The sequence below is a fragment of the Euleptes europaea genome, chromosome 15 (genome assembly GCF_029931775.1).
Source record: "Euleptes europaea isolate rEulEur1 chromosome 15, rEulEur1.hap1, whole genome shotgun sequence".
NCBI lineage: Eukaryota > Metazoa > Chordata > Lepidosauria > Squamata > Sphaerodactylidae > Euleptes > Euleptes europaea.
In genome coordinates, this window is record NC_079326.1 from 18,949,701 (window position 1) to 19,071,596 (window position 121,896).

Below are 121,896 nucleotides of genomic sequence, written 5' to 3' on the forward strand. Positions count from 1 at the left end.
CACTCAAGATTTTTAAAAGCATCAACAATGTATAGTTTTAAAAAAGCAGATTACACAAGAGCATTTTGGATAAGAAAATGAGGGAGGATATAACCAACCAACCCTAATTAGACAGTCCTTATTATCTCAGCAGGTTCTAGAACAAAGCCATTTTCTTCAGCTCAGCCCTGTTCCTATCAGGTGAGCTCACTGTCCTCCTTGCAGCTGTCAATTTCTCAAACTAAACTTTTTCTTTAGCTCTTTTCTTCAGTGTTCTGGCTTCTTATTGCAGTTCTTTTGCCTCGCCATTTGGTCTCTGGTTCCTCTTGTTCATATAACTTAGATCTGGTACCCCTTCTGATAGTGACCAGTCAGCAAGGGCATCACTAAGCTTTAGTTCTAACAAACTGCAGTTTGATAAGCATGAGGGCCTACACCATAAAGGGCTTTAAAGGTAATAAGCGACACTTTGAGTTGGATCTGATAACAAATAAGTCGCCTGTGCAGTTCATGCAGCAGCAGAGTTAAGGGTTTTGAGCTGCTGACTCCAGACAGAAGCCTTACTGCTACATTCTGTAAAAACTAGAGCTTTGGGGATGCCTTCAAAGGTAGCCTCATAAGGAACGCATTACAGTAGTCCAGTCTGAAGGATACAATAGTGTGGATCAGTGTACCTAGGTCAGCAGAGTCTAAATAAAGGGGCCAGCTTACAAGCTAGATGTAATTGAAAGAAAATATTCTAGCAGCAATTCCAGCCTGTGTTTATCCATTAATAAGGCTGGGTCCAGGAGCATCCCAAGCTTTTAACCCCTTCAAAATCTATTCTGTTCTCCCAGCCAGCACTATCATGCACAGATTAAGCTTCAGTTCATTTACCCTCAGCCACCTGACCACAGCCTCAAAACACTGGCCTTCATGGCTGCCTCCAGAGATTTGGATAATGAGATCTAAAGCTGGGTGTGTGACAGATGGTTTCAAGTTCCATCCTCCAGGAGCCTTAGCCAATCACTTTCAAACAGTGGATTGGAATATTGGAAAGAAAAAAGGAAGATTGGTTCTTGTAGGTTATCCGGGCTGTGTGACCGTGGTCTTGGTATTTTCTTTCCTGACGTTTAGCCAGCAGCTGTGGCAGGCATCTTCAAAGGTAATGTGCTAATCATTGTCCTGTAAGTATCAAGATATTGTCCTGTAAGTATCAAGATAATGTGCTAATGAGGGTGTGGTATGTTAATATGGAACCATTGTATCCTGAAGTGATCTGTTAATGTGTGAATCCAAAGCTAATCTGCATGACTGTACAATACAGTCAACAATAGCCATGCAGATAAGCTTTGGATTCACACATTAACAGATCACTTCAGGATACAATGGTTCCATATTAACATACCACACCCTCATTAGCACATTATCTTGATACTTACAGGACAATATCTTGATATCTTGATACTTACAGGACAATGATTAGCACATTACCTTTGATACTTTTTGCAGGACAATGATTCAGCTCAAACCCTACCCCGTTCTGACTATATATTACTCTTCCTACACACTTGACACTGAGAGACACTGTCCTTCAGTGTTACTCCTCTGAAGATGCCTGCCACAGCTGCTGGCGAAACGTCAGAAAAGAAAATACCAAGACCACGGTCACACAGCCCGGATAACCTACAAGAACCAATGAACTCTGACCGTGAAAGCCTTCGACAAAAAAGGAAGAGTTTGGCAGTTTAACTGCTGGCCAACTGACAAGAGTTGAGGTTTGTTGAATTTTGGTGGGAGAAGGGTTAGGAGGTCTACTAGTTAGTCAGGGAATCCATTAGAGTCAAGGTATTTTGAAGATAGGAAGGGTTTGGGTAGGGTAAAGTGTAGACTGGGGAAGGCAATAGCAAACCACCCTGTAAACATAGTCTGCCTAGTAAACATCATGATGTGAAGTCACCTCATGGGTCAGTAATGATCTGGTGCTTGCACAGGGGCACTACCTTTACATTTAGGGTTTGGGTGCTGTTATTGTCAAAAACAGTTACACATTAAAAGCCTTTCTGTTCCATGGTGTAAATATGGTCAAACAACAAGCTTGTTTTTTAACTGTTATACTTTCTTAGGTCCCAGTCCTCCAGTAACTTTGTTATTGTAATATGGAGAGGGCTGGTGAATAGGAAAACAAAGGAACAACCGAAAAGTCATGCATACTACTGAAATAAACCTGTTTCTTAGTTGTTTTCCTCAAGCCTACTTTGTGGTTCCTTCAAGCCTATAATCCCCTCATAACAGACAAAGTGAATACCATGACACCCTGAATCCAGGTGTCACCCTCATTGAGGACCAGAAGACTAAACAGTCCCACAAGCCTCAATTATTTTTAAAAAAAGTTAAGTAGGGTGTGAAATTTAAGTCCCTAGTGTCTAGGTTTGGAGACAGGGTGGCATCACAGGGTGTCATTAGAATATTGATGACAACACACTCAAAATCTCCTGATGATCTTGGCTAACGGTCTTACACAGATATTAACACTGGGGATAAAATGGACTCTCAGGGTACTCCACAGATTACGACCCAACTAGCTGAATCTTCTCCTATGGGAACTCTAATTCTTGCAAACAAGAAAAGAACAAAATCAATTGAGGGCTGTCCCTTTTATACCAAACACTGATCACAGTTGACCCAGCAAACTATCATAGTTGACTGTCTCAAATGCTGCTGAAAGAAGCAATGTCTGCAGTGATGGATTGCCCTATCCAACTGTAAGTAGAGATCAACCAGGACCACTGGTGCTATTTTCTCCCTGAAACTTGTCCTAAAGCCAGATCCAGACTGGTCAAAGGTAGATGTTTCATCCAGAAATGCCTGCAGTTGCTCTGCCACAACCCACTCAACCACCTTGCCCAGAAAGGGGAGATTAAACACAGGTCAATAATTGTCCATATCCCTCTTATCCAAAGATCACTTCTTAAGGAGTCTAATCGCAGCTTCTTTTAGCTGCAAAGGAAACACCCATTAGAAAAGGATACTTCCCTTCAAAAGGTTTTGCAGCATCTCCCAACAAGTTTTTCATAGCTAGGAAGGACACAGATCCAGTTTACAAGAAGGGGCTTTCACAACTACTGAGAACTTTGTCGACATCAGTCAGGGGGACCAATTTGAAGCTATCCACAAAACTTGGATAAAAGGTCACTACAAATACAATGTAGTGGAAACTATTCAAGTCCTTTACAAAAAAACAAACTGGAGTCACAGAAGACAGACCTCCTAACTACTGCAGATTTGAACACAATATGCAGATGACACTCAGTTCTAGCTCATGCTTCTGGTTAACCTCAGGGAGGCTGTAGAAACCCTGAACTGGTTCCTGGAAACAGTTCCAGAGTGGATATGGGCTAATAAACTGAAGTTTAATCCTGACAAGACATAAGTGCTACTCATGAGCAGAAGGTCTGACCCCAGGATTTAAGGTGTTGCCTATTCTATATGGGGTTGCACGCCCCTTGAGGGAAGAGGTTCGCAATTTGGGGGTGGTCTTCGATCCAAGCCTACTGCTGGAATAAGCAGGTGGCAGCTGTGGTCAGGGGTGTCTTTTGCCACCTTTGATTGGCTAGCCAACTGCAGCCTCTCTTGGGCAGAAAAGGTCTGGCTACACTAGATTACTGCAAAGCACTCTGGCTGTGTGGGGCCGTCCTTGAAAAGCGTTAAGAAACTTCAGCCAGGATACTTACCACAGTATGTTCTAAGGATCACATTGCTCCAGTCTTGGCCTATGTATACTGGCTTCCAATCTTTTTCTGGGCACAACTAAAGGTTGTGACAACATGGACATTAAAACCCTATATGGCTTGGAACCAATGTACCTCTAGGTCTGCCTACTCCCTTATGAACCTACCCAATCTCTATGGTCATCTTCCTAGGCCTTGCTGCGGGTGCCCCAGTCTTCTAAGATTAGGCAGGTGGCAAGTCGGAAGAGATCCTTCACAGTTGTGGCACCAAAACTTTCCTCAGGGAGACTCATCTGTCCCTTTCTGTTGCTATCCATCACCAGTGGATGAAGACTTTTTTGTTTCCCTCAGTGATTCCTCCTTTCTGACCTATGTTTTATGTGTTGTTTTAATGCCTTGTATGTGTATTTTAGCTTTGGTTTTGTTTTAATAAGGTGTTTTTTCCAGTTTTAATAGTTTAATAGTTATTTTATTTATGTATGCTTTTAATCTGTTCGCCAATTTGATGGCTCTAATGAGGGCAGAAAGGTGGGATATAAATTATGTATCAATAGCAACAAATAAGATATGCTATTCTACATCATCCAACCTTTATTTCCTAAGGAAATGCTATACTTCTCCAGGCCAGGCTGCTCATCCTCCCACTGCAATATTATAGCTTGTAACTAACAAATCTGACCTGGATGGCCCAGGCTAGCCTGATCTCATCAGATCTCAGAAGCTAAGCAGGGTCAGCCCTGGTTAGTATTTGGATGGGAGACCACCAAGTAATACCAGGGTTGCTGTGCAGAGGAAGGCACTGGCAAACCACCTGTTAGTCTCTTGCCATGAAAACCCCAAAAGGGGTCGCCATAAGTCGGCTGCAACTTGCTTCACACACACACAACTAACAAACAGATGTGTCTTTTTGTCACTCATTCTTAACACTTTAAACCACCTCTTTATTCTAGGTTAATAAATCGAGACCTTAAAATAGATTATTTTTCCATTGTGCAAGATTGTGCTAAAGCAGCAATGTGATTTTCTTACGTGAAAAGAAGTCAAAGGAGGAGAGCTCAAAATATCAGTGACACTTTATCACCTTCAAACACTGCAGAAGCCAATTCTTTTTATAGAATAATCAGATTTGTTTTGCTAACTGCTATTAAATTGTCATATGAATTAGTTTAAATAATCAAAGCATAAAAGCTTGCTGTAACAATAGCAACCCAACTTCTTTCAGCTCCCAAAACTGTCTTAAATGTTAGCCAAGAAAATCTATACATTTATGCAGTGTGCTGTTACACTAAAGTCACCCGTGTGTTTCAACAGGTATAAAATTATCTCAAGAGTGAGAGATGAGTAAATTGTTTGTCTACAAGCACATCTATTTGAGTATGTTAAACTTTAAAATTCATACCAGTCACTTCAGAACTCCAAATTTAAAGGCAAAAGTTAAGGAGTTAAATTAATGAATGGCTCATACAAAAGTAAATTTGTACTGAAATGATTGTCCCTCTAGCCCTTCTGTCTGCATCAAATTAAAATAAGTTATCACTTGTTCTTATGGATCCACACAGGGAATGTCAGAAAGCATGCGCTCACTGTATACAAGCCACTTCTCCCTACTCAGGTAAACAGCTTTTACCCAATGTATGCAGTCCCTATACTTCTAAAACCAAGAATGATATAAAACAGAAGATAACTATATATTCTCAGTATTAATGGTTCTCGCCGTCAAAGAGCATATGAAGGAAAGACTAAATTAAACCCAGACTTAATTCAGTATTTATATCAACAGCTAAATCCATCTCCTTACTGTATGTAGCCATTTTGGGAACATTAGTTTGCTTTACCATGTTTCTATTTGTCTTCCATGAATGTTAACCAGGTGTCGCCATGGCACAGGACCTAACAACTTGGTACATAATCTAGGGTCATGGCTGGGATGCCATGAACACTTCCAATGAGGTTCAAGTTGAAAGTCCCCACTATGAACTCAATTCCTATGTATGTGAGAATGTGATTTGGGTCAGGACCATGGCACACAGGGAGAGGTGCTTATGCCTCCCCCTGGAGTTGCCAACTCTGGGTTGGGAAATTCCTGGAGAATCTGGGGCAGAGCCTGGGAAAGGTGGAGTTTAGGGAGAGAGGGGAGCTTTGTGTGGATAAGATGCTACAGCAGCCTCCAGGGGAACTGATCTTTGTAGTCTGGAGATCAATTGTAATTCCAGGAGAACTCACCACCTGGAGGTTGGCAACCCAGCTCCTCCCATAACATTTTCTATATGAAACAACCCCAGTAACATGATATTTGTCCTGTTAGGGGCTCCATACATACTGATGAGATATAGGGTTCTCCAATGGGGCAGATAGACCCTCCCAAGGTCTTTGCAGATTGGGGAAATAGAGCAGAGGGGAAACATACTTTACTTCTCACTACATGCTATAGTCTGCCTCCAAATCATCCCCTCCCTCCACTTACTGTTACCCCACAAAGAACCCAGGGCTGTGAGACAGGTCTTTTCAGGTCTCAAAATGTCTGAGCTGCAGGAAAGATTCCATACTTGATGCTGACCAGGCTATGTACCATCCAGATGCCGGCAGTCAAGAAGCAGCCAGGTTCCCGTGGAGCTTGGCTAGCCCTAGACAATGGCTCTATTTTTTGGCTTACTGAGGACTCATCAAAATTCAGACTCTGAGGTTTTCAGGCCAATAACCACCTAGAACCATCCCAGAATTCACTTTACAATACAGACTTCTCTGAAAGTCTGATGAAGAATATGGACCAAACCACCAATCCATTCTCTTTGACTACAGTAATTCATCAAACCTGTCACTCAAATAATTCAATCATCCCACCCAGATCCATCTCACTTTCTCCTTACCTCATCTGGTACCTTCTTTTTACTTGCCTCTAGCACAAAGAAAGGCTCAAATATGCCAATAATATCCATGATTCTGACCCCCCCCCCGGCTGCCAATAAAACCAAGGATTCTAAGATCATAGCACAACACAAATCCCCCCCCCCCGTTACAGACAGAACTCTGAATGCAAAGGTGTAGCCAACAGGATTTGGCCCTGACAGTAAATGACCAGGAAAAGTAGTTTAAAGGTGGCATCCTGGCATGGAGCAAACTGGGTTCTGCTCCATCCCAGACTGTTCCTCTACCACTACAGGAAAAGGCTTAGTAGAACAAGATTGAGTCTACTCCCCAGGATTGCTCTTCCACTGCTGAAATCACTGGACAGAAACTGTTTCTGCTTGGACTACACACACACATACCCTTGTTACTTCAGCACTTCTCTAACTGCACTGAGACTGCCACATCAGTCAATATATGAAAATGTCTGTGTTGCTTCTCTATCACCTCTCTCCTTCTCTCTCTCTCCTCCAGATTTCTCTTCCTTCTGGCTCCCCAATTCTATCCTTTCCCTTCTTCTGCTCCAACAGTTGCACAGAGTATTGACCCTTGTCCACTTACCTGCTCCCCCCCCTTCTTCTCTGGGTATACTATACACTCATACCAGCACTGTGGGTGGGTTCCATTAACAGTCTAGCCAAAACTATCTAGCGAAACTATCTAGCTAGGACAGCTTCCATCAGGGATCATCTGATTTACTTAGTTTTGCTTATTCCACAAATGCTTGCGTGAGTCTATAGGCCATCTGGGTATTCGTAGCTGAGTAATTTCCTAGAATTAGTGTTTTACACTGCTCTTTCAATCTACCTCTTCTTGCCTTGCTTTTTCTTCTGTTATCTTTATATGTTTTGAAGAAGAACCTACAGTTTTAGAAAGTGAAGTGAAAGCTGCACTGAGAGCAATTGGGAAAAACAAATGACCAGGAGCAGATGGGATATCAATAGAGCTATTTCAAGCCACAGAAATGGAGTCCATCAAAATCTTGACAAGAATATGCCAACAGATATGGAAAACAAAACAATGGCTGACACACTGGAAACGATCCATTTACATTCCAATTCCCAAGAAAGGAGACGTCAAAGATTGTAGCAACTATCGGACCATTGCATTAATTTCTCATGCAAGTAAAGTGATGCTCAAAATCTTACAGCAAAGGCTGTTACCATATATGGAACAAAAAATGCCTGATGTTCAAGCTGGATTCAGAAAAGGAAGAGGCACTAGAGATCATATTGCAAATATATGTTAAATACTGGAGCATACGAGAGAATTTCAGAAGAAAATCAGCTTGTGTTTCATAGATTACAGCAAAGCTTTTGACTGTGTAGATCACGAAAAGCTATGGCTGGTTTTAAAGGATATGGGTGTGCCACCAAGATTAAGTTAATTCATGCCATGAAAAGTTGAGGGCCGCAGGAAAACAGGAAGACCCAACAAGAGATGGATTGACTATAAAGGAAGCCACAGCCCTCAATTTGCAAGATCCTGAGCAAGGCTGTCAAAGATAGGACATTTTGGAGGATGTAGATTCATAGGGTCGCCATGAGTCGGAAGTGACTTGACGGCACTTAACACACACACAAAGATTAAAAGCCAAGTCCTGTCTCCATCACTGTCTGCTACTCCAGATCTCTTCCCAAGGTATTGCCCAAGCTTGCAACCATCAAGCAAAGATTAAATGTCCCTTTGCTCTGGGAAACTGGAAGTACATTAGTGAAGGAATGTTCATGCATACCTCAGGCTTCCAGGTAACGTAATTAGGAACTGAGTTCCATTAGGAAACTTGCAACATACTTCTGACTGTAAATCCTTGTGGCAGACTTAGTCATTACCCAAAAGCTTCATAATGTGCCATTATGCCCAGAACACATTTTCAGTACAGAGCTCAGTCTTGGAATGTTTTCTTATAATATTTATACTGTGCCTTTCCCCAAATAGGCTGAAAGTAGATTCCAATAAGAAATGGCAACCAAATGGCAACCATAAAACATTACCTTCAGTAATAAGATCCAAACAATGTTATACACAGGGAAAAATACCAGACAGACTCAAACCTGACAATAAAAGCCAACATTGAAAAACTATGGATAATGTATTTGTACCTCCTGAGGAAAACCACCAATTAAGAAGTCTTCCTTACCAACCTCCAGCAACCCATTCCATAAAGCTGATGCCAGAGCTGAAAAGTAATGGGCTCTGGAAGAAGATCAAACAACTCAAGGTGAAGGGATTGAAAGAAGTAACTTATTTAAAGGATACAACTGACATGAGCCATCTTAAACAACTGAGCTGGATGGGATTCTGCTGATGCAATCATGGTGAAGAAGAAAGCTTTCTTAGCCACCATCACATCAGCCTGCAAAGTGGTTCTATGATATGCTCTGATTAGACTCAAGATTTCTGCTACTGCTGATGTCATCGAGCTTTCCAGTGATCCAATGAGCTGGAAGCTCTTCTAGAGGAAGAGAGAGGAGAGCCAGGAGCAACTGTCTACCACTCCCAATAAGCCTTCATTCCAGATGTTTACTAGGACTTCAGCAAAGTCATCATTAAGGCTCTTAAAATACCCAGAGCATTCTGGAAACCATTAAAAAAATCCATCAAAAGCATTGGAAATTTTGAGACTGTATGGAAAGGAAGGACAGAATTACAACCCACAAGAAATATACATTAAAAAAATTTAAAAAACATTTTTTGCAAAAAAAAAAAAAAGTCTAACCAAACATTTGGCTTAAAAGAAAGGATAATCCTTTTCAAAGCAACAGTAAATATTTGAAAAAATAGGGAAATGATACGGGAAAATAACATGTAACAGAAACAGTAGAAAAGTCAAATGTAGAAGACAGACAATAAATGGAAGCTTTTCAGAAAGCAGTCCTAAAACCATAATGGCACAACCTGCTTTTCTATAACCATATGTGGGAACATCCACAATGCAACCTGTGACTGTTTTTAAAATATGCATATCTGAAATTTAATTCCCAAATATGGACCTGAATGTCTACTGAAGGAAGGCATACATTCAAATATCTGTGTTCCAGTATTCCATAAAGCATGCTAAATTCTTTCTAGAGCCAGCTGTGCTGACTTTGCTGTGGAAAAAGAAGCTTTTGGCACCATAACATAAAGCTGCAGTGTGATTGGGACAACCTGCATCTAAAGCACAAGAGGCACTATAGCTTCCTAAATTACAATTTGCTGTGAAATGGTGCATTAGTTACAAGAAAAGATTAGCTACAAGCAAAGGTCAAGTCTTTATGCACCATGATGAATCACTTATTTATACTTTCAAAAGAAATTAGACAAGGACAATAGGTCAGGATGATACAGCTATGTAGATACAGAGTTGTCCAAGTCAGAAAATTGTGTAAGCAAGATTATGTCATGAAGTTTTCACATCCTCCAAACCTGTACATTGTACCAAGGTACTTCTGTTACTGTGTATAACTAAAACGAGGTGCTCTGGAAGTCTTTTAATGGTTTGCTCCAATAATTAAAAAATATGTAACTCTTTCCTTAACAATCCAGCAAACTTCACTTTCGCTGTATCAGCAATCCTAACAGCCCTTTACAGTAGGCAGGTATTATTACCTATATTTAAGCTAAGGCTACCCAGTAAATTCACAGCTGAGGCTTATTCTCTTAACCCTTATGGTTCACTAGATTCTTGGAAGTTCACAGGTTCCTCCTGTTTCCTGCAGGAACATCCTTCATTAGCCAGATGTCCCACAAAGCAATATTATTAGCAAGCATTTAGGCCATTTATGTATCTTACTTGGGGGGGGAGGGGAAAGAGACCCAGAACAACTTAAATCAAACTAAGTCTTAGATAACTCTAAGGTAATAGGAAAAAAAATCCAAAGTGGCAAAAGAAACTTTTGAGGCGTCACTTTACTGCGTGATGTAAATGACCCTGATAACTTGGAAATGATATACTGCTTTTGATTTATGCAGCACCACTACACAAGTATATATACTACACCTGAGAAGCATTTCTATGAAGGCAAAAAGCAAAGCATAAGATATTTGAGCAACCATCATATATTACAATACCTATGCCATACTTGGTCAAATAGACTTTTAAGTGCGTCTTCTTCACTGCAATAAAGTTAAAATGCCAACAATAAATTATTAACATTAATAAAGCTGAGGAATAGAATCACAGCATGAGGCAGTATTAAAATAGCAAAACACCAATTTAAAAAATCCTGAATAGGCAAACATCTGCCGAAAAAGCCTTAAGAGCAGTATAAAATGGTAATGAACTATAAAGCTATAGTTCAAAAAAACTTAATAAAACAGCAGCAGAATGATCTTAAAATCATACCGTTGTTATCATAGATAAGTCTAAAGAATAACAAGATACTCAAAGCAGCATTAAAACATAACATCAGCCAAATAAGAGGATTCATTAATATAGTGTGAAAGCTGGACATTGAAGAAAGCTGATAGGAAGAAGATAGATTCCTTTGAAATGTGGTGTTGGAGGAGAGTGTTATGGATACAGTGGACAGCCAAAAAAACAAATCAGTGGGTTTTAGATGAAATCAAGCCTGAACTGACCCTAGGAGCTAAAATGACTAAACTGAGGCTATCGTATTTTGGCCACATCATGAGATGGCAAGAGTCACTGGAAAAGACAGTCATGCTAGGAAAAGTTGAGGGCAGCAGGAAAAGAGGAAGACCCAACAAGAGATGGATGGACTCAATAAAGGAAGCCACAGCCCTCAATTTGCAAGATCTGAGCAAGGCTGTCAAAGATAGGACATTTTGGAGGACTTTCACTCACAGGGTTGCCATGAGTTGGAGGTGACTTGACGGCACTTAACACACACACATTAATATAGCATAGATTTAAGAAAAGACTTTGGTGTCAAAAACCTTAACAAAGATTGTGCCATTCAAATGACTGGGAGTACAGAGTTCCAGATCAGGCACCTTAATAGAGAAAACCATCAGGAGCCCCTAACCTCCAAGGTCGCCAACTCAGTGAGAACATGATGCCATGGAGTTCACACTCTGAAGCTGCCATTTCCTCCAGGAGAACTGATCTCTGTATTCTGGAGATTAGTTATAATACCATGAGAATTCCAGAGCCCTACCATCAATGTTTGTCACCCTTCTTCCCTTACCTCAGAATGCCTCTAATGATAATCTTAATGGGAGGGGCAGGATTATACAGCAGCTACTTTGGTCCTACTTTGGTTAGATAAATACTAACAGATAGTAGCCTAAGTACTGTGAGGGAAGGGGCCGTGGCTCAGTGGTAGAGCATCTGCTTGGCATGCAGAAGGTCCCAGGTTCAATCCTGGCATCTCCAGTTAAAGGGACTAGGCAAGTAGGTGATGTGAAGGACCTCTGCCTGAGTCCCTGGAGAGCTGCTGCCGGTCTGAGTAGACAATACTGACTTTGATGGACCAAGGGTCTGATTCAGTATAAAGCAACTTCATGTGATCATGTGTACTGATGTGAGTATATATGTGCATGAATCTGTCAGCCAGTAGTAAGCTGCTGGTTATACATCATAGAAGCACACAAAGCTACAGCATCAGCATAAAAATTACACGGGTACAGAATACCATACACAGAAAAAGCATAAGAAGAAGAATCCTGATTTCCACCACATACCTTAAGAGCAGTGTGGGCCCTTGAGTTCCCCCAGAATTACAACTGATCTCCAGACTACAGAGATCAGCTCACCTGGAGGAAGTAAAGTCTGCCTTCTAAAGCTGATATGTCATCACATACCCACTGATCTCTCTCCCTCCTCAAATTCCTCCGTCCTCAAGTTCCACCCTCCCCAGGCACCACCCCAAATCTCCAGGAACTTCCTAAGCCAGAGTTGGCAACCATACCTAAGAGCCACAGATGCAAGCATATGCCCATGGACACACAGGAAAACAAGTCACAGAATGTGAACCAGACCGGTATTAAGTGCAAAGCCAGCTATCAATCATAAATCCACACAGGCACCCTATGAAGTTGACCAGACCTAGACCATTTATTCACCACGAGCATTTGGTACGAATTGCCACCTCTTACCAGCTGAGGTCAGATGTCATACTAAACCATAGTTAAAGAAGATTTACTAGGCTTGGTATGATATCTAAATTGACAAGCCACAGCTTGTGACTGGCCAGAAAATCAGAAGAAGAAATCATGGTTCTGCATAATGTAGAAACCACAACTACATTCCTTGCTCATGAAGCTGCCATATCACAGAAACAGAAGTGGGCTTATGAAGCTGAGAAATTAAAAGCAAGAAGAGATAAGCAAGTTCTAAAGTATGAATATTTGGAAGTTCAAGCCACAGTTTTGGGTCTAAACTATGGTTAATGGAAACTACTGTTTGGCATAATTTGTGAAGTTAGCAGGTGCCAGTGGGATACCTCTGTATGATTCTGAGGAGGGGAAAAAATGAACATATTAAGGGAGACAGATGAAAAAAGTGGTAAGGGTTGGGAACAAATGGTAAATAGGAGAACCATGTAAGTCCCTCTAGAATGCTTGGAGGAAGGGCTGCATAAAAAGAATCAAAACATAGACAATAAAAACAGCCAGGCATCAGTGACCCATATTTCACATTAAAGGCCACATGCAAATAACAGGGTAACATAATATGAACACACTCCCAGGAAACAAAGAAATTGAGACTTTATCACTTAAGACCTGCTTGCCAGTAGGGTACCAAAAAGTTGAGAAAAATTGGAGAGATTTTGATTCTTCCCTTTATTTTTAAGAACAGCGTCTACAGAATGATCTAACCAACTGTCATCTTTAGTCAATCTGCATTTGACACACCACTAGATAAGAGATTGAGTATATTTCAGGGGGGAAATGCAAGAATTAACATCTCAAATTTTTTAAAGAAAAAAATATTTCATCCTTGTTCTTGCAAGCTAGGTTTCTTTTTAATGTTTTGATAAAGCCTTGTTAATTAAAGAGAAAAGTTTGTCTTGCGTAGCTAATACCCCACATGTCTAATCCAAAGAACAGCATTCTTTTCCTTTGGGTATTATTAGTTCCACACGTCTGGAAATGATAGTCTGATAAATGTTCGCTGCCATAGCAAATCAGAGAACTGTGGGGTCTATCACGTTAGGATGTATGAATGAATAAGGAGCGCTTTAAATAAAGGGATTAGTGTCTGGATAAAACAGGCACATGACCTGAAACACAATAGACTTTTAAAAACTTTCAGATCAGCATCTGTTCTACATAGTAGGTGGAGTTCCCACCAAATTAAATATCTTGCTACACCTCTACTACACCTCTGCCATCAACGCCTTTGCCAATAGTTTCAATGAACCTAGACCAGTGGTGGTGAACCTATGGCACACCTCTCTCGCCCCAGCACAGAGTTCGCCTGAGTTCGTTCCCCCAGCTGAGGAGGCTGGGGACCAGCAGTGCCTTCCAGGCTCCTCCGGGAAGCACCGGGCTCCTTCCCAGCGCCTTCTTCGCAGTCGCCGTCTGCGTCCTCCGGAAGTGAAGACAACGACGAGCCTTCTGCTGAGGACTGGAAGAGGCGGAGCCGGGACTAGGCTGGACCGGGAATGGGACACCTGGGCAGCCGTCTGCGGCGGTCTGGTTGGTGACTGCAGCGCAGGGGATTGGCGGGGAGGGCTGAACAGGGGTCCGCCTGGCGTTTGTGCTGGAGCCGAGCCCTTCGCTTAGCTCGGGTTTCCACTCTGCTCATTCATGCAACCGAAGGTGCCTCTGAGCACGTGCAGAGGGCTGTCCCCACCATCAGCCCCCCCCCCCCGCATAACAGTCTCTTTTAATTTGTATGAAGATAAACAGTTGGAAAAAGAACCAAACTGAAGGGGTGGGGGCTATGCACCAGCTGCTTTCCTTCCCCCGCTCGGCCGCCCATGCAGAGTTGCCCATCTCCAGGTAGTAGCAGGAGATCTGCTCTTTCAGTTCACCTGGAGAAAATGGCTGCTTTGGCAATTGGACTCTATGGCACTGAAGTCCCTCCCCAAACCCCACCCCAAAAACCTCCCGCAGGTGGCAAAGAGGGACCTGGAAACCCCTAGCTCCATGTGGACTTCTAGCTGTGTTGGCACTTTGCTATAAATAAGTGGGTTTTGGGTTGAAGTTTGGGCACTCGGTCTCTAAAAGGTTTGCCATCACTGACCTAGACTGAGAAACCAATTCAAAGTAGGTCTACTCAGAATACTATTCAGGTCTATTCAATGGGGTTTGCTCCCAGGCAAGTGTTCTTATAATTGCTCTGCATGCCTTCAATGCCGATTAAAACAAAACTGCCTCTCAAATCATTTTATGTGCAACTCTGATGAATTCTTAAGACTGGCTTTCCATGATTATCATTGCATTTTGCTATAATTCAAATAGTACAATTTACAAATTTAATACTATTCTAGTCCACATGCTTTGCTAGGAAGACATTAACTCGTAGGATCGCCATCGGAAGCAACTTTATGGCACTTAACACACACACACACACCTACATTATTCTCTTCGGTTCAGTAAGTTCTTCACTATTCCTCACACGCAGAGGATGCCATTTAGAAAGAAAGCTTATATTTCAAAACTATAGTTTTTATGAAGCCACAAGGGTACTAAAGGTTTTGGAATCTAACAATGTAGCATGATCTTATTGTAAACTAAGGTAACTAATCAAATAATTCTAAATAAATAATTTTAAGAGGGTGCTGCAATTTCTCAAGATACAAATGTCTTAAGCAGTATCAATGGATATATAGACATATACAAGTGGGGACCCACAAGAAACTTGGTCCCCCTCTTCCCAATCCTTAACATTTTCCTCCCAGCATCTGTTTAGCAGTTTATAAAAGACTATAAAAAGGATAGCATATTTCACAACAACTTTAGAAAAAGAAAAGATCTACGGATTATAATTTGCAAATATAGTATTAAAACTTCTCTGGGCTTTCAGTATATGTCAAGACAAGTGACTAGTTTGCCTCTCTTTTTGAAAAATAAGATTTCCTATGGCAAAGTCATTATTTAGGTGGAACTGTCAGATAGGGCTTGCAAACAAGAGGCAAACAACCATAAAAGACTGGGTGTAAAGGTCCAATTACATATGACATCTACACTTAAGTTCCCAAACAAAGCAAAAAGCAGCTCTCTAGGCCCATTTCAGTTAGCAGCATGTGCTGCAGTCACAATTGAAATATGGCCCCTGCACACCTGGTAGTGTCATACTCCTGGCACACATGTGGTATGAAATCCTCATGGCCACCTTGAGCACTTTGTATCTTGAGAATTGGCCCTAATTCATCAAACATCAGTAGTGATTATTTGCAATGGGCTTTACTGAAGAGGGGCTGTGGCTCAGTTGTAGAGCATATACTTTGTATGCAGAAGGTCAGAGGTTCAGTCTCAGCATCTCCAGTTAATAGATCTTGGGTAGCAAGGCCTTCAAGAATCCCATCCAAACCATAGTAGACTGTATTGAGCTAGATGGACCAAAATACATTTTTTCTGGCTGAGACTTTGGAAAGCTACTGTCAACCTTAGCAAACACTACTGAGCGAGTCACACCAGTGGTCCTTTTCTGAATACATAGGTTTCATGTGTTCATTTAGCTGCATCTTTTCTGGGGAAGTATTACAGGTTGGGGTGGCAGGAGCACATAATTTTGGTAAGGAAATATCCACTCAGCCCAATGCCACTGTTCTCACAATGGCAGTGTTTTGATTCTGGGAATAACCAGGGACTACTTCCCACACCACACATCCCTGTCAGAGCACCAACCTCCCGTGTGAAGGAGACCCAAAGAAATGTTTACTGGTCTCCCAGTACTGGACACTATTTACCACTAGCCACCCCTGAGATAAACTTTGATGGTGTTCCTCAGGTAACCTCTCCCCTGTCTTGGTAAAACCCAGTTGTATCCTTTCTGCCTTTAATACCAAGGTAGGAGAGAACAGATCGAACACAATGGCAGAAAGGTTTATTTCACAATGGGGGGAAAGTAAACTGGGGATGTTTAGGAACAACAATACAAGTGTAACTGATTGAGGAACAACTATATATACAGTTTCTAAACAGTATATGGAGGGAGGGAGGGAGAGAGAGAGCATGCCAGTAACCGCTGGATTACTTTGAACTTTAAAACTAGTTACTTTAAAAGCGGACGCAGAACAGGATCCATAACTTGCCTAAGGAAACTCTAAACCCTAGCTGGTTCAACCATCCATTAAACAGCTCTTTTCTCCCTCTGCTCCTCCCCAATCCTTCTCCCTCCAAAGGATCTGAGGGCTCTGATTGGCCATTGCTGGCTTTCTCTCCATACCAACTGGGTACAAATGAGATTGGCAGATATGAAAAAGAGGTGGACTTGGCTCTGTCTGCCACAGAAAGTTGTATAATTGATCAGCAATCAAGAAAATGTAAAGCATCATTTGCATATGCTCATGAGGCTGCATTGGACTGATCCAAGAGAGATATAGGCTGTTACCGCACTAGGTATTCCCAGCGATGTATTAAGAGAAAATGTTGTAAAAAAATCGCTTCAAAAGGGTTTTTGGATACCATGGCTTATAAATGGTTGGAAAACGTGTTCACCGCTAAAGGGGCGAAACGAAGTGCGAACAGTATTTTTTGTAACGTTTTCAAACTCTTAATACATCGCTGGGAATACAAGTGCGGTAACCCCCATAAATATTAGAATAAGGATATAGATGACAAGTTCATGACAATGCCTTCTTTTCTATTTATTTAATACATTTGTACTCTGCTTGTATCCCCAATGGGGACCCAGATTGGTTTACATCATTCTCCTCTCCTCCATTTTATCCTCATAACAACCCTGTGAGGTAGGTTAGGCTGAGAGTGTGTGACTGGCCCAAGGTCACCTAGAAAGCTTCCATGGCACGAGTGGGGATTCGAACCCATGTCTCCCAGTTACTAGTCCAACACAACCACTACACCATTCTATGAGAACACTATGAGAATATATGGAAACTGTTCCAGCGTGTAGTAAATTGTGGGAGTGGCAGTATTTCACTGCTTCTTCCCAGTTCTTGGATTACTTCCTGTAATTGTTTAAATCTGAAGATGCCAAGCCTTGGCAGAGTTTGGTTAAAATCTAACAAAGTCAATTTACACATTTATATTAAATGTATAATTAACGGCGGAAAGTCTAAAAAGTAGTCATGATTTTAATGCCCATCTTTTTACCAGTATGCTTGGAAAGTGGTTATATTAAATGGTACCTTTAACGTCCTACGTAGCTAGTTTATTAGGCTAGTGCATTGCTTTGCCATAAATGCAAAATGTTAATTAATTTTATTTAATCTACAAACCCAGCCCATTCAGGCTTTCATGACAACAATCTCAGTTCATCTCATTTTGCCTGATGCAGCTTTTGTTTAAAAAGTGTGGGGGGAGTCAAGTTCTTGCTGCATTTTGTACAATTTAGCAAGTCTTACATTTCAACAAATTTTCTTTACACTTTGCAAAAATATGGTGCAATTTTTTCACCATGTGTATGCATGCTTCTATGAGAAACATATAAAGATTATATATAGTATATACAGTACATGAAGACAAACAGAACTTAGAGGCTCCTTATCAATAAGGAGATTTGTCATACAGAAATTATGTTTGTTGTAAAGCAAAAAAGCAACCATATTTTGATGTGCTTGAGCATTTCTTGATGTTGGTCTGCTTCTATTTTGTGGAGATGCTTTGCATGTATTTCTTCATTGTGTACTGCCTGATCAGAATTATTTTATTGATGGCTGTTATTCGGTTATGTTTTGTTATGGCCAAAACAAATAAACGGAATCTCCCTAGTTCAATAACAGAGATGTGAAATGCAAATTTGTGATACTTCTACTTATTCTGATTCATATATCCAGCTGCCCACACTGATCCTCTGCCAAGACTGAATTCCACCATTCCGTTCCATGGTGATACTAAACTAATTAAGTATTGGAACTATTCATGCCACACATGGTGCTCGACACTTTGCCCTGATCTTACCAGACACTGGCATTTTCTTCTATTAAGCAGTTCAAAGTCCATTTCATGGCTTTCTTTTATATATTCTGGCATGTACAATAACGCATAGAATCTACACTTCCTATAAATATCTTTTAAGGTTTTGCAATTTATGTTCTGTAAGTGTCATAACAGTCCTTGGAGTTTAGTTCTGGGACATCACAGACATTTTTATGAGACTGCAATCCTATCACATGTGGTCTTTTAATTAAACACCTGGAGCTGCATGATGCAGTAAAAGGGAGCTTGCAAACAGATAGATTGATATGGAAGAGTTTGTAAATTGCAATGTTGTCCATTTTATCTGAACTTCCTTAATTACAGTTGCTAATAAAAATATCACACACACGCTTTTTAAAAGTAACTTATGCTATGATGCACCTGTTTAATATATTAAACCAAAATAAGAGGAATTAAAAACGGTTCTTATCTCATTCAAAAAAATTAACAGAAGATTTATCTCCACCAATAGTAATTGTAATTTTATGAATTGCAGATCACGTTATCTGGTTCATAAGGGACCTTAAAGGACCATAACGAGTATGAGTTTTGAAACACTTGGTGAGCATTAGAATCTGACCTCATTTATTGCGGAAACATAATGTTCTGTCATACTAGTAAATCTAATCAGGAAGAGTTAAAAAACACTGAATCATAAGACTACATCCAACGATTAAAGAGCAGTAGAAAGAACTCCCCCTCCCAATTTAAAGGAACTTCTGTAACTGAGACAGAATGTTTTCCAGTGAAGGAATTAACGAGACAGAATGCTTTCCAGTGAAGGAGTTCATGTAGCTTAACAACGTATGAACAGTCTTGGTTAGGGTTGTGCATATCGATAAAATAAACCTGAAATTAGCCATTTTGGTAAATGTCAGGTTTACTGAATGCAAAAAACCTTGGGATAAAGCCAAAGCCGAATAGGCAATTCCCAAAAAAGCTGATTAGATATTGCTCAGAGGCACGGCTTTGTGCTTTCTCCCCTTTTTCTTCCTTTTTTTCGACTGGTTTTGTTAGGGCCCCATTTTTGGCTCACCCAGTCCGGAGAACGTTAGTTTCCATCAGCTACTCATGGCCCTTTTGAAGAAGACTCCTCACCCATGTGGATGAGCAATCTCCTTAACATGAGCTGCCTTGGTCATGACTTCGGCTTGCTCCGATATCGATTCCCCGCATTGTGACCATCTCTTGGAATCTGATTTTTCATGACCACAATAAAGGACTGCTCACAGGATGTCATTTGCCACCAAAATAAATGTTTTATTTTGGACATCATGCAAAGCGACCCAGAAATGAAGACAGAATCCAGACTTTGAGGTGCCAGCCTCGAATTGCCTCTTTCCACCAGTCCTTCACAACGCTGAATTTTTGAACCTGATCGACAGCTCGGCTCGCAAATGCCTGGGGGATGGGGGTGACCCCTTTGCAGGCCCATAAAATTGGACCCCCTGTCCCAAAGTTCACCAAACCTTCGTGACTGCCAAAGGAGAGTCCCTTGCAGCCATGCTGCAAATTTGGAGACTCTACCTCCAAAAACGCCTCCTCCAGGAGCTTAAAAAAAATCCCTATTGACTATAATGGGCCTGAATTTTTTGGTAAACCCAAAAATAAGCTGAATACCCATATTTACCGGTATGGGTATTCGGTTTATTTTGGGTTTATGAAAAAAAATTGGGCAAAAAAACCCCAGACCCGAAATTTACCAAAAAGGTTTTTGCACAACCTTAGTCTTGGTGGCTTGGACCACGAGTCCATCATTATCTGTCTAGACAGATACCTCTCACAAGTAAAACAGAATAAAAACACAGAGCTACAGCATGAAAGGTTTAAACCACGGCACAAAAACAAATGAGGGCATAAACACAACGTTCAGCAGCCTAAAATGACAGACATAAAAGGGTCTTCAGGCTTTAAGCAGACCATGAAAACAGATAAAAAAGAGGAAACCACTCAGTCAAAAGCTGGGCAAAAAAAAAGACAGCAAGGTAGATGCCAGATAAATCTCAAGAGAGAGAACATTCCAGAAATGAAGCACCACCACTGAAAAAGCCCAGTTTCTTATTGACAACCACCTCACCTCTGAAGTTGAGGGCACTGACAACAGATCTTGAGAATAGATCTATGTTACAAATATTTATACCATCATCACCGGTAGTTCCTCAGTTTGAACTTGAGATGAGAATGACAAAGAGCCATCTCTGGCTAAACTTGGTCTGCAGAGGCCATTAAATGAGTTATAACAAAACTAACCATTCCGTGCCACCTTCCCCCTTAAATACAACCAGGAAGAAGCGGTAGGTTCTGTAGGCCTACAACAAAAGTGTTCACTTTTGGTACCTCGCTGCAAGTATCTTCATGTGTCATATATATGGTTGTAATAAAGTACAATAATAATTAGAAACAGACACAGACACCCCATTCATACACGCCACAGACATTCTGGAGTCCCGTGTGCAAATGTGATTTCCTTATACAATGTAGCAGTCAGTCAATCTTTATTACAGCCCACGGGTCATTCAGAAGCAGAGTAAAACATAAATAAAAACACTAATATAGAATAATTATCTACATAAAATCTCTGTATACATTACTTATCCTAATACATCTAAAAGGTTCAAGGTTACAATCTGAGTAAATTATGCACTTGATGTTAACTCATTGCAGAACGCAGAACCTTTGCCATAGATACCGTAGTTCATAAATACTACATTGTAGCAGAGGAAGACCCATCAGGGATCAATATTCTTCCCTTTTCACAGTCTGTAATAGGGAAAGCCCAGCTTGAGCTTCCTCGGCTATCTTGCTAGATTTGCCTGCCTTTGCCTGCTTCAAAAGCAACTGATGATTTTTTTGTTCTAAAACAGGCACTTAAGGACCAGTTCTGGCAACTGAGAATAGCTTTGCCATCCTGTCAAACAATAAATTGTCTGAAATTGGTGCTTTTCATTTGCACTGAATCTGCATTACTACTACACCACACAGCATCAATCCACTGATGCAGCTGAATAAGAAAATACTCTTAACAAGCTGAAACAAAAATTTGCATCTTTCTATACCCTCCACAGCCCCAGTCATGTTCTATTATCCTTGGTATGTCCAGAATGCCTGGTGTATTCATCTTGAGTTTTGTGTTTTTTTTTGGCAGACCTAAGAAAATATTTCTATTTGGTTTCAAAAGGAAGACTGTGAAATGCCTCCAAGTGCAATGCATCCAAAATTAGCAAGCAAAACTCAAAGAGGCAAAAATTTAAGCCACAGGAGGGGAAGGGAAATGTAAACACTGATCTTTTGACATCCTTATTTATATTGCTGCAAATTTCATGTACCTGTCTGCTGTAAAAGTGTAGCTAAACAACCAGTCTAGGAACAGACAGACCAGTCTAGGAACAGAAACAGAAAACTATATCATGAAAATACTAATGAATCAGAGAATATGAAAACAAATTCTGTGTAAGGAGAGCCTAAATTTATATGCGAAAAGAATAAAAATCAAAGCAAAAATAGAAAGCAGCCTACTCAGTCTGACAGCTGCCATGTGTGTGATAGTAAGTCTATACTATCTGGGGAGGAGATGGAAATCACAGAACATCAGGACTTCACTGCTAACACTTTGCCACTCTGAACAAGCAATTAGAATGGGAAGAAGCAAGGGAACAGGGTGCCATAAATAGCAGGTGTTAGCAAATGGTTCTCACAGACAGTCCAGCTATCCCGAATTTGACAAGCAAAAGCCAATCATATCAAACAGGAAGCAATCATCAAGCTGTCCGACAAGCTTCCCAACCTGAAAGATTGGCTAAACATGGAAACAGCTGGCAAATGAAAGACAATGAAAAAGATGGGGATAGACATGGCATTATCCGGTCAGGGACTATTTAGTAATATGGTTAGTCAGAAATAACCCCTCAAATAATTAGAGTTATACATGAAATTAAGTTACTCCAGAATCACCTAACTTGTTATATTATACCAAACAAACTGATCAAGTACCACGTACATACCATATGATTACTGTATATGCATTATTTACTATGAAGATATGTACTGCATTTGATTTTAACACTCTATTAACAGTGTAGGGTACTTTAGTGATTAAGGTATTAAAGAAATTTTGCCGTAAATGAATTAAAGCTCCTTAGGAAAAATATCCATACATTGGGGGGGGGTGTCTATCAAATTGAAACCTAAGTAAATTTGTATGATCTGAAACGAACAGCTCATTCCTGAGCCTTTCAGTGGGCAGGGACGGAATAGCCAAGGCACTACTGTGACGCCTCCAAAGTGTTTCCCCGGCCTCAGAAAGGCTTTTTAAATTTTAAAAGTAAAGAATGGGGCATTTTTCCCCATTGAGAACAGCGAGGCTGTGCCAGGAAAAACCTGGCACAACAACGCTGTTACTGGAGGGGGCGTTCCTGGCCTGAAAGGGGTCAGGAAGCTGCCTACTGGCAGCTCCCCCCAGAAACGCCCCCCAGGACGATGGTGTAGGGACTTGCACCAGCAGGATGCCGAGCCGGGATCCCAGGGCCATGCTGTTGCGCCAGCAGAGGGAGGCCAGTGTGAGCGCCCCAACACCAGCATCTGTGCCACTCAGTGGTGCAAACGGCCTGGGCGCTGGTACAAGCGGCTAGATGCCGGCACGGCAACTTGCACACCTCCTGAGCTCTTTTGGCCCCAGAGCTCAGGAATGGGCTGTAAATCCTGCTCACTATATGGTTCAGGAGAGATTTACAACTTCCATAGGGAGCTTCCTGCCACAAAGTTAGATTCCTTATTCCTGTCCTCTCTGGAGAACATTTGTCTGGGTTTAACAGAGGCAGGTGGCCAGCTTTCTAGGCCTTGGACACCATTTCAGAGAATAGATTTAACTTCTAGAATTCTGTACCCATGCAAGTATGTGGCTTCTCGCTTCAACTATTCTGGAACAAGTGATGTTTTGAAACCACTGCATTCAAAATAATGCATCCAGCCCAGTTTATTCAGAAATGAGTGGCAAGAATTTAAACAGAGAATACTTGTAAAGCTGTGCACAGAATCACGTCTTAAGCAGCGTAACTTATCAACAGACTATAATATTGCTACGGTAGCTGTAATTCGCTAACTTAAGGAATGAGATGGTCAGTTTTCTTAGAAAAATACTTCTCCAGATGGTGTCATTGTTTCCAAACTCAGGGTGGGGGGGAATCCTCTGTCTACTCAAATATGATTTTTAGTAATCAGAGCCCATTTGATAGCTATACACTGACTGTTACCGTTCTGATTTAAGGTGCAAATTAGGCAGATGAAACACATAACATACTTAGTTCTTATAACAGAGAAAATTCTGCTTTCACACTTTATTTTCTTATTTCTTTTTACAATCAATACAGAGAGTGTGTGTGTGTTTTCCATACAAATCACTTCTTCAAGTAATATATGCTAAGTTTTGCAGAGCCATTTGGCCAGATTCTAATAACCCCTCTTGGGAGCTGACACCAACTTTCAGCAGTAGCCCATCGCTGCAGATTAGCACAAGAACATATGCTGCAGCGGCATCCAGTTTTCCTCTGACACAACAAGAGATTACATTTTGAGTACCTCACAAGTCCTGTGCCTCTCAGAATCAGAGTTCTTCCTTATAACGAACAATAGATATTCTGGGATAACCAACCACATAAAGCCAATTAAAGAGTCCATTAAAAAAAACCCTGCAAAATCCTGCATTTCACATCACAAGCATTCTCTCTGGTTCCTCTACAGAGTTAAATAAAGAACACTGTGCATTATTCATGGGTTAGCAACCTGCTAGCAAACGTGTAACATTTTAATAATGTGCTGAGCTGGTGTCTTTACATAAAACAAGTAACCTTTAAAAAATGGGACTTCGTTTCTAACATGGCAACTTGAAAAGAATATTACAAAATTTATTTAAGCAGCCAGAATTATAAGGCTTATCCAACTAGGCATCATTTAATCTACCTCAAGAAAGAAAGAATCTTGCCAGAGTGGCAAGAGATTTCGTTTCAAATATTAGGTTGAAAATTAGCCCTAATAAATATTACATTTTTACATTATTTTTTTTTGTCTGCACTAAGTATTACAAATAAGACATCCCAAGACGATATAACCTCGTCACATTTCGTTACTTCAGTTAAATGGCAATCTATTATTTAATATTCAGAAAAATGAACATGTGCACCAAGACTAGCAGAGAAATCTGTTTCGTCATCTGACCTTCAACAATTAAGCCTCCTTGGGGAGAAAAAAATAAATAGACGTTTTACTAATTTATATAAGCCCTAGGGAAATATATGAGATATTCTATATGTATATCATTTTAGCTGTAACATAGCTATGTAAAAACAGATCAGCAACATAGGCGGTTGTTGTTGTTTCCACACATTCAGGTATACATGGCAAAAGGCGGACACATTTGAAACAGATCCAATACTCACTGAATGCTGCAACTGCCAGGGCTAGTGTGACAATAATGGAGGCCCACGAAACCCACAACGCCTTCTTTCTGTAGCTCTGAGCTTCATGAGGTTTTAACTTGGTACTGCTTTCTAGCAAACCTGATCAACAAAGAATGGAAGGAAAAGATGTGAAAACTGTTTTATACCTTCTAACAAGCCACAGCAGGGTCCTTTCAGAACCAAAAGAAGCATCTTCCCCCCCTTCACCATGTATGTTCACCATATTGTTCACCTGAAAAGGTAATAAACGAACAAAGCTCATTCATGAGCTTGAGAGAACAGAACGTGGTTATGCCCTGTGTTTTGCAATTCACAAGGAGGTACTAGCTGCTCTTCCTAGAGAGCATGACGATAACAAAGGCACTACACATATACATTTCATAACACCTTTGCAGTTATATTTTTACATTTGCGCTTCAGCTCCTAATAAAGTCTCAGACTTCCTAGCAAAAGCTTGTTACAAACCAAATGCAGAACCCTAATATTACCTTGTTTATAGGTCAAAGTGTATCATAGCTATAACACCACCATGTATATTTTAGGGACCTGTCTAGCAGAAATGGGAAAGGGAGGTCACAATGGGATCCATTGTTCTACATCTGTCTCCCCGAGATTCTTTTGTTGCTTCAGTTCTAAGAGCCGCAGTATGACAGCAAAATCTAGCCAAGATCAAGAAACAGGCTCCCCTCTCTACCTTTTTTAATTTGTGGACACTATTCAAATTCATGCTGACTACATTTTTCTAACTGCCGGTAACTGCAGAGACACATATACGTAGACTAACATCAGCCCAAGAATTTAACTAGACAACGCCCCATTGAATAAGTAAGTCCAATTCTGAAGGTCTAGTTTAAGCATTTGTGTCCAAATAGAAAAATTCAGATATTGGTGATTCAAACAGATAAAAGGAAATATACTTCTGAGACAACTGTTGGTTGATGCTAAAATATTTTTTAAAAGAACCTCTCTCTTAAATTAAAAGCTACGTATTATAATTTACATTTTAAAACGTATCAGGTTCTCACCTTTTACCACACTATTTGTTTCTTACAGTCTAAAATGATTCACTGTTTTTAATTAAAACTGACCCTAAAATGCATTGCCTTATATGTATGGGAAGTCCTTGGAGATTTCATGCAAATACGGACAAATATCTTTATTCATTCATCTACTACGTTGATTTATCATCTATATTCATTCATCTACTGAATACATAAAATGAAAATAATTTCAGGTGCAACATCAGCCCTTTATAACTAATATTGTATAGATAGCTCTTTTTCGTAGCCATGTTACTAGATTGATTTATAGCAGGTACAGAAATAATCTTTTTTGACTAGAGATAAAGCCTACAAAAGACATGCTCAGATTTGTGGGGAAGATTATTCTATTTTAATGCTATCGATCTAAATGCTGTTACAACAGGTAATATTAACACTGATAATGATGTGATGAAATTGAATTTTTTGTTTTCTGACTTCAAAAAAGCCATAATTTTAATTGACGTGGAGACACCTCCCAGCTGATGCAAGCACTGATAAAGTTTAAATTAGGCACATTTTCTATTTCATAATTTAAAAAAAAAACTGTTTTATTGAGCATACATTTTCTGAATTCTAACAAAATGAAGACCCCCCCATGTTATTTAAAATCAATTTAACAAAGCCCTGTACTATAGACAAAACTTCTAAGATGACTAAAACAAAAAATCTTCATAACTTTATGATCCATTTAACAGCACCTGAACAGTTCATAAAGTATAAAGCAAAAACAAATAATAAAACCAATACTAAACTTTTCTTGGATACTATAATAACCAAAGCCACTGGTTTCAGCAATTAATGGAAAGCAAGTGATGGGGTTGTTTGGCCCATCTTTTTATTACCCACTTTACTGGGGCTATCTTCCTTTTCAGTATCATCCTGCACCTCTTATAAAAATAACAACCACATATTCCTTGCCATATTACACATAAGGGATGCATTTAGTGGGCAACCATCCCACCTAAATGGAGTTTTTTTTTAAATTCCAGACTCAGAATTCTTGAATTTGGACCTCAGTCAAATCTGCAGATCTTTCCCACTTACATCCAGAATATGTAAGTAGTTGCAAGATGCCTTTAGCGTCACGCTTAAAGAAGCTGCTCCTAGTAAAGAGAGACACAAACTGTACCATTATTTCCAAATTGTAGCCAGGGTACCTTCTAGTAAAATCAGCATCCCTTTTTACAACTGGAAAACAGAAATGGAGCTGTGTGAAACAGCTACGAAGAGAGAACAAGGAGGTGGTTGGAAAGATTGGGGGGGGGCTATCTTTGGATGTGGAGAAAAGTAGAATGAAGTGGATTTTTAATATGTACTCCCTGAGAGACACTGAATAAAATGGAGAAAGCTAGTGAATAGGCACGTGCAGGGGCAGGTGCCCTTATAGAGAGACAATGGACTGAATGTCACTTCCCTCTAAGAAGGGGTGGGGAGTGGGTAAACAATGTCCTTTCTTGGCAATGAATGGGGCAAGCCTGTCCGCATTTTCGTGAATGCTGTTTAAATTGGGTTTTGAATAGGGGTGGCAGGACATTCAGAAAAGGGTGGGTTGTTTGTTTTTGAAGGCAATTGCTTTCCTGGTGGGTGGGTGTGTTTAATTCAGCTATATACATATAGGGATTTTTTTAAAAAAAAGGGATTAAAAAAAAATCAAGAGCGACTATAAGGATAGCAGAGGAAGGGAAGAATGTGTTGGGGTGGCGGGGACAAGACAATAGATGATTGACAGAAGAGATGGGGAAAGGGGCAGCTAGGAGTAGTGGGAAGGCTTGCGGGGGGGGGGGGAGAGACAGCAGAAGGTTGAGGGCCAGCATGAATGAAGCAAGCGAGGAGATGGATCAGCAAGGCGGCCTGACCGGTGATGAGAGCATTCAGTCAAGGATGCTGCAGGACTGAAAGGGCACATAGAAAGCAATGTGGGAAAGATGAGTGGCCACTGAGGTGACCAGGAGGGAAAGAAGTGGGGTGGGGGCAAGACCCTGGTTAGCTGTAAAGTGCGACAGTGAGGAAGGCTGGGGGGGGGGGTAGAGTGGGGGGGAACAGATGGGGGGTGTGGCTGGCAGGAAGCCTTCTCAAGCAGTGGCGGCCTGGGTCTAAAAATATTGGTTGCCAGGAGACAAAGGGGGCCCCACCCACAACTATAAGGCTACCATTTAATTTTTATAACAAATGAATAAAATTTTCAAAAAAATACATTAGTGGAAAAAAGGTGCAATTAAAAATTTATTAGTTGCATACAGTAGTAGCATTGGAACTTTTATTATATTTTCAAGCTACTAAAAGGTCATTCACATTTTTAAACTATTGTCTAATGTCTGCCACCAGGGTTGCCAGGTCCCTCTTTGCCACCAGTGGGAGGTTTTTGGGGCAGAGCCTGAGGAGGGCGGGGTTTGGGGAGGGACATCACCACCATAGAGTCCAATTGCCAAGCAGCCCTTTTCTCCAGGCGAACCGATCTCCACCGGCCAGAGATCAGTTGTACTAGCAGGAGATCTCCAGCTAGTCCCTGGAGGTTGGCAACCCCATCCGCCACTGCTCTCAAGTGCGCCAGAAGGGGCTTGGCTGCCCCACTGAGGGACAGCTAGGGTTTGCCAGGTCCCTGCTTGCCCCCAGCGGAAGGTTTTGGGGGCGGAGCCTGAGGAGGGCAGGGTTTGGGGAGGGGCTTCAGTGCCATAGAGTCCAATGGCCAAGACGGTCATTTTCTCCAGGGGAACTGATCTCTATAGGCCGGAGAGCCGTTGTAATAGCGGGAGATCTCCAGCTGGTCCCTGAAGGTTGGCAACCCTAATGGTCAGGGAGGGCAGGCCCGCATCTACCGGCTCTATCCTAGGGTTGCCAACCTCCAGGTACTAGTAGAAAAGGGCAAGAGTCCAGTAGCACCTTAAAGACTAACAAAAATATTTTCTGGGAAGCTCATACCCTGCCAGAAAATATTGTTGTGAGTCTTGAAGGTGCTACTGGCCTCTTGCCCTTTTCTACTAAAAATATTCTTGTTAGTCTTGAAGGTGCTACCGGACTCTTGCCCTTTTCTACTATTGCAGACAGACTAACAAGGCGACCCATTGGGAATTATACTAATGCTTGTCTGAATTCACTCTCCTCTACTTAAAACAGATGGATTCACATTCTAGCTGTATCTGAAGAAGTGAGCTGTGGCTCCCGAAAGCTCATACCCTGCCAGAAAATATTCTTGTGAGTCTTTCAGGTGCTACTGGCCTCTTGCCCTTTTCTACTAAAAATATTCTTGTGAGTCTTTCAGGTGCTACCGGCCTCTGGCCCTTTTCCACTACTGCAGACAGCCTAACCCGGCGACCCACCCTGAATTATCTGCAGGTACTAGCTCAGGGTTGCCAGCTGGGAAATACCTGGAGACGTTTGGGGCTGCCAGGTCGCTCTGCGCACTTGGCAAGGAGGTTTGGGGGGGGGCGGAGCCCGAGGAGGGCGGGGCTTGGGGAGGGGAGGGACACCAGCGCCGTAGAGTCCAATGGCCAAGGCGGCCGTTCCCTCCAGGGGAACGGACCCCTCTCGGCTGGAGAGCCGTCGCCCCCGCGGGAGACCCTCCCGCTGGCCCCTGGAGGCCGGCCACCCTGGGCGCAGCGGGTCCCCCGAGAGCGCGGCCCCCAGAGGGAGCCGGGGCGCGTGTCCGGCCGGGGGGTGGGGTGGGGTGGGGAGAGAAGGGTCCCTGCTCCCCCGAGGGGGGGGGCGGCGCGGGGCTCACCTCGGTCCTCCAGCTCCTCGCTGAACTGCGCGCTCTCCCCGAGGTGCAGCGGGGGCTCCCCGGGCTGGACGACGGTGGGCTCCGGGGCGGCGGCCAGGTCATCCCCCGCGGCGGCGGCCAGGTCATCCCCCGCGGCGGCGGCCAGGTCATCCTCCATGGTGGCGCAAGGGGAAAGGCGAGCCCTGCGTCCCCCTGCCCGCCTCCCTCCCTCGCCGGCGCCTCTCAGCCGCGCCTCCGCTGCAGGTGGGACCCACCGCGCGCTCTCTCGCTCGCTCCTCCCACCGCGCGCCCGCCCCCTCCCCAGCCTCGCAGGGGCCGGCCGGCCGGCCCGGGGTTCGAGTCCTGCCCCCTCCGGCTCGGGACGGACCCCGGCTCGCAGCTGCGGGAGAACCGGTCGGCGCGGTGGCGCGTCCCGGGCGAGTGGCGGCAGGCTTGGGAAGGGTTCGAGGCGCCCTCCCTGCGCGGCGGGGGCGCTGCGGCTGGACAGGTGTAGGTGTGCTCGGGGCTGGGGCCGGAGACGCCCCCTCCCCGAGGGCTTCGGTGGCGGGCGCGGGGAAAGGACCGCGTGGGGAAAGGGGTCTTTGGGCGAACACGCGCGGTCGCTTCACTCTCCTTTGATCCCTGCCATTTATTCGTGGAAGGTTTTGCCTTGGATTTGTCACTCTCTAGATGCCCATTTTCCCCATCTGTGTTCTCAAAACTCTGCAGGGCGGCTTATTGTTCCAGCCAGGCTCGAACGCGCATTAGGCGAAACGCACGGGCTCGATCCTGGCTGAATCCTGGCTGAAAGGAGGATAAAGCGGCCGGGCGCTTTCGCCCTTTGGGGCCATTTATGCAGGGTCAATTTTGAAGCTCGCTCCAAGCTCTTTTTTTAAATGCGACCTTTAAAATGACTGTTTGCGTGGCGATTAGCGGCGCGTTCCCGGCGCAATTGCCCCGCATTTTTTTTTATTTTGCACGCTGAACCGTTATTCCGGAATTAACTGCGAAGCCGGCGCAGACTTGCTTCCCATTACCTTTCCTTTTTATCCTTTTGTCCCTTAGAAGCTCCTTGATCCATTGATCTTGAGCAGCATATATCTAGTGTTGGAGGAATATAAGGACTGAAACAAATCTTGCTACTGACAATGTAGCCTTGGGGTCCCTATCGCTTAGTAAAAAAGGCATTAATGTCAGTCACGGAGGACCTTCGCATTACCAAGGAGCCCATTTAGCCTGACCTTTGGTGTTTGCCGGGAAGAATCCCCCTCAAGGAACAATGCAAAACAACAGAGGCGCATTAGCTATGCGTATGCTAATGGCTATGCAAACAGGAGCCCTGACCTGGATGGCCCAGGCTAGCCTGATCTCATCAGATCTCAGAAGCTAAGCAGGGTCAGCCCTGGTTAGTATTTGGGTGGGAGACCACCAAGGAAGACCAGGGTTGCTGTGCAGAGGAAGGCACTGGCAAACCACCTCTGTTCATCTCTTGCCATGAAAACCCCAAAAGGGGTCGCCATAGGTTGGCTGCGACTTGAAGGCACTTTACACACACTCATGCAAACAGGAACAAAGGAGCAGGCGGGTGTGGGGAGTGGAACTTTTGTCTTAGGACCGTGAAAAGGCATTTTTAAAGTCGCTTTTTAAAAACGAGCTTTGAGCAAGCATCAAAATTGACGGTGCAAAAATGGCTTATTCACGGTCCCGATGCAAAAAGAGAAATTACACACACTCACCTGCTCCTTGTTAGCTTAGCCATTAGCAATGGCTGTTTGCATAGCTAACATGCAGCTGTGATTTTGCATTGTTTCTTGAGGGGATTCTTCACCTGTGCCGGCTTCGCAGTCGGCAGTTCAGCCTGGAACGCTCTGCTAATTACCAAGCATAAATGGCCATGGGTATCATAAAGAGAGAACATATCTGGGCATGTGCAGGTTGCAGTTGTACTTGCTGCTGCAAACTTAGGCTGTTCTCTGGCAGTCTAAATGGGAGGGAGGGTTGCCAATCTCTGGGTGGGGCCTGGAGATTTTCCCTGGAATGATAATTGCTCTCCCAGCTATAGAGCTCAGTTCCCCTGAAGGAAATGGTTGCTTTAGAAGATGGACTGTAGGGCATTGTATTATGCTGATGTGTCTCCCTGGCCTCTACTCTCAAATAACCAGGAATTTCCCAACCTGGAGTTGGCCACCCTAGTAAGAAGGCAAATCTTTGAGACCAGTGATCCCCATCCTCTTGCATTTATTATTGCTAGTAGTCCTTAGTAATCCTGATATCTACCAGGAGTCTGCAGTATTTTTCATTTTCCATGCCAGGCATAGTTGAGATTATCAATCCATAAACGTGCATGAAATTGGGCTGTAGAAGAATTTGTAGAGGCGGTAGAGCTATGCAGAGTTTCACCGTGTAAAAGAAGGGATCATAGCAGCAGGCGGTGTGCATTGGGTCAAGCTATTTACATTGCGGTCTATGTGACTGTTTACAGATGGGAAATGCATGAGCAGTAAAAACATAAGAAAAGCCCTGCTGGATCAGACCAAGGCCCCTCAAGTCCAGCAGTCTGTTCACACAGGGGCCAACCAGGTGCCTCTAGGAAGCCCCCAAACAAGACGACTGCAGCAGCCCCATCCTGCCTGTGTTCCACAGCACCTACTATATTAGGCATGCTCCTCTGATCCTGGAGAGAACAGTTATGCATCATGACTAGTATCCATTCCAACTAATAGCTATGAATACCCCTTTCCTCCATGAACATGTCCACTCCCCTCTTAAAGCCTTCCAAGTGGGCAGCCATCACCACATTTAGGGGCAGGGAGTTCCACAATTTAACTACGTGTTCCACAATTAAAACTGAACTATAGTACACTATAAACGTTCTGGTATACCAACCACATGATTGTAATCTATGTGTGTGCAACACTATTACATGTTCAAAAGAAACGGTGTAGGTTAAGTGCACAGATGGGGCGGGGCCAATCTTCCTCCCACTTTTGATCTGCAGTTGTCTCTGAATGTCCACAAACATTCTACTTGCAGAGAGAAATCGTTAGCCATGGGATGTTCACAACCCCACAGAATATACTTGAGTAGATCTTCTTAGGATTGCTCTCTAAGTAACTTAGGTGAGGATCAATCTTCCCAGCTGAACTGTGGGGGAAGGAAGGGGGACCGAAAAGCTCAGGGGGAAGTGATCCCAGTACCAAGGAAGCTACAAGGGATTGAGAATCCTGAAGCTAAAAGGCCACTAAAAATCACCATAAGCCCCAAACAAACACTCCCTCTGCTCCCACACAAGTCTGAAGAACATTTAAAGAAATACCAAATTAGAAGGAAAGGAAGAGAAAACATATGCAAACCAGAAAAAAAGTGAAACAAATCTCTCTAAATTTAGCAGTGTTTACTTCATTATTCCCTGGAAGCATAGCAAACCCCAAAAAACTCACTGATGCTTTCAGGATAAATACTCTCAAGGACTCTAGGAGGTTCTGCCACTTTAACCCTTTTCTTAACTGGAAAGCATAGCAAGAGCTGCAGAAGAGCACTTGCTGTGATTTCAAGCCAAGCAAAGGGTTAAACTGATCAGTTATGGATTACTAGGGAGGCTTGCCCAAAGCCCTGTGGTTTGAGCTATTGGCCAAAACCAACAAGCATTGTGACTGCTGTTACCTTGCTGTCTTCCCAAGAACAAATTGAGGCAGATAAACTGCCAGAGCAACTCAACCCTTGGAAATTTTTGTATGCCTAGTCTTTGCCTGTTCATGGCACTTAGAAGAAAGGATTGGAGTAGACCGGGGTGGGGAACCTTTTTTCCACCAAGGGCCATTTGGATATGTATAACATCATTCGTGGGCCATACAAAATGATCAACTTAAAAACTAGCCGACCAAGCCCCAAGCAGGCAGCTGCCCCAGATGACCCCCCCAGTGTGGGCAAGTAGGCAGGCATCCAACTAGTGGTGCACTCGCCCACCTGGTGGCGCAGGATGGTCTGTTGCACCAGCCAGGCGTAGCTGTCCAGCCACAAGCCAGAGTTGCTCCTGTTCTGCATGGTCAGGGACGGATCCGGCTCCTGCTACCTCCGCCTGTAGGGATGAAATGAGGACACACTGGCTAAGAACCCCCCCCCCCACATTCTGGCCCTGCCCCCTTTAACCCCTCCATGGTCACCACTTCCACTCCCAGCCCTCTTGTAATACAGAGGGAATGCATTTCTCCAAGGCCCAGGTGGGAAAGGGTTATTACAGTTTCTTGGGCAGTCCTAGCAGCTCCATAGCTTCTCTTCTGCAAGGGGAAAAAAAGGTTCCTTTTCTTGGCAATTGCAGAGCAGAAGGAGGCCTACCAGGTACGCCTGTTCTTACTACTAGTTCTTAACAGCCTGGCCTGATGTTTGTACAGACGTATGTACCACTGTAGTCTAAAGGGACTAATGTCAAGAAAGGGTATGCAAGAGTTGCATAGGAAGGGAAATTTCCCAAAGGGAAAGCGATGTCTGGTGAAATTCTCCTTTTTCTGCAGCTCACAAAGGGAAAGGCACCCTTGTCTGGGACTGTGGCAATATTGCCCAGGATGGAGCCATGGAGAGGAGGTTGGGTTTTACAGATGAAACAGCCAAGTATTCCACAGGGGGATAATGCAAACTAATGGCTGCATTGCACCAAGAAAAATATAAAAGATTTGCATAGTATCATGAATAAGGGCACCTGTTCCTGGCTTTTTTCACCTTTTCCCTTTTATTTGAAGAAGTAAGTGATGGCTTGGTCTGTAGCAGCTGCTGAGGAAAGTGGGCAAGGCAAAGAATGCCTTTGAACTTGCCTGTAGTTCAATTTTAAATAGCTTACAGATGAACTGAGGTAGCAGTCTTAGGCCATTTCTATAGTTTTAAAGGCTAGCAGGATTTCCCGAAGGTTAACTATCTCAACATCGATATACACTGCAACGGCTGTAGCAGTAATTCCTAGAATGCTGATAGAATGATACTCTGTATGAGACCTGGGGTTGCCAGCTCTGGGTTGGGAAATACCTGGAGATTTTGGGGGGTGGGCCCTGAGGAGGGCGGGATTTGGGGACTTCAATGCCATAGAATCCAATTGCCAAAGCAGCCATTTTCTCCAGGGGAACTGATACCAGTTGTAATAGCAAGAGATCTCCAGCCACCACCTGGAGTTTGGCAACCCTAGTGAGACGGAATATGTAACTTAGTTCTTCACAAACCATTTCCATACTCTACTAGTTGAGCAGTGAAAGTAGGACATCTTCATTGCCCTTGAACCCAAGAAGGTACACACAACGCATGACTTGGGTTTAACAAGGCCACAACTTTACTGATAGAGCTGTAGCATAGTTCAAACAAACCTCTGATGTAGTTAACCATTGTGGGGGACAGAGGCTAGCAGCCACCTCCTTTAGGCTGTCAGAACCAATCCTGATAAATTTGTTAGAATGCAGCTGCCTGACCGATGGGACCCAAAAGCCAGTGTTCCACATTGTAGTTCCCATTCACTATGCCCAGTGAAAGGTAGGTCTGGCAAATAGGGTTGCCAACCTCCAGGCACTAGCTGGAGATCTCCTGCTATTACAACTGATCTCCAGCCAATAGAGATCAGTTCGCCTGGAGAAAATGGCTGCTTTGGCAGTTGGACTCTATGGCATTGAAGCCCCTCCCCAAACCCAGCCCTCCCCAGACTCCGCCCCAAAAATCTCCTGCCGGTGGCAAAGAGGGACCTGGCAACCCTATTGGTGAGGCACCTCCCAGCCAGCGGCCACATTCATTGCACCTGTATTCCCCAGGGATGTAGGACAGTCCATCCCATGAGAAATTGAACTTCGAAAGATCCTGGGCCATGACTGGAAATCTGAAGAATGTCATCTTGAGCCACTCACATTAACAACACTTTAAAAAGGCATCCCCAAAATGTAAAAATAGGGACACTGGTTTATCAAGGACAAGAACCAGAAAATACAGACAATTCTTTGTCAATAGGGAGAGTAGGAGGATATTTATTTCCTGATCCTACTACTTGTTATCTAAGTGATGTGCCAATATTTTGATTGTTACAGGCAAGCAAGAAGCTTAAAGAAACAGAAAGCTTAGCGTTTGAGCAATTTCTTTGTTGGAGTCAATCACTGCAAATCGATCTCACTAATTTGACTTATGTTGAGATACACCAACTAAAGATCAGTGATATTTCTTGCTATGATGATTGTTAGCAATTATTAGCGGCAGGTTTAAAAATAAACGAATTCAAATCCATGTTGTTCTCCTGACAGAATCAGGATGTATGCTTTAGCGAAGGTCAGTAATTTTCATTAAGGGCCAAAATTCACTGATGCTTTTATAGTAGCCATTTGGGACTTCTATCCAGTAAGACCTAAATAGAACAATAGCTTGATCCTGGGTACTAATCCTTGAGATATATTCAGTTTAGCTTTCAAATATAAATTTATTAAATAGGGAAGTAGAATTAGAAAAACATTGAGGTTCAGCTGATCATTTTAAATTCCTATAAAAATGTTTCTTTGATTTAAAGAGAAAGGATTTAACCAGTACAATGCTATATATTCCTTGTGACTGAATATAATTGTAAGGGTTTAGGGATTGTTTTCTTTATCGAATGTCTGTGTTGCAATGTTTTCAGTGCAGTCTTTAGCAGAATGACATTCTTCTTAGTTCATTTATGTCAGTGTATTTAGAACAGTTTAGCTCCATTTAGGGTTGCACTTTTTGTTTCAAAAGGAAAAGGAATAAATTAAACCGAAAAGAAAAATGTTCCTCTGAGGCCTCCTGAGCTAGTAATATTTTTTCAATGGCTACCTTCCTAGGAATTTAAAATCTGTGATATTTCAAATGAAGAAAATATTGTACCATATTATTTAAAGTGTCCCTAACCTTACTTATCCTGCGATATTTCTCTTTTTTAGGCATACTTATGCTGTACCCAAACAGCTTCTCACATAGCGAATTAGCATTTTATATCTAATTTTAAATCTAGACCTCAGTGTGTGGATGAAAATATCTGCACAATGGGGCTAAATACAAGATTGGGGACATTTTTCTACAAACTCAAGGGGAACCGTCACGTTTGTAGAAAAATCCAAATAGTAAAGAGAGGCAGCGGAGTTAAAATCTCCAAAATTGAAATAAAACCCAGCTAGTGGTGTCTTGGAGAAGAAACTGCATCCAGCATACATTCCAGCATGCAAGTCCCAAACCTGCTATCAGCCAGCTAGTGGCAGCGGAGGTTGGAGCTGAAACTGTGTCTTCTCCAAGTCTCCACTGCTACTATCAGCCAAGTGATGGGGAGGGGCTGGTCTGGGCTTTGAATGGAAAGTGTGTCAGACACACTTCCCCCCTTCAATCAACAGTCCGACAGCGAAGAGTGGAAGGTCTGGACCAAAATGTGTGCTAGGTGTACTTTCTGCTTCAAGTCTCCATTTTCCCACCACCACTGACTGGGGGAGCTTAGGGCAGAAAGCACATCCAGCTTTCCTGAGTGCTGGGGAGTGAAGCTTGAAACAGAAAGCATGACGCACATGATTTACAATCTCAGCTGCCTCATATCACAGGTGGGCCACACAGACTAGGAGCACACGGGACAATGGGATTTCCCCTTACCAATGAGTCCTTGCAGATCTCCCACTGATTTCACATATTTCTTGCATCACTCTTCTTGTAGTGACATTTTTCTTCTCGTGAACTTCCTATTTTACTTTAATGTCTTTCTTTCTCATTTTTCTTACTAAAAATTTGATTAACATACATAAATCACTCTTTATTAAAAACAGTCATAGACCAGCACAATTCTTCACAATTTTCCACCAGAAACCCTTAGTCTTACACTCTAACCACAGGTTTACACAAATTATAAATTTGCACAGTTACAGTAAACTAGTTATACTACACATTAAAATAGTTGGCATACCGATGTTCTCAGCAGCATCTGATTAACATATATGTTATATTTATTGAAACATTCTCATGCTCAAACCATGATGGTGACATTTGTCCTGCTGCTCTTTCCTTTGGATCAATTCCTTCTTCTCATTCAATTCATCTTTTTTAAAAAGTGGCAGCACCTTTTTCTCTCATTTCTTCATCCTGCTTTTTCTTCCTTTAAATATGACAGTTATCTCCCTTTCTACTTGATGTTGTGTTGCTGCTTAGTTCTTCCTAGATCTCCATCTGCCTTCTGTACTGAAATAAAGTTCTTTCTATCTATCTTTGTATCTTCTTTTTATCTTTGTTTCTCTTTTCAGGTGACCATAATCATATTTCCTTTTCAGGTGACCATAATCATATTTTCTTTATCTGATCACAATATTCAAAACATTTTGACTTATCTTGACTCATTTAACTTGTTTCTTTTTCCCTTATTTACCTACCCACTTAGCTGGACTGGTTCTTGATCTTGTTTATAATTATCTTTCAGATTCTGCTTGTTTTACTGTGGCCTTTTATGCACGGGTTGTTCCTGTCATAGTCACACACACACCCAATTACTTCAGGGCTTCATTTTAATTGTGCATGTATTTTCTGACCTTCAGAAGTTGCCTTGCTCTCCCCTCACATTTTCCCCACGTTTTCAGGATGCTATTTTACCCCAAGTTTAAAGTCTGCCTCAAACCCAAATCAAAAGTCGGTCCTGTGCATACTTGTCATTTCGGGTTTTTCTGCCCAAGCTCATCCTTGGTTGTCCTCTCCCTCCCACATGTCTGTCCCCCTTATCCAGCCCCTCCCCTCAAAGACATTTGCCAATGCACAAGCAAGAGAATAATGCTGGAATACCTTGAGGCTCCTTATTTAGTCAGTTTCACAGCAAGTTTGGGTCAGTTTCAGTTCTTGGCAAGAAGGAACAGAGCTGGCTGATTTGCCACCCTCCCCTTATATGCTTCCTCTTATAGGCATGAAAGCCCTTTTTTGTTTGCGAGTGCAAGTCTACCAATGGAACAATAAATGTCACAAATGACTGTGCAAGTGGATCAAATCAAATCAAATTTATTAATACGGTCCACTGACGAATCACATGCCAACACATCAAAAATTCCAGACTCTATAGTTTTGCACCGCATAATCACAGACTGCCCGTACAAATAAAGGTGTAAGATCAATAAAAACAACCCCTGATTAAAATTACCACCTTAAAATTGATAAAATTGTAAAATATTCTAATGATCATTCTCTAATAAAGTTCTCTGTGTTTTAATAGCAACGGTGCAGAACTTGGCAGTTTGGAGCGTAAGCTGAGGGTCTTCTCCTAATAGGAGTTTCTTTGCCAAAAGCTCAACTGACTCTTCAGGGAATTTACCAAGTAGGGGGGAAATAAGCTTTGATCTAACTTTGTGGTAGCATGGGCAACGTATCAGGGCATGTTCGATGGTTTCAATGTCCCCTGTCCCACATGGACAAAACCTCTCTGATCTAGGAATCTTCTTATATTTCCCTTCTAAAACAGCCAATGGTGGGGCCTGGCATCTGGCAAGGATAAAGGCCTTCCTATAATTAATAGGCTCAAGATGATAAAAATAAGCCTCAGGTGAGCAGCATTTTCAGGAGGGATTCACGCATGGTTCAGAAGCCCCACATTTTCACTGGGGTTGCATAATTGATCACAAGGTACTCCTAAAATTTCTTCGGGGCAAAAACTCCCTGAGTTTAATTTAAGTTTTTATGCCATTAAAGGGATTGGGATTGGGAAAAGTCCCTGTGCATAGTGTTTTGAGAATTTGACTGCAAATACTGATGTTAGAGAGCCGCAGATCCAGCTGAAACAGACCACACATGAAAGGCCTATGACACATTCATCCTTTCTTTTTTTCTTGATCCAGTCTGTCCTGTGCCTCTTCTCCTTTATCATAATGTCCAGTTTCTTATTGCCCAATGGTTTTCTCTTGTGTCCCTCCTTTTCTTTCTTTTTTCTACACAATTGGTGGACTCAGCAGTTTTTTTCTCTTTTACTAGTTCTTGCCTCTAGCCTCTACTTTAGGTTATCTTGTTCTTTCCTTTTTCCTCTCTGTCCTTCTTCATTCTTTTTCTTCTTTACCTCCAATCCTTCACCCTTGCCACTAATCAGCTGTGTTTCAAAAATTAATACTCTTCTGATCTTTGACACTTTGGGCTTATGTTTATTTATTTATTATTGCTCTTGCTTTGTCTGCCACTGATCATTCTTATATTTTGTCCCTTTTTCATCTAATTCTTGCCAGAGCCATAGGAAACATATATATATATATATATATATATATATATATATATATATATATATATATATATATATATATATATATATATATATATATATATATTCCCCCCTGGAGAAGGTATTTCAGAAAAAAAGAGGACAAATAGAGGAGACAGCAAAGTATTCTATAGTCTGTAGTGCTAAAATCAAAAGCTGCTACTGGAAGCAGCAGCAATCAAAGCAGGGATCACTAAAGTTCCCTGATGCTTTTAACCCTCCCTGATTAATCAGTTATGCTTATCCATTGCATAACTAAAATGTATTTTAATCAGAATTTTCTTGTGCAACAGGATTCTGAAAATATTACTGTAAAAATTCTGTGTATGTTTATTGCTTCAAGCTATATGGTAATTCCCCCCAATGGTTCCCTAAGTTACTTAGTAAAGGAAAATTAACGTCTTTAAAATAATTATCACATGTATTGAAATACTACCATATTTTTAGTGGGTTAATTAATCAGTTAAAAACAAGAAAAGCAATGAGGTAAAACATCTTAATTAATTGACCATCATAGCAATGTTTTCAGTTATAGGTTGGTATTCTTCCAAATTTGTATTTGAAGTATTTTTTCCATGCGGCAAACATCTATCGCTTTTTGCCTTACCATCCCGAGCAACGTTTCAGCGGCGCAATCGATTCTTGTGGGGTGCACGCCACAGCTCTCAGCTGCCAGTGCTGTAGCAACCAAAGAGCAAGACAAGGGCCTGCACAGTTTCTGGCTGCTCTTATTAAGTAGGTTATTTAAGTGGTCCTCAGTCGTACAGTGCGGGTGATTAGCAGAGACTTGCAGAGACTTTTAACAGGTTATATAGATACAGATGATAATAAACAAATTATGTGCTGTCATATGTTTGGCAGGCGCATTTCCTATTACAGTACAACAAACACTGAAAGCCTTTGTTTCAGGAAGTGGCTTCATCCGTTTTAATTACAGAACACAGAAACATATCTTCTAGGGAAATTGTTTCAATATATACAATGTTTTGTAAATGCTGTCACGACCATCTTCCCTGCAGTGAGTATTTTGAAGAAGTGCTTCAGATACTTTCCCTTTTATTTGGTAACAGTTTTAAACAAAATGGGAATATTCGGTGTGGTCTGAGGTATGCTTCAGGTTTTTCTTTCAGCAATTCTTATATAGGTCAGTATTACAATACAGAGAAACTGAACGTTGCATCAGTTCTGGTTGAAGTGTATTTGCCTTTCCATGTTATCCTGTTCTCTGAGAACACACCACTCTAGTGTGTTTGGGTACTGAGTGGTTCAGCAAGTTTGTTGCTACCCAATTACAATATTTTTCAGAAGGCAGAGTTTTGCACTCTCTTCTTTTTTTCCAAGGCCAGCAGAACTCTTGCTTTCCCACATAACAGGCAAGGGTGGACAAAATGGCAACATGAGAGTGAGAAGCTATAGCTGCTTGCGTCATCTTTTGCTGCTGCAGAGCTATTAAAGAAGAAATGTGGTCTCTGAGTTGTGACTTCGCCTCAGGCCAACTGGGAAGTGAAGAACCACACATACACTGCAACTTAATTTATCTTAATCGCCACTAGCAAATTCGTGTGGATAAACATGTGTGTAAAGTGCCGTCAAGTTGCAGCCGACTTATGGCGACCCCTTTTGGGGGCTTTCATGGCAAGAGACTAACACAGGTGGTTTGCCAGTGCCTTCCTCTGCACGGCAACCCTGGACTTCCTTGGTGGTCTCCCATCCAAATACTAACCAGGGCTGACCCTGCTTAGCTTCTGAGATCTGACGAGATCAGGCTAGCCTGGGCCATCCAGGTCAGGGCATAAAACATAGGTTCTGTTTATTTATTTATTTATTTTATTCCACTTTTACCCTGCCCTCCCCAGCCCAAAGGCCAGGCTAAGGGCGGCTCACAAATACAGAACAATAAAATCAATAAAAACCCTTTAAATATTATTTAAATACATTTAAAATAGCCCAAATCATTCAGTAAATAGTCTCCATTGATGGCGCTAAAATCACATAATAATGGCTCAACAATAAAGGCTCAACCGCAGGATGGGGGAAAAGACTAGGGAGGCCAGTATTTATAGGGAGAACCATTGCTTGCCTCAACCATAAGTCCAGCAGAATAGCTCCATCTTACAGGCCCTGTGGAGGTCCCGCAGGGCCCTGATCTCAGTCGGGAGACTATTCCAACAGGCAGGGGCCAGGGCAGAGAAAGCCCTGGCCCTGGTTGAGGCCAGCCAGACATTCCTTGGGCCGTGGACCACCAGCAAGTTGTTATTCTGTGATCGTACGTTTCTCTGTTGGAATCCAACCGGATCCATGAGTCTCTGCGGCCGAGCACAAATCCGCTCGCCGCCCAAACAGGAGGAAAGATTGAAGTCAATCCAGGCCTTCAGGACTAGGTGGTCTGACCATGGAACTTCCTCTTTTGGCATCAGACCCACACCGACCCCAGACCCAAAGATCAAATCCAGCGTGTGTCCTGCTTGGTGTGTGGGCCCCGAAACAAACTGGGAGAGCCCCAGTGCCTCCCATGGATGACACCAGGATGTAGGGCCTGCGATGAAGGAGTGGGCATCAGCATGGACATTAACGTCACCCAAGACTATTAGCTTGGGAAACTCCAAGGCCCAGCCTGCCACAGCCTCTGACAAACCCGGCAGGGTATCTACCGGTGCATTAGGTGGCCAGTACACTAAGTAGATAGCCAAGCTCTCCTTGGCTTCCCACACAAGGCCCACACATTCAATGCCGGGAATCTTCAGGTTGGATAGGGCCCTAAAGGAGAAAGCCTCCTGGAAGTACAATGCCACTCCCCCACCCCACCCCCCCGACCCACTGTCCACGACTTCTGAAGGACCGAGAAACCTGGGGGAGCCAGTTCTCTTTTAAGGCGACTGTCTCGCCCTCCTGCTCCCAGGTCTCAGTCACGCAAGCCAGGTCCACACCCTGCGCAACAAAATAATCCCACAGGGTGGTGGTCTTATTGCTAATGGAGCTGGCATTACACCACAGCAGTGTCGGAGATGGGTCATTCTTAACCCTCCAACCATCATTCCTCAGGATGGGATGCAGATTGGAAGGAGTCCGAGCATATTCGTATCTCTGGCTCCTTCCTTTGCACCATCTGCTCCCACCGCCATACCTCCTGCATCCCCGATAACTGGGATGCCCAGCCTCACCCTGGCCTCCCCAGCCACCCCACCCTGCTGCATCACAGCTCAAAGCTCGTCTCTGCAGCACACTATAAAACAACCAAACAGCAATAGCCATATAATAATTACAATTCCCCTGCCCCAATCAACCCACGAATACACACCTAAAGGTATTGGAGAACGAAATCCTATAGACATAGCCTATCTAAAAATATGTGTTATAAACTTGGGGGACTAAGTCCCTGGGCCCTGATGGTGGAGCAGGTTTTATTTGGAGTGCAGGAAGTTAAACAACCGCAAATCTTAATTACTCCAGTGGAGGCTAACCTTAGAGCCACAATATCACTTAATGTTATTTCTTCTCTGATCCCTTGGGCCCTTTCACATAGATAACGGGCCCAAGAGCCACTAAGAACTACTGTCCGTAATAAGCCGATCTTCCGAACGTCTTTCCATACTGTCCACTGTAGCAGCTGCAAGGCGAATAAGATGAAAATGCTCCGGGAACAACCTTATCGCTCTTGGAAGCCTTTGAAAATCGAAGGACCCTGAAGGCAATCGCGGGTTTTCGGAAGCTCCCGAAAGTCACTGTAGGCAGTCCGAGGATTCCCGAGGGAGCCTGAAGCCCTCCGAAGTTAATCAAATCGGCTCCAGCAACCTCCCGAGATCCCCAGCTGCAAACGATGTACCAGCAACAGCAACTTCGACTGCAATAAACTCCTTTGCCAAACAAGCAGCCCGACACCCAGGAGACGCCGAGCTCAAGCACTCCCCAGCAATCCAGAGAAGGTGTAAATAAAGCACTTCGTTTGTGGTGTAAGGAATAAAATTAATATCATATTGGCATATTAAGTCAATATCTGGGATGGCAAACTGAAACTGAAAAGGTCTGACATAACTGGAGATAACAGGTCTCAGCAAAACTGATCTTAAAAACTCTAAAAATTTGTTGCAGAATCACAACTCTTTTTTTTGTTTAGATAAAACTTTTTAATTAACGCTGTGTCAAAGCACATCTTTGAGCTGTGTTGGCAGCTGTTGCCAAAGCAACAGTTTAAAAAAAAAATCTGCACAGCAAATCTCCAGTAGCCAATCAGAAGCCTTGCTGGGCAATGAACCCCCTTGCTCCCCCCCACTTTCTAAAAACACTTGACGGGCACCAGAAAAGGTGTGAGTGAGCACCGAGTTGGAGACCCACCGAGCTAGAATTATTTCACTACTTTGAAATCTCTAGGAGATAATATCTGCATTTTATATATATTGTGGTTCCTGTAGCAATCAGGGACAATACAGGAAGCAAAATGTGCAGCATTCTGATTCATGTCTGAAGTCTAGCTGCTACTTAGCAATATATTCACTGTCACTTTTACATTGTTTGACCTGGCAATTTCCCCCATAACTTCTGCTTTTTAATGGTGCATCACATCACAACCTAATGAGAACTTGTACAGAGAACTGGGATACCTGCTGCTTATGTCATTTGTCCTTACAGATATGGCTTCCTAACACTCCTTGTTACTTTAGAGCAGGAGTGGGGGCCGTTTAAGGCCCGCAGAGTCATTTGGTCTGGCCTTTCGTGGGTCCTGGCAGATCTCTAGCTCAGAAGGATCTGAGACTGGCAATCCGTCCCCTCCCACAGACAGGAATAGTCTCTGTTCAAGGCGGATGTGAGTTTGTTTTGCTGAGAAAATGAACCTTTTTCCCCCTTGCAGAAGAGTCATTAGCTATGGAGCTGCTAGGACCGCCCAAGAAACTGTGTTAACCCTTTCCCACCCGGGCCGTGGAGAAACGCATTCCCTCTGTAGTACAAGAGGGCTGGGGGCGGAAGTGGCGACAATGGAGGGGTTAAAGGGGGCAGGGCCAGAATGTGCGGGGCTGGTGGTTCTTAGCCCATGTGTCCTCATTTCATCCCTGCAGGCAGAGGTAGCAGGAGCCGGCTGTAGAATCTGGCCCCGACCATGAGGAGCAGGAGCAACTCCGGCGTGCGGCTGGACAGCTACACCTGGCTGGTGCAACAGACCATCCTGTGCCACTGGGTGGGTGAGTGCGCCACCGGTTGGATACCTGCCTGCTTGCCTGCACCGGGGGGGGGGTCATCTGGGGCAGCTGCCTGCTTGGGACTTGGTCAGCTGATTTTTAAGTTCATAATTTTGTATGGCCCACGAGTGATGTTATAAATATCCAAATGGCCCTTGGAGGAAAAAAGGTTCCCCATCCCTGTTTTAGAGTCTTCATGTGACGCTTTGTAAAGGTGTTTGTTCTTTTCTTTCTCCCTCTTGGCGATGCACTTGTAAAACTCTTAATAACAGCAGAGGTGCTGCAGACACTGACAGTGTGACTTGTGCAAGTGGCACTCACCCACTAATTTGCAATGGATTCGCTAGCACTTAATTTTCATCTAATTAAATGTGAAAGCATCATGTGGTATGTACCTGTGAGAACTTTTTAAAAAGAGAAATCTAAACAAGCTGGCATAACATGATGTCCCAAGATATATGGGCAGAGCTAAAATCAGGATTTAGAAAATGGTGATGGTATCGTATTTTGGTCACATTATGAGAAGACAAGAGTCACTGGAGAAGACAATCCTGATAGGAAAAGTTGAGGGCAGCAGGAAAAGAGGAAGACCCAACAGGAGATGGATGGACTCAATAAAGGAAGCCACAGCCCTCAATTTGCAAGATCTGAGCAAGGCTGTCAAAGAGAGGACATTTTGGAGGACTTTGATTCATAGGGTCGCCATGAGTTGGAAGCAACTTGATGGCACTTAAGACACGCACACACAGAATAAATAGAAGTTTTTCGTATGAACCAAGTGGCACTGCCTTGATATCTATTGGAGCAGCATAGTTGTAATAAATCCACACATTCTCTGGAATATCTACAGCAGGGGTCACCTGTTATGGTGCCATTCAACACCTTTCATGGTACCCCTTCCCACCAAGGGTCTTCAGAGAGTGGGCAGGGCCAGGTGGGGCTTTTGCCCTGCAGGGCTTCTAAACTGGCCATTGGAGATCCGAGTGGCTGTGCAGATTCTTAAAAACATTATTTCGGCAGTAGGGTTGCTGGTTCCCTCCTGTGAGGGACCTTTGGGATTCTGACACAGGATGGTGGGTGCAGCTACAAAATGTTTGCTGCAGGAGGCAGAGGCAATCACAAATCATATCAGGGAATGACGTTAGGCATAAATCTGGTAACTCCTTACCCTTTGGGCAGAGCCAGTGTGGTGTAGTGGTTAAGAACGGTGGTTTGGAGAGGTGGCATCTGATCTGGAGAACAGGGTTTGATTCCCCACTCCACATAAGCAGCCGAGGCTAATCTGGGGAACTGGATTGGTTCCCCCACTCCTCCACATGAAGCCAGCTGGGTGACCTTGGGCAAGTCACTCTCTCTCAGCCTCACCCACCTCACAGGGTGTCTGTTGTGGGGAGAGAAAGGGAAGGTGATTGTAAGCCAGTTTGAGTCTCCCTTAAGTGGCAGAGAAAGTCGGCATATAAAAACCAACTCTTCTTCTTCTTGACAAGATGCATTTTAAAATGAAAATGATCTTTTCTTGCATGTGTGCAGCTTACCTTCAGTCATGCAGTGAAGATCCTTGTACTGTGGTGGCAGAGGCGGATCTACTGTGAAACTAAAGAAGCTTAAGCTTCAGGGCCCCAAATCCTGGAGGGGCCCCCTGAAGCAATTTTTTTAAAAATGAGTGAATTTCTCAACAAAATTGATCGAATTTTTTAGTGATAGAATCATAAACCAATGGATTGAAGTTCTTATTATTGACTTTAGAATATGCTGTAATACCCACTTCATATGGCCTCAAAATCTCCCTGTAATTGGTAAAATTTCAAAATTTTCTCGGGGGCTTGCAGCGCTTGAACTAGGGTTGCCAGGTGCCTGCGGGTGGCGGGCAAACCCCCAGTAATGTGCCCCTCTGCCCGTCGACCAGCTGAGGGCTGGCGGGCAAACGTGCATGCGCATGCCGATGCAGCAGCCTTAGACCACTCAAACTCTTAGTTTAGACCACTCAAACTCTTAGTTTAGACTAAGAGGGTCAAACTAAGGGTCAAACTAAGAGTTTGAGTGGTCTAAGGCTCCTTGCAAGGTGACACTGGAAGTGCTGCGTCGATGCACGCACACGCGCACACACACACACACAATCAACACAGAAACCTCCCGCCAAAGGTGAGTGTGGACCTGGCAACCCTAGCTTGAGCCCCCAGCTGTATGGGCTCACTGAGCTCGCCAGAATCTATTCATAGCCTTCATTGGGGCAGCTGGATCCTCAAATCCTTCGTTGGTGCTCAGCTTCTTAGTTCTATAGCTCAGCCCTTAGGCTGAAGCCAACAGGAACCATAAAAAGACATCTGAATTCTCAATTCAGGCTGCACTCGTCTCGCTTGTGCGTTTTTTAACACCAAAAAGCAGATTTTCACCTCTTTATCCTAACAAGCCCCCCTCTGATGACCTTCTACCTCCCTACCATTATTTATTTATTAGTTAAATTTATAACCAGCCCTCATTCCCGGTCAAAGCCGGGCTCAGGGTGGGTGTCATGTTCCTAGGCCTCAAGCGTGGCCTACAGGCCCTAGGGAGTCCTATATTAAAGCAGTTACTAGGCCTACATCTCCCACCCCCAGCCTCTGGGCCTTGTGATTGGTGGAAGAGGATTTGGAGGGAAGGCTAGGGCCAATCGGGGGTAAGGGGGTGGTGCCTGGGGAGAAGGAATAAAAGGCCTTGCCTGAAAAGGCTTCACTCCTAGGGAGCAGGCTGAGGAGAGGCTGCTGAGGATGGAGGGTTGCCTCATCCAGGAAGGGGTGAGTTTGCCTGAGGCCCAGTGCCAGGAGACGGCTAGGGATGGTAAAGATAGGCGCATTAGGGTTTTTATTTGTTTGTCTGCTTTTACTGGTTTTGTCATCCTATTGTGGCTTGAGTTATCATTGTTATTAGACCTCTTTAATAAACTGTTTTGTTACTGGGTCCTCACGCCTCATTGGGTCACCTAGAAAGTATACCCTGTTGGGAGAAGCAGCAGCCAGGGGCAGGGAGGGTGCTCTAGGCCCTCCAGAGTTAGGCCCACACCAGAGTGGTGGCAGCTACTGAAGATCCCCATTCCTCCCCCTTACCTGTTAGCAGGTAACAACAATAATAATAAAACAATAAATATCTAAAATTCTAAGTAATCTAAAATCTAAGTAATCAATAAAATTCATAAAACCATTCAGTACAATTAATACAGTTAACAAGATGGTACTCATATAATTGCAGGGCCGTTGGAGGCCCGGCCTAGCAGCCCAGTCCTCATATCAGAAGCCCCAAGGGGGAGGAAAGGGGAGGGAGGCCAGCAACGATGACCTCCTGTGGTTGCCCTCCATTGTAGGCCTTGTGGAATAGTTCTGTTTTCCAGGTCCTGCGGAACTTCTGAAGGTCCCGCAGCCCCAGCCCTTGTTGAGCACCACCGCACACTTTTAAGCCCTTTGGACCTTGTTGAATGTTGCCCTATTGTTGCTAGTTGCGAAGGGGCCCCCATAACAGTTCAAGCTTCAGGGCCCCAAAAATGTAGGTCCGCCACTGCCCATGGGCCAGGAATGACCCGGTGCTTGCACAGGGGACCTTTACCTTTATATGTGTGTTCACCTTCTCCAGAACATCATAAAGAGGTTTTTGTCTTAGTCTCATATTTCTCTTCCCTTCTGTCTTATTGCATATATCCTGCATTAATGTGAACTTGACTCATGCCTTAACCTGTGACTAGTATATATGATGTCACATCTGCCATTGGGTTACTGTGTTACTGTGCTTATAGCATTCTAGATCGAAGAAGGATCAAATTTTCTTATGAGTCTTGCCACTAGATGGCATTATCCATTAGCTACAAAAATTGAGTACTTTTGCCCTGCAGACTACACATTAATAAAGAATGACAAGTTCTATGCCAATAAAGGTTATATGTATGAATGACAAGTTTCCCATGTTTCATTCTTGGAGAAAGTATAGGTAAAATGCTGAGCTGGAAAATGTCACAAGGCTCCTGAGTTCAAGGTTTCTTACTGAAGATCTGAGAAACTAGCTAGAGAATTCACATACATGCACTACCAGTATTGTGATCATAGTTTCTGTGTGTGGGTCTGTATTGAAATAACTAAGAAACCCCTGAGAAACGAAGAAATATCATTCTGATATTTATCTGGATTAACTTTTCCTATTGATCTAATCACCGGAGAAAATATAAAACTCAAGGACAGTAAGCAATGAGTTGTAAAATTATGATTTGTTTTAAAAAATAATTAAAATAGGTTTTTGGTCTGCTATATTTTAAATGGGCCCTGACCTGGGTGGCCCAGGCTAGCCTGATCTTGTCAGATCTCAGAAGCTAAGCAGTGTCGGCCCTGGTTAGTATTTGGATGGGAGACCACCAAGGAAGTCCAGGGTTGCTGTGCAGAGGAAGGCACTGGCAAACCACCTCTGTTCGTCTCTTGCCATGAAAACCCCAAAAGGGGTCGCCATAAGTCGGCTGCGACTTCACGGCACTTTACACACATACATATTTTAAATGAAGGGAGACTAATTGTCAAAATTAATTATTCCATGTCAGAAAGTTGTATATTTGATTATTTATTATTTTTGTCTATTTTTTCTTAGGTGTGGAAGCATCAGGTTTAGCACTGCTGACAAGAAGTCTAATGTTTGGCATGGTAGGTGGAGATGTTCAGCTTTGCACCAGGAATCTTGGTTTCCAACACGTCAGATGTGGGGCTGATTGCAGACTTGTCATTAGTCCCACGAGGCACTCACTATAAAAACTTAGAGATTGGTGGTTGTGGGGTCAGATACATGCATAGGGTTACTAGCTTCCAGGTGGTACCTAGAGATCTCTTGGAATTACAAATGATCTCCAGACAACAGTTCCTCTGGAGAAAGTGGTTGATTTGGAAAGAATACTCTATGATGTTCTACCCTCTTGATGTCCCTCATCTCCCCCAAACCCTGCCCTCCCCTGCCAACATCCTCAAAATCTTCAGGAATTTCCCAAGCCTGGGCTGGCAAGCCTATACGTGAAGGCTCCTGTACCTTTAAGAGCCATAGTGAAGAAGAATTTTTGCAGATGCAGCTTGTATTTGTGAAGATGCTGTAAGGATGAGAAAAATCTTCTGCGTGCTCATTAGAGGTATGGGAATAGCTCCTCTGTTGCAACTTGTAATTGTAGCAATGGGAGAATGCTGCTTGTGCTGTAGCATCAATGCTTGCTCTTACACATTCACGTCTCAGTGCTAGTTCAAGGGTCTGGTCTGTCTGTGGGATTGTGTAACAACTCAAAATATTATAAATGATTGGTAGGAAAGAAGCCCCGTTCCACCGAAATCAGCAGCTGTTTCATTAATTCCCTGGTTAAGTGACAAATAAGTGCTGAGGATCCTTACTGGTGCCATTGATTTAGCAATGCCAATTTCATAAACAAATCAATAATCTCTCATCTGGAACTATTGTCAGTCAATCATACTTTTTTCACAGGGCACTAAGCTAAATGTGATTATTCTTTGCTCTAAATTGTCCTCAGGTGGCTGGAAGCATGGTCACAGAGAAGCTGCCTTCCTTAGCCTCAGGCTCGGCTGCCTGCTGGTAGAGTAATATCTTGTTCTTTGGCTGATTCTGCTTAGCAACAGCATTTACATAGCCTCTTCTTCATCAATAGATCCTTCTGTGTCTCTCTTAATAGCTTTCTGTATCTCAGTGAAAAGCTTAAGCTAATTATTGCAGAATTTCTAGTAGATTTCCTGCTTTTATCACTCTTTACTGTTCTTGAAGCCAAATAAAAGCTTGAAATCGGCAACATTGTATTTTTGTTAGGTTTTTTTTTTTTTTTTTTGTAAAAGCTTACAGCCTGATGAAGAGTTCTGGATACCCCAAAAGCTTGCATACTATTTTGAAAAACAAAAAACGGAGTCTTGTGGCACCTTAAAGGCTAACGAAATGTTATTCCAGCATAAGCATTCATGAAGCTTACTTTTTCAAATACAGTGAGTGGATCCTTCCTGTGATGTCATTTTATATACGATATATGAATCAAGGTGCAAAGAAATGCAGAAAGTACGTGGTAAAGTGTAATTATGGAAATTTCACATCTAATCAAGGAGCCCCATGGCACAGAGTGGTAAGCTGCAGTACTGCAGTCCAAGCTCTGCTAACGACCTGAGTTCAATCCCGACGGAAGTTGGTTTCAGGTAGCCGGCTCAAGGTTGACCCAGCGTTCCATCCTTCTGAGGTCGGTGAAATGAGTACTTAGCTTGCTGGGGGTAAAGGGAAGATGACTGGGGAAGGCACTAGCAAACCTCCCCGTAATCAAAGTCTGCCTAGTAAACGTTGGGATGTGACGTCACCCCATGGGTCAGGAATGACCCGGTGCTTGCACAGGGGACCTTTACCTTTACACATCTAATCAAGAAAAATAAACACTGGCTTAGCACAGTGAGTGAACAGGTCTAGTCTGTGAAAGTTTATGCTAGAATAAAATTGTTCTCTTCACAAGGCTTTCTTTTTGCTGCAACAGGCTAGCTCATCTATCCCTCTGAGACTATTTTGTGATATTGTGGTTAGTTCTAATAACATGTATTATATGGCTATTATTTTGAGATTTTCACTAGATAAACAAACATTTGAGCATTTATGAGTGCTCAAGGCCCATCAGGGGAATCTGATTAATGGACATTAGTATTTCGTTGTCATGACTGGCCACAAGCTTGTTAAACTAAATAAGATATTTAAATAAGCAATTTCAAATTTCTGGCCATCAGAACTTCCAAGCTAAAGTGTGGATAACTACTAAAAAGTTTATTATTCCACTGTAAATCTAAAATTAGTATGGCTTTTGGAAAGATATTTTGGAAATTGTGCTGTCACTGACAGTAGAAGAAATTTAGTATCACAACCAAACATTGAGATAAATGTCATGCTGTGTATGAACAATATTCAGTAGTCCTAGACACCTTATTTAGGGATTAATTCATAGTGTATGCTGCCTGATAGGGTTAATTGACAACAGTGCTGCATGAGAATATATTTTCAGTAACACTTGCCATGTGTAAAAAGGTAAAGGTCCCCTGTGCAAGCACCAGGTCATTCCTGACCCATGGGGTGACATCACATCCCGACGTTTTCTAGGCAGACTTTGTTTACGGGGTGGTTTGCCAGTGCCTTCTCCAGTCATTTTCCCTTTACCCCCAGCAAGCTGGGTACTCATTTTACCAACCTCAGAAGGGTGGAAGGCTGAGTCAACCTTTGAGCCGGCTACCTGAAACCAACTTCCGTTGGGATCGAACACAGGTTGTGAGCAGAGCTTGGACTGCAGTACTGCAGCTTACCACTCTGCGCCACGGGGCTCTTTGCCATGTGTACACAGGTGTTACTAAACCTAGCAGTCAATTATATTAAAATCTCTTTGCTGATTGCTCATGTATGAGGAGTAGAATAGATAGAAATGCTTCATGTATGAGGAGTAGAATGGATAGAAATGCTTCATTAGATTTTGAGAAATTAAACCAAAGTAAGGCGATGTTTTTAATCATACTGTTGACAAATTATCACATACTTACAAAGGAAACCTAACAGATAAACTTTCAGAGTAAAGCCTCTCAGTAAAATTATACTTCTGTTGTGATGCTCAACAGCTTTTTATGAGGACTATAGATTATAAACTATTCAGCTTAACATAAGACAACACCTTGGAAATGCTGGCTTTCTGATTTACTACTATACATAAGCATCCTGATAGGACAGTGGGAGGACTTGAACAGCAACTTAAGTTAATGGAAAACTTAGCTACCACTCCAAGGACAGTCAGTACACAGGCACAATTCAAGTTCAAAGAAGTTTTTATGGAAACTAAACTTCGGGTAGACCCACAGAGATGAAAATTGATATTCATAGTCACATTCTGCCCAAGGAATGGCCTGATCTAAAACAGGTAACAAGAACATTGGCTGAGGTGCAAAGGCACTATAATTTCTGATTTCTATACGTGTTTTCCACAGAGCTTTATCTCAGATAGTTATAGGTTTTGAAAATGCCCTTCTGGGTTGAATTTTTCCTCCAAATAATGAACTCCAAATGAAAGAATGCTCTCCATTTCAGAATGGCTCTGATATCTTAACATTATTTGACTGCTAAAAGGAATTTTGAATAATTTCATTTGAAATTAGTTTTTAAAATGTATTCTGTTAAACAAAGGTGTTCTGCTAGTTGATTTAGTGGAACCAGATTTCTTGGGTTTTGTAGTTCAAACTTACAGTTAGTAAAAACAAATACCAGGTTTTCAGTTGCATGATTGCTACTGGGAAAACTGACTGGACTGGATGGTGGGGGTTCCAAAAATCTTTTTGCTATTTGCACCTTTGAAAGTTGTTATTCACTGCTCACTTGACATGAATTAGGACACTGTATTAGTCTCCCTCTGTATCAATAAGTCAATGAACAAATTCAGTTATTGCTTTAATTCTCTTTAGAACCAGCTTACTTTTCTGAATTACGTTCAGAGAAACACATTAACATTGGATAAATAAATGTTCAGGATTTGTGAGTGCCCTTTGTACTAGGTTACGTTAATGGAAGCAACCTGGGATGTACTCATATAATGGCCTTTTACGTAATTGAGGATCTACTATATTTTCATCATTTGCATCTTTAAACAATACAGTAATGGACATTTGAAAGAACAAACTGTTTTTTGTTTTTGCTTTGAGGTAACTGATTGTGTAAATCAAGTCCCATAGGGAAATTCTAAACCACCTGTTAACTATATGTTAGTGATAAAGCCTGAAATAAAAAAAAATGTTTTTTTGGCTTGCTGTATGTATATACTTTAACATACAAACTGTCACACAAATACAAACTGTGCAAGCCTCACTCACTTCAAAGAAATGTATCCATGAATACTTACCCATCCTTCAAACTTGTATTGGTTCATTCAATAATTCTGGCCTTGAACTGGTTAGAGATAGCTGTGATGTACAGTGCAGAGCTACACCCTTCTGCGATTATTAGTTCAATGGACTTAGAAGGCTGTAACTCTGTTTAGGATTGCAATGTAAATCACACTTTGTCACAAGCGAACTTAAGTTAGACGTGATTAGCTTTTTTCACTGGTTTCAATTGTCTTGTGTGTGTGTTAAGTGCCGTCAAGTCGCTTCCGACTCAATGTCCTCCAAAATGTCCTATCTTTGACAGCCTTGCTCAGATCTTGCAAATTGAGGGCTGTGGCTTCCTTTATTGAGTCAATCCATCTCTTGTTGGCTATTCCTCTTTTCCTGCTGCCCTCAACTTTTCCTAGCATGACTGTCTTTTCTAGTGACTCTTGTCTTCTCATAATGTGACCAAAATATGACAGCCTCAGTTTAGTCATTTTAGCTTCTAGGGTCAGTGCAGGCTTGATTTGATCTATAACCCACTGATTTGTTTTTTTGGCAGTCCACGGTATTCGTAACTCTCTCCTCCAATACCACATTCCAAAGGAATCTACTTTCTTCCTATCAATTGTCTTAGCCATGATTTGATCAGGGCTTTTTAGCTGATCAGTTTGATTCAGTGTAAAAACATTTATATATGATCACTACAGGCACATTTTTGAGATACGGAATTAAGCGTGAAATCACATACATGAGTTAATTGAAGCTCCACATTCACTGAGTTGTTTTCAAATGCCCTGTGTCTGAGCAGAAGGTACTTCCACTTGCACAATGGGCAGTCCACAGTTTCCATAGAAACTGCCCAGAGCCATTCCTGAGAGTCTACCTGTTCCTCAAAAGCCGCTTTCGTGTGGGAAAAGCAGGAAGGAGACCTAGAAAGATCACTTTCATAAACTGAGCAGAGCTTGAGTTCCCACTTTTACTGAAAAGGAAATATGGTCTTCAATATTTTCTTTTCTATCATCTGTTCTAGTAACACAATAACAGGGCAGTCCCTATTAAAAAAACTGGACACAAATCTGGCATTAAAAACTGCAATATTCAGAAGCCAGTGGGGGCACATTTTAATTTTCCAGGACGTATTGTTGATGACTTGAAGGTGGTTGTTCTCTTAAAAAAGAACATCAGAGGGAGTGCTGAATTAGAACTCATCAGTAGATTTAATACTATTTCCTCGCCCCTTTAATAAGGATTTGAGTTTCCTCAGTCACTATGGGTGTTAATAGCTCAGCTTGAGCCACTCTTTATAAATGTTAATTAGTTGTATTTATGATGCCTTTGCATTGTACCTTCCTTGATTAGATCTGATTTTATGCTTATCCTACTCTTCCCCTCTATGGTTGGGAGTGGTGCTCACCCACTCTGAATGGATTTAATTATCATTGACTGGTATAGTGTTTTTCTCCTTGTAACATCTCTGCACTCCCACCTTTCTCCTGCGGTTGTGCATTCCATGCATCTGATGATGTGAACACGAAATTTGCGTTGGAATAAATGTTGCTAGTCTACAGTGCAACAGGACTCCTGCTTAATTGTACACTAGTATCGGAATACCCTAAAAATAAATAATTGGCTCCTTAACACACAGCCCTATCGCCCCTCCTTAAAGCTGGACTATCAGCCAATATAGGGAGCCCCGTGGCGCAGAGTGGTAAGCTGCAGTACTGCAGTCCAAGCTCTGCTCACGACCTGAGTTCGATCCCAACGGAAGTTGGTTTCAGGTAGCCGGCTCAAGGTTGACTCAGCCTTCCATCCTTCTGAGGTCGGTAAAATGAGTACCCAGCTTGCTGGGGGTATAGGGAAGATGACTGGGGAAGGCACTGGAAAACCACCCCACAAACAAAGTCTGCCTAGTAAACGTCGGGATATGATGTCACCCCATGGGTCAGGAATGACCTGGTGCTTGCACAGGGGACCTTTACCTTTTATACCAGCCAATATACTGGTCTGGATTGTCCTGTGAGGGAGGAAAGAAGATGTTATTGGGATATATGTCAATTACATTTGCAAGCCAAAGAGGGAAACATGAACATGTCCCTCCACTGAAGTCAGTGGCCTAGTAAATGAGACACATGGCAATTGCGAAGTTCTGAAATTACAACTGTTGTTTTGATTGTATTTGTGCTGACCTTGGAAGAAAAAGGACTGGATAATTTGAAACGCTGGGATAATTTTGGCCCCTTCTACCTGTGAGTCCTGGATCAATGCCCCCATGACCCCCCCCCCGGCAAATTATTATTTTGCTAATGCCTGGGATGGGGAAAAGAAAACTGAGGGAACATCTGAAGTATATTTGATGACTCATATGCAAGGGTTGGCAATGCAGCAAATGCACTGAGATGCTGTATTTATCAAATGATTTACTACAGAAGAAATTCTACAGAAACTGAAACTACTCCAGATCTATTCTGGAGTGCAGTGCTAATACATCTTTTGGAACAGTCTCATGGATGATAATTCCAGCACAGACAGTTTAAGGATGATGATTAGCACTTCCGGCTTTCTCTGAGAAAAAAGTTACACTGATTGTTGTTCATTGCCATAGATTGAATCATTGACATGAATACAATTTTTTTTAATTGCTCATCATAGGGTAACAATGAAGCCAGACTATTTTGAATATGCCAAAAGACCACGGATTAAAAAATAGGTTCGTCAAATTGCATGGCTATCTAAATTTATGTATGATCTAGAACTAATCATTTTTACTGGGTGCCATTAAGGCTGCTAGTTCAGGAATCCCCCCATCTTTATCTACTGGAAGTCCATCCCAGAATCTGGGACATCCTTACATTGCTGATTAAGGGGAAATAGTTCAAGCTGACCTTGCAACAACATCATCATCAGAATTTAGCATCATACCATCTCCTTCTCTGTCCCATAGCTGCCTGCACCATTATAAATGTTTACACTGTGCCATGGGTAGAACTTTGGGTCTCTGCATGTCCTTGAATAATACTGCCCCACATCTGAGGACCCCCAAAGAGTTTTGTGCCCCTATTATGAGGGGGAAAGTCCTGGTGCATCATGAGCTCTTACATGCCAGTTAAATTATTCTGTGGGGATCAGGGTGTCACATTTTGAGCTCTTTTAAAAAAAACTGTGTTCAAAAAGGCTCTCTGTATCACGGCTGAAGTGTCTTCAATCAATTGCATCAAAATCATGTTTGAACCAGATGTGTGACTAAGTATTTATTAAATAAATATTTTGTTAGCAAGGATGTGCAAGATTATTTTTCAACTGGTACAGATCAATATCAATACATCACTGCTGACAAATTTACTCTTCCAGGGAAAATCCAGTTGACGTCAACAGAAAGCCAACATTACATAGGAAAGGCAGGATTGATGCATGTTATATCTGCTGATATGTTAAAAATGCCTCTTTATAAACTAATTTCATTGTAAAAAATACCTTTTCTGAGCAATCATAATGCAATATTTCAACCCAAGAATATAAGAAATAATAGGGAACTAGCCTTATCCTTTCAGTGATTTTCTCTCTGTTGAAAAAGTTTTAAATCTCTGTGGGAGAATTAATGGACATTTCACTTGTGTGTTTGAAAGCTGGCTCTATTCTTTAAATATTAATAGAAGACGGTGACCTTCAGCCCTGCTGCTGAATCATAGAGGCTGAAAGACCGAATCGATATATTCTCTGCACTAATGATTAACTAATTATAGCTCAGCACAACTTAACCGTTTTTGTATTTTAAAGCTAATCTTTAATTCTGTTTGTTTTTGTTTGTTTCTGCGTAATTGCAAGTCACTTCTAACAGGAGCCTTAACAAGCCATGGGAAGTAGACCTTTCTTTAGCTATATTAACCACACATACACACAAAATTACAGCCCGGGCCCATTCTACTTCCTTTGAGGCAGATGTGATATAGTCCCCCAACAGCTGTTACAGACTGCTGGATCCAAACAACTGGACAGCTGTGCACCTGGGCCAAACGGGACAGTGTCATCTCCCTATTTTTAAATACAGAACAAATCATAGAGGTAAAGGAGCTAGAACACGGGTGCATGGAAGAAGCATGCAGAAACCCACTGGTCCAACAACACCTCCCAGCAGTTTCTCTCCCCAGGATCTGCTACAAGTAGGATGCTCAGCTATCTGAAAAATGGTGTTGGGGAGAAGAGCTATAGGTCATGGGGGGTGTCTGTACACTTCATTTTTGTGCCACTTGTTCTTGTCAAATTGGACTCCAGCACACCTTGGGACAGTGCCCTGTTTAAGCATGTCATACTTTAAGTAAGGGAACTGCCCTTTGGTTCAGTTCCTAACTGGTACAATGCGCTGCACCAAGATTAAAAGCTATGGGTCTATTCTGCAGGTCTTCGTAAGGGGCAAAAAACAAGGTGGGTGGCAGTTCTGTCCCCTCCCTGCTTTATTCTACCATTAAGGGGTTCCCTTCTGTGGTAAAGCAACAGAAGCACCCTCTTCGAGGGCCAACCCTGGAGAAAGGCATTGTGACCCCATGTTACTGCTGCTGTTGGTACTGTTGGATTTGTGCATGCATGGTATAATTTGGTTGTTATTTTTATTGTTGTGGTCTGATGGAAACTGCCACAAGCTTGAGAGAACTAAAATGTTTGTTTTAACAAAGTAGCATGCAAAAAAGAACTTGAAGGTAGTCCTGTTGGATCTTGTTTAACAGAACTGTCATTAGACTAACACTATTTCTAACAGTAGCTGGTCAGGGGTTCACAAGCAGAGCGTGACATCAGTACTCTCCCCCTCCCAATGTTGGGAGACTTGAGTCCGGTCCTATATAGACAACAATCTATATAGTATACACACTACTGGATATGATAACCATCTTCAAGTACTTGAAGAGCTGTCATATAAAGGATGGTGCCGAGTTGTTTTCTGTTGCCCCTGAAGGTCAGACCAGAACCAACAGGTTGAAATTAAATCAAAAGAGTTTCCATCTAGACATTAGGAAGAATTTTCTAACAGAGTGGTTCCTCGGTGGAACAAGCTTCCTCAGGAAGTGGTAAGTGCTCCTTCCCTGGAGGTTTTTAAGCAGAGGCTAGATGGCCATCTGTCAGCAATGCTGATTCTATGACCTTAGGCAGTTTGTGAGAGGGAGGACATCTTGGCCATCTTCTGAGCATGAGGTAGGGGTTTCTGGGTGTGTGGGGGGGAGGTAGTTGTAGAATCCCTGCATTGTGCAGGGGGTTAGACTAGATGACCCTGGTGGTTCCTTCCAACTCTATGATTCTATGATTCTACTGCAGAGATTCAGGCTCAGGACATTTTACACAAGTATGTTGAGTACATATCACGTCAACTACATGTTAACTAAGTGTGGAATTGTTCTGGGCAACAGTCATCATGTCTGAAAATAATCAGGCCTTTCCTTAACAGATTCCAGAAAATTAGCCTTATGGCTTTATGGCCGTAATCTGTCAAACAAATGTTGCAGGCAATGTCCTTAATTCTTATTTTCAAGGCTATTTAACCCCTCTGCGCCTCTTTTCATAGAGATATGGCTATGAAGGATGGATCCAACTAGAGCAACATTGTGAGGTAAGCTGTCTGATTATTTGGTTTCCTGACCTATATGATTGATTATAATTATTTGGTTATCATGTACTACAGCCAATGGAGAGTGTGGAAGTAATTTTTGCTGCCTTAATCTCTCCATAGTGATTCCTCTAAGCCTCTACAAAAAGCCACTCCCGATGCTGGAGGACCCTCTAGAATAATGTGACATGTGGCATGGGTGAGGTACACCCAATAGGGGCAATCCATAGAAATCACACCCCTCCCTTCTGTGAGCTTTCCCATTCATGGTAGGGTAGGACTCAATGCCTGTAAAAGTATACCTGAATTATTTCTCTTGCTAAAATAAATGCTACCATTATACTTTACTATTTATAGTCTGAAGAAATTAGTTTTTTAATCCATGGGATAGATCCAATTTCAAAATTTATCTTACATATGTTCCAGCAAGTTGAATGCTGCGCCTCTTGTAACAAAAGTGTGTATATTCAACAAAAGTGTGTATATTCAACTTGCCAAATAAAAAATTGCAAAACTAATCTAGAGATTGTGGTATGTTGGTCTGTAGATGATGTCATGGGTGCTAGACATTTGATAACTCGCAAACTGAACCACACTGACATTCTGCAGAATTTTTTTTCCAGAGATCATCCAAACACCAGAAAATATAGCGGTTTTGACTCCCACATTCTCTGAGAGAGCTCTCAAGCCTCCCGGAGGTGTGGATGTTGTCCCGTCGGCAAGAGCTAGAGCGTCACTAAAACTTGATGGTTTGTTGAAACTTTGTTTTATTTTTATCATAATGGGAAAATTTTAAACTGACTAAAGTTGGCGGACATACAAAGAAAACAGAACTAGGCCCTGCCACCTCATGCAAAAGACAAATATTAAGGATACAATTTTTGATTTTGTTAAAGATTGGATTTTAAAGCATCACTCCTCTTGTAACATTAAAAGCTCTGGGAACCCTTTTTAGAAAGAAATATGGATGGGCTTGATAAAATACAGGAAATGCTAACAAAACAACAGGATGTGTTAAGTAAGCAACAAGAAAATTTTTGGTTATTATTGATCTAATCCTTTTATTTTAATGATAATTTCTGAAAATAACTTTTCCATTATGATTTTAAGTTAAGAAACAATATGTAACTGTTATATCTATTATAGTGGTAGAAAACAGAATTGAAACTACAGTTTGGAACATTTTGGTAGGATTAGAATTTTAAATACAAAAGATTGTATAAATTAATAGTAGGATGGAGGAAGATGAAGGGGAAGTCTTTTTTTATATTTTAATTAATGATGAAAGAGCTTTTCAACAATATTGTTAAAAATTTATATACTACTTATTCATAAAATGTATATGTTGTTAAAAAGTATTCCCTTGCAGTACAATATTTGAAAAATTAAAAAAATATTTAAAAAAACCCCATCAGAAAATATAAATGCGTTTGAAGACTGTGAATGTGCTTTCAGACCAGTTCTAGCACTCTTCCTCCTCCTCTTTTAATTCTATGGAAGTCACAACAGATGTGATTGTGAGGTCTGGAACTTGTTCGTCTTTCTGGGCATGGCAGCACTCTCCCCATGCATCATACCAATGAGTCGTTGCTTTGCAGAACATGTACTGGAGGTTCTACTTCTGGACCACAGTCTATTAGTTGCCCATCCCTGGCCTTTAGTAAAACAGCTGTGCTCTCAAACAAACCCAACTAGCTGGTTCCTGTTTCCCAATAGTAAGCAATTACTAATAGCACATTCTACAGCTTTTAAGAAGCAGCCTGCAGAGAGGGCATAATGATTAAATAACTTGCACAGGGAGAAAAAGCACACAGCTTATGGCTGTAACATTAATTAGCAAGGGACTAATTAACTAAATAACCCATAGAGAGAATACAGCATACAGAACAGAATACTATTGGTTCATTTTTTTCAATTTCCTTCATAACTTAGTGCCTCTCAGGCAGAATCACTGTAAAAAGGAAAAAATAGCAGAAATACAATATTGCATAGTCTGAAAACCCTCTGTGAAATTTCCTGATGTGACATTTGTCCTCTAGGTTTTTGTTTGAATTGCTTCCCACTGGTCTCCATAACAACCACCACCTGAAGCTCATTTATGATAGCTTTAAACAGCAACTTTTAACAAGCTCAAGAACCACGTCAAAACTTGCTATCATCTTGGTAGACTCATTCATTTTATAATATAACCTAAACGCTGACCTAGATTTGCACTTGTCTGGAAATATGAAAGAAAAAGACAGAAAAATTTTACAAAATCTAAAGAGCAACAATGGGGAAAAAGTCAAAGGCAGCAAAAATACATTTAATTCCCACCATTTATATCAAGAAAGGTGAGAATAGATCGATAATTTCAATAAAAACATGTATCTGAGGTATGTACAGTACAGAGTATGTACAGGATCCGTTTGTTACAAGGCTATTTTAATTTCATCATTACTGTACATCTTTTATGAAACTTTTTAAGGGCATACTGTTACCAATTGAGCTATTGTTAGATAAGAACAATATGAAGAAAATAATAGTTTGGTTCTTAAGGAGCCCCGTGGCGCAGAGTGTTAAGCTGCAGTACTGCAGTCAAAAGCTCTGCTCACGACCTGAGTTCGATCCCGACGGAAGTCGGTTTCAGGTAGCCGGCTCAAGGTTGACTCAGCCTTCCATCCTTCCGAGGTCGGTCAAATGAGTACCCAGCTTGCTGGGGGTAAAGGGAAGATGACTGGGGAAGGCAACGGCAAACCACCCCACAAACAAAGTCTGCCTAGAAAACGTCGGGATGTGACGTCTCCCCATGGGTCAGGAATGACCCGGTGCTTGCACAGGGGACCTTTACCTTTTTCTTATGAATAAGGGTGTGCAAAAAATGGTGGTGTTTTGATTCAGGTATATTGTACATGAAAAATATTGGTATTTCCAATATTCCTGAATTCCAGTACTGATATGGTATTCTGATTTGGGGTTGGGGGTGGATTCTGAATTTTTCAGGTCCATTTTACCCTATAGGGAAACTTTCTAGGTGGCTAAGGGGTTGTTTTTAAAGATACAGCCACCAGAATTGCTGGTGTCTGTCCTTTAAAAATAACCCCCAAATTTCAAATAGATTAAACCAAGGCATCCAGTTCTATGGGCCCCTGAACAGAGTGTCCCTGGCCATTCTCCAAAGGGGAAAAAACTCAAAAATGCTTCCAGGCAGAAGTCTTGCCTGCAAACAGCAATCACTGGCCAAATGTCTCCCATAGAAGAACCAACACCACAACCCCAACAGAACCATTGCTGAACCAATAACTGTAGTAGAACCACAAGCCAGGGTGCCAAGCCAAAAGAACCAAAATCAAACCAGAGAATCTCTGCAGTGGAAACTCATGTGGGGGGAGCACTTTTGCAAGCCCAACAGAACCAAAGGCAATGTGCAGAAGCCCAGCAGAACCTAATGCCACTGTGGTAGTGCAAGCTCAACAACAGTAATGTCAAGCCAGAGAATCTCTACAGTGGAAACTCCAGATGGAGGGCACTTTTGCAAGCCCATCAGAACCAAAGGCAATGTGCAGAAGCCCAGCAGAACCTAATGCCACTGTGGTAGTGCAAGCTCAATAGGATCAAAAGTCAAACCAGAGGATCTCTACAGTGGATAGGTAATATCAAACTGGAGACTCACAGCAGAACAAATCTAAGGGAGGGGGAACACAAAGCAACTCTAGCAAAGAAAAAAAAACTCTTGAAACTGACAAACATACTTGAAATGGACAGAAGCAGCCTAGCAAGCCAGTAGAAACCCCAGGAGACACTAAAACAAAGAAAAGCAGGAAAAGGGAAGAAAACAGTCCTAGGAGCCTGCAGGCTCCTGATCTTCCCAGTTAATCCCAAATATTTCCGGGATTCTTAGGGACCTTTTTTGTTGTTATCCTGAAAAACTCCCACATACATTTGGGTATTTTGGGGGTATATTTTGATGGGCACGCTTACATTTCTTAAATCTTATACAAAGCCGAATTGCAATTTTAGATGGAGATTTGGACAGGTTCAACCCCATACTGTAGGCATGTTTTCTCATCCTAGATACTCGGAGCTACCTGTTAGTGCCTCTTGTTCCCCATAATCAGGAGTGGCGTCAGCTACCAATGCCTGTGTCTTCTGGTGAGACCCACTGCCACTGACCCCACTTGCTCACTTCCCCTGCTGCTCATCTGTTTGTTCTGAGCCCTCCCACCACCCACGTGCCCAGCTTCACGAATGCACGCATTGCCCAGCACACTCAGGGAAGGTTGGGTGAGCACTGAGAGGACTGGGAAATGAGAAAGGGAGTGGGGGAAGGATGTCAGGCTAGGCAATGGGGGAGGAGAATGCAGGCAGGTGGGCAGAGAGATATGAGTGGGAGGACACAGTGGCAAACAGAGGAGTGGAGCCCCCCTCCACTGCCACTCTGTGCAGGGCCCTCAGAAACCTAGAACTGGCCCTGCCCATAATGACAGCGTTACGCCATTCCAGCTGAGCGGTGCCATCTCTCTTTTTTGTTCAATATGACCCAAAAATATATTATTAATGGTGAAACAGTGTGATAGCTTTTTATACCACTGTAGCCACCCTGGAAACCTAGCAAGGAAAGGATCTCTGGGCTATTTTTCTAGAGATTTCAGGTAGTTACATTAGTCCAAAGAAACATCCCCAAGGAGTAACATCACTGTATTCAGAACAGGATGCAGGCATGAAGTCTTAAGATCATGGCTGAAATATTTTATCTCCTCCCTAGCAGTGTCTCACATGATAATTGCTTTTATTGACCCTATCAAGAGCAGTTAGTTTTTCCAGAGACAATAAATTCCACTCCACGTGTAGTGCAGATGGCAGAAATATCCAAATTAAAATTCACTCCATATTTTCTTCTAGAATTGGTGCGTGAGAAACAACATAAACAACCAGCTGTAATACAGACCACTGTTTGTTATACAGTTAATTAATATAGCCCCAAGAAGGAAGGAGTCTTATTCACTTTATGAAGAGCTTGATGCTGCATCCATGGCTTGATATGCAAATCTAATTTTATCTGCATCTGTGTGTCTGGCAATTATTACTGCAGAGCCCTTGAGAATCAGCTCCAAATTAACTTCAAATACAGTTCCAACAAATAAGTTCTGGGTTTACAAATATGTTCTGCTCATGCATTTTTTGCACTCGTACCGATGATGACAATATGAATTTGAATTTTCAGCTTTGACAATGAATTAAAGACTATCAGCCAGTCCAGCTGATATAAGCCGTTCGCTTGAGTTCTGCCCTGGCCTTGGCACAGTCTGCTGGTCATTAATGCAGATGGAGTGGGGGAGCTGCTGTTCGTTAATTAGGACATTGCTCATCGGAGATTCCCACAGCGTGGCCCTTTAGGCATTAGAGGGGCGATTATTTATCTTGCTGCAGTCTGCATTCATTTGGGAGGCATTAAGAAGATACCTTGGAGAAGTTATGCTCTTTCTAGCACTGATTTCAGTATTTAACATAAGAAAGTGCATATCTGACTCCATATTAACATCTGCTAGGGAAAGACTGCTTTGTTTACCCAAATATTCTCATCGGTAATAACAAAACAAATCTGCAACTTCTATTTTTACGTAACAAGAGGTTTGATCCTGCCAGGCCTTTCTTCCCAAACAATGTGTTGCCTGTTATGTAATAGTCAACAGTGGGCTGCTATCCAGTATTCAAACTCTGTAGTAGCATAGGGTTAAATTCTGCCACTTTGGAAAATCAGTTCTTGAAAGGTATTTGCCCGAGGAATTTGGATGGTGCCATTGTAATTACAGCCTGTGTTATTTGGAGCCGTTTTCTGGAATTGTGACGCCGCTGCCAAGTCATTCTGGCAGGCTGTCAAAGCAAAGTCATAGCTAGGAATGGGAGGGGAGATGGAGGCTTTCAAATATTTATCAGTTTTGAATAATTTATGAGGTTAATAACATATTCAGGGTTAAAGATGGCCTTGGTATGATATTTATTCTGAATTTCTAAGTAACCTCAAGAACTGCAACATAAAGGCATGAAGGTACGAAACAGCTGGAAACCTAAAAACACTTTCCTGGGAATAAGCTCCATTAAATAAAATTTACTTCTGAGCAGACCTGCTTATGATTACTCCTAAGAGCATCAGTCTAACACCTTATTTTGATGCAGAAAGACGTGCCACTTAAGGACCTTTTGTAGCAAGTAACTGATTTCTTTCTAAGAAATATTCAAGTCCAGGTTTGCCTGGAAGCCACTCTATCCAACTTCTAAACTATGGTGCTTAAGACCAGATGTGTGAAAGACCAGGAATTAAATCAAAGGAGAAGAAATGCTTTACACTCAAGTTCAAATATGCATTCTCTTTATTATTTCATATATTCCATGATGCAACAACAACAAAAAAGCATTATTGCTGAATCCTAGATAGCACTAGCTTGGATAAATCCTGTCTTTGGAAGTGTCAGACCTCAGCACCTTGTCGCCTTTCTTGCATAGGGAACTTCACTCCAGACGTAGTCACGAGTTTAAAGTTTTATTAAGAAAGCCAGCGAGTTCAGCAAGTCATAGAAACCTAAGGCTAGAATACAGACATGGGGAAATACTGGTACATTTATAGGGTACATACAATGGGGTTGATTATGTTCAGGGTACAATACAAAAGGACGAGGAGCGGCAGAGTTGTCTTGATAGTTCAGATACAAGGAGACAATACGGAAGTAAACTACTTAAGAAAACGCATACAAGAATATAACGCGTGTAATAGCTAGACTATCTCCAGGGCTCCTAGGCATTGTTCTGCGGGACCTGGTATCATACTAGCAATTACTCGGGTGGGTCTCCATTGTGGTGCAGATGCCAGGGGGGGTGAAGGGCAGAGGCAGAAAGCCTTAGCTGACAGGAAGGCATCTCTATTCAGGAAACCCATTTTTAATACCAGGACTCAAAACACAACACATGAAATTGAATATGAATGAACTGCTCCATCTTCCACTCTTGACTGGTAGTTCCAGTCCGGGTCTTTCTGCATTATGACAGTAACATGAGAACTGCCCAGTCATAGGGAAGAGGTATCCTCGCAAACTGGGAATGAGCTACTGCATGGAATCCTATAAACCCAGGGCTTTGGATGTTGCTGAATAAAGGAGTTGTAGTGCAGAAATTTTTACTCCACAAAGGTAACATCAAAAAACTGCTTAGATACTATCAATAAATAATAGTGATATTATGAAAATATTCCTTAGGGTAAACATGCAAAATTTATATTAAGTACTCTTTAAATTTTACAGGGAGAGGCTAAAATGATGAAGGATGGAAAAGTTTTCAGAGTTATTCAAGAAAACTGCTGGGATCCTGAGGTTCGGATTAAACAGATGAACAAATCAGGTACCGCTCACAAGATGTCACAAGCCTCTTATTTATTTATGGTAGAAGAAGCCAGGGTACATAAAATTAAACTATCACATCAAAATCCCCAGCTGTCTGGTGCTAGGTCAGCCCGACTTTGCTCAGGGGGTCTAGTTGTAGACTTTGGGGGTACTGTGACCAGACCGGGGGGTGGGGGGGGGAGAGGAAAGGGCTCTTTTTTATAATTGTGTAGATGGGACAGTTTCAGCAGGGGGCAAGGAAAGCTACGTTTTGCAAAGTTCTTGCTTCTGCACGGGTTTGAAAGGCACAAGAGATTTGTCCTTACTGTAGTTTCTCTCTCATATTTTACAACACCGCAACTCAGCCACAATGTAAAGGAGCAAGTGACTAGGTTCCAAACCACACCTTGCTGCTCTTGTAACACTGTTGAGCTTCACTGCCTCCGTCACCACTTTCACATGCTGCTTTAACAGTAAAGTGCCTACAACACAGTATTGTTTTATTATATAAAAAGAATTTACTGGCATGCAACAATGCTCAACAGTTTTATTGGAGCATTAATAGAGCTGGGAACAGGCTTTCTTTGGCATGTTACAAATGTGGGGTTTTTAGTTTTTAAAAGCTGGTTTGGAATGAGAATAGCTGCAGCAATTTTGCACCCAAACACTAAGTAAAGAAACTCTCCAATGGGTTTGCAGTCTTGTTCAGAATGTATGCTGCTGAAACAATGGAAGGTTTGTTTCTTTAAGAGCAATTCAGAGGTGGCAGATTATTGCATAAGAGTTATTCATTAATCTGCTTTCTAAAGGAAATAAGGTTCAAAGTCATCCCTTGAGTATAAGAGATACTGGACTGGATCCTATAATCCATCAGCACAAGGTGCTGCCAGGCACTGATCTTTGCAGCTTTCCCCTCTGCCCCCCTCCCCAGCAGCCATTTCCAACCATAGGAAAGTGGGACTTGCATGGAGTAATAGCCATGTGGGTAAAAAATACTATTGTTAGGAGAGCAGTAAGCCACTGTTCCCCCTCCCCACCACAACCTCCCAACATGCATGGCTATTACTCCACACGAGTCCCATGGCTCCAGAAGTAAACTTTCCCAGGGCTGGAAATGGCTGTTGGAGGGAGACGAAAGCTGGGAGGATCAGTGATCCATGCATGGTTCTCAAAAGGTCCTTGCACGGGATCCAACCCATAGTTTTCGAACTGATTACTCTCCCCCACACACACACATCTTAGCCGAGCTGTCCTGGAAACTTTCCCATTATCTGTTATACAGCCATTCTAGAACAAGTGGTTTGTGAATTCTATTAATTACTGAATTTTAAAATACATTATTAATTGAATGGTGTGATCTCAAGAGTGAGGTAGTCATTCTGCGGGGGGGAATGCATAGCAGCGTTGGATCGTTTGTGACAATCCAGTGGCACAAACGGGCCATCTTGCACATCTAACTGCCCTTTCAGAATGGCCTAACCCAATGTATGGGATCATCCCAATGTCATTCTCATCTTCTTGATCAATTGTACTTGTTCTGCTCCATAGGAGTCACTGCCCAGGTTCTGTCTACTGTTCCTGTCATGTTTAGCTATTGGGTAAGTCTATGAAAACAATCGTTGCAATATGTATTGCAAAACTCAAACAGCAGCAAACTCCTCATGGGAGGCAGGAGCCCTTCTGATTAATCAGTTACCTGGGATGAAAATCAGGTCAATCGAAATCTGCATGCTAGAATATTGCTCTTAAAGAGTAAAATGTAGTGCTTTTCTCAGATGATAACTGATCTTAGCTATAATTTTTAAAGAGTGTTCTGCTCCTTATGCTTGTTTAATTGTTTGAAATCATACAAAGATCATATTTACTAAAGACTGGCAATAATCTACATGAGGCTTCTAACAGTATAATCCTAAAGAGAGTTCCCCTATCTAAGCCCATTGACTTCAATGGATTAGAAGGATGTAACTTTGCTTAGGACTGCACAGTGAAAGACTAGATTTTGCTCTTTTCAGATTTCTGTTCATCTGTGTGGCTTCTATGCAGGCACACATTGGGGACTGCGCAGGCCAGCCACGGATAAGATTTGTCAGCTTCTAGTTAAATTGAAAGTGAGAGTGCTCCCCTCCCCTCGGGGCATGCAACCTTCCCGCCCAAATGGTCACATGACCCAAGGGGAGGGGGCACTCTCCCCTCCAGTTCTCTTTCTGCCGCCACAGAGAAAGAACGTGTTAGCTTCTGCTCCAACAATGGAATCCAAAAAGGCTCCTCTTTTCAAGAAGTGTCGTACTTGTGGTACGAAAATGACAAAGACAGACACTCACCAAGATTGTCTTCTTTGTTTGGGAGAAGGCCATATCTCCTCTACTTGTAAGAGTTGCGCCAAACGGGGCCCTCGACAAAAAATCCTCATTGAACTGTGGGAGGGACTTCCAAGCGAGACAAGCCTTCCAAGGCACCAGCCTCGCAAGTTATTCGACCGGCGAAGTTTATCGCCTCAGGGTCACAAGATAGCCGCGGCTGCGGCTCTCTTGGCGCCCGTCTCATTCGAGGTCATGTCGACGCCGATCGCCTTCGCGTTCCTCAAGATTGCCTTGACGCCAATCGCCCTCGGGATCCCCTCGGCGCCGATCTCAACCCAAGTCCCCTCATCCCTTGGCGTCTCTTGCCTCTGATGTCGCTGGGCAGCAGCCAATAACTATCAAGGACTCGCCGCCTCGTTCCCTGGCTTCCCCCTCGGTTCCAAACCCGAGCAGGGCCCAGGAGGAGAAGGACCTCTTCAATCAGCACCTCCTTCATCTTTACAAGGACGTGTCTTTGGCAATGGATAAATCCTCACCGCATCTCGATATCAAGACCGGATACACTTCGGCTGTTACAGTGGCCCAAGATGGCGCTGATATTCTGCAACCTCCTGCAGAGACCCGCCAAGGCTCCCGGCATACTTCGGCCACCAAGAGCCCTGCAGTATCGAAACAGGATTCATCTCATCACCTCGACCCCGACCAAGAATCTCGACGCCGATCTCGAAGTCCTGCATCCTCCCGTTCCCGTCAGCACCGATCCGCTTCTCGAGGCCGATCTGTCTGTCGGAGTCGATCCACATCCCCACGTCGGTCCGCCCGTCGGAGTCGATCGCCATCCCGTCGTCCGTCTGTCCATCGAGGTCGCTCTTATCGCTCCCGAAGTCCAGTCACCCATCAGCACCAACACTCCTCTCTGAGCCGATCCTCCTCTCAACGCCATTCATATTCTCAACGTCGAGCCACTTCACCTCGGCACCAATACTCTCGGAGCCGACACTCGATTACCCCTTCCATATATTCGGAGTCGTTGGCAGGCCATTGTCGCAGCCGTCGGACCCATACTCGCTCATTGTCAAGGGGCTCTTGTCGACGCCGGCACGACCATTGGGACACCCGTTCACCGTCTCACTGTCGGGATCGTCATTCGTCCAGCTACGACTCTCCACGCCATCCATCTCGCCATCCTGAACACACCCATCGTCTCGACACTCCTCGGGAGCAAGAGCGCCCAAGGCAAGAGTCACACTGCGAAGTCTCTCCGTCCAGATCTCCTTCTATGTCGAGAGACTTTGCTCACTCGGAGTCTAATGCGGCCATGTCCCCAGACTCGGATGAAGAATCCCGCACATCATTGCCCTCACCTGAGGACACTGTCGGGGACCCTAAACCAATTTCTCCTAAGGGGGACATCCATATGTACGCAGAGCAACTTATCCGCATGGCAAAAGCCCTCAATATTGATTTCAGACCTGATGATTCAGGTCCCATTGATCCGATTATGGATATTCTTCATTGCCCCGATGCCGGTAGCCCTTCCTATGATAAAGAGCATCCTACAGGTGGCTCACACTAATTGGGTTAAATCTGCCTCAGTCCCCTCCTCCTCCAAAAGAGTAGAGAATCTCTACAAAATTCACAGAGAAGGTGGAGAGTTCCTGTATCAACACCCCCGCCCAACTCTGTAGTTGTTGAGGCGTTACCTGGTAAATACAGATCTGGGGCACATTTTTCCCCCCAGGATAGGGATGGATGAAAGCTTGATGCCCTTGCCAGGAAGGTCTACACCTCTAGCGCAGTAGGCCTGCATATATCCAATTTTTTTGTCCGTTATGGCCAGGTATCAATATTCCCTGTGGGATCGTATCTCCCCACAAATCTCGGTCCTACCAGATGACCAACGCCCTTCGGCTAAGGCCATACAAAGTGAGGGAATGTCTCTAGCGAGACAACAACTCACGGCGGCACGCCACATGGCGGATTCTTCCAGTAAGGCTACTGCCTCCGCCGTAGTCATTAGAAGGCATGCATGGCTTCGACAGTCCGCCCTAGGTCACGGATTGAGGATTTGCCCTTCGAGGGTACCTCACTGTTTAGAGACCAAACTGACGCCTTCCTCGACTGTCTTAAGAAAAATAAGGCAAATGCGAAATCCCTGGGTATTACACCTCATGTACCCGTCTTTAAGCACCGGTACTTTGGCCGACAGACCACTCAGGCTTCCCACCCCTGTAGATTCCAGGGTGCTTTTCACCAACAAACACAATTCCGTTCTTCCTTCCCTCATGTCCAGCAGGAGAGGAAATTCCAGAATAGGCCTGGGGCCCGTAAAGGTCCCAGAATGTCTCCTGGCCACCCCAATAAGCCTAAGCAGGCATGACTAGAGGTTTCTGATTGTTTCTCAGACCGTTAGTCTGCATTTTATCACGCTTGGTTTGCAATCACAGATGATGTTTGGGTTTTGAATATAATAAATGTTGGATATTTCATAGAGTTTGACACATTACCTCCATATCGAGCCCCGATCCGCTCTACCTCACCTGCCCCGACTTACTCATACAGGCGATACATAACCTCCTCTCCAAAGGGGCTATTTCAGAGGGTCCCCCTAATAGACACGCGACTGTTACTCCCACTTCTTTCTTGTCGACAAAAGGGGGGGAAACGTCCTATACTGGATCTCCGGGAGCTCAATGAATTTGGTAAAACCAGAAAATTTCGTATGCTTTCACTTCCGGAAGTACTTCCCCTCTTAGATAAGCATACGTGGTTTGTGGTGTTGGATCTCCGTGATGCTTACTTTCACATTGTAATCCACACAGAATGTCGACAGTATTTACAGTTCGAATGCAATGGAAAATGTTATCAATATGATATTTTGCCCTTCGGGTTATCTACGGCCCCTAGGACTTTCACCAAATGCTTATCCGTTGTAGTGGCACACCTTGCATTGAAGGGATGTGTCATTTTTCCCTACCTCGATGATTGGCTTTGCCGCAGGGCTAGAGCTTACAGGTAGTGGGCACCTCTCGACAAGGACTGATCACACAAGTGGATCTAATCCTTTTGGTCCTTGCTAATTTGGGTCTCATAGTTAATTTCTCCAAATCCCGACTTGTCCCTGCACAAGTTCAGGATTTCATTGGAGCACGTTTAGATGCCAAGCAAGCTCAAGCATTCCTCCCGACTCAAAGAGCCCGTGTCATTCAGGCAGTGGTATCCCGGTTCATTAGGAACAGGTTTTAGATGGCCCACAGGATACAAAAGCTGTTGGGCCTCATGGCCTCCACCACGGCTGTGGTGGAGTTTGCACGTCTACTCATGCGCCCCCTTCAAAACTGGTTTCTCCGGGCGTTTAAACTCAACGTCAACCCACAGTACAAACGTTTATCTATTCCCAGCTACGTCATCGCTTCTCTTAAATGGTGGTCACTTGACATTAACATCCTTTCAGGTGTCCCATTCCACCGCCCTTCCCCTCAGATACACCTTTTCACTGATGCTTTCCTCACAGGCTGGGGGGCTCACTGTCATGACCTTCGAGCACAGGGCACATGGTCTGTTCTAGAGTCCAAATTACACATAAACCTCCTTGAGCTTTGTGATATCAGGCTTGCTCTGTCTTCATTTGCAGGACCCCTGGAAGGACATCACATTCAGATTGCTACAGACAGTTCCACCGCCCAGTACTACCTCAACAAGCAGGGCGGCACAGGGTCCGTTTTGCTCTGCAAGGAGACCAGCGACATTTGGGAATGGGCCATAGCACATCATGTTACTCTCATAGCAATCCACATCGCCGGCACTAACAACACGCTCGCAGACACTCTGAGTCGTCACCCAAACCAAGCTCATGAACTCACACTAGACACCCAATGCCTTCATCAACTATTCAGACTGTGGGGCAATCCTCAGGTAGACCTATTTGCCACACATCTCAATTCAGTGTGTCCACTGTTCTACTCAAGGGCGGGGCGAGCCCAGGCTCATTAGGAGATGCCTTTCAAACAGTCTGGAACGGGGCCCTGTTCTACCTATTCCCGCCATTTCCTTTACTTGACAAGGTACTGGCCAAACTGAGCCATGACAAGACCGATGCCATTATTCACTCCCTTTTGGCCCAGGAGGTCGTGGTTTGCAATACTCATGTCTCTGGCACGCGGGGAATACATCCTCCTTCCCAAGAACCCCTCCCACTCTCCTCCCGACCTCCAACTCGTGGCTTGGAGGATACGGCCCTAGGACAGTGGTCTGATAGAGTGGCCAAGGTCCTGTTACACTCTCTCAAATCTTCAACTCGTCAGTCTTATGACGCTAAGTGGAAGCGTTTTTCCAACTGGACAACAATTAAAGCCCTTTCCCCAGTTAAGTGCCCGTTGTCTTCTGTTTTTGATTATTTGCTTTCCCTCAAAGATGTTGGACTATCTAACTCTTCCATTAAAGTTCATTTAGCCACAATTTCGGCATTTCACTTGGACATTGACTCATTTTCATTTTTTTCTCATCCGTTGTCAAAGAAATTCCTAAAAGGTCTCACTAACCTTTATCCCCTTGTGGCCTCTCCCATTCCCCAATGGAGTCTCTCCTTACTGCTATCCCAGCTCATGAGACCTCCCTTTGAACCCTTGGCCATCTATGAGCTCTTCTTACTTTCGTTTAAAGCAGCCTTCCTGGTCGCCATCACATTGGCTAGGAGAGTTAGCGACCTATCAGCGCTTTCCCACTCCCCACCGTTCACTAAGTTTCATTTGGACAGAGTGGTGTTAAAACCTAAGCTTTCTTTTTTACCCAAGGTTGTCTCTTCCTTTCACCTTTCCCAGGACATAGTCCTCCCAGTTTTTTTCCCCAACCCGTCCTCTAATGCCGATAAGGCATTACACTCCCTGGACGTTCGAAGAGCACTCCTTTTTTACATAAAGAGAACACTGAGTTTCCGGAAGGACGATAACCTCTTTGTATGTTTCAGTGGCCACCGTAAGGGGCGTCGGGCCTCCCCACAGACCCTCTCTAGGTGGATCACGTCAACTATCAAGTTAGCCTACGACCTTGCCCATCAAGAGTGTCCATCCATGATTAAGGCACATTCGACCAGAGCGTATGCGGCATCCGTCGCATTTTCTTCCAGAGTAGATCTTCGGGACATCTGTAGAGCTGCCACTTGGTCCACGCCCTCCACGTTCATGAAGCATTACGCCATAGACATGGACTCCGCCAGAGAGGCAGCAGTGGGACGTGCCGTATTGCAATCGCTATTTCGGTGAATGTCCTACACCCACCATCCTGGTAAGCGAGCTCGCTATTCTCCCAATGTGGGACTGCATAGAAGCCACGTAGATGAAAAACAGAGTTTTACTTACCTGTAACTGTTGTTCATCTGGTGGTCTTCTATGCAGGCACACATTCCTCCCTCCTTCCCCGCTGTGGGACCTTCTCCTTCACGGGAGTGGTTCCGTGGCGGCAGGTTGGAGAACTGGAGGGGAAAGTGCCCCCTCCCCTTGGGTCATGTGACCATTTGGGCAGGAAGGTTGCATGCCCCAAGGGGAGGGGGAGCACTCTCTTTTTTAGATTTTGCTAGAAGCTGACAAATCTTATCCGTGGCTGGCCTGCGCCTGCGCAGTCCCCAATGTGTGCCTACATAGAAGACCACCAGATGAACAACAGTTACAGGTAAGTGAAACTGTTTTTCTTCCTTCTTTGTCCTAACACTTCATGTTGCTCATGAGATCTTTTGCATTCTGATTCACTTCAACAATCCCTGTGGGGAAAAAGACAATGGGTTCGGATTCAAAGTATGTGCAAGTCCAAGCATAAGAATTTAGCTGTGTGTGAGGCCACTGAACTAGTATGCAGAGGCACATGGTAGCTACCAATGCACAACAGCATGACATTGTAAGACAAAAATCTATCAAGGTTGTTTGCATTAGGAAAAAATGTCTTATTGGGAACAACAGGAGGCTAGAGAACCAGCGTGGTATAGTGGTTAAGAGCAGCGGACTCTAATCTGGAGAACCAGGTTTGATTTCCCACCCCTCCACATGAAGCCAGCTGGGTGACCTTGGGCTTGTCGCAGTTCTCTCAGAACTCTCTCAGCCCCACCTATCTCACAACGTGTCTGTTGTGAGGAGAGGAAGGAATTGTGATTGTAAGCTGCTTTGAGACTCCTTAAGGAAGAAAATAGTGGGGTATAAAAAGCAACTCTTCTATCAAAAATGGAAAAAATATTTCTGGCTCCCAAGCAAATCTGTAAGAAAATAAAATCCTGTTATAAAATAATTGTTCAAATGAAATGCATTCATACACTTTTCTAGGTGCCATTTATTCTGATTAAAGTGTGTGAGGATCCTGCTCAAATAATCTGTAATATAGTAAACATTTTGATGAAACAAATCCACATAAGACATTTGTAACAACAGTGTTTCCATAGCAATTTTCAATTTGATTCTGGGGAACAGCCATGAAATATGAGAAAATGGTCAGATACAAACCCCAGGGTACTAAACTCGATAGCTATGGGTAAATCAGTCAAGTTCTAAGATGGATAAATATAACCCACTGTTTGAAATTTTTGAGCTTCCAGGAATGCTGTCTTATTTTTAACTGTTTTGGTGCTTCCAGTAATAATGACTTCTATTGTTAGGACATTCTGCACAGTGATCCAGCATATAAATGGTTTCCCTTGAGATGAACTTTTATCAAAACTAAAAGGTCAACATTGTTATTAACTGTTAAGATGCCACCCTATGCCTGCTTGAGTACATGAATGAATGTGATCGTGCACATGTAAACAGAGAACCACAACCTAAGATTAAAAATCTCTCTGCTAGACAAATAGGCTTTGCTAAACTGTCATGATAATTAAGACAAAGGTGAACGTTTTTGAAAGTACAACATTTTGGTAAATATGCAATGTTTTGAAGTAGCAGGAGGACAAGGAAAGCCTTATAATTTATGAGTAGCCCATAAATCTAGACACTCTATATTACTCCTTAATAGGTGGAGTATTTCACATTTCATTCTGAAATTAACATTACCTTAGGAGAAAACCTATAATTCTAGGTTCACTTACTCAGGCGATTACTCCTGAGTATATATGCATGGGACTGGTCTGCACAACTCCGTACTATAGGAGGCTGTAGCAGTGCAATCCTGTTGATTTAGAAGGATGTAACTCTGTGGCGCAGAGTGGTAAGCTGCAGTACTGCAGTCCAAGCTCTGCCCACCTGAGTTCGATCCCAACGGAAGTCGGTTTCAGGTAGCCGGGTCAAGGTTGACTCAGCCTTCCATCCTTCCGAGGTCGGTCAAAGGAGGAACCAGCTTGCTGGGGGTAAAGGGAAGATGACTGGGGAAAGCACTGGCAAACCACCCTGTAAACAAAGTCTGCCTAGTAAACGTCAGGATGTGACATCACCCCATGGGTCAGGAATGACCTGGTGCTTGAACAGGGGACCTTTACCTTTTTACCTAACTCTGTTTAGGACTGCACTGAAAGTCATGTATCCAACAGTTACCTTTCAATCATTGCACTGCATTAGTTCTGCTGTCTTCTGAGAAGCCATCAGTCATTGAGAGAAGGGAATAAGTGCCGTGCATTCATAATTTTATGGGCTTTTCATATTTCAGGAGCTCCATCAATAAGTAGAAAACATTAATTTGGATAAAACAGCTATACCTTCTGTGAAGTCAAACATTTATTTTTGAACAAATCTCAGTCAGCCTCGACCCTGGCAAGTATTTGGATGGGAGACCTCCAAGGAATACTAGGGATGTGATATGGAGACAGGCAATGGCAAACCACCTCCCAATGTCTCTTGCCTTGAAAACCCTATGGGGTCACCATAAGTCAGTTGTGACTTGACGGCAAAACACACACACAAGACTGTGTAAGACTTCCAAGTGGCAGGATTTCAGAGGGTCTGGGTTTTTCTCTTAAGAACATGCTGTTTTGTCTTGGCTACAAGGCCATTTTGTTGCTTACTTAATGAGAGTGACAATGCCCATCTTCTCTACAGACATTTTTTTCCTGAGCCTCTTTCCATCTGAAGCCTATTTATACAAGAGAGTTCCTGAACCCATAATGCAAGAAAGAGTTGGGAAGAAGAGCTAATTTGCATCAGCAGGCAGAGAGGAGAGCCAGATATCATGACACTGTCGCCTTTGTGATGCATTGGGGGCGGGGGAATGAAGGCCATATAAGTAGGGTTGCCTACCTCCAGGTGGTGGCTGGAGATCTCTTGCTATTACAACTGATCTCCAGCTGATGAGAGATTAGTTCACCTGGAGAAAATGGCTGCTCTGGCAATTGGACTCTATGGCATGAAGTCCCTCCCCTCCCCAAACCCTGCCATTTTCAGGCTCTGCCCCCAAAATGTCCAGATATTTCCCAACCTGGAGCTGGCAACCCTACATATAAGGGACATCATGTGCCCTGCCCCTTCTCTATTTGACCACCAAGAAGGAAAACACCCCCTCTCCCTCCCTATATTTCAGAGTGGGCGCTAGTAGGAAGTGGCCTAGTAGGAAGTGGCACACCTCCCTTAAGCATAGGGTTGCCAGGTCCCTCTTCTCAACAGGCTGGAGATTTTGGGGGTGGAGCCTGAAGAGGGTGGGGTTTGGGGAGGGGAGGGACTTCAATGCCGTAGAGTTCAATTGCCAAAGCAGCCATTTTTCCCCAGGTGATCTGATCTCTATTGGCTGGAGATCAGTTGAATTAGCACATCTCCTACTACTACCTGGCAGTTGGAAACCCTACTTAAGCATCATGAAGGCTTGGCAAGGAGGAGCCTGTGCCATACATGTGTGACAGCTCAAGGCTTGGAGCCAAGGTGGTCTCACCTGTAAATTCAGGGATGTGCAAACAAGGAGGCCTGACTCTTCTGCATCCCACCAATGTCCTGTATTGCATCTAGGTTTGGAATGGGGTTTTGGCCTGCGGGCACCGCAGATCCCCGTTGATCAGTGTAAACAAAAGAAATAAAGTTGGCCCTTTTTATTACCCAACAGAAGGTGTCAGCTCTCCTTGTTCTGGGTCTGCAAGCAAACTACCTTTGTGCTTCCTTCCAGCTTAAGAACCACACTTTAATGTATTCTTCTAATAATTCTTACAGGCCAAGCCACAAGATACCCTAGATCTCTGCCAATTATTAAATGACGACTTGGCTGCCACCATAAAGAAGTACCCAAAGAGGTTTGTTGGCCTTGGTACACTCCCCATGCAAGCTCCAGACCTGGCTGTGAAAGAAATGCATCGCTGTGTGAAGGAGCTTGGATTTCCTGGTGTGCAGATAGGATCCCATGTCAACAACTGGGACTTGAATGTCCCAGAACTCTTTCCAGTCTATGCTGTAAGTAGGTATTCAGTCATTTTAAGAAGGTGCATCGGAGGATGTAGTACTCCATGGTGATAGCAGAGTTATAGACCACAGATGTTGTCAAAGTGATGAAAGACTCATCTTTTACTGAGAAAAATGAAGAACATAGAATTGGGATCTTAAATGGAGGTGGAAATCGTCTCAATTACATTGAGCCCAAACAGCATGGGACCTTAAGGATTACATCTAGCACTCTTAATTAAGCCTAGAAGACAACAAGACTCAGTACCAGTGCTGGTGAACTGAAATATATTTTCCTGATGCCCCATTTCCATCAGGATGCTAGCAATGGCAGTTTTCAACAAATCTTTTTAGCATTGTCCGTGACATCCCTGAGCATTATTATTGTTATTTATCTGCTTAGTCTTTAAGATAATATGAACACCATACCCAAAACGTAAAAAGAAGTTCCTGTCCTAAGGCTTGCAAGCAGTCAAAATAGGGCTCCAGAGGGCAGGAGCCAGAGAAGCCAGAAAGGGAAGATTTTTTCTTTTTAAAGCTGAAGGTAAGTTCAGTGACTAGCTGGTAGAAGAGCACTTCCATTGATAGGGAGACTCTTCTGGCCCTGGCAACTGATGAAGTAAGTCCAAGGTCTAAGCTCCTCTCTCAAGGGGGAAGAGACAGAAAGAGATAGAGACTGGCTAGAGGTGGACAGAGGCTTGAGGATGGTATAAAACGCTAGCTATTGAATCAGCCCTTCCGCTGATTTGCAGGTTCTTCTAGTCCTGGACAGCTGCTGCAATACAGGCAGGGCGCATTATGATAATCTTGCTTTTAAAAATATATGGACGATACATAGGGTTGCCGGCTCCGGGTTGGAAAATACCTGGAAATTTTGGGGGTGGAGCCTGAGGAGCGTGGGGTCTGGGAGGGGAGGGATTTCAATGGATTCCACCTTCCAAAGTGGCCATTTTCTCCAGGTTAACTGATCTCTGTCGCCTGGAGATCAGTTGTAATAGCGGGAGATCTCCAGCCAACACCTGGAGGCTGGCAACCCTAACGATACAAGTTTGAATGTGAATGAAAAGCCTCCAGATATCAATCCAAGAAGAGTGTAGAATTTAGAATGTGTATATGTATAAATATGTATTAATGATGTCATATGATCACTTTACATATTTATCCACGCCAAACTTACATGTGGATTATTGTCTGCTGTAGACCCTCCTGAAGGCTTAGCTCATTTAAGTCACGTTGCTGCCAGGACAGGATATATGTTATATATAAACCAGCATTCCCTTACAATATAGTTATTATCCCTATAATGATTTATTCTGAAAGACTTATATAAACACAGGCTTTTGTGTTTTAAAATGGGCAGCTCTAATAGATGGGAATATCATATATTTTCTAATCCATTTAATTTTTTTTTAATTTTCTCTGATTCATTTAAGGCTGCTGAGCAATTAAACTGCTGCATCTTTGTACATCCCTGGGATATGCAGACAGATGGAAGGATGTCTAAATATTGGCTTCCCTGGCTTGTAGGTCAGTAGTTATGATGCTTAATCTACATTTCTTAATTCAGCAGCAGTAATGCATTCTGGGGAGGACTGACTAGAAATACATTACTGCCCAAGGAAGATTAAACAGCTTTTCTGAAAAACAGTCACAGCCACTCATACAGGTAAAATGGCTAACCACTGGGAACAGATTTGGGTATCTTCAGGCTGCCTGATTAGTCTAAATTTTAATGCGTAAAGTGGCTTAAAGTCGTTATCTGGAAATTCTTAAAGGAGATTATGAGAGCAATCCTAAGCAGCTGTGCTCAGAATCCTACTCAGGTCCCTTTAATAGGTCTTGCTCTCAGGAAAATGTTTTTCGGATTGCACTTAGAGTTGCCAACCTCCAGGTGGGGTCTGGAGATCTCCCACTATTCCAACTGGTCTCCAGGCAATAGAAACCAGTTCCCCCGGAGAAAATGGCTGCTTTGGAGAGTGGACTTTATGGCATAGTACCCTACTGAGGTCCTTCCCCTCCCCAAACCCCAGCCTCTCACATGAACATATGAAGCTGCCTTATACTGAATCAGACCCTTGGTCCATCAAATTCAGTGTTGTCTACTCAGACCAGCAGCGGCTCTCCAAGGTCTCAGGCAGAGGTCTTTCACATCACCTACTTGCCTGGGTCCTTTAACTGGAGATGCCGGGGATTGAACCTGGGACCTTCTGAATATCAAGCAGATGTTCTACCACTGAGCCACAGCCCCTCCCCTTCAAAATGTCCAGGTATTTTCCAACCCAGAGCTTGTTGCGCTGTATAGGAATGATGTATGCGTTACCTGGTCATGATGCATGGTGGGATGCATGAGTTCTAGAAATGTAATTAGCTGGTGCATTTCCCCATGGAAGAAATGTATAAGTCACTGTTTTGGATATTTCCTGAAAGAATGAAGAAAAGATAAGCAAGAGATATGTGTATTTTACTTCTTGGCACCTCCGAGTAATGTCCAAAGATGCCCTTAGTGCCTCTGCATCTGCAGTAAGAACTCACAACAGAAAGGGTCAACGCACTAACAAAATAAATCGTCTGTAGAAACGTTGTATCGTTGTCTCAACGCACCCCAGACCTAGCGTTTTGTCTTGAAAATGCTTTCATAGCGGCATATATCAGTGTTTTCCAGAAACCCTTATATGACGATGTATTTTCATACACCGTTTCAAAGACTGCAATCCAAGGGGTGCAAAAGGTTGCATACAAAGCCTTTCTTTTCCTCAGAAAGAGCCCCGAGGAAGCAGGAAGCATTTGAATCCCTGCCTCTTTACACGCTGCTTTGTGATTGGCTATGAGAGATGCTAATCTTCCTGTGGCCTAAGCTTTGCCTTCTGCATGGAGTTTTGAGCTGGGCTGAGCTCAGGGGAGAGGGGAGAGTTGGGTTAACAGAGGAATGGGAAGATCCAGACATTGTATAAATACTGAAAGTATTATTTATTATTGTTATACTATGGTTTATTATTTGCATCTTCATTATCCTGGATGTACATGGTTTGAGTGGAAGAAAAATAGGAATAAAACCCAACCTAAAAACAGAAGCTGGGTACCCAAGGTTGGGTGAAAAGAAAAAATATATAGGTCTATGTGTAAATATTGAAAGTATAATTTATTAGAAGCGCTATGTAAAATTTAAAATTCTTTAAAAGCATTAAAATAGCAGAATGGCATATCCTGAGGTTGATGACTGTAACCAGATACCTAACGCGTTTTGGCCTATGGGGCCTTCATCAGTGGTTAATTAAAACCCTTTCTTAAGCCTGCACACATACACAGAAATACATTTGTATTTCACAGAAATGAATACAAATACAAACATTTCAAACCCAACCAGGCATATGTATATGTTGTAATTTCTATTCCCAATTACTCTAACATCTGGTATAATAGGTTCTTTTTGTAATACTGGTTAGTATAAGTCTCACATATATTCTGTGTACAGGTATCAACCTAGTGCTTCATTGTTTGTATTTGTACATGGTTTGATCCAGGTTTGAGGTATGAAATTCACCATCTCTGAAAATCCTGGAAACTGTGAATTGATTTAGACTAAGAAAAAGATTATAACATCTCAGCAGCTGTAGAAAGGCTGACTTGGATTGGTTTGGCTTGGCTCTGCTTAAAGGATGGAGCCTAACTAAACGGAATGGTGGCAGTTGGCAGACCTGTGAATTACAATGCAGATTGTGATTGAGTTTCTACAAAGCAGAGACAGCAGTGATTTAAAACACATTAGTGGCAGGCAGGAGGAAGTCCTCGACTTATGCTTTTCTAGTCATTTTTCTTTCAGTGGGTTTCCAAGAGGAAAGTTACCCTCACCAAGAGAAAAAACGTTTGAGGAGACAGTTTAATTCAGCACCCTTTCCTGCCTGTCACCTTTGCATTCCAAATCAGCCGTTCCACCCCATACCTGCTTTTTAGGAATTCTAGCCATGCACATTCTAGGTTACCACTTTGCCACTGTCATGTCAACAAATGGGATGAGTGTGGGAGAGGCTGAATAGTGAATCAGTGAGAGTAAGGAGATCAGTTGCAGTAACATGCATCTTCCAGGATTTCTCAAAGATGGCAGAGGATTGGATCCACTGGCAGAATTCATGGAAGGAGTTGTCAGGGTGTATTTTTCTTTGCCTTTCCCTTCCTGGAGCAGCCTGTTCTTTTTCTGAAATGCCTCTCTGAAGATCAGAAAAACATAGCAAGCAAATGAACTGCAGGATGGGGAGGGCTGCAGAAATGAGGGGGAATCTTGTAGAATCAACTCCTTTTTCTTGTTCTGCTCGCAGCTTATGTTATTTTTCAAATAAATCATAGTCTGATGAAAAATGTGATAACTGGGAAATGTTACGCATAACACTACTGAAGATATAATATTGCATATAAAACTCTTTCTTGTTTATAGGCATGCCCTCTGAAACAACCATTGCCATTTGCTCTATGATTATGGGAGGAATTTTTGAAATTTTCCCCAAACTGAGAGTTTGCTTTGCCCATGGTGGTAAGTATCCTAGAACTGCATACTGAGAAGAAATCCCAAGTCTTCCCCAAAATGGAATACTGTATCTAGCCTACTCCTATAAATTAACGGTGCAATCATAAACAAAGTGAGACCTTTCATGTCAATGGGTTTAGAAGGTGTAACTCTTACAAATTTTTGCACTGCAAAACAATCTAGAATGTAGTATGCTACAAACAGAGGACAGATATCCACAGTGCGCCAAAAGAATAGAGGGTCATACAGAACAAACTAAGAGGTGACTGACATGATGGATCGAAGAAAATCCGTATACAGAAAATCTTTCCTGACCCCTAAATAATTTTAGACTTCTATATTAATGGGAGCATCAGTAAAACAAAAGCTAGGAGCTTCAATGATGACTCTTCCCTTCTTCACTATTTCCCCCCAACATATTGTGAACTGAGGGGAAATGGAAAGTGTATTTGAAATAAGGGCCAATTCCAAACTGTCTAGAGAAGGTGCTGTTCCCTTAAGGTTAAAGAGAGAAAGAACATATAGCAGAAGTACAGAATGTCAGGGAGGAATGTGGAAAAGCTGAATACAGATGAAATATTTCCCTTCTTGGTTATCACAATATCATTGTAGTAGGGTCCTAAGCAACCACAGGATTCCTAATAGGGTAGTATTTTAAAATTCTATATGCAATAATAGCCTATTCCTTTTGTTAAAGCCACAGTTGAATATTTAACTTCTCACTTCTGGGCAGCATGTGAAAAATTAATGAAATGTCATTGGAATGACTCAGTTTGGTCTGCTCTTCTTCCTTAAATATAAGAACTGGGGTATAATGGAAGCATGTTATGGATCTATCATGGGCTTGAGGAGGGGACTTTGTGAGGTAGCTACTCTTTTTTCACCATCTTGGAGTACAATAATAATCTTGATTAGGGCAGGAATTTGTCATTCCAGTTTCACTGGTGGCACTGGACACACGTTTAAACCCATACTGTTGGGGTTTTTTTCCACCTCACACTCTTTGTTGCTCCAAGATAAAAAATAATTCAGCAGGCAGAGGCACTGACTGGGGAACATTTCAGTGTGGCTTTTTAAAAAAATGTATAGAACATGTGAAGGCTACGAAGAGCAGCAAAAATGTGAAAAGTGTGACCACTAAGGAAAGGGATTAAGAAACATTTTGGAGTCTCCCAACATCCCCTGAAAATATGCAGTTCCCCTAAATTACTGCATCACTTGCAAACTAATTAATACAGTATTTTGCCAACTCTGATATCATTGAGGTCATTTCTAGCATAAATAACATAGGTGACATTGTTTAGATTATTTTAGGCTGCTGCCTCCAGAGGTGTCTTGGTGCTGATAGAACTTCAGTGCTAAAAGATGCTATTATTAGAGGTATTCGTTCATTCTAAGGATCTAATTTATATTTCTTTCCAGGTGGTTCTTTTCCTTTCACAGTAGGGCGCATTTCCCATGGATTCAACGTGCGACCTGACTTATGTGCTTTGGATAATAAAGTTGATCCAAAAAAATACCTTGGTTCATTCTACACTGATTCACTCGTCCATGATCCACATGCCCTGAAGCTTCTGATAGATGTAATAGGAAAGGTGAGTTAAATTATTTTTCAGTATAAGTCCTTGAAGTGCGAGCCTCCTTCCTTCTACACCTCTCTGAAGCTGAGAGCAGCACATAAGAAGGTAAGTGGGAAAAACCAGGAAAAAGCACCTATCAAGGCATGTCACATAAATGGAGTAAAGGAGACGGGTAATTAAACCATGCAAGCACAGAGGAGCCCCGTGACAGAGAGTGGTAAGCTGCAGTACTGCAGTCCTAGCTCGGCTCACGACCTGAGTTCAATCCCGACGGAAGTCGGTTTCAGGTAGCCGGCTCAAGGTTGACTCAGCCTTCCATCCTTCCGAGGTCGGTAAAATGAGTACCCAGCTTGCTGGGGGTAAAGGGAAGATGACTGGGGAAGGCACTGGCAAACCACCCCGTAAACAAAGTCTTCCTAGAAAACATCAGGATGTGACGTCACCCCATGGGTCAGGAATGACCTGGTGCTTGCACAGGGGACCTTTACCTTTTAAAGCACAGATTACTTTCTGTTAGATGAATGAAAATCTGTTAAAGTTTCCATGCCAGTGCAACCGGTGAATCTTCTACTACCCTCCTCCACTGGGCAAGTGAAAAGGAAGGGAGACTCCGGAGCAATTCATGATTCTCATGGCACCTTCAGAGATGGTGGGTGAACAGCAAGCTTTAGTGGTCTACCATCCATTCTTTTGTTGAGTAAGATTTCCTTCCCTTGAACCATATAGTCCTCCTTTGGCAACAGCTATTAATGGATTCTGTTTTGAAGAAATGATTCATCACCTGTTGGGGTTTGCAAAAAGGAAGTTTCGGGAACTAGCTTCACCTTGTTATTGTGACCTTTGTCCAGTCTGCTGTTTCGGAGAGCGTTGCATTGTTTCAGACGATTGGTTGCAACAATGGTGAAAGCTGTCCCATCATGAGAAAAATGGATTTCGTTCATGAGATGGCCCCTTGCGGTTTGATGTGTCTGGTCTTAGTCCCTGCAAGAAGACTGTGCAGTAACACATTAAATCAAAAGGGAGGAGACGCACCACCTGGTGTTGTTGTTTTTGTGCCTTTTTCCTGGGTAGGAAACAGGCAGGCAAAGAGACAGAACAGAAGTCAGGCCTTCAAGCAAAAGGGAGATTTCTCCTTTCCCTGGAACACCTACATCTGACGGTGCACAGGAGGGAAACCAGAAAGAAAAGACTGTCAGGCCTGGTTCAGACCTGTGGGAGAATGCAGTAGGAATGTGACAGCAGAGATGGATTCAAGCCGTGAATGTTCCTTTGCATAAAGACTCTCTGAAAACATAAACTTCACAGAGCAGGTAGAAAGAAGATTCTACCCTTTTTCTTGATTGTTCTGCTGGCTTTTTTATTTGCAGTGAATTTTTAATAAAAGGAGAGCATTCCAAAATTTCTGCCCACAGTTTGAAGTGTTACATCCCGTTCTACCACTTCAGTATTCTACCACCTTATTTCCCTACATGTGTGAACAAGGCACATCATGGAAGTAATGTACCCTCTTCCTCCTGGTCTGCTAGAATCGGTCTCGTCCTTTCCCTTCCACATAAGATAAGCACATCAGGGATGGGGCAAACAAGCACATACAAGAAATGTAAGGAATATTATTCTTCCTGACATGTCCATCTTTAACTCCTTTGTTTCTCTTTAGGCTGGGGTCTAGGTGAAAAGCTCCCTTCATTAAGATCTGGGGACGCTAAGGAGAGGAAAGCGAGGGGAAGTGGGGCTAAAGTTAAGTGGTAGAGCATCTGGCTTTGTATACGGAAGGTACCAGGTTCCATCTCCAGTTAAAATGATCTGGTAATACGTGGTGTGCAAGACCTTGGATAGCCTCTGCCAGTCAGGATAGATGATACTGACCTTGACTGACCAATGGGCTCACTCGGTATAAGGCCGCTTCATGTGTTCATGTGAAATGGCACCTAGATTTGCCAACAGGCCATCTGGCCAGCCTGAGCTCCTGGCTCCTTCTGCCTCAATCTGACCAGTATACCAGTAGAGCTGTTTGTTGGCAAGAGCTGTGCAATAGATGTATTTGACCAATTTCACCCCTCATTTATTTTCATTAAGATAGGATGATACAACAACGATCAGTCTGACTCTTTAATTGTTGCTGATTCTCACTTTAGGTGCTGGGATTCTTGGAGATTTAATTCCTGCCTGCCTTTTATAGTCTGGTGGGAAATGCTAAGGTACCATTGAACACACTTCAATAAATTGCATTGGGATTGTTTTAATGTTGAAGAGTTTTGTGAACCTTTTCTCACAGAGTGATTAAAGAACCAGTCAGTGAATCAATGCCACTTCCAGGGTATCTTGAAACACTGTGGAATTTATCTCTTGCCATTTTTTCCACATTAGCGGCCTTCTGTCACTCTAGGCATGCCTTTCCATAGTTGACTGTGTGGAAAGCAAAGGCCTTCAAAAAAACATATGCAGAAGACCTAGTAAAGAAAAAAAGATATGTTCAAAACATCTCTCTATTTCTACAAGACACATTTTATCTGATTTACCTGTTCAAACCTGTGGCCAATATACTTAACATGTCATCCTCCCTTCTAAAAACCCGAGTATCTCACAGCCACTAGGACTTCAGAGAATTTTAATTACAGTGCTGTTCTAAGCAGAGTTACACCCTTCCAAGCCTCAATGGACCTGGAAGGTTGCAGGTCTGCTTAGGACAATACTGTCGGCTTCGAGATTCGTGATAAGCTAAGAGATGTGATCCACTAGTTCTGTACCCCAAATCCCACATTCTGGGAGTAAAAGAAAAACTGTAAAGCCAGAGTACTTAGAAAAATGATTCAGCTGCTTAGTTTGAAATGTTATGGCTAAGGAACTTGCCTTGCTGATATGTGAAGTAGTAGTTGGCACTGCTATAAAATCATTATGTATTGATTTAGAAAACCTTATTCCAGGAGTAAGGTATATCATGGAATCACAGAGGTATTTTTTTAATCGGGGGCATCTGTTACATCCTGTCATGTGTGTGATATGTGGGGGGGGGAAGTCACTGAGAAAAGGGATATCTTTTAAAGTAAAGGATATTCTACAAGCTAAGGACATTGTGAATTAAGCAACAGGTCTAACAAAGGGCCACTGTAGAAAGGATGGGAGCAGTCACTTTAAAGAAATCACTGGGGCCAGCTTAGCCTAGTGGTTCCTTCAAGAAACCGTGTCAGAAAAAAAATCATTTCTGCTCAGAGTAGGGTAGGCTAATTTTAACAAAATGCACTGGTGCAACAAACTGAACTTTCCCTTGCGAGTGGATGGAATGCGACCCTATGATGAAAATTCCCTGCATCCTAGAATAAAACACCAAAAGCAATCTAGACTGAAATAAAATTGCCTTGATCAACAGGTCACAGGGAAGTACAACTGGGTTGATGGAAGGTTTCACTCCCCTAACTTGCACACACACCTTTTTAATGTTAACATTAGACACACTGCATCCTGATTCATAAGTGAACAGGCAAATGTGTGAACTACAACCACAACTGTCTCTACCACATCTAGTTTGTCTCATATTTGACTAATCTCTGACCTTTGGTACAGCTTTGAACTCTAGGGAATACCTGGATTTTTCACAATATAACTAAAGCCTGAGTCTGACATTTCAGACCAATTCACAGGAATGATTACATGACTCCCCACCCCGTGCAACTGTTACAGGGAATCTATGGTAACTAAATCAGCCATCTGAGATATTGAACAATCTCTTAAGCGCCACAGGGGGCTGCATTTTCTCTGCTGCCTTCTAGTGAACTCTTTTGGCAACTCTAAAGCAACAACCACTGAAAATAAGCATAGTTTCTGGCTGCCAATTATTCCAGCCTCTACGTCCAGAACATCTTCATCCCAGCTATACAATGACACCATTGTGTTTTATGATGCCATGCTGCCAGAGCTTTTTAGGCCATCCCGTCCTCGTGCTCGGAATGATAACATCAGTCAGGTGAGCAAGCTCCGGCACAGTTCTAGACTGGCATAATGACTCTTCCCCCATGCTAAGAGCTGCCTTTGATTCCAGGAATTATGCAGGACTAAGTGAACCAGACTGCAGGACTAGGGGCAGTGGCGGACCTACATTTTTGGGACCCTAAAGCTTGAACTGTTATGGGGGGCTCTTTCGCAACCAGCAACGAGTTCTGGGTAACCACTGTTATCTTCTTCAGTGGGGTTGTTCTATGGCAGGTGTATTGGTTCATTATCTAATAGGGAGGTAGAAGGTCATCAGAGGGGGCTCGTTAGGATAAAGAGGTAAAAATCTTATTGGTGTTAAAATGCACAAACGAGACAAGTGCAGCCTGAATTGAGAATTCAGATGACTTTTTATGGTTCCGATTGGCTCTAGCCTAAGAGCTGAGCTATAGAACTATTAAGCCATGCACCAACGAAGGATTTGAGGATCCAGCTGCCAAAATGTAGGCTATGAACAGATTCTGGCGAGCTCAGCGAGCCCATACAGCTGGGGGTTTGGGTGGTGCAAGCCCCTAAATTTTTTTTGAAATTTGACCAATTACAGGGACATTTTGAGATCATATGAAATGGGTATTAGAACATATTCTAAGGTCAATACTAAGTACCTCAACCCATTGGCTTATGATTCTATCACTAAAATAGACTTATCTTAATAACAAAACAACTCCATCAATTTTGTTGAAAAATTCACTGATTTGTTTTTTTTAAAGTTGCTTCAGGGCCCCTCCAGAGTTCCAAATTCAATTCCAAATTCAGCTCACAGAACTTCCTATAGATGTTCCTATTCAGACTCTGCTGCCTAGCTAACAGGGAAGTATGGAGATTATACAATCTCCCCTCCCCCAGAGAACAAAGAAGTATGGAGATTGTTCCTCAAATCTCTCTTCCAGTTCTCTCTGTAGATCTACCCCACTTTTGTGGAAGTAATCCCTTAACAAAACCCTGTATCTGGAATATCTCCTTCCCAGAGCCTATTTCCCTTCAGTGACCTAAGAAAAGGGTCACTTTCCTCCCAATCTCTGCCTGTCACTCCTCAGGAATTGTTTTACAACCACTTAGGCAAATCTGAACCCTCAGGTTCCCAGAGTCAAAACCAGCTAATGAACACGCAAGTGACCAAAAACAGACTCCCTCCCTTTTTTCAGAAAAGAGAGAGTGAGCTCCTTAGCTTCACCCACTCCCTGCCAGTTTTTTCCTGAGCTTCTCTCAAAGATTAACTCTTTGTTCGTTACAAGTCTTCTCTGTCTGTTGAGACTTGCATCTTCCCTTCATACATTACGATATTCATGAAAAGACACCAGGGCAACTAAATTTACTCCAGATAATCAAGGATCTGGAACTGTAGTAACCTCTACCATTTTGCACACGTGGCTGGATGTGTCCCCTGATGAAATTAAGTCCCTCATTGGTCACCTATGTCGGAGGAAAGCCCCAGGTTCTGATTTAATCCCAAACGAACTATTCAGAATGAACCCTCCTTGGTGGGCTGATATTCTTGATCCTGTTTTCACAGATAAATACTTTGGGCACCATTCCAAAATCATGGAGACACACCATAAGAGTTCCAATCTTTAAAAAGGGTCAGTGTTCTGACCCAAGTTGTTATCATCCAATCAGCCTATTATCTTCTTTGGGCAAACTGTATTCTTCATACTTGCTAAGGAAATTACTTTATTGGATTGAGAGAAATTATGTCTTTGGCTGGGAGCAGATCAATTTTAGAAGAGTTATGGACCACTGTTATGGACCACTGTTTGGCACTTTCATGTTGAGAAATGTTCTTCCCCTCTCATGCTGAGAAATATTCTTCCTCTCTCATGGTGCCCTATATGCTGGTTTCATGGATCTTTCATGTGTTATGGACCACATGGTGGTCATGGTGCCCTATATGCTGGTTTCATGGATCTTTCATGTGTTATGGACCACTGTTTGGCACTTTCATGTTGAGAAATGTTCTTCTCCTCTCATGCTGAGAAATATTCTTCCTCTCTCATGGTTCCCTATATGCTGGTTTCATGGATCTTAAAGGAGAAAGACTCTGGAGGAAATTATCTAATTCCAATATGGATAGAAGATTGTTATGGCTCATACAGCAATGTTATATGAATCTTACAGCTCAGGTTTGCTGTGGTGACCAAGGGGAATTGACTGAGCCTTTTGGATTGGTCAGGGAGGTTAGGCAAGGTTGCCTTCTGGCTCCATTATTGTTTAATTTATATTTGAATGATTTAGCAGCGAATTTTCAAGAGGTTTGTCACCCACCAAAGCTAGCAAACCATAGTATTCCAGTCTTGCTTTATGCTGACAATATACTTCTTTTGTCTCATACAAGAGTTGGATTGCAAAGATCATTACAGTTTTTTTTCTGAGTATTGTTTTAGGAAGGTCTTCCAATAAATCACCATAAATTAAAGATTATGATCTTCTCTAAGAAGATAAAACTGCCCTGTTTCTGTTGGATACTAGACAGGATTGTTGATCAGTTTTAAGGAGTTGGTTTATCTTGGTATTGTCTTTTCTTATAATCTGAGCTGGAAATTCCACCAAAAGGCTGTATCTAATAAAATCAAACCCTGGAGTTGGGGCAGTTGTTAATTATTTTTATACCCAATGTGGAAAATATATCTCTGGAGCTATTCAAGTTTTTAATTTAAAAATTATTCCAATTCTTTTTGGTGCTGCTATTTGGATAACTGTTAATGAATCTATAGATCATCCTCTGCTCCAGTTTTTACGAAGGCTGTTAAATGCCCCTCTATATGTTGCTGGTGTTGTCTTTCATTCATTGTTTTGTGCTTGTCAATGTTTGCTCATCTCAGTTTTTTGGAATTCCTCCCCCACGTTGCTTGCCTGATTATACCTATTTCTTGACAACTCCTCATTTCTTAAGAGCTTTTTTTCTTGCTAGACTAAATGCTAACCCTTCTATGGTTATGCAAGGTAGATACATGGACATTCAGAAAGGACCTGCCTGTGTTCTTCTGGTTCTGTTGATTCTCTAGCACACGTGCTCCTGGAATGTCATTTTTATGAGGATCGAAGAGCCTGTTATATTATTCCTCTTCTAACAGACTGGACTAGTACCTCTGTGTCTGAGTTAATACCTTATTTATTAAGTGACAGCGATCCTAAGGTTACGTTGGCAGTAGCAAAATTAATCTCAGTCCTTATATCCCTTAAACTATAGATTTAGAATTATGCTGCTAAAGATGTATGATGCGGGGAGATTCTAAGGGAGAAAGGAAAGGAAAGGATCCATGGTTCAGATTCCACCCCAACAGACTTACCTGCAAAATGTTTAGCATGGAGTGCTTCTTTCAGAAACTCCATGGTGACACCTACTGGATACACTACAGTATTTGACAGAAGCAGATAGGAAACTCCTTCCATAGACAAGCAATTTGCACAAAGGACATTTTAGCACGTAAGAACACCTATCACAATACTGGAAGTACAAAGCTAACAGACTCTGTGGGGGCCCTTGTGGCTGCAGGTTTGTGATGTGTTGGTGACAGTGGCAAAGGTGGCTTCCTTTTCCGCCGCCACTGCATCAGCAGATCAATCGTTTGAAGCGGTTTGTAACTTGACAACACCTAAACCCACCTCTGTCACTGATTTTTTTAAAGGTTCTTTGCTGACAAAATCTCTCCCATATGTTCCAATCTGGAGGTCAAGTTGAAAGCAGATCCAGTAGTCTTAGGTGGCATCAGAAGCACCTGTTTGTCCTATTGTTATGGATAGTTTCGGACTGGAGCTGTTGGTGAAAATTGTTGATGCCCCTTTGACTGAGGGGGCTCTCCCCAGACCTTTGAAGGAGGCAGTTATTAGACATCTGCTTTAAAAAAAAAAAAAAAAACTTCACTGGCTAGGTATGATGAGACTAAAAGTTGTTTACAGCTGTACTCATCCAAAATCAAAAATCTAAAGACAAACCAAAATCCACACCATGCCTTTTATTGGGACCAATTATAGGCTAGTCTTCACTTTGCCTCTTCTGGGGAACAGGAGCGGACTGGTGATTAAAGCTTCCAGGAAATGTCCTGGTGGGTCAATGGCTGTCCCCCACCCCCTGGACAGCTTGCCTGCCAGGGCCTCCCCAGCCCCAAGTGAAAGACAGCTGGGATCCGCTGCTGCTGTGAGCAGGTACCTCATTGCCACGTGAGGTAGGAGAAGCCTGGCTCAGCCAGTGAGAGATGCTCCTGGCCTCATCCTGCCCACTGAGGGATGTGTCTGCCCAGGCTTGCTTACTCTGCCTGGCAAGGGATGTGCCCTGCAAAGAATGGGCCCAGCCTCACCCTTCCCAGCCTAGTGAAGAATGCACCTGGCCCAGCCTCACCTGACGAGGGATGTACTCAGCCTGGGCCCACACACCCAGCATGGTGAATGACAGACTCAGCCTGGCCTTAGCTGGCAGGGATGTGCCCAGCCTTGGCTTGCTTGCCTCACATGGTGAAGGATAGGATCGGAGGAGAAGAAAAAAATTTTTTTTTTTAATATCCAGCTTTTCTCTACCTTTAAGGAGTCTCAAAGCGCCTTCCCTTCCTCTCCCCACAACAGGCACCCTGTGAGGTAGGTGGGGCTGAGAGAGGTCTGAGAGAACTGTGATTAGCCCAAGGTCACCCAAGCAGGCTTCATATGGAGGAGTGGGGAAACAAACCTGGTTGTTCAGATTAGAGTCCACCACTCTTAACCACTACGGCATGCTGGCTCTCCACAACGGAGTAAGCTGGCAATAATGTGGCAAATGAAGTTCAAAATAGGTAAGTGTAAGGTAATGCACACTGGAACAAAAAATCCTCCCTTTATATGCTAATAGGGTCAGGAGTTACTGAGACTAGGGTTGCCATCCACCAGGTACTAGCTGGAGATCTGCTATTACAACTGATCTCCAGTCGATCAGTTCACCTGGAGAAAATGGCCGCTTTGGCAATTGGACTCTATGGCATTGAAGTTCCTTCTCTCCCCAACCCTGCCCTCCTCAGGCTCCGCTCCAAAAACCTCCCACCGGTGGCAACCCTAGCTGAGACTGAGAGGGAAAGAGACCTTGGTGAACAGCTCAATGAAAATGTCAACCCAGTGTGCTGCAGCAGTGAAAAAGACAAACTATGCTGGGGAATAATAGGAAAGAGATTGAAAATAGTATAGCCAATGTTATATTGCCTCTGTATAGATCTAAGGTACAATCTCATTGGGAATGCTATGCAGTTCCGGTCATTGTATCTCAAAAAGGAGATTGGTCAGCTCAAAAGAGTGCAGAAGAGGGCAACCAAGACAAAGGCTTGAAGGAAAGGCTGAAGAGTCTGAGATTTAGGGGGGAAGTTTAGAAAAAAGAGAGTGAACACAGGGAACTTTTTTCTCCCTCTTCCAAAATACTAGAACTTGGGAGCACCCAATGAAGTTGATGGGCAATAGATTCAGGACAGATAGAAGTAAATACTTCTATAACAGTGGCAGGAAGCAACATCAGAGGAAGGCCTCTATGCCTTGTTGTTGACCCTCCAGAGGAACCAGGTGACCACTGTGTGAGACAGGATGCTGGACAAGATGGACCCCTGGTCTGATCCAGCAGGGTTCTTCTTATGTTCTTAAACAGAAGGCCAAAGCTTTCAAGGTCCGCAACATATACAGTTTGCTCTACACAAATTCCTGAAGCCATTTTTGGGCTGTGAAGCAATGTTCCCAGAAAAGCGCACAGACTCAAGTACAAAGTTACAACATCTCATCCATTTCATTGAAATTAAGAAAATAAGTGTAAAGGACATGGGAAAATGGATGATCTGCAAGTTGAGGGCATTGGTAGACAAGGGGAAAAGGTGTGGTGGTAAGTGTTAGTTTGTGGGAAAGGAGAATTGGACAAAAGGAATAAACTGGCAAGATTTGCGGGGTAGCAGTTTTAGTATAGGACAGGTTGGAGAAAATGGCACGGGTCTCAGGCCCAGTGGGGCTTCTGACTGGGAACACAATTTGTGGGATAAAAGGGTATCGGCAAGTAAAAGTGGAAGGATAGCACATTGAAGCTGGATGACCAGGGCGGATTTTTAGAAACTAGTCACTGATCCTACACTGACATTCTTCTCTGCCAAAATAAGTGTGACTTTTGGTACAAAAAATTACAGATATCTGCCTGAAAAGAATTTGGCTTAATAAAAGTATTAAGCTTCAAAACAAATTAGGATCCCAACATTAAAAACTGGAGCATTTCTCTTTGTGTGTCTGTCGGTCTGCTCTTACTATGAATTGACAGATGATGCTTTTGTATTTCTGCCAGAACCAGTATATGGTTTCTTTGCTGATTCAGTGCTGAGCCCTGAATAAGCTGCCAGTTCAATGCTTACAAGAAGCATTGCCAAAGGCTGGCCTGGCTGAACTCACATAAAAATCTAGCCTCTAGATTCCGCTGATGAGAACATATTTAATTCCTGAATGTGCTCTTGTATTCCAAAACAAAAGTATATGTTCAGGCAGTAACATTTGTATATGTTCAGGCAGTAACATCCTTCTCACCCTGATTTTACTGCAACACCAGAGAACTGTGCAGAAGCAGACATATTTCTAAAATTGCAATCCTAAAACAGTAATCCTATCAAACAGTAAATACCTTGGAGTAAATATGCATATTACTAGGTTTTAAGTGGACAATTTATGTTTTATAGGTATATTCCCCCAATATGGTAGGTCTGATGCATTTTCAGGACAAAACAGAGGGGGAAATGACCCAACCTAAAAACAAAATTGGGTGCCCAAAAGGTTGGGTTAAATAAAATTAAGTTAAACAATGAAATATATTTATTACAAAGCACTCGTACATATATTAAAAGCAAGCCCTTATGACAACAAAAACAGGCTTAATAATCAAAAATCACGTGCAAATTGCATTTTGGCCCCAGGCCTTCAGTGGTCTAATAAAATATATTAGGCACACACAAACAAAAATTAACAGATAGAACGAGTTTGTATCAACCCAGGTATGTATTATAAGAGGTCGGGGGGAAATGAAGAATAATAAATATATAATGTAATACATATATTGCATTTTATGTCACCTAATCTTTTGGGTACCCAAATGATGCATTTTCATGCAGTGGTTATGTGGCCATGTTTCTTCCAAACAGAAATGAGGACTGGTGTCATTTTGACAGTGCAGCTATTCCTGCCACTCCTTTGGGTCACCATGAAAAGATACTCCGTGCATGCACAACTTCAGGAGACACATCCTGTTCTATAAAGGGCACTTTTTAATATCTCAGTTCCTTTTGTATCCTTCTGTATTGTGTTTTTATGCCAATAAAGGAATGATGATGATGATACACATCCTGTCTACTTTTATTGATATTCTTGATCTTGACTTTTGAAAGGCCAAACAACCTGAGATGTAGGATCTCTATTGCAGCAACACCCAACATGTTATCTGGTCTTCAAATGTAGTGTGAAGTTCCTGATATGGACTGAGGCTATAACACTATGAGAAAGAGATTCTCGTCTTCCTCACACTCTTGCTGATCTATATTCTCCCTTCTCTGCGACTGATAGATTGTTTATTTCATGTTCTTGTCACAGAATCCCATCATCACATTTAGTGCTAATCTTTACAAATGTCATGCTTTTAGTCAGACTGTAGGGAGTTGGAAAATGTGTATCTAATAGATGCTGATAGTGCCATCATTGTTTATTTCTATTTGCAGGACAAGGTAATACTTGGAACAGATTATCCTTTTCCATTAGGGGAACAAAAACCTGGAAAACTGATAGACTCCATGGATGAGTTTGATGAGGATCTAAAGGTGCAGTTATTACTTTTTTGTTGTTTCAAAGGTTGATCTGCTATGTTCTGATTCCTGTCTTATCAGCTTGAGTAACATGGAAGCACATACTGAACTCCACAAGGAGCATAAATCAGTGCTAAAGCATATCTCTGCCTCTAGCTATTATATGTGTACAACAATATCTGTAAGACCCTCAAAAACATAATTATGTTTTTATTACAGGATAAGCTGAAGTTTGACAACGCTCTCACATTTTTGAATCTTGACAGAAAGCAGTTTGAATTGCATTAAAAATTGTTAAAACATCAACATTAGATTTTTATATACAACCACACATCTATATACTTCTGTGCATTTGGACTGACTGCATAAATTTCCATGATTCCGTGTTATTTATAGAATGCAATATTTCACTTCTTCCACTTAAAAGGAGAGCCAAAGATTTGTAATCTGTGTGGGCTGAAACTGAAAGCTTCACTTTCAAAACATAGGCCAGTTCTTTCCTTTGCCGGGTTCATATTGATGGGTAGAGGTTTCATGACTGTTCATGCACACAGGATTCACAAGAGGGTAGCTGAATCCATTTTTCCCAATCCAGTATCTCATGCCTGGCCTAACATGGCATGGATGTCATGACCTTCTTCTCACACAGGCATTCAGCAGTTGCTCACTAGGCATTCACAGTCTACTCCTCACTCAAAGTGCGTGGGAGGGAGAGTACAGCATGGCCAACACAAACCTGGATCTGGTCCTCCTAAATTCAGATTCCAAGAAATAACTCTTGTGCACTGGTGAACACCCAACAAGCTTTTGAAACCCTGAGCATCAGGGTCTCCATGAGGTCCTTTCCCCACACCAGTCATTGCATGTAAACCACACCTGTTGTAGCTCCCTTTTCCCACCAGTGACCACAAGAAGGACAGTGCCAGCAGGAGCCAAACCTCTAACATCCAAACATCTGTCCTAGGCAAATTGGTAGAAACAAATCAAAGATAAAATTATTCAGCACATAGAAGAATAAAGCCTGTTGAGGGAAAATCATCATGGGTTCTGCAAAGGGAAGTCCTGCCTACCAATCTTTTGGATTCCTTTGATAAAGTGAACAAGTATGTAGACAATGGGGACCTGGTAGACATTATATACTTGGACTTTTAAAAGGCTTTTGACACAATACCTCACCAAAGACTCCTGAGTAAATTTAGGAGTCACGTGATAAGAGGATGGGTTCTCTTATGGATTAAAAAATGGTTAAATGGCAGGAAGCAAAGAATAGGAATCAATGGACAGTTCTCCCAATGGAGGGAAGTGAGCAGTGCCATCACACAAGGATTGGTATTGGAGCCAATGCTATTTAATTTGTTCATAAATGATCTGGAACTAGGAGTGAGCAGTATAGTGGCCAAATTTGCAAAATTATTAAGGATGGTGAAAACCAAGGTCGACTATGAAGAGCTCCTGGAGGATCTCCACAAATAGGGTGAATGGGCAACAATATGGCAAATGAAATTAAAAATAAGTAAGTGTAAGGTGATGTCGAATGGCATAAAAAATCCCAGCTGTATACTAATAGGATCAGAACTTGCTGAGACTGAGAGGGAAAGAGACGTTGGGGTTGTTGTGCCCAGAGAGGTAAGGTGCTTTGAAGCTCACCAGGGAGTCCCTGGGATCCTGACAGCCGTTTATGTTTCCAGGGAAGAGCCATGAAATCGACAAGGGGTCAGAGAGAGGAGAGATGATTTCCGCAGAGAGATGACCATTTGCCTACCTGCCAAGGAGGGCAAGATGGATAGCTGTTGTAAAACTTGATCTGGGTAGTGAGATGTGTGGGACATGAGCCCTGAGTTGACTGGGAAATTGGGGTTCAGTTCCCCACATGGGAGTTAGTTTCCTAAACCAGAATTGGGAGAGATCCTGCCAGCACAGGCAGGAAGGGTTCAAAAGATTGGTGACATCTGGGAGTTTGCTCCAAATGCTAGGAGCCGGATTCCTCTGAATGAAGCCAGTGGGGGTCTGGATATGCATTTGTTCCATAGACATCCAGGCGGGGATGTTGGAGGTAACTGTTCTGTATTGTTAAATTTAGCTTAGTTATGTTTTCAGATCTGTAAGCAATCTGCCGGATAGTATTTTCCCTGTGTTGTGCTCGTATCTTAATCTATAGCAATAAAGTACACCAGACTGTGATTCGATTTGTGTGCCTCAAATCACTCGCTCACACTTAAAACATGGATGCACAGGAGAAGGGTTGGAACAGCAGGGAAACTACCCTTTGTACTTGCTCAGAGGCAATCTTTAGTAGTGTTCCCCAAGCCATTGGTAACATGGAGGGTTGGATTTCTTGGGGTGGTATTACGCCAGACACAGAGGGTGTCCTTTTATTGGGGGGGAATTAGCTGGAGACTAGATAGAGCTTTGCAAGAGGCTGGCGTGGGGATCTTTTTAAACCAATTCTGCCCCTAGGTGAGCTAGCCAAATGGAGAGCAACCCAATAATGAGAAGGCTTTTATGAATTTTAAGGGTTTTATTAAAAGTAATCAAATTTGGTAAAAAACACACACACAAACAATTCCCAACACACGGAGAGATAAGAAAGTAAAGGATTGAGATTCCCAAGTGGTTCATAGTCACCTTTCCTGCAGAACGAGTTTCCAGGATAGCAGCTGCATGAGGGAAGGGGAAAAAGGACTACACGCCAGGTGTAGGGCTCACATCTTGTGTTCAGGATCCAAAATGAGAAGCCACTGGCATGTGCCAGGGTGCCAATATTTAAGGCTGAATTCTGCCCTGGGGCAGGGTGATTCACTGAGCATGTGTACAGTGGGGCACAAAGGTAAGATTGCTTCAAAATTGGACAAAGATTGGATGGTGAAAAGGTGGGAGCTAGGGTGATCGGAACATGAGAGGATTATTGATGACTGTCAGAGAGGGGAAGGAGAAGATGGGATTAGCCTGTAATCAGACTATCCCAGAGAAGAAATGCAGAGAGGGGAAGGGGAAATGCCATTGTTCAGAGTCCAGAGTCGTTAGGCAGATCTTGATATGCTGGCCGTGTCTTTGGTTATGCAAAGATGTCCAAGAAGGCAGCAGTCCCATGACTGAGTCACAGGTGGGGAGAGGCAAGAGCAGAATCTGGAGTCCTGTGTTCTGCTTGGCATCCACCTCCAAGATGGAGTCCAGGTCCACTTCCCTTCTCCTGGTCCAGGCGCTGTGTGCCATTCGCAGGTCCCTGCCGGCTCGGTACAGCGACGTCCAGTGGGGCGCTCCTGTGCCTTGGAGTGTGCTGCTGCATCTCGCTATGTCTCCCCTGCCACTCAGCAGCAGTTCCAATGTACAAATGTGAGAATCCAAGGGTGTCCATATTATAGGGAGTATGAAAGGGTACCGTCACAGTGGCAGCACGAAGAACAGGAACATGAATTATACTACACGTACATGAACACGCATGAAAGCACATATAGACCCAGGTTTATAATGGAGGCATAGTGAATAACACAATGAAAATGTTAACTTAGCATGTGGCAGCAGTGACAAAAGGCAAACTATGCTAGAGATTATTAGTACAGGGCTTGAAAATATAATGCGAGTATGCGGACTGAGCATAAAAGCATACATTTCCAATACATTTCCCATAGCATATAATGATTTCAGGCATTACAATATGACCTCCTCTCCTCTCCCCTGTAGAACTTGGGAAACTTCAGGGAAGTTTCCGGTGAAACATAGAAAGAGGCTCTTTGTTATCTTCCAATCCAAGATATTTTTAATAAGGACACAATACAGCGATGCAAAGTCCTAGAGCGACGCCACTTTGCCACCCGTCCAGCCAACGGCCGTTTCCCGGACGTTCAAACTATACAGCCGCTCTAGCCTCCCCCTCTTTCTGGTCCACCGGCCATTTCCCCCCCCCCCGACCAAGAAGAGGCGCTCTAAAAGCCCCGCCCACCCCTCCCAACTCTATGGTTTATTAAAGTCGGGACCGTCCCGGAAACTCCCGGCTCCCCCGCGCGAGAGGTCGGTCGGTCTCGCGAGATGTAGGGGGGGGAGGCGGAGTCGGGCGCGCCGGCCTTGCTGTCGCTGCGGGAGGAGGAAGTAGTGTCATGGCGGCGGCTGTGGCGGGCTCCGGAGTGGGCGCGGGCTCGGCGTCGCGCGGGGGCGGCCCGCGCTGGTTCTTCAGCCGGGAGCAGCTGGAGAGCACGCCGTCGCGCCGCTGCGGCGTCGAGGCCGACAAGGAGCTCTCGTACCGGCAGCAGGCGGCCAACCTGATCCAGGATATGGGCCAGCGCCTCAATGTGTATCCTTCTCAGGCCGCGTCGGGGGGGGAGGGGAGGGGAGAGGGCCTCAAAGCCCGGGGGGGGCTCAGTGGGGGGGGGCTCAGTGGGAGCGGGGGGGGGGAGAAAGGAGGGCCTCGGCCTTTCCCGAGCTGGGAACCGCGGAGGCCTAGTCCGGGAGGCCTTGGCTCCTCCCTCGCTTCCTCCTCCGAGGCAGCGCCTGGGAAGGCGCCGCGGCCTCCCCTGGGAACCGGCAGGAGGAGGGAAGCTCTCTCTCGGGCGGCCCTGCCTGGCTAATTTCTCCGCCGGCGTTGCCTACGCCCTCCTGGGCGACCTCGGCTGCCCCCCCCCCTTCTCTCTCTCTCGGACCTGCGCATCGACTCCTGGCGCGGAGAAAGGGCGACAACGCACGGGAGGCTTTGCCTTGGATTTGCCACTCTCTTAAGTGCACGTTTTCCCCATCTAAATCCTCAAAACTCAACAATAAGCCCCCACCCCAGGCAGAGTTTGGAGAATTCGGATGGGGGAAATGGGCAGCTAGAGAGCGGCAAAGCCAAGGCAAGGCCTCCCAGGGATAAATAGCCAACGATAATCCCCCATGCAGAGTTTTGAGATTTCGCATGGGAAAATGTGCATCTAGGGAGCGGCAAAGCCTCCCAGGGATAAATGGCCAACAATAATAATCCCCCGTGCAGAGTTTTGAGAATTTGGATGGGAAAATGTGCATCTAGAGAGCGGCAAAGCCAAGGCAAGGCCTCCCAGGGATAAATAGCCAACGATAATCCCCCATGCAGAGTTTTGAGATTTCGGATGGGAAAATGGGCATCTAGAGAGCGGCAAAGCCTCCCAGGCATAAATGGCCAACAATAATCCCCCGTGCAGAGTTTTGAGAATTTGGATGGGAAAATGTGCATCTAGAGAGTGGCAAAGCCAAGGCAAAGCCTCCCAGGGATAAATGGCCAACAATAATAATCCCCCGTGCAGAGTTTTGAGATTTCGGATGGGAAAATGTGCATCTAGAGAGCTGCAAATCCAAGGCAAAGCCTCCCAGGGATAAATGGCCAACAATAATCCCCCATGCAGAGTTTTGAGAATTTGGATGGGGGAAATGTGCATCTAGAGAGCGGCAAAGCCAAGGCAAAGTCTCCCAGGGATAAATGGCCAACAATAATAATCCCCCGTGCAGAGTTTTGAGAATTCGGATGGGAAAATGGGCATCTAGAGAGCGGCCAAGGCAAAGCCTCCCAGGGATAAATGGCCAACAATAATAATCCCCTGGGCAGAGTTTTGAGAATTCGGATGGGAAAATGTGCATCTAGAGAGAGGCAAATCCAAGGCAAAGCCTCCCATGCGTTTTCCCCCAAAGCAGCCCTGGATAGCCCTTCGGTCTCGGCAGAGGAAGGGGCTGTAACCGCGTGCCCTTTCAGAGCAGGGCAATCTTGCACAGATTTTAGTAGGTTTAGTCTTTTTTTTTTAAGTGTGATAAAATTTATTGTCTGCAGCCGAAAGCCATCACAATCCACCGTGTGTGTGTGTGTGCGCACCGTCAAGTCGCAGCCGACCTATGGCAACCCCTTTTGGGGGGGGTGGTTTCATGGCAAGAGACTAACAGAGGTAAAGGTTTGCCAGTGCCTTCCTCTGGTATTCCTTGGTGGTCTCCAATCCAAATACTAACCAGGGCTGACCCTGCTTAGCTTCTGAGATCTGACGAGATCAGGCTAGCCTGGGCCATCTGGGTCAGGGACAATCCACCATACAAAACATAAAAATAACTTCAGTCAGGAGTAACTGCATTGGATTGCGTTATTAGTATTTCGTGGTAGAAAAGCTGAGTTAAGAATAGAATTTTTCCAACCGTAGCTTTGTCTTAGTTTGCTTTTTGTTGCAATTTTTTTTTTATTTTTTAGTTAAGCAGTTGCTTGGGGAGGTTGTTCAACATCTGTATTCCTGGGGAAGTACAAATGTAATTTCTCTAGGCCCTGTAGAAGTTTGGCGTTTTTGTCTTCATACAATATTATAAGGTGCTAAATACAGATATTTTATTTCTAAAGCATCAGCAGGCCATATGGTAATGAAGTTCTACTATAGAGTAATTTTTTTTCCCTTCTGTCTTCTTCACTGCCCCCCATTGGTTTATTTCTGCAGCATGTAGGAGATAGAACACTAAATAAGTTACACCAGACAACTTTCTTTACATTCTGGAACTTTATTGGGACACAAAGAGAAGCTGGGTGCTTTTAAAAGACAGCTGAATTAGACCAGCAAATTGAACATTTAAAGAATGGCATAGTACAGAAGTATGAGATGTAAATTTTTTTGAAATGATGGAGCCATGAAGAAATACTTTTCCAGAAAAAATTTTTTTAGAGAAGTAGGGAAATACTGCATATTTTCAAATCAAATCTAACAGTGCAATCCTAAGGAGAGTGATTGCAATCTAAGCCCATTCATTTCAGTGGGCCTAGACTGGAGTAACTCTCCTTAGGAATGCAATGTAAATCTCTTTTGCTCATTTAGCAATGCAAATAGAAAAAGAAAAATTTGAAAATAGAAAAATTTGGTATAAACAAGAGAGTATTATTTGTACAAATGGTCTCATGTAGGCAGAGTACATAGGACTGGCAGTGTATTTGGATATTAAGTTAGAATTTATAACACTGAAAATGCTGAAATCATTAATAATGCATTATTATTGAAGACAGCATATTATAATTGCCAGAATAACTTGCATACAAATAAAAAATATTGCTGAAAATGTTGTGTGTGTCTACAGGACACACAGGAAATGTCATAAGCTAATGCCGTAGATTGGCTTGCGTAAAAATGTTCATACCACACATTTTGAGTAAAGCCTTGTCATTCATTTCATTCATCCCAAAGGGAAAAAATAGGAGTTCTTGCCAGTGTTCCCCCAAATTTACCAATTTTGCGGCTAAGAAATTGAGAGAGTGGGTTGGTTTTTAAGTTCGTGTTTTTTTTCAGTGCTGTCTGAAATCCACTGGAAAAATTGGGGGGAAGTCCTGGGGGGGCTTTCTCACCTAATTTCCCCAGTCTTTCCCCACACCTTCTTATCTCTGTAGAACTGCGTTGTTTGTTCTTTGCAGTTTCCATAATTCATGAAGCTATGATAATCTGCAAATTGGAATAGTCTTTTAGTATTGAGAGTTAATAAAAATATGGTAACACTAATATGTCACTTTTTTTAAGTGGTTATCCTTATTTGGGAATTGTATTGAATTGTGAATTAGATAGTTGACTGATTGCTGTTTCTCTTAAAATCACTTTCATTGGTAGCAACAAGTTTGCTTTGAGACAGGTTCAGATACAATACAAGGATGAATGTTCTGTGCTGGTTATAAACTTTTATAAACTTGTATGTAATTTGATGAATGCACATTGAGCAGCTGTGTGAACAAATTACTGTGATGGGTGTTGGGTTTCTTGGATGTCTACGTTCATCATATGTGACATTTGCATTTTCCAGTGTAATATTTATGAGGAAAGTTAATAATTTTAAGCAAGTAGTTTGTATGAATGCTATAGTTAAAGATCTGATGTTTTCAAACAAATAGTAGAGTTTTAAAACATAAAGGTCTGAAAATATTGAAAACCATAGGGAGCATGCTATGGGGAAGGGCAGCACTGGAAGCTTTCTTAAAATATTTGAAAGTTAACAAATTCTAAATTAGAGATGTGTCAAATGAACCAAAGACAGTCCTATCCTCAGCATAAGTTGTGCATATTGGCTATTCAGAGTATGATTGGGAGGCACATGATATTGCAACCTTCCAGAAGCTAAGCAGATATTTGCCTAATCGTTTGCTTTGATAGGAGACCTTCTGTGGGAACCCTAGCTGTGCCATGAGTTCCTCAATCAAAGAAAAGTGGGATATAACTGTAATGTTTCTTTTGTTACAGTATTTGACTAAAACCAGTTAGTGCAGGTTTGAGGAAGAGTGCTAGATTGATTTGTACATATGTAAAACTTCCTTAACCTTCTTTTCAGATCGCAACTTACAATAAATACTGCAATTGTTTACATGCACAGGTTTTATATGCATCATTCCTTCACAAAATTTAATAGAAATGTAAGTAGATTGAAACTTCAACAAGATCAGCTAGTACTGTTTGATATTCTTGTATGATACATAATATTTGTTTACCGGTATATGCTGCCCGCCCCCAGCCAAGCAGGGCTCAGGGCAGTTTACAGCAAGGTAAAAACATCATCAGTGTAGTAATATAAAACGTAAGACACAAAAATTAATATATTAAAATAAAAATTTACAACTTGTAAAATATGGCGCTCACTAATCAGTCAACCCCCCCAGCTGTTGAGACAGTAAATGAAGTCCAACTGAAGAGGAAATTGACACAAATCCAGCCAGGATAAATAGGGAAAAGAAGCTGGAGAGGGAGAGAGCTGGAAGGAAGGGGCAAGCAAGAGGGGAAGAGCACAAATCCAGGCCAGTGAATAGATGTAAACCATCGCTGCCCTTAACCATTCTCTTGGTGGAATATCTCCGTCATACAGGCCCTCCAGAACTGGGAAAGATCCATCAGGGCCTGTGTTTCCTTGAATAGAGAGTTCCACCAGGCAGTGGCCATGGCTGAAAAAGCCAAAGCCCTAGTTGAGGACAGCTGGATGGTCTATGGGCCAGGGATAACCAGGAGATTGTCAGAGGAAGAGCGCAGAGCTTTTTGAGAGGTGTAATGGAAGAGGCTGTCCCTCGAATATGAAGATCCCAGACAGTTAGGGCTTTAAAGGCAAACTTGAACTTGATCTGGAAATCGTTCCAAAGCCAATACAGCTGGTGGAGCGCAGGCTGAATATGTGCCCTCCAGTAGGCTCCTGTGAGGGCCCACGCAGCTGCATTTTGGGCCAATTGTAGTTTCCAGAGCAGTTTCAAGGGCAGCCCTACACAGAGCAAGTTACAGTAGTCTAATCTGGAGGTGACAATTGCATGGATTACTGTGGCTAGGTCAGAACAGGACAGGTAGGGCATGAGTTGCCAGGCTTGGCGGAGATGGAAAAAAGTCGACCTAGCAACACTAGTGACTTGGGCCTCCAAAGGGATGCATCCAGGATCCCCCCAGACTCCTGGTGGAGGCAGATGATGTCAGTTGAGCTCAGTCAAGAGTTGGCAAAAGATTAGCCCAGCCACGGGACCTCCGTCTTAGATGTATTCCATTTCAGCCAACTCTGCTTGAGCCATCCCACCACAGCCCCCAGGCACTCGGCCAATGTATCCGGGACGGTGTTCGTCCAGCTGTCCATCAACACAAAGAGCTGGGTGTCATTAGCGTACTGATGCCGGGTGGAGTGAAATTAAGTAGTCTCGGTGATCTCTGTGGAAGAAGAGTTAAATTCTGTTGTGAATGAGTGGACAGCCAACTGCTAATGGGCAAATAGTGGGAACCGGCCCCCTGCTTCATCTGTTCCTCTAACCCTATGAAAATATTAAACAATCAAAACTTGTCAGTGTGATTAACCCTGTATGAAATATTTGATACATTTTCCTTTCTTTTTGAAATTAACTCAAGTTCAGTGCAGTCTATCATAGAATTATTTGTTTGGAATCTCCTGCTCCCAAGAGGTTGCTAGTTTCTTGTGAAAGAGGTATTCAGATGCTATTTCTAATTGAAGAAATGTTTTCTCCAACAGATTATATCTCCTACTGCATTATTTTTGGCTGCAAAAGTGGAAGAACAGCCACGGAAACTCGAACATGTTATCAAAGTAGCGCATGCTTGCCTTCATCCTCTAGAACCACAGCTGGATACCAAGAGTGATGTATGTACCAATTATATGCGTCATTTTAATTTTACCTCACGAAACATAGACCACTTTTTAAAAATTGTCGGTAATTTTCTCTTCAATGTATAAATGAGCTGATTTCCTATCATGTAGGTAACAGCTTTGGGTCCCGTCCCCCCCGCCACCATAGTTAAAAAAGATCCACATGGGGGATTTCTGGAAACCTGGGATAACCTCCATGCTTTCCTAAAAATAGGAAAAGTAATAAGAAAATAGGGATCGAATAAAATTAAAAAGTATCAAAGACTGAGATCTTGTAAGACTCCCAATTGATATCTTGGTTTCCATTTTGAGATGAGTAAGCAATGAAGGATTATTGCAGGACTACTTCCCAATGTCTTGGATGCCATGGTCATCTGAAACCACTTTGCTGAAGCTTGGAACAAGAGGATATAATGGGGACCTGTAAAGAAGTGGGAGGGCTTATCCCCCCCATATCCCCCTGTTGCATAATTTTCATTTTGTCATATTATCAGCTTTGCAGCACATTCTGTACATATGTTTTCTCCTGTTTTACTTCATTTGTATCCTACTTTTCTTTCCAACGGGGACCGAAAGTGGCTTACAACAACTTTCTCCCTCCAATTTTATCCTCACAACAACCCGGTGAAGTAGGTTAGGCTTAGAGAGTAGTGTCCATCTGAGCTTCTCTGGCAAAGTGAGGATTCATATCTTCCCAAGCAAGTTCCCTGTGCCTTTATGTTAAAGTATTACTGATGATATTGGATTAGATCCTACTGCTCTGCTCTACTTGGAGACCTTCAATGCAAGGGAGCTTCTAGTGAGGGAACGCTCCGCACTTTATTTGAGTGATCTGGTAGTGATCCAGCCAATACGTTTTACTACAGTAGTTGAGTACAACGTAGTTTTCAGTTAGTAACTTTCATAAGTAGAAAAACATTTTTTCACCATAAGGAAATAATTTGTGCTCTGTACTGATAAGAAGCTGAGCTTCCATCTTACGTATTTAGCATTTGATACATTTCAGCTTATCCTTACTCTGCTAAAACATGGAGGCTGTTTATTCATCCTGCCTTTAGTTTGTACAAGGTGGCTAACAATCAGAACACAAAACACAGTTTTAACACTTGGCACTATTAACAGAAATTCCACAGCTCAAAACTACAACCATCCCCCATAACCAGGACAAACAACAGATGTCTGGTAAGTGTTGGGCTGATCAAGGGTGGTGGTTGGATATATATAGCAAGAGGCAGTCCTTCAAATATGTGCACCCCAGCTCATTAAGAGCTTTCAAGATTAAAACCAGCATATTTAATTTGCCACAGAAACAAATGGGGAACTTGTTAGGCTGCTGTAAGATTCTGTGTTCACGCTCTAACCTTTGTATGTTGTGAAATCTGGTCCCCAGGTACACATTTTGTGTCTGCTCATTCCTCACAACATATGGAAAGTCAAGGCTAGAAGTTCCTATGTTATCCAAGTTCTGGGTTATTCCACACTCAAACATAGGATTCATGTCCAGGAGCCAGTCCTAATCTTACTGTGCATGACATAAAATTTGGAAAATATTGTCAGAACAGCCCAGTAACATTTCATACAATTGATATGCTGGAGAACTGGGTTAAAAGTAAACGCTATGAAGGATACAGAGGTTTGAAGGGAAAGGGTAAACATAATATTAGCTATCTAAATTTTAGTCATTCATGTTTCTAGTCACTTTTATGAGTGAGATGAATACCTCTAAAGTTGTATAGTCTCTTTGCTTATTTAGAATAGTCTTTTTCTACCTTTATAGTATTAATGCTTCATCGATTATATCTACATTTTAGGCATACCTTCAACAGGCCCAAGAGCTGGTTATACTTGAAACAATAATGCTTCAAACTTTAGGTAAGTATATTCAGTCCATATGTGTTGTCATTAAAGTTATCACTTAAATTTCTTAAATCCAATTCGTATTATATTGCAGCTAGTAATGGAATATCACATATACTGTATCCATGGAATTCTTATATAATAAAATTGATTTTTGAGGAGCGGAGGGGTCTTAGTAATACATGTAATATGTATTACCCATGTAATACATATTGCTTGTGCATTAAAACCTCTTGTGTCAGACTTACACTATTGTTATTTCATTGTAGTAGTCATTGTTGGCAGTAACTTAGGAGTGTAAAGTCTGCTTCTGTAAACTCTTTAAATGTTCAATGCAAGAATTATGAGGTTATTTTAATAGCTAAAAATGAGATTACTGAAGTAGGCTTCTGAAAAGAACATGGGAAAAATATGCTCTTAAAGTTGCCAACTGATATAAAGTATCATTTGTGAAATATACTTTTTTTTTTTCAGGTTTTGAGATTACCATTGAGCATCCACACACAGATGTTGTGAAATGTACGCAGTTAGTGAGAGGTCAGTAACCATTTAAATGGCTCTTTTGACACATCTCTATATGACGGTGGTGGTATGACTTGGTAAAACTAAATCCTCAGTGTTGCCTCTACTGTGAGTAAATCACTAGTGCATCCTACTGATTTTTTAAAAGTTACCCAGTTCTGCAAAATGTGTGCTTAAAAGTGTAGGTAGTGAACTTCTGAGCCTAAAATTACTAGTAAAAGTATTAGGAATCATTACTGCAACATACTATTGTGGTATTATAGTTACAGCTTTTGAAGTATTAACTGTTTGGGACCTTTCCCTCGATCTGCGACTGCTTTTTTTGTCTGGCCTTTTCTATAGTTATTTGATTCTTACAGTGGTTTGAATAGACATTTATCTGTTTCTGGACCACATATGGGTTAATACTGGGTTGTGCACCAGAATCCTACCAAAAATTATGCTGCTTTTCCTGCTTTACAAAAGTCATCATACTTTTGTAAAGCAGAATAATGGATTTGGTAGCACTTTTAGGGAAACTTTCTATATTGACATCCTGTAGATTGATGGCTTTCATTCTAATATTCTAATATTCTAATATTCTCTGTTAAACTTTCTAAAGTTTTACAGTTTAGCCATTTTAATTAACCATTTTTAAAAAAAATGTGGAGTCACATCCTTGTCAACCACAATGTGGTACAGTTATGTGTGCTTAAGTATCAGTTAAATTGGTAAAATATATCCTGCACGAACCCTGGGTTGTAGCCAGAATTTGCAGTGGTTAAGCTGTACGTGATTCTAGTTATGCATACTACTGGAGTAGAAGAGTGGTAGCCCTCTGGAAGCTACCTAATATTTTGGTCCTCCCAAATCAAAAAACACTACACACCTATGAAGATGTGTACTGAATTGCCCCTTTGTTTTTATTTTACACGTGAATTGCATATTTTGTTAATTGCGAGACACCAATATCCTGGTGATATGCTCATGGATAGCCTTAAACTTAATAATATTATTGATGCAACTTCTGCTTCCTTTTTACTTAGCTCAGTTTTGTAAGTAAATCCCCAAGAAACTTTTACTACCATTTCTGCTGTTTCATGGATTTTAAAAAATCTCCAAGCAAACATTTGCATGGGACTGATAACTCTGTTGGCAACATTTGTAAACATGCTGTAGTCTAGCACACTCCCCTATACAGATTTGTAGCAAATGGCATATTTAACTACGTGAATAAGAATCAAAAACTTTGAGACCTCAGTTCAGCTTTTGTTACTGATTTCAAGGCAGTTGTGAGAAATAATATTATTTTTACTCTTGGAAAGTATTTTGTTCTTGTTGGATATAGTGCAGTTGTAAGCTAAATTGTATATAAAGGACATATGTTAGAAACAGTAGCAAATGAGTGCCCTGCACAATATCAGCATGTGCTGTTCCACTCTGCGTTAGTAAATGATCAAAAAACAATAACTCTTGCTTGAAATTAACAATGGGACTTGAAAGGATTTTATCACCACCATATGCTGGGTAGTTCACATTTATTAGGTTTTTGAAAAATCAGGAATGCCACTGCAAGTCACACTTAGGCCCTTAATATAATGGGACAAGTAATTTTGTACTCATGACTCTACTTGTTGGCTTGCCCGTTTTTTAGGTATAATGAGAAGTAGGCATGCCCTTGAGCCTAAGCAGTAATTTCTTTCTGTGAGGATTTAAGTGCCTGAGTAGACTTACCCTTTTGCTGTGATGGAGCTATTCTGTGATTAGTGGGATTTGTGTTTTCAGTTAGGTATTTGAAGCCAGTTTGTTGCAGCTGCTCCTGAATAAGCTTTAAATATTCCTTGGTTATGGGGGGAAAGGCTGGCTGACAGCTGCTGTGGTACTCGTCTTCATTTTCTTGGGACTAGTTTAATGTATGGTTTCCTTGCAGTGAAGTTAGTGTGGGGAGGGCAGGGTATTAAAGAATGTGGGAGTTGTGTTCCAGATTCACATGGGAAATGTGGAACATGATCCAGAAATTATCTGGAATGCGTTCTCCCACATCTGACGTAACAAATAGTAAGAAAGGAGATGGGACGTTCTTTCAAAACTAGACTTCAGCAAGGTCCCATTTTCATTTTCTGTATGTTCTCCCCTTGATTATCATAAAAGCAAATTTACACAGCAAAATTGGTTCCATCCTCAATTGTATTCTGGTGACTCTACTGATTGCTGGAGTAGGTGTTGAACCATCCTGAATCTTCTCCTGGAAGAAATTCTCATCCAGCCTTGCAATTTGCCTGTTTCCTTTGTGTGGCTAACGGTTGCTCCAAGCAATCTGGACTAGCAGTCCAGCCAATACAGTAGAATGCCATGTGGCTTCACATGTGAGTCTTTGCAATGTACCTTCAAGGATAAGTACCCTTAAGACCAAAGGGAAATAGAAAAATCTTAGCATGTGACCTATTTGGTGTTACACTGTATTTCCTGGTTTACTGTATATGCAGATGTGTTCGTTTCTTCTCATCATTACCATTCCTGCTTTGGGTGTGGCTAGGACATCTAGGAACTAATCAGTGTACCTACTCATCTTGGACCCAAGTCAAAATCAATCAATGACAACAGAGTTTCAGTCCTAGGCAGGGCTTTACAAACACCTGCTCTGTCCTTATTGGCAATGCTGCATATATTTATGGAGCAGATATTACAAACAGGTTTCTAGCCCTTTTGCTGGATATAACAGATTTCTGGTTCATTGCTCCATTAATTTGCCACAGAGAGAAGTAATTGTACATTTCCTGGTGTATAAGACTTGAAGCTGTAGTGAAGCACTTCATAAATAGTGGTTAATTTGATTTAAAAAATTGACAAGCATACTTCAAAAGCCCTTATGGAAAGTTGTTTTAGGAGTAATTAGAATAGAAAAGAGTTGCTTTTGGTGAAGAGGGTGAATGGCTTGTTTTGTATTCTTTTGCAAGCTGATAGTTTATAATCTTTGCATAAGTAGCATGGAGGAGGGGGTAGGAAGTTACATAACATTATTATTGATGGCTAAATTTCTTGTTTCTTTTTCTTACAGCAAGCAAGGATTTGGCACAGACATCCTATTTCATGGCTACCAACAGGTTGTTATCCTGAACCTCTTTGTTGCACTGTTGTAGCACACTATAGCTTCCTTTACTGCAGGGCCCCCTACCTGTGTCTAACCCTTGTTGCAACAGGCGACTGGGCCATCTACTGTGGTGGTACCTTCCTGCTTGCAGTGCGGTGTATTGTACAAGGGCCTAAAGGCACAAAGGGGTTAAATGCACAATGCGAAGTGTAGTGGTGCTTTCTGGTGACATATTCTCGATTGTGAGTGCATAAGTCTAAAAATTGGTAGCCTGAATAGCAGCTAAAGATTACAGAGAGATAAACTTAACCTAGAAATCCGAGCATCTTGGTAAGTACAAAGTTGTTTCTAGTTTACCCTTGTAGTTAACAGCAATTTTTTTTCTTAAATAAAACTTTGGCATTGTAAAAAAAGTAAAGTCAAAAGCATTTAAAATATTTTTTGTTAATACATCAGAACTCGGCCATGAGACTTCTATAACTGCAGAGGCTGTCCACGTAAATATAAAAAGCTGCTATCATCTAATACATATATTGTTCATATTTGATCCTTGGGCTATGGGGATGCATTTTATGTCAAATGGACAGGGCTACACTGAATGGAGATATTAGAGCTTGGTAGATGAGTAGCAAAAACACAAGAACGCTTGCTAATGGCATACATTGTGATTTGTTATTTGAATATATTGTGATTTGTTGGTTTTGTGGAGAAAAGTAGGGTTGGGGAATAGGAATTGGTCTGATAAGTAGGCTGTTTGGGTCTTTGGTGGAACATAGAAGGACAAGGGGAAAGTGAGACAAGGGAGCAAAGAATGTGCAGCTCATGAGTCTGTGTGAAGAAGAGATAGAAATGGGATTGGTGGGAGGCATCCAAGGTGGAGAAGGCTTAGAAGTAAGTTTGGGAGCTACACATGATCCAAATAGTGATAAAGAGAAAACTTGTATCAGGGAAGATGTTAGGATTTTAAAGAGGAACAATAATTTTAGCACAGACATTAAGGTGATTGGATACAAGAAAAAGGTTGAGCCGTAGGGAATAGTAATTTAGGTAGGAAAACTGAGGGCATAGTTGAGTGGTATTTAAGAAGATGGACGGGTTAAAAGAAAGGCCTGGGAGATGGCAAGAGATTAAGGAACAGAAGGTGTCAAAACCAAACTGGAGGTTGTGTCTGGGAGAATGGTATTAAGTATCTCTCCCACAATAGGATTGTTGGAGAGTTTGGGTGGCTAAATTAGGAGCTAAATACTAGCTATTCACAGGTATTAGAGATTCATACATTACTAGTGTAAAGTTCCCAACTGGATTTTAAAGGGGATCACTGATTATAGTGTGAAGAAAATAGGAAAACACAGATATTATAGATGTCCTAATTAGTGTAAGTACACACTTGATCAGACATTAACATTGTGAGAAATGCTTTTTGGGGTGTGTGCATAGAGCTGCTGCTGTAGTATTGACCTTTCAAGTCACTCAGGCAGCACTAGAACGTTTAATTGGCACTGTTGTGTTGCTTCAAGCCAGGAATTCTTACCTGATGTTAACTAACATGAACTGTGTTGCAGGTTGGACTGACAGAGGTGAAACTTGGTTTCTCACTACTGTTCCAAATGAAATATGTATGATATATATGATAAGAATATTACAAATGTTATAAACACTTAATTTTGCCAGATAGCTTATCAATACATGCTAATATTTGGCTTTCTGTATTAAGTGCATGTGGTACAGAATACTATAGCTCATCCCTTTGTTTAGCAAGAACCAATTTAAATTTTCACATTATACTTGTCTGTTCTAACTTGAAAATAGTCATAACTTGTCATCTTGAATAGAGCGTGTTAATAACGGGTACGTTGTTCTTGTTTTTTGTTCTTTTCCATGTTACACTTTTGTTCTTCCATTATGAAACGCTTCCGACCAAAGTCTTCATCTTACTACGTTTTGTCTTCAGTACAAACCAACTGTGATAGCTTGCGTGTGTATACATTTGGCATGCAAGTGGTCCAACTGGGAGATTCCTGTATCAACTGATGGAAAGCATTGGTGGGAATATGTAGATCCTTCTGTTACTTTAGAATTACTTGATGGTAAGTAGAATCAACTTGGTTTTATTCTTCTGTTGAAATTATAGCCTGTTTTGTTTGTTATCTTGCTGCCAACCCTGTCATAAGAGGCCTAAGTTGACTAAAGGACAGTAACTTGGGAATTGTAGCCTATTTCACTTTCCTGCTGTATAAGTTTTCTGCTCTTTCTAGTATGAAAATGCGACTTGCATGCAAGTGGACCTGGCCCAGCAGCTGGCACAATGCAACTGGGCCATAGTTTTCCTAGGTAGAGGCTGCCTGAGGGGAGCTGAAGACATAGGGAATAGTAGGTTGACTGTTGGGTGGAAATGAGAGAAGGAAGCAGGAAAAGGGGAGAGGCTATGGGGTCTTTCAGGGAAGGGAAAGAAATAGTTGGGGAGTGCAAAATTAGATCACACATACACACAAATACTTGTGGGTTCTCGCTTGTTTATACCAAAGAGTTTGGTCAAGATCAATGGATGGGACATTCAATAAACAATGCAATAGGATTAGGGTCGTAGAACCAATCAGAAGACTAAAAACAACTGAAGGAAAGCATAAGTATTAACATGACACGTTAAATGGTGCAGAATTCCATAGTAGTATCGTAGTTTCAGCAAGCTATACACACTAGTTACTTTGTGAATCATTTAGTACAGTGCAACTTTATTGCTTGCATAGAAAAGCCCTCTTGAATAATTCAGTTTTGTGTAGTTTGTGGAAAGCCAGTAGAGTAGGAGCCTACCTGACCTCCTCTAGCAGTCCATTGTACAAGATGAGGGCCACAATGGAGAAGTCACATGTATGGGCCATTGTTGATTTTGCCCATTGACACCTGCAAAAGATGAGCGAAGCTGTCATGATGGAGCATAGGGGGGAGAGGCAGTCTCACAGATATGAGAGTCCAAGGCCTTGTAGGGCTTTGTACGTGATAGCTAATCCCTTAAATTGAGCCTGGTAACATGGGCAGCCAGTGAAGTGCCTGCAGGATGGGAGTAATATGAGTGCTCCATCTAGTTCCTGATAATAGACGAGCTGCAGCATTCTGCACCAACTGGAGTTTCTGAATTGATTTTGAGGAGACCAATGTACAGTGCATTACAGTAGTCTAGTCTCGATGTTACTGTGACGTGGATCCTGGTCAGCTGTATCAGAGTAAGGGACCATCTTTCGGACTAGGCTGAGTTGGTAGAAAGCCTTTTATGCAAGTGCATTAATTAGCTTCTCCAGCAATAAAATTGGGTCCAGTATAACCTCAAGGCTCTTAACTGAGTCAGCAAGGGTCAGCTGAACGCCGTCAATGGTGAGGTGCACAATGTCCTTCAAGATCTTTGCCTTCCCAACCAGCATTACCTCTTATCTTTTCAGAGTTTAATTTCAATTTGTTCACCTTGACACAGTTATGAACAGAGTCCATCAGTAGCTAGAAGCCCTAATATCCAAAGGGAGCCATGCCTGGGAGCCAACATCAGGTGAAGGCCTTGGTTTCTTTCCCTTGGTTGTTGGCCCTCCAAGGCAGTTGTTTGGACACTGTGTGAAACAGGCTTCTGGGCTAGATGGACCACTGATTTGATCCAGCAAGGCTGTTACTAGTTTATTTTTTTTTCCTTTTTGCAGAAAAAAAGTGTATTAGTACTCCATAACATATACATAGGCATAGACACTACATTTTTACGAGAAACATTTCCCTAATTCTTCGCAGTTGTGACACATTGTATCCTTTCTTTAAATTTGTCAGTTTGATTAGGAGAAAGATTTCCTTACATTTCACAATCCGCTCGTCAACGGTAGGATTTAGGTCTGATTTGCAATACCTTGCAAATTCTAGTGTAGCAGCTGTCAACAGATGTACAATTAAATTCTGTTTGTCTTTTGGAAAAACGGCTGTGTAGCTAAGTAGCATGACCTCGGTAGGGAAGGGGAAATCTATATCAAAACCTCTTTTTAGATAAGCTATAATAGAGGAACAGTGGAAGGCTTACTGCACCATCAATTTACTCCAAATTATTAGCGTGGTTGAACTATGTGGCTTGGCTGTGCAGTCAGATTGCCCCCCACGTGTTGGCTAAATTCATCGCCTGTTTGCACTTTCCCCCGGGGAGCATCGCATAAATCATGATGTCATGGATGTGCGACAAGCTCCCCTTCCTCCTTTTTTAATTTTTTGCAAACTTCACCCTGGCAGCCTGCAGCCTGGGGATTGCATCTCCGCTCAGACCCCCTTCTGTCCCTATAAAAATGTCCACAAGCACATACAAATTGGGACAAGTAGCGTGAGAAGCCGGGCAGAACTTGTACAGGGTTGAGCGAGGGAGACTGCAAGACCAAGCAAGGAACTCTCTCCCGTTGCTGCCACCTTCGTTTGAAAACTGCAGTCCCAGTCTTCACAGAACTCATTTAATTCTAATAAACACTGCACAAAGTTGCTGGTGTGTCTGCAAAGCCCCTGTCCCGGAGGAATCCCTGCTCAGAGAGTTTGCATAACTGCTTTCCAAATTTCTCTGCAACTTTTTTTTTTAGTTCACTTTAGGCACAGTCGGGTGCCTGAGGATTTATTTTATAAAAAGCTACACTTAAAGGGACAAAAGACTGCTCAAAGCAGGAAATCATTCCCATCTTATCTTGGGGATATTGCACTGGGAGGAAAACGGGGGCGGGGGGGGAGAAGAAACTGAAACATTCTACTGCGGCCAGAACAAAAGCAACAAGTACAGCCTCCTCCGTAACAACAGAAACAAGAGACTGGCTGGAGAATAGGTCGCTTCTTTGCAGGCTTTCAACACCATGCTTGACATCCTGATCCCTTTTTTAAAAAGAAGAGGAATAATCCAACGTTACTCCAAATGCATTTATTTTTTTTAAAAAGGCTCAGAAAATGGCCACCGGAGGGAAAGGGGAGGGGACATGGGCTACACAGTGGGTGTGGACGGCGGAGGGGCGGGGGAAATAAACTGCGTCTTAAAGCTATCTGCACCTCAGGGGAAGCAGTCTGGGAAACGGAGAAAGGAAAAAGATCGCCTTATAATCGTTTATGGAAACCACGTGGATTAAGTGACTGCGAAACGGTTCCACCACCAAAGGGAGGGGGAAGGTGCGATCATGAATCAATAAAATGTCCCAATAAACGTTTCAAACAGTGAGTGCGTTAGCCCTTTGGGTTTGTGCTCTGCAGTGTGACAACCACATGTGCAGGTAATCTGCATTTAGTAATTTACAAAACCAACATTTATCCGGCATATTCCCATAGACTAGCTAATTTAAATGGTGATAGGTGCCATTGATATAACATTTTAATCAAATTTTCTCTGAATCCAAGGGAAATAGAGAAAGTTAAATTGTAGGTAAAGATGTATTTCCACCTTTCTTCAGAAATTTCATGACCCAGATCCTTTTCCTACTTGGATTGAAACGAATGTTGAGATAAACTGGCTATTTGGTGTAAAATCTCTGGCTGCTACTAGCTTCTTATGTCTCCCAGCTCCCAGCAGTAACTCTTCAAGGAGTCACAAGCAGCTGCTAGGAGAACAGGAAGAAATGTCCTGCTCCTGCTAGTGCGATGTCTGTAAAATCCAATCCTGAGTGACTGGTCATTGGAAAACAAAAGACAGTGCTTCCACAGGGGACTACCTTTACCTTTATGAACTGAAAATAAAGCATGCAATTCAGTCTATTTGGTGGAGCATTTTAGCATCTAGCAGTTTAAGTGAAAAAGGTTTTTCCAATGTGCACTGTTTTGTGTCTTTAGGCAGTTGAGCAATGAGCACAGGCAGGATGGTGCTGCTGCAGTTGGCTTGTTTGGGGGCTTCCTAGACGCACATGGTTGGCCACTGTGTGAACAGACTGCTGGACTTGATGGGCCTTGGTCTGATCCAGCAGGGCCTTTCTTATGTTCTTATGTTGTAACCAGGAAGGTAATACTAGCCCTTAGCAAACAGCAAGGCTTTGACCAAAATTGTATCAAACTCTTCACTGTCTCCATAAAATGATTAATTTTAATATCTTACTTCATTTTTGTGGAAAATAGTGTGTGATTGTCATGCCAGTCCTCTGTCTTTAAACACAAGCAGTGATTCAGAAAACGTGTTTTTAGGCCGTTTTCTGGTTACATAGTTGTTCACTGGCATCAAATGTTTATACCTCAGTAGTGTAAAGTTCCCAGCTGGATATCAATTAACTTACTTTTTTTTTCTTTTTTAACAGAGCTAACACATGAGTTTCTTCAAATATTGGAGAAAACTCCTAGCCGGCTAAAGAGGATTCGAAATTGGAGGGTAAGAATAATTTGTGATGAGAGCCATTTTATATTTAAGAAGCCTTTGCAAAACTGTTTTCTTGAAAGCTAGCAACCTATTGTTTACTACTAGTTTAAATGTATTTCGATAGTACAATAACTTACCTGGCTTAACTTGTTAAATCTGTATTAGACCTGTATATGAAACAGTTGTGAACAAGAGTAATTTCATTTTACCAACTAGTTTTCAAAAATGAGCTTTACAAAGGCCCTGCTTTTTTGCTCAGGCTTAAATGTTCAGAGTGGAAATGAACATATTGCACATCCTGCTTTTCCTTTAGAAGGCTTCTGTAAATCTCTTGATGCTCTCATAGACTAGATGTAACTGAATATTCTTTAACTTGTGCATTATTGTTCTTATATAGGCTAATCAGGCTGCCAGGAAACCTAAAGGAGATGGTCAAGCTTCTGAGAATTCACTCCTTGGCTCATCTTTGGTTCAGAATTCCATTTTGGCAGATGCTGTTGCCAGTGTGTCTTCAAACTCAAGTTTCCAAAAACAGTCAGCACCCACATTTCCAGCCCCAGTTCATCTGAACTCAGGAAGTATTTCAGGTCAAGATGGTCAAGAAAATCTGACCATGATGGCGGGAATGCCAAGTACCTCATATGGTTTGTCCACACACCAAGAATGGCCTCAGCACCAAGAACAAACAAGGACAGAACAGATATATTCTCAGAAACAGGAGACGTCACTCCCTGGGGGTCAATTCAGCATAAACTTTCAGCCAAGCACTTCTCTGCAGTTACATTCAGGATTACATCATAGACCTGACAAACACTCTGAGCATTCTACTGCACACAAACCAGGAAACAAACACCACGGGCAACTTGCTACTGCCCCTGTAATAATTCCTCAGAAAATGTCATTGGATAAATACCGAGAGAAACGCAAGCTAGAAACCCTGGAACTGGATGTAAGAGAACACTACATGGCCACAGAACCGCAATGCAAAAAGCACATGCCGTCCCAGGCAGCGAGTAGCAGCTCTGTCGCTTCCCCTATTAAAATGAAAATCCCCATTACAAATGCGGAGAAGCCGGACAAATACTTGCCTGACAAAAAAGAAAAGGGTGGTTCACTGAAACTGCGGATACCCATTCCACCCACAGAAAAGAATCTGAGTAAAGAAGACCTGAAAATGAAAATTAAGGTCTCTTCCTCAGACAGGCACAGTTCTTCAGACGAGGGCAGTGGGAAGAGCAAGCACTCAAGTCCCCATGTTGGCAAGGACCACAAGGAAAAGCACAAGGAGTATTCTGCAAACCGCCATCACAGCAGTAGTCATAAACATTCCCATGCTCACAGTGGCAGCAGTAGTAGTGGTGGCAGTAAGCATAGTAGTGATGGATTGACACCAGCTGTTCTGAGGAGTCCCGTTGGCTTGAGCAATGATGGCAATTCCTGTGGTTCCGGTTCTTCCAGAAAGAAGCTGCACAGCAACGATGCTTCTCACAACCATCACTCCAAAATGAGCAAAAGTTCGAAAAGTTCAGGTAGTTCATCTAGTTCTTCCTCTGTTAAGCAGTATGTATCCTCTCTAAACTCTGTTTTTAACCTTCCCTTACCCCCTCCTCCCCCTGTCGCATACCAGGTGGGCTACGGACATCTCAGCACCCTCGTGAAACTGGACAAGAACCCAGTGGAGAACGGTCCTGATGCCAGTCACGAGTACAGTACAAACAGTCAGCATATGGACTACAAAGACACATTCGACATGCTGGATTCACTGTTAAGTGCCCAAGGAATGAATATGTAATCAGTTGTTTAGGCCCCTTTCCCCACCCTTTTTTTTATTTAAGAATTATTAGAATGGAAATCTTCCTAATCTAGGGAGAGCAACCCCTGAGTTGCTGTCCCACTTTATATATATATATATACATATACATACACACACATATATGTGTGTGTGTGTGTGTGTATATATATATATATATATATACATACACACATATATGTATATATAATATATGTAAGTGCTGCTTTATCTTTCACTCTGAAAAGAAGAGGTATAGTAAAATGAGCCGGTCTTCACGTATGATAGTGTTATAAATGCTGAAAAGACATGGGAGGTGCACAAATTTACAGTATTTCTGCAACCACAATTAAGAACCGTAAATTTGATGGCTGTTTCTAGCTGCATCGAATGTTCATGCATTGATTATTTATAACTGAATACGCCAGCTACAACTTGTTGCTTGGTTTATGAATGAGTGTATTTTTTGTGTATTTATACTGTATGTATGATTTGCATGTTTCAGAGAAGGGATATGTAACATATACTGACAAATGTTTACAACAAACGTGGAGAGAAGTGTACATACATTTTTGTATGTTTAGATATACCATAAATACTCAGGATTGGAGCTGCTTGTAAGTATAACAGATATACAGAACATTTATGCCAGAATCCATAAGTAATATGAAAGTGGCGCTTCATGTTAAGCGGTAGGCCTTATTGGAAGCCACCTTCCCAGGAGCACTTCACAGAATAGGGATCATCTGCCGGCTGTGGCCAGCAATGGCAAAGCATCCCCGCTAAGGCAATGTGAAAACTGCTCAGGCCTCCATCAGTGATTTTCTTTAAGAAAACCCAGTTGACTGCTGGATGTCCTTAGCTTTCAGAAGGGGTGGGGAAAAGAAAATAAAGTTTATATAATCTTTTTGATGTGAAAGTGCATTTAAATGTTTGGCTTGATGCAGTAATAGAGACACAGAGCTGTTAATGGTTATATAGATCATTTAAGATTTAAGAACTGAAATACGTAAACTTATATATAGTGAGATTAGTACTTTTTTTAAAAAAAACTTAAGTTATTAGTGAACAGGGGTCACTGTTTTTCATTAGCATTTCATACTGACAGCCACGTTTTGAATTCCAAAAAAAGTGTGTGTGATGTGAGTGAAATGCCATATTTCTTTTACAGGTGGAATACTATATCTTTGCAATAAATAAATACAATTGTTGGTATCCCAACTTCTCCCTTATACTCAGATAATAAAATAACCATCACGTATGCTACGTGAATTGTACTTGTGATTGTAGTATCAAAACTGGAGGTTGTTTTTTCAGCTCCGAATAATCACTCTCCAATTAAACCACTAAATATACATTTTTATGGCTGTAAGTGTCATCTTACTGTTTTTCAGTCACCTGGCTTTTTGTGGGACAAATTATGACCATTGTGAATGTTGATGGGGGTTTCTGTTAAAAGCCAATGTTCCTGTTCTACCTGTTGATCCCAAGCGCATGGAAGTTACCTCAGCAAAAATTCAGTATGGTAGCAAGTGTTACATACTGGGTATTTAATGTACAGATCTTAATAAGTTTTCCTCCGTGTCTGAGAGGCATCCACTACTTAAATGTGTTCTTGCACAGTTTATGCTCTAATTTGGTTATAAACATTTCAGAAGCGTGTCTGAAGTTTTCAGCCTTTTTTAGGTACACTAAACAAAGTGCTTTAAAATCAAAATGGTTAAGCATGTATCCAGTTTGTAGTTACAGTATCCTGTAACTACTTGTGCATCAATTACTATGTAATATTTAGTTGCCAGTAATGCA

The 121,896-nt window shown here is 42.6% G+C and overlaps 2 protein-coding genes across 2 annotated transcripts; both read left to right on the plus strand.

Annotated features, from left to right (window-relative positions):
* The first annotated feature begins 27,507 nt into the window (after nt 1–27,507).
* On the plus strand, nt 27,508–96,750 carry ACMSD (aminocarboxymuconate semialdehyde decarboxylase). Its single transcript, XM_056861122.1, has 9 exons — nt 27,508–27,554; nt 66,904–67,000; nt 68,530–68,579; nt 78,386–78,622; nt 80,044–80,137; nt 83,040–83,135; nt 84,552–84,724; nt 96,379–96,477; nt 96,682–96,750. The coding sequence occupies exons 1-9, from the start codon at nt 27,546–27,548 to the stop codon at nt 96,748–96,750; spliced, it is 924 nt and encodes a 307-aa protein (XP_056717100.1). The 5' UTR covers nt 27,508–27,545.
* Nucleotides 96,751–99,625: 2,875 nt separating this feature from the next.
* Nucleotides 99,626–120,205, plus strand: CCNT2 (cyclin T2). The gene is made up of 10 exons (XM_056861166.1): nt 99,626–99,795; nt 100,430–100,750; nt 104,734–104,815; nt 106,393–106,521; nt 108,339–108,399; nt 108,859–108,921; nt 111,944–111,989; nt 113,900–114,063; nt 118,243–118,313; nt 118,699–120,205. Exons 1-10 carry the CDS (start codon nt 99,626–99,628, stop codon nt 120,091–120,093), a joined length of 2,502 nt encoding a protein of 833 aa, XP_056717144.1. The 3' UTR covers nt 120,094–120,205.
* Nucleotides 120,206–121,896: the final 1,691 nt, after the last annotated feature.

Bases quoted from the DNA above. Each gene is read 5' to 3' on its own strand.
- ACMSD (XM_056861122.1), top strand. The intron at 67,001-68,529 runs GTACCGCTCACA...TCTGCTCCATAG, and splicing joins TAAACAGATGAACAAATCAG to GAGTCACTGCCCAGGTTCTG. The intron at 83,136-84,551 runs GTAAGTATCCTA...ATTTCTTTCCAG, and splicing joins AGTTTGCTTTGCCCATGGTG to GTGGTTCTTTTCCTTTCACA.
- CCNT2 (XM_056861166.1), top strand. From the start codon at position 99,626: ATGGAGTCCAGGTCCACTTCCCTTCTCCTGGTCCAGGCGCTGTGTGCC. The intron at 111,990-113,899 runs GTTGTTATCCTG...TTCCGACCAAAG, and splicing joins TATTTCATGGCTACCAACAG to TCTTCATCTTACTACGTTTT. The intron at 118,314-118,698 runs GTAAGAATAATT...GTTCTTATATAG, and splicing joins AGAGGATTCGAAATTGGAGG to GCTAATCAGGCTGCCAGGAA.